Raw genomic sequence first — 131,009 nt, forward strand, 5'->3', positions numbered from 1 at the left:
TGGTATTTACCGATTGCGGAAAGGCTGAAGAGAATGTACCAATCTGAGAAGACTGCAACTTTTATGAGATGGCACGCTGAGCATAGCTCTGAGGAGGGATTAATGTTTCATCCTTCAGATGCGAAGTGGAAGAATGACACATTATTCCTCCTCTCGTAAATACTTTGTAAACAATCTTGTCCATGAATCCATACAATTTTCAGACAAATTGTAGTTGACCTTATTGTTCATGAACCGAGCTGCCAACGATAACTGTGACTGCCCTTCCCGACATCCATCATATAGTGGAGCGTTTGCAGCAGCTAACATATCACAAAACCGTTTTGCTTCTTGGGTGGGTTGTTCATGAACATGATCATTTCCACTTTCATGTTCATGATACTCATTATATGGTACATAACCATGAAATGCATCATTCACCATCCCATTATATATATTCTCCCCATCAAATCTTATTGGTTCACTAGCACTAGCATAATCTGTATTATTAGCATAATGACTACTAGTTCCTTCCCCAACAACATCATAATCTTCACCATGTTCATACCATACATAATAGTTAGGCATAAACCCCCTACTTAGCAAATGATTCGAAATTGAGGCAGCTTTCAAAGACTTCAAATTTTGACATACTACACAAGGGCAGTAAAACCTACCTCTGCTATTTTGTGCATGGCTAATGGCAAAATCGATGAACTCCTCCACACCCGCCAAATAATCCAATGAGATATGATTAGTGAATGGATTGATCCGATTGTACATCCATGCTCTTGATGGATTGTTCCACATTAATTTTTTTTCTTTCTCTTGTTTTTTTTTCTTTCTCACGTTTTTTAATCTTTGATGTCGATGTAAATGGAGGAAGAAATGGTGGAATATATATAAGAGAAATTTTTGCGACTCTTTTGCGACTATTATAGAAAGAGTCACAAAATTGTAGTACACCTAACACACTTTTGCACGTTTTTTGCCGACATGATGCGACTCTTTTGCGACCGTTTTCATAGGAGTCACAAAATTGAGTACATCTAGCTTCCACATTCTCAATGTTTTTTGCCGACATGCAGCGACGACTTTGCTACTATATGAGAATCAAAAAAGTCGTTGCAAAATAAGTCTCTATTTTGTGACTTATTTGCGACTGTTCTAATGGACCAAAAAGGTAGTTGCAAAGTAGTCACAAAATGCATCTTGTTTTGCGACGAATTAATATCAGTCACCAAAGAGTTGGTCGCAAAAGTGAGACGTCTTTGTGACTGTATTGTTTCATCGTAAATTTGTGACGCTTTTCCTTCTGTATTGTATATGGTCGTAAGTATCAAAACAGTCGCACATTATTGCGACTAAACAATCAGTCACAAACGGTAGTCGCAAATGGCCTGTTTTCTAGTAGTGTGTAGTGAAATGCTTTACAGTTTTTTACGTGTATCGATCAAAGTTCATATGGGGAGGAAATCATAGCTAGCTTTTCTCAAATATCCTCGAAACTAATGTTCAGCTACCGACTTTAAAATCTTCTCGTAATTATTTTCTTTGTATCTCTGGTTAGCTTTAAACACAACTCTCTGGAAGATTACTCAGGGTATGTATATATATATATGTATGTTCAGCTATTGTTGTTTTACTTCTTACATGAATACAAAAACACCTGCGTTGACATTCGCCTAATAAGTAATAACCAACTAGGTAAAACAGAGTAAAAAATTTGTTTGAAATATTACATTTGTAAATATATATATTTAGTATAACATTTATAATACAAACTTATAATGGTTACCAAAAAAAAAACTTATACTGGTTTGAATTCATCAAGTTTATGAAAGTTTAAAATAGTTATCGTTTCACAATAAATTTTAGATTGACATGATGGCGGATCTGGATAGAATGTGAACCAAATTAGTGATCGTTAGATTTGTATCAAAATCCGGAATTATCAAATCAGATAAAAATCACAAAAACCTGAAATTTCATGAACCGGATAATTTAAATAAAATTGTTTACCCGATCAAACCTGTCTGCTAAGCCATCCCGCAATGGGTTTAAATATTTTGAGCCGTAAAATGTTTTTGCATCCGTCCCGTTTGAATTCATGAGATCCGCGTGGGTTATACATGCATTTCAATAAATCATTTTTCTAATATATAAAATATATTTAAAGCTTAAACTTAATTAATATTAATAAAGTTAAGTGATAATGTTTTTAAGAATAACACATTTATTTTTATTATTGTCAAAAACACAATGGCATATAGTTGTAAATAATAAATCTAAATGAGGCTAAATAGTTAAATGTGTCTCGAGATCTCTACCGGTGACATATCAGCTTTTTCAAGAGAGTGCTTCTCTATTAATATATAAAGAATTAATAAAGTTATGTGATAAATTTTTTGAGAATAACACTTTTTTTTTGTCAAAAACACATAAGCATATAGTTGTAAATAATAAATCTTAATGAGACTAAATAGTTAAATGTATTTCGAGCTCTCTCGTGGCGACACATCAACTTTTTCAAGAAAAAGTGTTTCTTTATTAATATACTAGATTAGGACCCGCCCGATGTGCGGGTTTAGATTTTTAAAAATTAAATTAAATTTAAAAGAATATAAAGTAAATATTTTAGTAATCTATACATAAAAGTAAATAGATACACCGAAGTATCCAATGTGACATTTGGTGTAAAAGGTGCGACTCTGCGGTTGAGACTATTAATCATGTTTTCTTTGAATGTCCTCGCTCGTGTGAAGTTTGAGATTTATCTCCGACTCTGGTCTCGTCAGAGGGTTTTATATATGAGTCGGTGTAATCGAATTTGGATTTTTTTTTCTGGAAGGGTGCCTCTCAAAAGGGTGATCCTGGTCAACTTCTTCAATTACCATGAATTTTATGGGCAATCTGGAAAGCCATAAACTAAAAAGTTTTTCAAGGTTTAGAGATTGAGGCAAATGATATAATTGCTAAGGCTTTGGGCGATAAGTTAGTCTGGGAAGAGGCGCTCTCTTTTCGGTGGTCATGTCAGCTCCATCTCTATTTTCGCATGTCCATGTTTTTCAGCTCGTGTGTAAGATGGAGCCTCTCCCCCTGCATATGGAATTAGAAGAGTTGTTGTGGGCCATGGAGCGGATATGTGCTGTAGGAATCACTTGTCAACATTTTGAGACTGATTGTGTTGAAATACTCACTATGGTGCAGTCCAAGATTGCCCGTCTTTCTCCAACCTGCTCGATGAGTTTAACTTGTTGGAGTCCTTCATACTATTCTTCATCTCCTGGATCCCGCGTGCAGCAAATACGAAGATGGAGTATCTTGCATTTGTTTCGCGTTCTCTTATCTATGAAGTTTTTTTAATAAACCCCTTCCCGGCTTGGGCAACTAAATGAGGAATTTCCTTTTAATTTATTGTTTGGTTGAAAACAAAGTAAATAGATACATTTTTAGTTAAAAAAATAGATGTAGATGAGTTCAAGGTTATTAAAATAAAATGAAATTTAACAAAGAATATATATTTAATTCTTTTTGTAAGTAAAAACAATGTATAAAAGTAAAGAGATAAACTTTTAGTTATAGAAAATAGTTGTTTTTTTTTGCTGTAATACACACAACAATATTTTACTTGTAAAATATACTCTTTAGTCTTTACTACAACCAACGAATTTTATTTATGAACACATTAAATAAACTATTATATATCTCTTTACTTTAATATTTTTATAGTTACAAAAACACATACGTTAATCTTACATACTCATATCTTATATATATTACAATAACAATATTTTTGAATAAATTATTTGATTGGTGAAAAAAGTATGAGACGATTATAATTTTGAATTTTGAATTTTTATTTATTAGGTTTTCTTTTCTCTATTTTACTTTTATATAAAATCTTTTTATAGTAGGTTTTGAATTTTTACATTTTTATTTTTAAAATTTTTAATAAAATTATTGTTCCTAATTGTACTACAATATGAAATGAACTGTTTTAGCTACGAATTTTTCCTAAATAAAACAACTTCATTGTTTGCGCCACCTATTAGTTTGTTTCTAGAAGCAAAATCTATGATAGGTCAAAATGGTGCTAAACTATAGCTGAGCCCATGATCTAAACTGATCACATGACCAACAAACCTTTTTCCATAGGTCATGTGATCGGTTTGGATCTTAAAACTTTTGAAATTTTGATTTTTCGGTTTCTACAGAATGTGATGGAATTGGACTAAAATATAAATTTGGTTCGGTTTGTGAAGACAATTTGGTCAAGCGTGGGTGGTTCATCAAGAATGATGGTCAGAATATGCTCAGAGGCATCAGACACCTTTAGGATTGTTTTGTTTCTTTGTATTTATTTTTTTGTGTGTAATTTTGTCTTTGAAGTTATTTCAATTTACTCAAAAACATGATTATGGCATCTTATGTGTTACTATAAAAGTCTGTTCTGATAACAGAGTGATGCAATCCTAGAGATATCAACTCATCAAGAATTGGTTTAAGGAAAATCAAGATCAAATTATAAAGAAGTTTCTAGAAGACAATCAATTCATGGCTACATCAAGAAAGTTTCTAGATACAAAGAACCAATCTCCATCAATGATGATTGATAAAATCTCTAAATTTAATCTTGATTTATTTATGTAATTAATTTGATTTATTTTGTATTTATGTTATTGATTTGTAAATTGAGCCTATATAAGCTCATGTTTCCCTTCATTGTAAATATAGAATATTTTTGGAAAAATAAAGAGAGAGTTTTCTCACTTTGAAAGCTTAGGCTTTTGGTTTACTTGTCTTTTCTATTGTGTGTGATTCCTTTAGAAAACAAGTTAAATCTTAATCTTTGTGTGCGATTCACTTAGATATTGATTTGTGTTCTTATCACAAAGTCATTCAGCAACTTTGTGTGGCGAACTTCGATCCATCATTCATCTCCATCCTATCCGAGTTAGTTAGAGAGGTCCTTTAGACCAGCTATCGTCTCACCCCTATTTTGACTCACATCATTTTGGTATCAGAGCTTAAAGCTCCTACCTTTTATCGTTTGATTTCAGTTTTATATAAAAAAAAATGATTTTTGTTTTGTTTGATTTGTGTTTTTATTTTTTAAAAAAAAATCATACTAAAAAATTGCTTTTATTTTGTGTAAGTCGTTTTATTTTATAAAGAAAAAGAAATAAAAAATGTTTTCTTTTATTTGACATTATAAAAATAATAATTAAAAACTGCTTTTGGCTTTGTTTAAATTTTTTTTAATAAAAAAGGTTTTCTTTTCTTTGAGTTAATAAAATTTTTTTTTTTTTCAAAAGTATTTTTGTTTCTGTTTTGTGATCAAATAAAATACCAAAAAAAAAAATGCAAACTTTGGTTTTAGTTTTGAGGACAGAAGCTTTTCAAGAAGGAGAGAGTGATGCAATCCTATAAATATCCATAACTCATCAAGAATTGGTTCAAGGAAAATCAGGATCAAATTATGAAGAAGTTTCTAAAAGACAATCATTTTATGGCTACATCAAAAAAGTGTCTAGATATAAAAAATCAATCTCCATCAATGATGATTGATAAAATCTCTCAAATTTATTCTTGATTTATTTATGTAATTAATTTGATTTATTTTGTATTTATGTTATTGATTTGTAAATTGAGCCTATATAAGCTCATGTTTCCCTTCATTGTAAATATATAGAATATTTATGGAAAAATAAAAGAGAGAGTTTTCTCACTTTGAAGCTTAGGCTTTTGTTTTACTTGTCTTTTCTATTGTGTGTGATTCTTTTAGAAAACAAGTTAAATCTTTATCTTTGTGTGCGATTCACTTAGATATTGATTTGTGTTCTTATCACAAAGTCATTCTGCAACTTTGTGTGGCGAACTTTGATCCATCATTCATCTCCATCCTATCCGAGTTAGTTAAAGAGATCCCCTTTAGACCAGCTATCGACTCACCCCTATTTTGGCTCACATCACAGAGGAGCTAAAACTACTGTATTAGTTACTTCCAGATCAAACAACGTACTCATGTTATTATAGAAACATAAGAAACAAATGTATTAGTTACTTGACTGTCGAAGCATTCGTTACATGTGATTTTTTTTTTTAATCTTAGTGTTTAGGATTTTTACAACATTGTAAGGATAACAAAAGGGCATTAATTAAACCGACACGTAGTCGTATTAGGTTTGTTCAAATCACTTTAATCACATTAAAATCAATCTTATTATATAAAGTTGGGTTTTGAAAGTTAGCCATTAAAGATTTTGACATGTGTCAAGTTATCAATTTTAGATTTTGACATGTGTAAAAGTTAGTATTTAATAGGAGGAATTTGATTACAATAAAAATAAAATATTTTGTTTTAAAAAATATTAATAATGTAAACAGATAATTATCAAAAACTACAGAATTTATAAAAAAATACAAAGTTTTTTAAAAATAATTATAAGGAGATTATATACATATTTCATAAAATTTACAATATTATTTACTTTTTTTTTAGTTATTAATTCTACATAAAAAATATAGAAAAGGAATTAAGGAAAATATACAGTTAATTAGTAATTCTAAATTTTTTAAATACTCACTTCTATATAAACATAGATCATCTCATATTTAAATAATTTATTCAAAAACACTGCTTTCAACTTTGTCTAATTGAAAAAAAATTAAATGGGAAAATAAACTTTTCTTATTTTTTAAACCAAAATTTTCTCCTACTTTCTCCTTTTTCAGTTAGAAATAGGTAAGATTAATATGTTGACAAAAAAAAAAGATTCATATATGCATCTTCTTTTCCTAATACTGTATTTTAAAGTTTATTGTAGTATTTTTATATTGTTTTATTTAATTTATATTTTCATCTTTGAATTATTTGGGATTCATATATTACTGTGATTATAATTTTCTATTGTTTATTTAATTATGTCAAATTAATTTTCTTCTAATTTCTCAACCTTGATTGGTTGGTCATAAACCCTTCTTTTTTTTTGCAAACATAATTGTTACCAATATTCATTCAATCCCAAAGTGAGATAACAAGCAGAAGCTCATCAACCTAATGGATGGATAAAATAGACTAATAAAACACAAGCTTACAACAAACATAGATAGATAGATTGGAAAACATAAATCGTTGTTGATAGATCCATAGAAGCTCAAAGACTGTGACACTCTGGTTTGCGGAAAGGTTTAAAAGAATTGATTTGGCCACATATGTCACCAAATGCACTTAGTTTTTTGTCAAAGGTCTTGAGAGAACTTCATGATGGATGACATTCCTGGAAGTGATTTGCGGAACTGTGCGAGTGAAAACAAAATACAGGAAAAGATCATTTGTTGATTTGTAGGGTCGGTAAACAAGTTTTTAAAGTCTCCTAGATGTAACAAACTTGCCAATATGGGTGGGTACACGGGCCGAGAATAGATGTAGGACCCACTTAGGAAGGTGGGCCCATCATGAGAGTGGACATGGGCTCACTAAGCAAGGTGGTGGTTGAGGCGTTACAGAGACATGGCTACATCATGGTGTGTCAAAGACACTTCAACGAATAGATTGAGAAATTTAACATTAGTTACTATCAAAAGATTTTGTGACGTTAGAAAAAGGTTTTTACTTTCATTTGTTGTTGTGGCAAGGCATTTTGAGATAGCAAAAAGACGTGAACATTTTCTCTCGACACAGGAGGAGGACAGAGCCGAGGTTCTCTCTATGGTGGAGAAGGTTGAACAAAAGGTTATCTCCCTAAGAGAGGAAGGTGGAAGAGGTTGGATGCAAGGTTATCTCTCCAAGGGAGGAAGGTGGAGCGAAGTTTCTCTCCATGGTGGAGGAGGTTGGACGCAAGGTTCTCTCCATAAAGAATGAGCGCAGAGCCGAGGTTTTCTCCATGATGGTCATACATTATTGTGATGATACATCATTGATTAGTATATTATGTAATAAATAAACACATTAAGCCAACTATTTTACTTTCACTTCTGCATAGTTACTATCACGAATACATTGATAAATTTAACATTAGTTACTATCAAAAGATTTTGTGACGTTAGAAAAAAAGTTTTTACTTTCATTGGTTGTCGGAGCAAGCCATTTTCAGAGAGCAAAAAAATGTGATCATGTTCTCTCCAAACAGGAGGAGGGCAGAGCGAGGTTCTCTCTATGGTGGAGAAGGTTGGACACAAGGTTATCTTTCCAAGAGAGGAAGGTGGAGGAGGTTGGACGCAAGATTATCTCCCCATAGGAGGAATGCAGAGCCAAGGTTCTTTCCATGATAGAGGAGGTTGGACGAAAGGTTCTCTCCATAAGGGATGAGAGTGAAGCCGAGATAATCTCCATAGTGGTCATACATTATTGTGATGATACATCATTGATTAGTATATTATGTAATATATTTTTTATTCAAAATATTATTGAGCCAACAATTTTAGTATTAAAAAACTATGCAGAAGTGAAAGTAAAATAGTTGGCTTAATGTGTTCATATAGATATTTTCTAGGTGGTGATAAAGAATATATTTGCAACATAGAGTATATGTGTAAAAAATACATTTTTAATAGAAACATACATAAAAGATTTGTAAATGGATATAAATCAGTGTATTATAACAAAAATAAAATTTATAAATAACATACAACAAATTTTAAAATATTTTTATTAAATTTAATATAATTTCTAAAATTTTAAACCCGCACATCGGGCGGATCTTCATCTAGTATCTTATAAGAATAAGAACTGTGTACACATGTGTATCTGTCAATGTTTTGTTTTGGAGACACTCATCATAATTGGTTCTTCACTTCTTTCTCTCTCAATCTCTCTCGGTGTAACAAAAAAAAACAAAGCATAGAAAATTTAACGAGTTTAGATTCAAACGTAGAACCCTACTTCACGCCGGGATGATGAAAAAAAATCCACTAATATAGCTTGTTCAAAACTCAATCGCCCATACAAATGATATCATCTGTTCCACACACTTATATGTTTTATACTATTTTCATAACCTTTAGAATCTACCAGAGACTTTTCTTTTGTTCAAGCCGTGATCTTCACATCGTTGTAGATTCTCTGATGAAGCCTTGACCGCAGCTATCTAACGAGCTTCACGAGAGTTGTTAAGACACGTCTTGGTCACAGACCTTTTACGCACTTGATCTCTGATCCTCTGTCTCCAAAGTTGAAGAAGGGCTGATGCAACATGGCAAATTTTGCGGTCTTTATGCTTTGTAAGTCCCTCAAGCTTTTCCATCATCCTCCTTGGCTCAGTAGGTTTTGGACTGATATTGATTTTCTTGAGTAACTCTAGTGCGTCAATGCACCGAGAGGCCTCTAGTTTACCCGAGAGAATGCCCTTAGCGTTGGCCACATCAGCAGCTTTCTTTGCTGCTTCGAACAGCTTCACCATCTCATCCACTTTCTTGTTCTTCAGCTCCTTTTCTGTTATAGTCTTCTTTGTCAATGAACTGGAACTTCGTACGTAGGCAATATCTTCACGTGGCTTCTTCGTCGTACCATCCTCCAAAGGGACACGTTTTCTCTTCAGGTTGAGCTGCTTTAGATCATTCTTTGTATCTTTCTTCGTATATTTCTCGTCCCACGTCTCAGATTTATGATCCTCTTTCTGTTTCAGCACCAAAACGTCGTTCCTTTCTTCTTTCTTAATCTTCTCTCTTTCACGAGTCAATGATCTCTGATCTTCTTTCTTATTCAACTCCAAGAGTTTGATCGTTTTCTTAATATCTACCGCTTCAAGAGTCTGAGCACTCTCGTCATCTTTATTCTTCAACCCCGAGAAGATCTCCGTTCTTCCGTCTTCATGAGACGTAGATCTCCGTTCTTCCGTCTTCTTCAACTCCGAACACCTTGTTAGTACAGGCTTCTTTCTCTCCAGACGAGCCTTGGTAAGAGTAGCTTGGAAAGAGTTGTCGCTTCCTTGGGTGTAGATTGTCTTCAACCACGAATGAAACAAAATTTGAGCTTCCTTACGGATCTTAGGGTTCCTATGACTTTTCAAAGCCTCCAGCTTAGCTATTGATTCAGAATGTTCCATATCCTTCACGGAAAGAGATAGAGACTTCAAGTGCTTCAACAAATCGATGCATCTTTCAACTCCGCCTGGTTTCCGTGTATTGTACGTAGCCTTCATTGCAGCAGCAGTCAAGTCACGTAAATCAGATCTCTCCTCGACAATACTTACTCTCATCCTTACTTCGTTCTTGATCATCATGAGTGGCTAGGGTTTCAGTGTAGGTTGAATCGAAATATGAAGAGATTATGAGGAATAATGGAAATATATATATATATCGATCAAACTAAGCATGACCAAATCAGGTTTTTCTTTTAAAACAAATCTAATAAAGCGGATAACATGATATCGTAACAAATCCAACCATAAAAAGGAAACATGTGAGCAATTAGCAAAATCCTAATTAATTAATTATAGCAGTTTTTTTTTAACTTTTTGTATATTTTTTTTCCTAATACGCTCGGTTTCGTTAAGAAAAAAAAAGTACAATGAAATTAATTATTTTCTTACAAGATGTATTAATTTCCTACAAAATATGTGGCATTGCAATACCCTATCGAGAGAGCCGCATTAAAATAAAAATAGAAACTTTTTTGGACATACTCAAAGAAAATTATTTTATGTGTCGTATTCCAGATACAATTTCTGGATGTATTAAACCAAAAACACAAACGAACAGTATCTGGATGCTGCGTCTGGATACTGCATCCAGATACTAAATTCAGATATTGCGTCCAGATACTAAATTAAAATATTGTTTACATAGAACACAAAAAAAAATGTTATCAGTTTAATTAATACACTTTGTATGAATATAAAAAATATACAAACTTGATATTCGATCTATTTTAATTTTTGTGTGCATGGTAAATATCTGCGTTTTGAGGCATAATCTAAATTATGAGGACATTAAAGGTAAAAAAATTAAATAGAGCTATTTATAGAGCTAGACATATAATAACTACCATGGTAAAATGCTCTACAGTTTTTTACGTGTATCGATCAAAGTTCATATGGGGAGGAAATCATAGCTAGCTTTTCTCAAATATCCTAAAAACTAATGTTCAGCCAGCGACTTCAAAATCTTCTCGTGATTATTTTCTTTGTATCTCTGGTTAGCTTTAAATACAACTCTCCGGAAGACCGGAAGATTAATTAGGGTATGTATATGAGTGTCTATATCTCTGGTTAGCTTTAAATACAACTCTCCGGAAGACCGGAAGATTAATTAGGGTATGTATATGAGTGTCTATGTATATATATGTATGTTCAGCAGTTGTTGTTCTACTTATTTACATGAATACAAAAACACTTGCATTGACATTCACCTAATTACACTACAAAAAATACGCTGGATAACGTCGGTATATTAAAGTCAGTTGATAAACCGACTTAAAATTTTCGATTAGGAAGGAATTTTGCGTCACTTAAGAAGCACATTCATAAGTTTTACAGAACAGTAAAAATGGTGTGGAGATATAGAGAGGTTAACAACAAGTTTCATCCAGCAGCATTTGACACTCTTCATCTATTGTAACAACCATGTAAGAATCACATCACATCATTTTCATTATAGTATACTCATTAATTTATCATATTTATATAAGTCTGGTATTTGTATATGATTCCAGGCCAGCACAAAAGCAAATCACCGAAGAGGAGAATAGTGAGATACATGGATAAGAAGATGGCATATGTGTGTGACTGTTAAAGTGACAATTATATTCTATGTAAAACAGATTTATTTAATATATGGAGCTTTTATATGAGTTTCTTTTGAAATTTGAGTTATTTTTTAATAACATTTAAATTTGAGTTATATACACAGAGAGACTGTTGATGAACATAAAAACAATCAGGAGAAAAAGAAAAAAATACACCGGCTTGAGCATTATACAGACCCCGGGGCAAAAGAGCAAAACAGAACATCTATTACATATAAAAAAAATTGTTTACAAAAGATAGCAAAAAATAAAAGAACGTTTACAAAAAGAAAGCAACAACAATGTCATTTTGCAATTTTTCCTTCAACAGATGTAAATAAAACAGTCACACAAAAAGATAAATTTCCAGTGTGCTCTCCTTTCCTTGCTTTTCTTGTAACTTTGTGCTCTCCTCTGCTTCTAGCTGGCCTTGTAAGCTTGTTTTATCCTTTCCATCTCCATATATATTAACTTTCACATCCTTTCACACCTGGAAAAAAAAGCAGAAGCCGATACTCATTCTTGAAAGATATAAACGATCACAAAATTCTATTTTTACGAGCTTTAGCCGAAGCAAAATCATGAATAATAGTTTCAGTATCAATGCTCTCCAATATGTTCTTTTCGATGCACAAAATAGCTAAACCATTCAACCTTTCTTGAGACATTGAAGATCTTAGATAATTTTTCAATAATTTTAGTTTTGAAAAACTTCTCTCCGCCGAAGCGACTGTCACCGGTATAGTTAACATGATTCGATATGCAATTGAAACATTTGGATAACAACCAATATCTTCAACAAACTCAAGAACTTCATTAGGTTCCATTGACACATCAGGTAAAGTCGTTTGAAGCACTCTCAATTCTGAAAAAAGATCATCTGAATCAACATCCGACGAGTTACCATGAGAAAAAGTTTTGCATAAGTTACAGCAATGCTCTTGTAAATCACTATCATGTAATGTCTTTAACTTTTTTGAATCAAATAAGAAACCAAAAACACTTTCAAAAGTTTTCATTTGATCAAATCTGGTCTTCACCGAAGACATTGCCATGTCCACCACAACCAAAAAGTAATCGAATCTAAATGCATCTTCACTAGATTGTATTTCCTCATCCAAACCAATTTCATCAAATTGTTTTTTTCTGAAAACACGACGCTTCTGTGGAAATATAGGATCTACATCCATATCACGAGCAATAGTTTGAGCTATGCTCAAACTAGAACTAAACCCTTCATGTCTATACTTTTCAAAAAACAAACACACACCTTGCAATTGTTTTAAAGCATTATCAATGCAAAATGATTTAGACTGTAAATTCTTACTCACTGAATTAATGGCAAACAAAATATCATACCAAATAACAATGCCAAGGATAAATTCAAAATTATCAAATGCCATGATCAAACTTTCAGCATCACTCTTTGTCATAGCATCATCACAAGACTCATATAATTCCAATAAAGCTGATCTTACTTGTGGAGCTTGGAACCTAATAGCTTTGACACTTTTAATTTGACTCTCCCAACGTGTGTTACACAAAGATTTTACAGTAAAGCAAGGAACATGATCAAGCAAAATTTTCCATCTCTTAGAAGAACTAGAAAATAATGCATATATGCGTTGCACAATTCCAAAGAAAGAAATAGCTTTTACACATGAATGAGCCATATCACTAACCACAAGATTAAGACTATGACAAGCACACGGCATATACAAAGCTTTTGGATTTACATCAAGTAATCTCTTTTGAACACCTTGATGTTTTCCTTTCATGTTAGAACCATTATCATAACCTTGACCTCTAATATTCTCAAAATCAAGAGTAAGAGACTTTAAAGCATCTAGTAACTTATCAAAGAGACCTAATCCAGTGGTGTCATCCACCTTTAGAAACTCTAAGAAGTACTCTTCTACACTTGCTTTTCTATTTGATATTTTCACACATCGAATTATCAAGGTCATTTGCTCTTGATGGCTCACATCAGGTGTGCAATCAAGAATGACAGAAAAATATCTAGACTCTTTAATGGTTTTAACGATGGAAAGCTGAACATTATGAGCCAAAAGAGAGATAAACTCATTTTGAATATTATGACCAAGATAATGACAATGAATTTCATGACTATGAATGCGTCTAATATGATCTTGGATTATCAAATCAAATTCTGCAATCATTTCAATAGCACCTAAGAAATTACCATTACTATCTTGGTAAAGTTTTTCATTTTTTCCACGAAAAGCTAGATTTCTTTTAGCAAGAAATTTTACAACAGCAATTATTCTAGCTAAGACAAACCTCCAACGTTCTTTCTCTTTTGCAATTTCTTTCTGTAGTGGTTTATCAATTGTGAGAATCTTCTCAAATCTAACTTTCAGCTCTTTCCAAGTTTTCATGTTATTCATATGCTCTACACTTTTTTCATGATCTTTTAAGTCTCTCACTAAGAATCTTCCAGTCATTATAACCATCATTAGCAAACATATTTGAACAATTTCTCGATTTAAACAATTTGCAACAAAAGCAATAAACCTTGTTCACATGTTTGGAGTAAACCAACCAATTTATGTCACTAGTTTCCCCATTACGCAACTTCCTAGAATAATAATTATATGAGAAACGCCTATTGTTTGCATCTAAAGGAAACACAAGATTCAATTCTCTTTGAGGTCCTTTTTCAACTAACACATCTCTCCTTTTATTATCAAGGTTTTCCCAATACCTAGGATCAAAAATATCAACACGAGAATTTGGGTTTTCACAAACATTTAAACTTTCAATTTCAACATTAGATGCATTAACCACATTATCATGTTCACTCAAGTGACTAGTGTCATCAGGATTATTTATACCACCACCAACAGATTCTGAATTTTCATTAGCACCACCAGATTCTGAATTTTCATTAGCACTTGCTCTTGTCACAAATTTATCTAAAGAACTTCTTAGTGATTGAACAAACAATTCATCTTGTTTTCTTTTTTTTCTTTTCTGACATCCCGGTTTCTGTCCTGGCATGATGCAATGCAATCTTAACTAGATGCAAAGAAAAAAGAAGAATAGCACCTGGATGGCTGGATTTTGGGACTGAGTTGTTGGGGAATGAATCTGATTATCTGAATGCCAGAAGAACAGTTTCATTACCTGAAAAAAACAGTTGTTAGTGATTAGCGAGTTCCAATTTTAGAAATTAGAATACAAAATACTAGTTTAGAAAAAAACAGAGCAAGAATCGAACAGAACATTACTCAAAAACTTGTTGTCTGCTGCTTAACGGCTAGTCGGCTATGGAGAGCACTTGCTGGAGATAAAAAGAGACTTGTGTGGACTGTGGTGTCTGGTGTGGTCATGCGAATGGGGTGGGATGGTGAAAAGCTCCGTACGTAAACATAAAAAGACAAAGATCACCGATTACTTTTGCTATAATAATTCCCTATAAATAACAAAACCAATTTGGCCCAATAATTTAATTTTGATTTTGGCTCATTAACTCATCAAAATTTGGATTCCCTGAAACTTAGTTTTTTTTTTTTGGTCAGCTTACAACAAATTTTTATTTTTTTTATACACATAAGGAAGAACTGGAAAAAAAATTTGTGCCCCTTAATTTGGTGGACACGGGGCAGTCGCACTGCTTGTCCACCCCATTGAGCCGGCAGTCAGTTTACAAGTAAGGATACGTCGAAAAAAAATCGTCGCTAAGATTACTAAAACTGACGCTAATTAATCCGACGCAAAAATAAACGCCATTTTATAAAGTGAAGTTAATATATTTAACGTCACGCAGTGTTACGACGGTTTTAAACCGATGTTATTACTTTCACATCAGTTTGAAAATGACGTTAAAGTCAATAATGACCGACGTCAAATACCGGTTTGTTGTAGTGTTATAATAACCAATTATCTTCAATAATTACTCACCTAAATCACACAATAAACACGCGGCGTTTATATATTTTAATATACAGAGATGCTAATCCTACCCAAAAAAAAATATAAATTCCTAGATGCTAAGAAATAAAAATTATATAGTTACGTTTTCTTTATTCAAAATGATGAAGCTAGTTACGTGGGAATATATTACTTATGTGTTGACCAGAAACAAAAGTCAATTGTTGACTGTGTAACACTTCAGATTAACGAACTACAGTCCAAAACTGGAACTCGGCTGATGCGCTCACACCAACCATGGCATTGAAAGAAATGTTAAGTCGTCTTTTTCAGACCTTATATGTATAGTATAATAGTTTCAACTTTCAAGAACTCAAGCCACGTGAACTTTTTCGTAACACACAAAAACAAAAAAGTCGTACGTATATAAAACAATTTATATGTCCACATGAACATGAATAGCTAAAGATTTCAATCTAGCTTATCCACACAACTCACAAATCCTCCTCTTGTTATTTTTCTTTAAAACGCTCCTGCTAGATTAATTCTTTCATTAATTATTACTTCCACTAATGTATTGACCAGGAAAAGACTGATCTATTTGCACAATTAAAATGCACACAATTCTGAACCAATGACCAATGAAAGATAGAAATTAAAAATTAATTAAATTCTACAATTCATATGCACCGCCGCGTCAAGGTATATAAGCCATTCTTTTAATTTCATTTTTTTCTCTTTCTGTTTTGTACTATATAAGCCATGTTGTTGTTATAATATCTGATAGGAGATATTTTATATGAAGATAATATGATGACTTTTGTAAGTTGTCAAGAACTCAAGCCACGCTAATGCAGTCAATGATTACAAATTGTGTGACTATTTAACAAGGCCACAAGGGATTCGATGATTCACAAGCCAAAGAAATTAAAAGATTCATTGCGCTTCCTAAAATTTTCACACTTATATCCATCTAAAATGTCTAACTCGTTTTGGCGTTTACTCTCTCTCGTTTCCATCCTCCACTGTGTCGCTGCTCTCCAGTGTCTTCCTGACCAAACCGAGACCCTTAAACGTTTCAAAAACGAGTTTCAGTTATCCAGCATCTGCAGCGACGACACCAACTTTCTCCGCGGTGTGGTCTGCGATAACACGACCAGCGCTGTCACGTTTCTTGAACTCCCCGGTGGATGTATACGTGGAACTCTCAGACCAAACAGTAGCCTCTTCGAGTTGAGTCATCTCCGTTACCTTAACCTCTCTTTCAACAACTTCGATTCTTCTCCCTTGTCCTCTGCTTTTGGTCAACTCAAAAATCTTGAGGTCTTGCTTCTCTCCTCTAATGGCTTCGCCGGCCAAGTTCCTTCTTCAATACGTAACCTACCCAAATTAACCAAGTTACAGCTTTCCCACAACAAGCTCACTGGTAACTTAGCTCCACTTGTACAGAATCTAACCAATCTTTCAGCTTTAGACCTTTCTTTTAATCAATTCTCTGGAACCATACCTTCTTCTCTCCTCACAATGCCTTTCTTGTCTTATCTTGATTTGAGTGAAAATCATCTCACTGGCTCATTTGAAATCAGTAATATATTTTCGTCCAAACTCGAGACTTTACAGCTTGGGAATAACCATTTTGAAGCAGAGATCATAGATCATATTTCAAAGTTGGTTAGTCTCCAGTATCTCAGCCTCTCTTCCTTAAACATAAGCCACCCAATTGACTTAAAAATCTTCTATTCTCTTAAATCTTTGTCACACCTTGATCTTTCCGGAAACAGTTTAACACCAACGAGTATGAATTCAGACATCGAGTTTCCAAAGGACATGGAGGTCTTGCTCTTGTCCGGATGCAACATCAGTGAATTCCCTAGATTCTTGAAGCCCTTAAAGAAGTTATGGTATTTAGATCTTTCCAACAACATAATCAAAGGGGACGTTCCTGATTGGTTATGGAGTCTTCCTCTTTTAGTATCTTTGGATCTTCACAACAATTCATTCACCGGTTTCACAGGTTCATTGGATCATGTTTTGGCCAATTCATCGGTGCAGGTATTAGATATTGCTTTAAACTCTTTCAAAGGTTCATTCCCTAATCCACCAGTCTTTATCATCCACTTGTCTGCTTGGAACAATAGTTTCACAGGAGAGATACCTCTCTCAGTCTGTAACCGAACCACTCTCGATATTCTTGACCTATCCTACAACAACTTCACCGGCTCAATCCTTCCATGTATGGGTAACTTCAGTATAGTGAACCTCCGGAAAAACAAGTTGGAAGGAAACATTCCAGACGAGTTCTATAGCGGTGCTTTGACACAAACATTTGATGTTGGATACAATAAGCTAACCGGAAAGCTTCCAAGATCTCTCCTGAACTGCTCTCTCCTAAGGTTTTTAAGTGTGGATCACAACAATATCAATGATTATTTTCCCTTCTGGCTCAAGGCATTGAAGAATTTGAAAGTCCTTACACTCCGTTCAAACAGATTTCATGGTCCTATATCTCCACCTGATGAGCAAGGTCCTCTTGCATTTCCTAAACTCCAGATACTTGAAATATCGCATAACAGATTTACTGGAACCTTACCAAGAAATTACTTTGCGAACTGGAGTGCAACGTCTATCAAGATGCATGATGAAGAGAGGCTATACATGGGAGAATATTCGAATGAGCGGTTTACATATGAAGATACTTTGGATTTGCAATACAAAGGTCTATACATGGAGCAAGGAAAAGTTCTTACTTTCTACTCTGCCATTGATTTCTCTGGTAACAAACTCGAAGGAGAGATTCCAGAATCTATTGGTCTTCTGAAAACATTGATTGCCCTAAACTTATCAGACAACTCATTCACAGGACATATCCCGATGTCTTTTTCCAATGTGACTGAGCTGGAGTCATTAGACCTATCAGGAAACAAACTCTCGGGGGAGATCCCGCAAGAACTCCGGAGACTATCGTATTTGGCGTACATAGATGTTTCTAATAATCAGCTCATAGGTAGAATACCACAAGGGACACAGATCATAGGACAGCCTAAATCCTCATTTGAAGGGAATCGAGGGTTATGTGGTCTTCCTCTTGAAGTAAGCTGTTTAAGGGAAGACGCACCATCCACACACGAGCTTGAAGAAGACGAAGAAGGAATATTGGAGTGGAGAGCAGCAATAATAGGGTATGGGCCAGGAGTGTTGTTTGGATTGGCAATAGGACATGTTGTTGCTTTGTACAAGCCTGGGTGGTTCATGAAGAATGATGGTTAGAACATGCTCAGAGGCATCAGACACCTTTAGGATTGACTAATTAAATATATTGTTTCATTTTGTCTTTGTTTTTTTTGTGTGTAATTTGCTCTGTAAATGTGTCTCAAGTTACTGAAAACAAACATGATTATGGCATCTTATGACTTATGTGTTACATAAAACTCTGTTCTGATAACAGAGGAGCTGAAACTACTAAACAACGTTACGTACTCACGTTATTATGAAAGAAACAAAACAAAGTGTGAGATTTTCATTATTTATGACCGTCGAAGTATTTTTTTTTTTTACATGTGATTTTTTTTTTAATAATGTAAACTTAACCCTTAGTGTTTAGGAAATTTTCCAAAATTGAATTTTTAAGGATATAATAAATAGGCACTAAACCGACTCTCGTATTAGGTCCACTCAAATCAATTTCCTATAAGAATAGGAACCTGAAGTTTTTTACTTATTTAATTCCCTCTCCTGTTTTCCAATTTACTTGCAAACAAAGCTATAACCTTCCAGTTCATTCTTTCGTTTAGAACTCAAGAGTTTCCTTCTAGGTTTTTTTATTTTTGGTTCTACATCTTCAAAAGATTTGATCACGATGATGAAATCTGATGATCGTAGTGTTTCTAAGCAGAGATTTTACGAATTTCTCGAGCAAACGGTTTCTGAAAACCCCCAAACGTTTGGTCTTTTTGATGCGGAACCGTCTTCTAGACCTTCGTCGTCGTATGTGAACAAAGAGTACGGTATTGATGACGAAGACAAAAGCTTTAAACTGTTGTGTGCGGTCGACATATCGTTAGGGTACAAGGCTAAGGAAGACAAATCGAAAAAGGAGGAACCTAGGGTTTACTCAGGGCAGATTGATATGGTGGAGATGATGCACGAAGTTATCGGAGAGAGGCTTCAGAGCCTCTTAGAACGTCGATACAGATCAATCTCTTACGCGGAACCAGAAGGACAAAACCCTAATCTTGATTCAGAATCTTCTCGGTCTTCTCGCGTTCGAGGTCGTTGGTCCAAGGAAAAACGTTCGATTGAGGTGGAAGAGAGAAGTCGCAAGATACGCAAAGTTGATCGTGATCGTGGTTTAGAGGTTGAACCAATTCAAATGACTCCACCGGAGTGGCTTCTGAGGGTGATGAGGAGAGAAGGGGACAGCTACAATCCGAAGCTGATCTCAACGAGGAAACTGTACAAGACTGATCTCGACAAAATCCAAGGACGTCTCTCTGTTCCTTTTAAGCAAGTGAAAAGTCCAGACTTTTTGACGGAGGAAGAGACAACACACATACATGAAAATGCGATGAAGCTTCGTGATGATGGTGTGAGTGTGGATTTGGTGGATCCTGAGATGAAAAAGCATGCCCTTGAACTGAGGAAGTGGAAGATGAGTGGAAACTGGAATTATGTCTTATGTAGAGGTTGGAACGATGTGCTTTCTGATAACAGTTTTGAGGTTGACGACTTCTTTCCTCTCTGGTCTTTCCGATCTGGAGAAGGAAAACTCTGCTTTGCTCTTGTCCCTTCTTCCAGCCACGGTGACGGCTCTACTTCAGGAGAATCTGGCCGTGGAAACTTTCTTACTGGCGGTGATGGCGCTTCTACTTCCGGTGAATCTGGTCAGGTACAGTTACCGGTTATTCCTCCTTCGCTTCCAGCAAGAGATACAGACCACTCAAGCCAAGGCTGTTCAGGAGAGAGCAGCTCTAGTTCTTCCTAATCATACTCTGTTTATCGCTTAAGCCACAAGTAAAAAGGTTTTTTGGTTTTCAGGCAATGCTGCCTTGGTTTTCTTTAATTTTTATTGTTTTGTTGACTGAAACAGTGGGGTTTTGTCCAAATTGTGAGACCCTTAAATAAATATTTTTGAATGAAATTTCTTTAGTTTATGTTTTGAGAGTTTTCTTTTTAATTCTTTATCTCCTAATTGTTTATGCTGCCTCTGTCTCTGTTTACTAAATGAAGCATTGCAAATAAAATGCAGAACAAAAAAGAACTTGCTTTCTTATATTATCACAAAAAGATCCCTCAGGTTACAACAACACACAGCTGTAAAGTTTCTTGGCTCTAAACTCAAAAGTCTTAGAGCGTTAAAGAAAAGATCCGCTTCCAACCATCTCTTGGATCAGTCATCACCATAGGCCTTGAAACAATACCGTTCACTGTAAGGAGCGTTGAAGAAAAGATCCGCTTCCAACCATTTAGGATACCGAACAAGATCTCCAGCTAAGAACTGCATATAGGACAGCAGCAGCAATAGGGTATGGGCCAGGAGTGTTGTTTGGATTGGCAATAGGACATGTTGTTGCTTTGTACAAGCCTGGGTGGTTCATCAAGAGTGATGGTCAGAACAATTTCAGAGGCATCAGACACCTTAAGGATTGATTTGTTTCTTTTTATTTACTTTTTGTTTTTGTGTGTAGTTTGATCTGTGAATGTGTCTCAGGTTACTAAAAACATCATTATGGCATGTTGTGTATTACTACTTACTATAAACTCTGTTTCTGTTAATAGAGGAGCTGAAACTACTAAATTACTTCCACATCAAACAATGTACTCGTATTATTATGGAAACATAATAAGAAACAAAATAAAATGTGGGATCTTATTTTATCAACAGGCGAAAACATGTGAATTTTTTTGAATAATGGAAACTTAATTAACCCTTAGTAATTGTCAAATGGGTGATAGAAGAGCTACAGATTCTGCATATTGAACAAGTGATTATTGAGATGGACTGTGTGATGACAGTTCAAGCGATCATTTCTCCACATAATTGGCCCCGGCAATGGTTCCTTATTCGAGAGATACACACTATTTTGGATAGCTTCAGGTCGTGGGAATGCAAACATGTGACAACTGCAGCGAATAAAGCAGCGAGAGCAATAGCAAGGAGTGTGACAAGGGATGGTCGGCTTCAATCATACCTGGCTCTAGGCGGTCCGTCGTGGCTTCAGGATGTCCTGAGAAGAGATGGTTGTTAAGTTGGTTGCAGTTCCTTTTTCTGGTTTAATACTTGGAGAGTTGTTATAACCTCACTATCAAGTATGTGTTTGGTTTTTTATCTATTTCAATTTCCATGCTTGTACGCTTTCCCTTTTTATTTCAATATTATCCAGATGACAAAAAAAAAATAACCCTTAGTGTTTAGGGTTTTCTACAAAATTGTAAGGATAACAAATATGCATTAAACCGACTCTCGTACTAGATTTGTTCAAATCAATTTAATCACATTATATAATCAAGAATAGGAACCTGATGTTTTTTTACCTTTTTAATACCTTCTCGTATGTTTTCCAATCTGAACGGTGAGTATATATCTGTCAATGTTTTGTTTTGGAGACACTCATCATGATTGGTTCTTGACTTCTTTCTCTCTCAATCACTCTCGTGTGTAACAAAAAAAACAAAGCATAGAAAATTAAAAGACACAGAAAATTTAACGAGTTTAGATTCAAACGTGGAACCCTATACATCACGCCGGGATGATGAAAAACATCCCGAAAATCCACTAATCTAACTTGTTCCATACAAATGGTTGTTTCAAACTCAATCGCCCATACAAATGATATCATCTGTTCCACACACTTATATGTTTTATACTATTTTCATAACCTTTAGAATCTACCAGAGACTTTTCTTTTGTTCAAGCAGCCGTGATCTTCACATCTTTGTAGATTCTCTAATGAAGCCTTGACCGCACCTATCGAACAAGCTTCACGGGAGTTGTTAGGACACGTCTTGATCACAGACTTTTTACGTTCTTGTTCTCTGATCCTCTGTCGCCAAAGTTGAAGAAGGGCTGATGCAACATGGCAAATTTTGCGGTCTTTATGCTTTGTAAGTCCCTCAAGCTTTTCCATCATCCTCCTTGGCTCAGTAGGTTTTGGACTGATGTTGATTTTCTTGAGTAACTCTAGTGCGTCAATGCAGCGAGAGGCCTCTAGTTTACCCGAGAGAATGCCCTTAGCGTTGGCCACATCAGCAGCTTTCTTTGCTGCTTCGAACAGCTTCACCATCTCATCCACTTTCTTGTTCTTCAGCTCCTTTTCTGTTGTAGTCTTCTTTGTCAATGAACTGGAACTTCGTACGTAGGCAATATCTTCACGTGGCTTCTTCGTCGTACCATCCTCCAAAGGGACACGTCTTCTCTTCAGGTTGAGCTGCTTTAGATCATTCTTTGTATCTTTCTTAGTATATTTCTCGTCCCAAGTCTCAGATTTATGATCCTCTTTCTGTTTCAGCATCAAAACGTCGTTCCTTGCTTCTTTCTTAATCTTCTCTGTTTCACGAGTCAGTGATCTCTGATCTTCTTTATTCAACTCCGAGAGTTTGATCGTTTTCTTAATCTCTACCGCTTCAAGAGTCTGAGAACTCTCGTCTTCTTTATTCTTCAACCCCGAAAAGGTGGTGGCTTCATGAGACGTAGATCTCCGTTCTTCCGTCTTCTTCAACTCCGAACACCTTGTGAGAACATGCTTCTTTCTCTCCAGACGAGCCTTGGTAAGGGTAGCTCTGAAAGAGTTGTCGCTTCCTTGGGTGTAGATTGTCTTCAACCACGAATGAAACAAAACTTGAGCTTCCTTACGGATCTTAGGGTTCCTATGACTTCTCAAAGCCTCCAGCTTAGCTATTGATTCAGAATGTTCCATATCCTTCACGGAAAAAGACAGAGACTTCAAGTGTTTCAACACATCGATGCATCTTTCGACTCCGCCTGGTTTCCGTGTATTGTACGTAGCCTTCATTGCAGCAGCAGTCAAGTCACGTAATTCAGATCTCTCCTCGACAATACTTACTCTCATCCTTGTTGGACCTCAATTTATTTAAGCTTAGTGGGCTTAATAAAATTGGATTGTGTGAATGAGAAATTAGGCCTTAATGGTTTGGTCTTGCTCAAGTTGGAGCTCCAAGAGAAGTGGGTCAGATTGGATAGAGTCAAAACTCTGTTTCACGATCCGTGAGACTCGGTCTCTTTGTTTTCGTGATCAAGTGGAGAGTTGTGGAGAGTTGGATTTCTTTGTGAGATCGTCGCTTCTTCACATCGTCCACCTCCTAGATTTGCGATGGACTTGGTAAAGTTGTGGAGAATCAATTTCAAACCCAAGTCATCCAAGTCCTCTATATATACTCGTTGAGTTCTTCTCTTGACAAAACAGTGAATTGACGATATCAAAGTCGCTTGTTCTCACACACAGCAAAAGCAAACAACATCCAGCAATCTCTCACAAAGTAAGTTTCGAGAGTATCGTAGAAGTGAAGTTCGTATAGAGCCGGTGTTTGAGTGATTAGCAAACCCGGTTGTGTATGGTTGTATCCTGGGACTCTTGTAACCATTAATCCCGTCGCACTGCGGGGGTTTCAAAGAGTTAAGGAAAGAGATTTCGGTCTCGCCTCCATTCTTCCCTTAACGTTTGTGTTGTTATCTCTTATTCAATACCTCTTACGTAGTGTGGCAAATTTCTAGCTCCTACATTCTTAACTCTTTGAATCTGTTGTTGTTCTATAAACATCTAACAGATTGATTTGAGATTTCATAAACGTTTAAGGAGAAGTTGTATATTCACAAGTTTTTACCACCGTTGCGATTGGGTAAAAAAACGTGACGAGAGCTTGAGAGCCTCGGACCTGTTCTGTTCTTTTGTGAAAGGAAAAACAGAGTATGATGCAATTGGTTTAGATTTCTTGTTTGAAAAACCTGCTGCTTGCATATTGTTTATTTGCTGTTAAGAATTGCGATTCTAAAAGCTATTTTGAAACCAATTGTTGTGTTATTCAAAACCTGCAGTTTGCATTGAGTTGCGATTCATAAACTGCATAATTTTTTGTTTGGATTTATTTGCAAATTAAAATCTCATAATCGACATAGTATCTTGGTTTTTAAGTTTCTGCAAATTGAAAGCTTAGAGATTTATTATTTCTTGCCTTGAGAGGTTAAAAAGAACTGCAACTTGGTTTTGTTTCAGTTATTTTTTGGAAAAATAGAGAACATTAATCAAGGGTGAAACCGAGTTGTGCAATAATAATAAACTATCTTAAGTGGTTTGACTACGTGTTTAGCACACAAGCTTGTTATTTATTTATTCTGCAACTTAAAATAGTTAAACGTGAACAAGTTGGTTTTGCGAAACCTATGTTCTTGTTTCTCTTGTGTTTAATTGCAATTTTTTAAGGAATCGAGTGTTGTTGATTTATTCACTTGATTATCAGAGTCAGTTCACGACTTGATATATTGTTCTGAACAAAGCTTTGTGTTTGTGTTTCAGACATGTCCAGTGAAGACTTGAACGTGTCCAACATTGCTGAGGTCACGGAGACCACCACCAATGGGACTGGGAATGACATCCAGTTTGGTACGCTCCCTCCGGTGAAAGTAGCAGTCCCTGAACCTGTACCAGCTGCAGTGTCAGATCAGTTTCAAGGGGTGCAGATTCCAGCTGTAAATTCGGCTGGTCTACTTCCGGACAAGTTTGATGGAACATCGTTCAAAATGTGGCAAAAGAAGATGTTCTTCTATCTTACCACACTGAAACTAAGTAAGTACACTAACGAGGAGAAGCCCATTCTCTCGGAGGATAACACGGATCCACATGCGTTAGCAAGCGTACAGGCTTGGATACAAGGTGACTTCCTGTGCAAGGGTTACATCCAGAGTCGTCTCAATGATCAGTTGTACAACGTCTACTGCAACGTTGAGACTTCAAAGGGACTGTGGGACTCTTTGGACAAAAAGTACCGCACCGAAGATGCAGGATCACAAAAGTACGCAGTTGCAAAGTTTCAAGACTTCAAAATGGTGGATTCTCGGCCGCTAATGGAGCAAGTTGAGGAGTTAACAAACCTCCTACATGAGATACATGCTGAAGGAATGAGACTGTGCGAGACATATCAAGTAGCATGCGTCATTGAGAAGCTCCCTCCTAGCTGGACCGATTTTAAAAACTATCTCAAGCTGAAGAGAAAGTGGATGAGTCTCGAAGACTTGATAGTGAGGCTCCGCATTGAGTCAACCAACCGAAGACAAATGGGATTTGGTGCTCAAACTCGTGATCCCAACGCGAATATGGCGGAACACCAAGTTGACGAACAAGGAAAGTGGCAAAATAAGGGGCACCAAGACAAGGGAAAAGGAAAAGTCCTGCCACAGAACAAGCAAAAGTTCAAGAAGAAAACCGGTGGAAACTCACAAAAGTTTACCGGAACATGTCACAACTGTGGCAAGATGGGCCACAAGTCCTTTGAGTGCCGTAGTAAGAAGGCTCCTAAGAACAACGACAATTATGAAGCTAATCTCACCGAAGCTGATTTTTGTGCGTTTGTCACCGAGACTAACGTCGCCGAGTGCAATCCGGAGACGTGGTGGTTCGACACCGGTGCAACTAGGCACATTTGCATGGATAAGTCGATGTTTTTGACATACAGCAAGAACACGAATGATGAGAAACTCTTCATGGGGAACTCTGCTACTTCAAAGATTGAAGGTTACGGCAAAGTAGTCTTGAAGCTTACTTCTGGACGTGAGATTACTTTGACAAACGTAGTTCACGTGCCGGATATGCGCAAGAACCTAATCTCGGGGTCTCTCATTTGCAAGCATGGATTTAAGGTGAAGATGGAAGCAGATAAGCTTGTAATCTCCAAGAAAGGGATGTACGTAGGTGATGGGTTTGTTTGTGATGGGTTATTTAAGGTGTCTACAACAATGATGTAACCGAGGCTTTCCACCTCGAAGAAGAATAAGTTGTAGTTGGTTTCTCTTTTCTTAATAATGGAAATTTCAGTTTAGTATTCATTTGGTGAAGTCATTTGACTTTTGCATGAATGTTTTTTAACTCAAATATGCAAAGTGAGTTAACGTGAGATTTGCATGAGACTTACGCCATCACCAACATGGGAAAAATGGAATATATACATATATGTATATTGTTTAAATTCACATAAATTGGTGTGATTTAATTTTGTAACTCTCTTTAATGATTGTACAAAATATTTTTTGTTTATGTGGAAAAAGATGAATTAAATGTTGAAGGGTTAGTCTATAAAATGTGGGGGAAGCGTTGCTTACCACAAATAATAATCTCAACATGATACCACAAAAAATTATTAGAAAGTTCATTATTTTGGATAAAGCTCAAGAGGCTATGTGAATTTTTGAACTTTGAGGATGAGATATCCTGAAGTAGGAAAATTCAGTGTCAATATTATGTGTACACTATTATAGCAATTAGCTATTTTTTGGACACTGAATAAATGATTAAATGATAAATCATTGGATTATCAAGAGGAATGGGTAGCCTAGAAATATAAATTCAGCTTGGTGGAAACCCAACCTATGTGATTGGAGATCCCAAGATCTAGGTTCAAAAGGGACAACTAAATCAAGTTGAGTTAGAGTTGAACACTGTAAGACTATGTCTATACCCAGTTCCTAAAGATAAAAATAAACAGTGTTACCTGTATGAGTTGAGGTTAAGTGTTAGCTTTTAATGATATACCATAGTTTTGAGATATTCATGGAGTATTTACAGGATGCTTCTAAAAACAAAACTGATGGAAGGTCACCTAGTGAGTGTGAAATGGGGCCGTTTCTAGGAGAATGAAAGAGAGGCTATACTCTCCAAGTTCACTCATGATCCCAGGAATGTCCAAGGCCAAAATGGACACAATAGAGAACTAAATCTCTACGAGAAGATGTTGTTGCGCGATACATGTTGTCTAGGTTTACATTAAAATCTTGGTGGTTCAAGACATAATGTTCACCTCCCGGCCAAGTAAATCCGACAGATATTAAAAATGATGGGTTCAAAGCTGAAAAATGCTACCTTTCAGATACAATAACATTTTTGTATACTCTCGAACATCTGTCTAGTCTAGTCTAAGTTGTGTCTAGTCTAGTCAAGTCTAGTTAGTAAAAGTTTTTTATGAGTCTTCCTATGTTTAATTAGTAATTTCTATTCATGTGGGGGATTGTTGGACCTCAATTTATTTAAGCTTAGTGGGCTTAATAAAATTGGATTGTGTGAATGAGAAATTAGGCCTTAATGGTTTGGTCTTGCTCAAGTTGGAGCTCCAAGAGAAGTGGGTCAGATTGGATAGAGTCAAAACTCTGTTTCACGATCCGTGAGACTCGGTCTCTTTGTTTTCGTGATCAAGTGGAGAGTTGTGGAGAGTTGGATTTCTTTGTGAGATCGTCGCTTCTTCACGTCCACCTCCTAGATTTGCGATGGACTTGGTAAAGTTGTGGAGAATCAATTTCAAACCCAAGTCATCCAAGTCCTCTATATATACTCGTTGAGTTCTTCTCTTGACAAAACAGTGAATTGACGATATCAAAGTCGCTTGTTCTCACACACAGCAAAAGCAAACAACATCCAGCAATCTCTCACAAAGTAAGTTTCGAGAGTATCGTAGAAGTGAAGTTCGTATAGAGCCGGTGTTTGAGTGATTAGCAAACCCGGTTGTGTATGGTTGTATTCTGGGACTCTTGTAACCATTAATCCCGTCGCACTGCGGGAGTTTCAAAGAGTTAAGGAAAGAGATTTCGGTCTCGCCTCCATTCTTCCCTTAACGTTTGTGTTGTTATCTCTTATTCAATACCTCTTACGTAGTGTGGCAAATTTCTAGCTCCTACAATCCTTTCTTCGTTCTTGATCGTCATGAGTGGCTAGGGTTTCAGTGTAGGTTGAATCGAAATATGAAGAGATTATGAGGAATAGTGGAAATATATATATATCGATCAAACTAAGCATCACTAAATCTTATAAAGCGGATAACATGATATCGTAACAAATCCAACCAAAAAAAGGAAACATGTAAGCAATTAGCAAAATCCTAATTAATTAACCATACCAGTTTTTTTTAAGTTTTTGTATATATTTTTTTCTAATACTCGAGTCGGTTTCGTTAAGAAAAAAAAGTACAAGGAAATTAATTATATTCTTACAAGATGTACTATTTTCCTACAAAATATTGCAATATCCTACACATATTAATCGAGCGCGGCATTTAAAGAAAAATAGAAACTTTTTTGGACATACTCAAAGAAAATTATTTTGTGTCGTACGTTTATATAGAACCAAAAAAAAATGTAATCAGTTTAGTTAATACACTTTGTACGAATAAAAAAATTACAAACTTGATATTCGATCTATTTTACTTTTTTGCATGGTAAATATCTGCGTTTTGAGGCATAATCTAAATTATGAAGACATTAAAGATAAAAAGGAAGCTGATCTTAAAAAGAGTTTTGAAGAAAATCAGCAAATTCAAAAAAGACTTGAAACTATGGAAAAATTTGTTGAGGCTTTTGCAAGTCAAAATACCTAGATCCAACTCCACCACCAAGAGATTCAAGACTGTCCTTTCCAGCTTATCTAGTTGTTATATATGGTTTCTATGTATCTTTGCTATTGTTTTGTTTGTGTTTTCTTTAAGTTGTGTTTGTATTCGAATTATTTGGGTACGGAAGATAATTACCCCCAAAATCGAGCGCGTGTGGTATACGCGCGTGCGATTTTTCTCCCAAAACCTCCGCCGCTTGAATCCTAGATCTGCTGTGCGTCTCGCCTCTCCGGTCATCGGCGCTCCTCGCCGTGACCGCGAGAGGGCCCCCGGTTTCTCCGATATGCGGTTAGGCTCTTTCCGGTAGGCGATTTGACGAGTCTGACACCGGAGCTTTGTGGTTTGGCTCATCGGAGGCTCCATCTGTAGAAGAAAAGGCGTCGGCTTACCTGAAATTTAACTTTTGACTTCGGCGACTTCACCTCCTCGGTTCTCTCGCGCATCCTCCGGTTTGTTTTGAAGACGACAAATCTGATGTTGTGAGGCTCCTCACGGTGCTATTTTGGCGATGGTCTTGCGCTTCGTGGCTGTCGCGTAGCTGCTCAAGCGGCGGTTGGTTTTCTTCTCTAGCGAGTGGTTTGGTGGGGGTGGGGTTTTCTATCAGCTCACCTCTCCTTCCTGTTGGCGTGCGGTGGCTCTTCTACAGTGGTGGTCCGACGGTGCTCTGTTTCTCCGTCAGGCGCAGGGATGCTTCGGCTTTCTTTCCCTCTGCGGCTACCACTTGTCTTCACCCTCTGTGTCTTTTCTCCCGCCCCGTGTTAGTAGTCGTTGGTTTCCCTGGCTCGCTTTGCCTCTGTCGAGTGTTTGATGCATTAGGCCAAGTTGTTAGTGCTTTGGAATCAACCTCCGGATGTTTCGATCTTCTGCTTCTGTCTTCACTGGGGGTTTTGGGCTAGCTATGTCTGTCATTTGTTGTGGCTTGTCTTATAGGGCCGGCTTCTCTAACTTCTTCAAGTCACATTCGACTTCATTCCTCAGCTCATCTCCCAAGCCAAAGGTGTTGATTGATGATGATGACTGGTACTTTCCGAGACTTGTTTTGCTTCTGCAGGTAACTTGTGAGTTTCGTTTTGGAGGGAGTTGTTGGCTCTGCTTGATCAAGGGTTTGAGGCTTCCCGGCGTCGCGGTAGCTAGCTGTATCTCCATGCATCTCCTTAACATGTCACACCTGTTTTTCGCCTTAGCGCTCAAGTTAATTGCTTCCTTCGCCGCAAATATCTTCGGCCTTTGTTCCAGCCTCTTCGGATTAGTGTGTCCCTAGTTTCAAGCTTCGAAAAATCTCAAAGTGTTTTTAGTGTTTGATCATGTGAGATGCTGGTGCTAGTATGGCTTTTTGCGGATGTGAAATTGCTAGGCTCTGTACTACTGACTCCAAAGGGGGCTTAGGATGGACTTAGTAGAGTGAGTAAGCATTGCCTGCCTCATTAAGCTCGGTGGTTTCGCAGTCACTTGCTTGTCTCGGGCTACCATTGAACGGACTGCTTCCTTGCTACTCGATCAAACGCTTTGCATCGTTGTCATATTTTTCATTGTTGTTTTGATTTCTAGGCTCTCTTTAGGGATTCGTTTTTATCTTGCATCAAACTGTCTTCTACCATTATCATTATGCTAATGGTTTGAATTTGATGATTTGGTGCAAGAATGTGGTATGCTTCCATGTTTTTTATTCTTTTTTTGGCATGGGACCATGTAATAAGTTATGCTTAATTGTGTAACTCAAACTTTCATTGTGAAATGAATATTTACATTCTTATCAAAAAAAAAAAGTTGTGTTTGTATGTTAGTTTGTATTTTTTTTTTTTTTTTGATCGTCTGAAATGCATTAAGAAGAGGATCAAACCCCATAACAGGACAAAACAGAGTAGTCACGCTAAGATGTGAAAACAAAACTAACAAATGAAGCAAAAACATTCCGAGGCAAATAAGCCATAACTAAGCACGATTGTGCCTCCTAATCAGCTACTGAAGCCAAGCAGGTCCGCCTAAGGAGAGATAAGAGTTAAAACGTCCATCACGTGTTACACTACCAGCAATCTCAAGAGCCACTCTGTTGGCCTTTGGATCATCTAGATGGAAAGAGACAGCTTGGATCCCTCGTATCGCTTGGAAGATTCTGTGGAGAATAGAGCGATATTTAGGCCACTCCAAAGGTCTCGCTAAAGCTTTTGTTACCGCTACACTGTCCGTCCATATCTCGCAAGACATAAAACGTGGAATCTGGAGATTTTCAAGGCACCAAAGGATACAATGTAGCTCTGCTGCAATACGGTTCACCATCGGGAGGAAAGCATGATGGGAATGAAATAACACGTTGCCTTCATGGTTCCCCAGTAACCAAGCACCACCTGAAAAGCAATGATCGTTTATCCAAGAGGCATTCAGATTACACTTGAGCGTACCCTCGGCCAGCTTAGTCCATCTCTTTGGTACCAATTGCAGATGATTTCCTTGTACCGTCCCCGTATGTTCCTGTTCCTGCAACCTATTCTGTTGTAACCACTCCTCTGCATCTGCCATCGCTCCAGCAAGAATAAACCAGTGATCAAAATCCCTCCCCGCCAATACTACTCCATTACGAGCTTTCCAGATCTCCCAAAGTATCCAAGGAATAGCCTCACGACTATTTAACAGGACCACATTCCTGGACATTAGATCAAAAATGTACTCAACATTATCAGAGATCGAAGCTGAAAATCCATGTGCTGGTAGAGGTAAGTTCGATGCAGACCAAACTTGTGCTGCTAAAGGACACCCAAACAAAACATGTGACACAGTCTCATCAGCGACATGACACACTTTGCAAGTTGGTTGAATATTCAAACCATGTGTCCTAAGACAGTCTGCAACAGCCAAAGCTCCTGATAGAGCTCTCCAAAGGAACATTCTGATTTTAGGAGCAGTGTCCGTTGTAACGCCCCCGAACCGTTCTATGACCACGAAGGCCATCGGACAGCCACGGGACGCCACTTACAGAATTGCACCGAGGTGATCCGGTCGAGGGACATAAGCTGTAGACTTCCCGACCGGTCTTCCCTAGCACAATTCCACCCGCAACCGAGGTTACTTAGGCTTTGCAACCCTTGTGGCCTGGTGCGTTGTGTTAGCTTGGACAAGGCCGAGTATCATTTGCAACTTGCCATGTTTTCCTGAAAACCGAATATATTACTTTAACAAATATTACATTGTAAATAAATCATTAAAGCAATATATAAAGATAGTCGGAAAGTTTTACAGTAATTGTTTAAGAAAAATATAGGGTTTTACAAGAACACAAGAAAAACCCTATCCGGTACCCTAACGTTTGCTCCAGCTCTAGACTCACTTAGGCTTCCCTGCAAGACCAAAATAATATCATGAGTACTCTAAGATTACTCAGTGAGCCTGGGTACCCCTTTCTCCTAAACAGGAATTCTACTTTCCCAAACCTGACTACCCCGGTGAGCAAAGAAAACAAGCAAGTAAAACAAACTTAGCAAGTTATCAAAGCTACGCAACAGAAACATTAGCGGAAGCAATTTAAACCACACACAAGCGAGAGAGGTTAGATCAATACGACTCGACTCGACGATCTAGACTCGCTATACACATCTCAAGATGACTAAAGAACAGTTTAGACTCTTGACTCCTACGCAACTCGCAAGGACAATCTAGAATAAAAAAGGGGACACTTGAATTACCCTAGACTCCTCTGCCTACCAAACAAACAAAGACATCTAGAATACTACAAGGATCGCTTGAAATATCCTAGACTCTTTTCACCTAAGGTCCTTCGATAATCTGTTCCGTTCCATACCATCCCCCATGGCAAGACCACAAATGTCACCAGCAATGAGCCCGCACTTATGCTACATCGTTATGTAGCGGTCACGCTAGTAGCTAGCTAGCCGTGACAGTGTCCCGCATGAGTGGTCGTCGGGAACTCACGCGTGACAACCGCTTTTGGAACAGAAAATCGACTCACTATTCTAGCTAAGACTTGAGAACAAATTTTAAGAGGCTAAGCTAAAATAAAACTCACAACACTAATTCGAGCATTGATAATTCATGCTTCATAGCAAGAAATCAATCAAGAATACCACATGCAATAATCAACAAGGAGAAAGAAATACAAATCAAGCAACTTAAGATTATTCTACATGCATGCAACCAAATTAAGCAACTTAAGCAAACATCAGTGCAACAAGTTCTAATATGCATGCAACCGAATTGATTTAACCGCTTAAATCCTTAAGTCCAAATTACACATGCAAGCCATTTGATTTAAATTCTTAAATCCTCTTAGTCCAATTAAGCATGCAAGTTCATTTGAGTTAACCATTTAAACCCTTTAAAATTCGTTTAAGCATTTAAGCTAACCTCACACGAATTTATACGATAATATTTCAAATGAACTTTACCAAATTTTATTTATGCATGCAACCGGTTTGGAGCAAATAATATTGCTAAACAACTTCAATTCTTATACCGCATGCAAAATCCCTTGTCCCGATTTTAAGTATATCCAATTTACTTGAATGCATCCAAATTCATACGCGATCTTGCATGGTGATTCCTAGCTCAAATTCGATGTAATTTTAACATGAATCCAGCATGAATCCTACCAAATTTACGCATGCAACAATTTAACTCGTTCTACCTTGAATCTAGTCTACATGCAACACACAATTACCGCAGAACTCACGTTTTCACGCGTCGATGTTTACCGGACTTCACCGCACCACTCGATCAGACAGTCTTCGCGTCGACAGCTTCCCGCTTCTTCGACCGTTCTCGTTCTCGACTTTACTCGATCAAAACCGCGTCTTGCCTCTTGGTTTTCTCCCGATCAAAAACCGCTTCTCCTCTCGGTCTTTCTTCTTCGACACAGACGTTGTCTTCCCTCGATGATCTCCCTCGACACTATCACCGTATTTTCTCGGTGATCTCTTCGACAGGGTCTCCGTCTTTTTCTCGAAAATATCTCTCTCGATGATCCCTTACTTCTCTTTCTTTCTCGATGCAAAACCTTCCTTCTCGATCTTCTCTTGACGCAAGCGTCGATAATCTCACTCTCTTTCTCGATCTCTCTCGATCTTTTTTGACAAACTCTCTCGGTCTCTCTCGACAAACTCTCTCGGTCTCTCTCGACTTTGAGAGAAACAAGACTTTAGTGTTTTAGTGTTTGAGAGCAAAATGAGAAAAGTGAGGAATGAAGTCTCACATCCTCTATTTATAGGCTCGAGCTCTCCCTCTTTTTCCTTAGTGCTTCTTGACAAGTGGCTAGCTCATGGCTTGCATGTTGAGCATGATTAACACCCCCCAATCGTTAATCGCCATTAAGCCCACTAACTCCATTCTATTAGTGCATGAAAAATCATTTTATTAGTGCATGAGCATGCATGTAATCTAATTGGTCAGATTTTGAGAAAATAAAAATTTTATTTCTCTCGGCAAAACTCGTCTCCCGTCCGACGTTTCTCGTCAAAACCCGTCTCTTGTCCGACGTTTCTCGACATTCCTCGATGTTCCTCGGCCTCACTCGACGCTCCTCTCGGCATTTCCCGGACAGTATCGATCCTCTCGATATTTCTCGGTCAACTTTTCTCGGTCTGTCGGTCTCTCGGTATTCCTCGAACAACTTTTCTCGACTCCTTGGACAATTTTCTCCACCATCCTCGAACTTCTTGATTTTCCTCGATCATCTTGATCTTTTCTCGGACAATACCGGACATCTCTTGGACGTCTCGGTTTTCTTTCTCGGTACTTACTCGACTCTTCTGCGGATGCTGTTTCCGCATAAACCGTCAATTTTTTATTGGTTTTAAGGCCTTAATCTCACCTTTGGTCACTCCAGTCTTGGCTCGGCCATTCCCCGACTCACGAATATTTTCTCAGACTTCTTCTGGTCGTTCTTCCTTGTTTTACATCTTCTTTCTTTTTAAGTCCTTCCCGAGTCTTTTCCTTAAATTTTTTTATTTTGGAATTTTTACCCTTGATGAGGGTCATTACATTCAAAGTCCAAATTCTGCCTTTAAGCTCATTCAAGGCACGTGCACCTCTGGAACCCGCACTCATCTCATCTGTTTCCTTGGACACCAACCAATGACCACTTTTCACTGGATATTTACCATCATTGGTATACTTTGTATTTTCTTTAAGTTGTGTTTATGGATTAACTTTATATTTGGATGTTAGTTTGTTATGTAAATAAGTTTTTAATTTTAGTGATTTATTCTATTGTTCTATATTTTTAAAAATATGGCAATTGTGGTAATTAAAAGAAAACCGTTTGTGACTAAACTTGTATGTGGTTTTATTGTCCTAGTTGCGTAACAACTTGTTACAAGTGCTGTAAGAAAAAAGGTCATAAAAATAATCAAAAATAATCGAGTCATTAATTATGATCGCTTTGTGACTATACTTTGGTCGCAACATGTAACGGATCAGCGACCATACTTTGGTCGCACATGTAATGGATCAGTGACTTATATATGGTATTAATATGTGACAATTTTTTTGTCACATTTTGTAGCATATTAGTTACAATATTATTTGTCACGAATTGTGTCGTTTTTATGACTATCTGAATATCGTCACAAGTGGTGACGAATTGTTACCGTTAACAATTGTCATAAAAAAATTGTGACTATTTTGTGACTTACATGAATTTGTGACTTTTCTATTGTGACATTGTGAAAATCGTATCATTCTAGTCATAATGAAAATTTTGTGACGAAATATTTATATATTATAACCGTTAAAATTGTAACAATATTCAATTTTTCTTGTAGTGAAAGGTAAAAGGATTAAGTATGTTTAAAAAATAGTTGTAATATCAAAGTAGTAATGTTATTCCACCTCCTGAATCCGCTGCTGTTTCTGATGAGTTTTCTGATGACTTTGATGTTGGTACTGAACCGCTTGGTCGTGGTCATCGAACAAAATTGCCGTCTACTCGACTTAAACCGTATGTCACATACTCCGCACGTCACACTGAAACCATCATCTCTCTCAAGCCTACGTCTTCTCCGGCATCTTCAGGTACTTGTTTCTATCCTATAGCACATTATGTCTCTTGTGACAACTTTAGCTCTGCTCATCAAAAGTTTCTTGCCGCCGTGACTATGGTTGATGAACCTGTTACTTATAAGCAAGCGGTTCAAATATTAGAATGGCGTGATGCTATGCGCAAAGAGATCGATGCTTTAGAACTTAACAAGACTTGGACGCTTGAACGTCTTCCTCCTGGCGTCAAAGCTCTTAGCTCTAAATGGGTGTATCGGCTTAAGTTCAATTCTGATGGTACACTTGAACGGTATAAGGCGCGGTTAGTGGCTCTTGGGAATCATCAAAAAGAGGGTGTTGATTTTTCAGAAACATTTGCTCCAGTTGCTAAACTACAAACAGTTCGTACCTTACTTGGTGTTGCTTCGGTTAAAAATTGGGAACTCCATCAGATGGATGTTCACAATGCTTTTTTACATGGTGACCTTGACGAGGATATCTACATGAAACCACCTCCGGGTTTTCTTCCAGCTGATCCGTCTCTTATCTGTAAACTTAAAAAGTCTATCTATGGTCTTCGGCAGGCTCCTCGTTGCTGGTTTTCTAAGTTATCTACAGCCCTCCTAGACTATGGCTTCGTTCGTTCTCACAAAGACAACTCTCTGTTTACGTATCTACGTGGTGGTGTTGTTCTGCATGTTCTTGTTTATGTTGATGACTTAATGGTTTGTGGTGCTGATTCTACAGTTCTACAATCATTTAAAGCTTATTTGTGTCGCTGTTTCAAGATGAAGGATCTCGGCGTCTTAAAGTACTTTCTTGGCATTGAGGTTTCTCGTGGACCTGATGGCATATTCTTATCTCAGCGGAAATAGTGTATTGATATCATTGATGAGTGTGGTTTTTCCGGCTCGTCTCCGTTCGATACTCCTATGGAGAAAAATCATACGCTGTTGGATTCCACGAGTGAACTGTACTCAGACCCAGCACAATACCGACGTCTTGTTGGCCGTCTTGTCTATCTGACTCATACGCGTCCTGAACTGTGTTACGCTGTGAACATTCTTGCTCAGTTCATGCAGGTTCCTCTTGTCGATCATTGGGATGCGGCACAACGTGTGGTCCGTTACTTAAAGTCTTCTCCTGGTCAAGGTGTCGTTCTTTCTTCCACTGCTTCGCTCCAAGTGAATGCCTATTGTGATTCCGATTACAACAAATGTCCTTCTACTAGGCGGTCTCTTACTGGTTACATTGTTATGCTTGGTGATTCACCACTTCAATGGAAGACAAAGAAGCAAAGTCGTGTGTCTCTTTCATCGGCTGAGGCAGAGTATCGTGCCATGGCTATGACTTGTATGGAGCTCTTGTGGCTAAAGGAGGTTTTGCAGTTTCTTGGCGTCGATCATACTCAGCCCATGCGTTTATTCAGTGATAGTCAAGCAGCTCTTCAAATCGCAGCAAATTCTGTCTTTCATGAACGAACCAAGCATATTAAAAGTGATTGCCATTTTCTTCGTGATGAGATTACTGCCGGTGTTATTTCTACTACTCACATTCCTACTAAAGAACAGCCGGCTGATATCTTCACTAAGGCTCTCGGTTGTGATCAGTTCAAGTATCTACGGTCCAAGTTGGGCGTTCTAAACTTACACGCTCCACCTTGAGGGAGAGTGTTACGGAAAAGGATATGTTCTATATCTTCTTGTGTATATCTTTAGTCAATATTCTCTACTTGTATATCAAGTCTCTTGTATCTATATATACTCTTTACCTATCAATAAGCCAACGTTTTCTCTGAGATTTACATAGACATATATTCTTTGTGTTTCACAAAAGTGTCATTTTGACATATTTCACACATATTAAAAAAGCATTAAAATATATTTTTATTTAATAAATGATTAATGAGTTAATTTAGTTATAGATTAAAAGTAAAATTAAGAAATCTAATGTAAAAAATGCATTGAAAATGTAAAATAACACTCTTTATCTTTATAACACTAAAATAAAATTTTAAAATAACACTCTCTATGAAATAAAGAGAATAATAATTAACTACCATGGTAAAATGATCTACAGTTTTTTACGTGTATCAAAGTTCATATGGGGAGGAAATCATAGCTAGCTTTTCTCAAATATCCTCAAAACTAATATCCAACGACTTCAAAATCTTCACCTTATTATATTCTTTGTATCTCTGGTTAGCAATGAATACAACTCTCCGGAAGATTACTCATGGGTATATTCAGCAGTTGTTGTTCTACTTCTTACATGAATACAAAAACACCTGCGTTGACATTCACCTAATCCACACAATAAACACGCGGCGTTGATATGTCTCATAATATACAGAGACCTAATCCTACCAAAAAACAAAATACAGAGATGCTGAAAAAGAAAAAGAAAATTATATAGTTACGTGGGAATGTATTACATTACATATGTGTTGACCAGAAACAAAAGTCAATCGTTGACTGTGTAACACTTCAGTTTAACGAACTAGAGTCCAAAACTGGAACTCGGCTGATACCCTCACACCAACCATTTCATTACAAGAAATGTTAAAGTCGTCTTTTTTAGACCTTATATGTATAGCATAATAGTATCATACGCAATTTATTTATATTTATCTTAAAACTTCTGAGAGTTTCAAGAACTCAAGTCACGTGAATTTTTTCGTAACACACAAAAACAAAAAAGTCGTATATAAAACAATTTATATGTCTCTGATTGGTTATGGAGTCTTCCTCTTTTAGTCTCTCTAGATCTTAATAACAATTCATTCACCGGTTTCAAAGGTTCATTGGATCATGTTTTAGTCAATTCATCGGTGCAGGTATTAGATATTGCTTTAAACTCTTTCAAAGGTTCATTCCCTAATCCACCAGTCTCTATCATCCACTTGTCTGCTTGGAACAATAGTTTCACAGGAGAGACACCTCTCTCAGTCTGTAACCGAACCTCTCTCGATGTTCTTGACCTATCTTACAACAACTTCACCGGCTCAATCCCTCCATGTATGGGTAACTTTAGTATAGTGAACCTCCGGAAAAACAAGTTGGGAGGAAACATTCCAGACGAGTTCTATAGCGGTGCTTTGACACAAACATTTGATGTTGGATACAATCGACTAACCGGAAAGCTTCCAAGATCTCTCCTGAACTGCTCCCTCCTAAGGTTTCTAAGTGTGGATCACAACAAAATCAATGATTCTTTTCCCTTATGGCTCAAGGCATTGAAGAATTTGAAAGTCCTTACACTCCGTTCAAACAGATTCGATGGTCCTATATCTCCACCTGATGATCAAGGTCCTCTTGCATTTCGTAAGCTCCATATACTTGAAATATCGCATAACAGATTTACCGGAACCTTACCAAGAAATTACTTTGCAAACTGGAGTGCAACGTTTATCAAGATGCATGATGAAGAGAGGCTATACATGGGAGATTATTCGAATGAGCAGTTTACATATGAAGATACTTTGGATTTGCAATACAAAGGTCTATACATGGAGCAAGGAAATGTTCTTACTTTCTACTCTGCCATTGATTTCTCTGGTAACAAACTCGAAGGAGAGATTCCAGAATCTATTGGTCTTCTGAATACATTGATTGCCCTAAACTTATCAGACAACTCATTCACAGGACATATCCCAATGTTTTTTTTCCAATGTGATTGAGCTAGAGTCATTAGACCTGTCAGGGAACAAACTCTCATGGGAGATTCCGCAAGAACTCGGGAGACTATCTTATTTGGCTTACATAGATGTGTCTAATAATCAGCTCACTGGTAGAATACCACAAGGGACACAAATCATAGGGCAGCCTAAATCCCCATTTGAAGGGAATCGAGGGTTATGTGGTCTTCCTCTTAAAGAAAGCTGTTTATGGGAAGACGAACCATCCACACACGAACTTGAAGAAGAAGACGAAGGAATATTGGAGTGGAGAGCAGCAATAATAGGGTATGGGCCAGGAGTGTTGTTTGGATTGGCAATAGGACATGTTGTTGCTTTGTACAAGCATGGGTGGTTCATCAAGAATGATGGTCGTCAGAACATGCTTAGAGGCATCAGAAACCTTTAGGATTGATTAACTATATTGTTTCATTTTGTCTTCGTTTGTGTGTGTTATTTGATCTGTGAATGTGTCTCAAGTTACTGAAAACATGATTATGGCATCTTATGTGTTATAAAAAAACTTTGTTCTGATAACAGAGGAAACTACTAAATTCATAACTTCCAATTCAAACAACGTACTCATGTTATTATGGAAACATAAGAAATAAAACAAACTGTGAGATATTTATTTATTGATAGTCGACCCATTAATTTTTTATATGTGATTTTTTTAGTATTATGGAAACATCTTATTATATAAAGCTTGATTCTCAAAGTTAGTAACTCACCAGATCGTGACACGTGTTAGTTTTAACGATCAGAAATCAAAATTAAAAACTCACCAGATCGTGATATATGTCAGTTTTAACGATTAAATATCCAAGTTAGTAATTCATCAGATCGTGACACGTGTCAATTTTAATGATCAGAAATCACATATCAAAGTTAGTAACTCATCAGATCGTGACATGTGTCAATTTTAACGATCAAAAATCACAGTTTTCAAGCTCCAAATCATGACACGTGTTAGTTTTAACGATCAGAGATCAAAGTTAAAAGCTCACCAGATCGCGACATGTGTCAGTTTTAACCATTAAATAGTAACTCATCAAATCTTGACACGTATCAATTTTAACATCAGAAATCACATATCAAAGTTAGTAACTCATCAGACCGTGATACGTGTCAATTTTAACAATCAAAAATCACAGTTTTCAAGCTTGGTAAAACGATGCATAAGATAATTGTAATCTTATTATATTAAAAAAAAAACTTTGTTAATCCTAAAAGGAAAAAGGTTGTAAATACACCCCTCTATATAAGCAAAGAGATGATGACATATTTTTTCACCAAACAAAATAGTTTCGACTAGCTAGCTTTGTTTTTCTTCTTTGTTTTTTATTAACCTTTTGTTTGACTCATCATTGTTCTTGAACAAGTCACTTTGAGATAGCTAAAAGACGTGAACATGTTTTCTCTACATTGGAGGAGGGCAGAGCCGAGATTCCCTCTATGTTGGAGGAGGTTGGACGCAAGGTTATCTCCCCAAGGGAGGAATGTGGGAGAGGTTGGACGTCCCCTAGGGAGGATGACGGAACGAAGGTTCTCTCCATGGTGGAGGAGGTTGGACGCAAGGTTCTCTCTATAAAGGAGGAGTGTAGAACCGAAATTCTCTCTATGGTTAGTCATACTCTATTGTGATGTAATTTATTTTTTACTCAAAATGTGTTTTGAGCCAACAATTTTAGTGATTAAAGAAACTATGCAAAAGTGAAAGTAAAGAGACATATAATAGTTGACTTAATTTGTTCATATAGACATTTTCTAGGTGATTGTAAATAAAATTTGTAACATACAATATATCTAGATGTAAAAAATACACTTTTAATGGTAACATACATAACAGATTTGTGTATGAATATAAATCTATGTATTAAAGTAAAAAAAAGTTATAAATAATATATAATATATTTTAATATATTTTTATTAAAATTTATTTTATTTACAAAACTTTAAACCCGCACATCGGGCGGGTTCTTATCTATTAAGAAATAAAACAAACTGTGAGATATTATTTATCTATTGATAGTCGAAGCATTTTAATTTTTTTACATGTGATTTTTTTTTCAATAATGGAAACTTAACCCTTAGTGTTTAGGAATTTTTCCAAAATTGAAATTTTTAAGGATATAATAAAATTATATATATAAAAGTAAGGTTTTGGTCTCTCCTTATTGGTTGATTTTCATTTAATGTTTTCTAATTTTGTTAATTTTTTATTTGTTTTTTAATTGTTTAATTGAAATAAAAAAATTTAATTCACACATTAAAATAAAATTATAACTGAAAATCAAATAAATTATGCATTAATCATATTCTACCCCTCAATTTTATTCAAACACAATAAATTATAATTGTAACTCCCATAATTCTAAATGTAACTTCCATCAATTCTCATCATATAAATAACTATTCTCTCATTCTCCCATATTGGCTTTTTTTTACTTTCTCATTTCACATTCTCCACTTCTCTCATTCTCTTCCACAATACCTCAAATCATTTTTTTTGTTTTGTTTTGTTTTCAATTTCATATTTTTGTTGCATGGATTACAAAAAAAACAGATGAAAATCATTGTAAATTTTTAATGCTAAATTTTAATATTATAGACTACATGATATATATTTTACATTGTTTTTATTTTTAAAGATTCATCTCCAATATCTAATTTGGATTATCATCTTATAAGTAATCATTCTCTCCTCCTCTCCCACCAATATCAAATGTCGTTATATCTTATATGTGTTGTAAGAGTTTAATTCTATATTTTAATTTAGAAAATATTATATATATTTAATATTGTTTTCAAATTTTATTTTATTTATATAAACATAAATATTCCTTTTATATTTCTTGTTTTCTAATCTATTCATGTTTATTTTTAAAATTTACATATGTTGGTTTTAACAACATATGTAAATTTAATTTCACATATGTTGGTTTTAACAACATAGATAAATTTAATTTCACATATGTTGGTTTTAACAAAAAAAAAATCAAGTTTATTTGAGAATTAGATATTCATATTCCTTTAAACGATCAATATGTAACATATTATACTTTTGAATCAAATTATGGACCCACCAACACTCACTTTTAAATTAAATTGGTTTTAATTTTATGAGTTAGAAAAGTATAAAAATTTGTTTGTAACTCCCATAATAATATCATAGTAGTGTTCTCAATGAATTTAATTTAATATAATAGAAAATGTTAAAAATGTGTTAATATGCACTTAATTGCAACTTTGGTACATAAATTTCTGTATTATTTATTAAAAGAAAGACACATGTCTCATTATAACTATCATATCCTCATATTTCAAATCTCACATAATTTTATAAATTCTACAACATCATTATTTTCCCCTTGATTTAACCAATGATATCTTAACTTAATAAAAGTTTCATTTTATTTGAATAGGATATACATGTAATATATAATATATAATTTACTTATTTTTTTCTATATGAAACACTATAATTTCATATAAATCAAAGTGCATACACAATTAAAGACTTTAAGATAATAACCTAATAAAGTAGTTGATGTTTTAGACTCACTTAGTTATATATGTATGAGACACTGCAAACCTACTGTTTATTGTTTTGATTTTTTCTTAATTGAAATATTTTAAATCTCTTTAAGCTATCACAATAAAAAAAAAAAAAAAAAAAAAAATATGCATAACTAACACCACAAAATCAATTTTATGAAAATATCACAATAATTTTGAAAAATGACTACAACTACAAAATATATGGCATATGGCATGTAAGATAAAATATGACTTAATTGCTCTAAATATATTATTATCAAAAGAAAATTTGATTTCTTTACTTTATTTAAATTCATACTATGTAGTCTTTAAATTTTGAGGTGCACTAAAAAAATAATAATAATAACATGTTAATTTATATTATTTTTTCAAAATAGAATAACGATTATGTAAGAATTCACGCGTAGCGTGAGCTAACACCTAGTAGGCATTAAACCGACTCTCGTATTAGGTCTAGTCAAATCAATTTCCTATAAGAATATGAACCTGAATCGTTAACAAATTCTATATATATATATATATATAACAAATAAATTTCCTAAATTCAATAATCAACTTTATTTATTCAAATCATTACAATATCAAATTATATAAAGTATTTCAATATAACTATACATACATATTTATCAAAAAAAAATTATTTTTTATCGTTCAGCCTGCATAATAGACCTCTTTATGAGATAATGTTAGAAAGACCATTTTGTTGATACCCCTTTTCAAAAATACCAATTTTTTGGTTATTTTCATTTTTGTCCTCTTTCACACAATTATAATGTGTTAAATTAACTTCTAGATTTTTTTGTTATTGATTTGGATTCTCTATTTTAGATGTAGGATATATTTTTGAGGGGGTAGAGTTTAGTGTTTGGAGTTTAGGGTTAAAATTTAGTTATGTTGTATATTAAAAAGAGTATTATTGAAAATGAACAACAAAAATTGTACTTTTGCAAAAAGGTATAGTAAAAAGGGTATTTATGCAAATGCCCCTAGTTTCGTTTGATATTTTTGACTATTCAAGGTAAAACAAATACTGTATATTGTACATAATAAAAATGAGTATATACTATGATATTCAAAAATTCAGTTTATGTTCTAATACATAAACTAAAGAGTTGAATAATTAAAATCCAAATAAGTTTAATTTTTTATATAAATTAAATACATTCCCTATAAAATCATATGAATTGCTACATACACTACAAGAAAACAGTCAATTAGCGACTACAAGTAGCGACTACATTTGTAGTCGCCAAAAATAACGACCAGATAGTGACCACTTTGCGACTATGTTGTGACTACAGTAATTTAGTCGCCAAACAGTCACTGCTTTACGAGCACATTAGATGGTCGTAATATAGTCGTCAATTTAGCGACTATTCTACGACTCATTCGGCGAGTCGTTAAACAGTCACCACGTAGTCGCCAAATAGTCATAAAAGACAGTTAAAAAACGTGTTTTTTCTGTGGGGGCCAACTGATATTAAGTAGTCGCCTATTAGTGGCATAGGTGTAGTCTTTAAAAACAAATTGCATCCATTTGTCATCTCATTCCAACACAATTGTCTTTCCTTCCCCAAAAAAAAATGTAGATCAAAAAAAAAATTTGACTTTATAAAAACTTTTATTTTCTCCAAAAAAATATATATATAGTTCTTAAAAAAAACACAATATATATATATATATATATATATATATATAATGGCGGGAAATTTTTCATTAGAATTCGAATTAGTGGGGTTGGACCAATTCTCGTTTGGAAGTAGCCAAGATACAGTTCAGAATAATGGCGGTAAGTTTTTCTGTCCATGTAGTGTTTGCAAGAACAATAGATGTCTCTCGGGTAGAAGAGTTATGATGCATCCGTTCCATGCATTTTTTAAGAAGCCTATCATTTTTTTACTTTTATTCACAAACAATATTTGCATAGGATTTGTACTTATGAATATGCTCTATTTAAAGCATCTATATTGGTTATATATAGAATCTTTTCCTTATTTCTTTTTTTGTTTCAATATTCATTAAGGATTAATAAATACTAAAATAATTTATGTGAAGATTTATTATTATAATTAAGATAGAAATTATATATAGAATAATATATTATAAACTCTATTCTTAAACTTATAAATTAATTCTTAATCTTAGAAATTATTGAATTTAGAAATTATTGAACTTAGAAATTATTGAATTTAGTTATATATAGAATTATTGAACTTAGAATTTTTTTTTGTTTAAGGTCATTGCATTAATTTAGGCCCAAATCTAGGTTAATTACCCAATTTAGGCCCAAATCCATTAACATTCCGTTAAAAAAAAAACCCTAATCTTCTTATCTCTTCTCATTCGAGACAAGGGTTCCTCGAGACAAACCCTAAAGCCGCAATCGACAGTCTCTCTTCACACTCTCTCTTCTCAATCGTCTTTCTCTTCTCAATCTCTCTTCTCAATCTCTCTTCTCAGTCTCTCGTCTCAATCATCACACGATGCCTGCTCGAGGAAGAAAGAGAAAACTCGATCGTAATCATTCTCAGATTCCCGGAGGGTCAAGACTACGACATACTAATCTATCCAGTCAGTACGACTTCACGCCGGCAGTCCAAGCTCCTCGTACGCAGCAGACACCTGATGAAGTCCCCATTTTGCCACGACATTCAACGGAATCCCAGATCCGGGACTATACTCCGCCTCAAAAACTATTTCAGGGCTCCGTTACTCGCCAACCTCCACCTCAAGTACGCCGGTCTCCTTCAGTAGAAGTTAACTACAATCCAGCGACTCATGCAACTCTTCAAGATGACTCTCCGCCTTCTCCAGCTCAACGCTCTCAGGCTCGTAGTCATCAGACTCGTAGTCATCCATCGCATCCATCGTCCCAGGGCAACAACTTCGAAGAAGAAACTTCTACGGTGTTGCCGGAGCTCCAGGAGGACGTGGTTCGGGCTCTAAATGCCCTGCTTGTGGTGCCAGGTCGGGATAAGTTCACCACGGTCCTCTCTCCCACACCCTTACCGAACAACCAATGGTATGATTTTTCTTTTTTTTGTTATTTTTGTAATGGTGTTTTGTGAATGTTAGAAGAGAAATCTGTAGGTCAATGTTTATTTCGTTTATTATGATTTCGTTTGGTTTATTGTGTCTTTAGGATTGTGTCTTTAGATTCATGTTTATTTCGTTTGGTTTATGTTTATTTCGTTTGGTTTATTGTGTCTTTAGGATTGTGATTATGATAACGAGAGTAAGTTTATTATGATTTCGTTTGGTTTATTGTGTCTTTAGGATTGTGTCTTTAGATTCATGTTTGTGTATTCATTGCTTGTGTATTATGATATATTGCTTGTGTATTGAGATTCATGTTTATGTTTACTGGTTGAAGTATTGTTTATGTTTACTGGTTGAAGTATTGTTTCTTTTGACTCATTAACTGATGCCTCTTGTATTGTTTCTTTTCGAGGTTTACTCGTGACAAAGGGTCAAAACTTGTTCGGAAGATTACTAAAATTCTTCTAAACAAATTCGAAGGTCCCTTCTACAGCTGGACATGTGTGCCGCGGGACAAACAAGAGAGATACTTCATTGAGTTCGCGGTAAGGATATATGTCACATGTCTTCTTTTCACTTACAATAAGCCTTATGTCACATAGCTTTACATGTCTTCTTTTCACTAACAATAGCTCCTTTTTTCTAGAAAACCCACACCTGGGATCCTTTGATAACCGGAACTGTTCAAGCTTATTTTGAGAAAATCTGTCAAAAGCGGATCAAAGACATGGTTAGCAATGTGAGGACTAGTCGAGTTCAACCAACCTGGATTGGAGACACTCTCTGGAGCACGATGGAGGATTACTGGGACACTGAAGAAGCACAACAAAAGAGTAAAACCTACTCTCAGGCCCGTATGTCTGACCGTAACGGCCTAGGTCCTCAGGGCCAAAGTCTTATCAACAGCTTCAAGACGAAATGGTTAAGTGTTATTTACTCTGTTATTTAACTGTTATTCTTACTTAACTGTTATTTTTTTAAGTTAATCTCTTATAACATTGCAGGTTGAGGAATTGGGAAGAGAAGTCCGACTTGGTGAGGTTTTCATCAAGGCACATACAAAGCCTGATGGTACATATGTTGATCGGAAGGCAGAAAAGATTGCAGGGACATATGAGAAGACTGTTCAAGAGAGGTTGTCTCAGCTCGAGGCAGAGTCTTTTGTTGTGTCAGATGGAGAATCACGGCCACGGGACCTCACAACAGAAGAATATACAAAAATTTTCCTGGAGGTAACTTTTTTAAAAAACCAATACACATTTATAGTCTTGGAGTTTAATTTGTCATCTTCTAACCTCCACTTTTCTCTTATTTTCAAGTCCACTGAGAAGGATTCAAGAGGAACACCTTATGGAGTTGGAAGCCTCAAGGACTGCCTTGTCGATGGAACGCATAAGCAAGCATGTGGCTCAACTACCTTTGTGGCTCTCGAAGAACAGTTGAAGAAAGCTCAACGCATGATAGAAGAACAGGCTGCTCAACTGGAGCGGCTTGCTGCGCATGATGAAGAATAGGCTGCTCAACTGCAGCGGCGTGATGCAGAACTTGCTGCGCAATCCAAAGTTATTGCTGCCCAGAACGGCAAGATTGACCAATTCTCCATCGTGGAAGATTTTCTGAGGGAATGTGATCCGCGGTTTCAGAAGTTTGTTGCAAGCCATTCAGCTAAAGAGACAACTCCAACTCCATCAACATCTGCTTAAGGTACTCTTCACTTCTAGCTCATCTTATACAATCATCTGGGATCATTTCTTTTTCTTTGTACCTTCATTTTTTCAACTTGACAGAACCTTAAGGTATTGTGTTATAACAGGGATCAATTCCAGATTTGAGAAGGATACAAGCAGACGAAGCTAACTTGGGAAACGATTGGAAGAAGCTTTTCTTGTTGTTTTCTTGATCAATGTTTTTTCTTTTTGTTATCTTTTGAACTTGGGGTTGTAATGAATATGATGTTTCTTTCTTTTTGTTAATCTTTTGAACTTGGGTTGTAATGAATATGATGATACTTAAGATGTGTTTTGTTAAGATGTGTTTTGTTTATGTAATATTAATTGTAGTTATTTTTATAATTGTTCAAATATAAGAATTAGATGTAAATCCAATTAAAGAGAATTTGTAAAACAAAATTCAAATATAAAATTAAAGATAAATCAAAATAAATATTTATAATATAAATATAAATATTTATATGTAATATTATTTAAATACATAATCGTAAAGTAGTCGTAAAGTAGTCACTACATTTAGTGACTAATTTACGACTATACAAATAGTCTTAATGTAGTCGTAAACTAGTCACTAACTTAGTGACTACATTACGACTGATTTACGACTCATTTACGACTACAAAAGATTGTCGTAATGTAGTCGCCATTTGGCGACTAAAATTACGACTATAAATTTTAGCGACTCTCAGTTAGCGACTACAGGTTTTAGTCGCAATTTGGTCGTAACACTCCTTTTAGCGACTAAATAATGACTAATAGTGTAGTCGCTATTGGCTTGTTTTCTTGTAGTGATAAACTAAAGAGTTAAATAATTAAAATCCAAATCAGTTTAAGTTGTTTATATAGATTAAGTACATTCCCTATATAGATGATTTCTTTAGCTTGATTATCTTACTGTGCAATGATCAAAATTAATAATTTTTTTGAATCTACATGATAAGTTTTTTTATATAGCCATCAAATTTTTATTGTACATATATATGTAATTTAAAATTAAAATAATAAGAAAACAAAGAAGGAAGGAAGCAATACATAAAACAAACAAAAAAATTGAAAACTCAATATAAGATATATCCAACTAAGTATATAACTAAACACTTACAATGAGTTTTCAACCCATGCAAAAACATAAACAAAAGAAAGAAAATATTTAGAATTTGACATATGGTGGAGGAGGATGTGGGAATCATTATTTATAGGATTTAAAGTAATAGAAGTTATATTTCTAAAATAATTTAATTAGAGGAGTTACAATTATAATTGATAGTGTATTTAATTAAAAATAAATGTAGGAAAACAATAGTCAATTCACAATTTATGTAATGTAATTTCAGTTACAATTTAGTAGTAAATAGTAAATTTAAAGTATGAATTTATGTATATGATTAAATGAGTTGAATTTTAAGTTTAATTAAAAAGAAATATTATATTTTAAAACATTAAAGAGCAAATTGACCAATGAAGAGCAAATTGAACAAATTATATATATATATATGTGTGTGTGTGTGTGTGAAAATGAATATTTACTATGATATAAACTAAAGAGTTAAATGCTGAAAAAAAAAAACCTAAAGAGTAAAATAGTTAAAATCCAAATTATTTTGTATGTAACAAATTAAATGTATTCCCTATGAAATCATATGAAGTGCACTCAAGAGCTTCATATAATTATATGTTGGTTCACAAGAACTAAATATAATGATGAGTATACTAAAAATATGTATTACAATTTTTTAGAGCTTAGAGAGAATTAAAGAAAATTAATTTAATTAATTATTGTATTACAATAGTTTATTTTCTTAGCCTCAAATTGGCTCAATTAAGCTGATTTCTTTTGTTGACAAAAAAAAAAATAGTTTATTTTCTTAAAACATTACATACTTTTACAAATAAGTTGGAAGGAAACATTCCAGGCGAGTTCTATAGTGGTGCTTTGACACAGACATTTGACGTTGGATACAATAGGCTAACCGGAAAGCTTCCAAGATCTCTCCTGAACTGCTCCCTCCTATGGTTTCTAAGTGTGGATCACAACAAAATCAATGATTCTTTTCCCTTCTGGCTCAAGGCATTGAAGAATTTGAAATTCCTTACACTCCGTTCAAACAGATTTGATGGTCCTATATCTCCACCTGATGATCAAGGTCCTCTTGCATTTCCTAAGCTCCAGATACTTGAAATATCGCATAACAGATTTACCGGAACCTTACCAAGAAATTACTTTGCGAACTGGAGTGCAACGTCTATCAAGATGCATGATGAAGAGAGGCTATACATGGGAGAATATTCGAATGAGCGGTTTACATATGAAGATACTTTGGATTTGCAATACAAAGGTCTATACATGGAGCAAGGAAAAGTTCTTACTTTCTACTCTGCCATTGATTTCTCTGGTAACAGACTTGAAGGAGAGATTCCAGAATCTATTGGTCTTCTGAAAACATTGATTGCCCTAAACTTATCAGACAACTCATTCACATGACATATCCCAATGTCTTTTTCCAATGTGACTAAGCTCGAGTCATTAGACCTATCAGGGAACAAACTCTCAAGGGAGATTCTGCAAGAATTCGGGAGACTATCGTATTTGGCGTACATAGATGTTTCTAATAATAAGCTCACTGGTAGAATACCACAAGGGACACAAATCATAGGGCAACCTAAATCCTCATTTGAAGGGATCGAGGGTTATGTGGTCTTCCTCTTGAAGAAAGCTGTTTAAGGGAAGACGCACCATCCACACACGAGCTTGAAGAAGACGACGGAGAAGGAATATTGGAGTGGAGAGCAGCAATAATAGGGTATGGGCCGGGAGTGTTGTTTGGATTAGCAATAGGACATGTTGTTGCTTGTGCAAGCCTGGGTGGTTCATCAAGAATGATGGTCAGAACATGCTCAGAGGCATCAGACACCTTTAGGATTGATTAAATATGTTGTTCATTTTTTCTTTGTTGTTTGTGTGTAATTTGATCTGTGAATGTGTCTCAAGTTACTGAAAACATGATTATGGCATCTTATGTGTTACAAAAAAAAATCTCTGTTCTGAAACTACTAAAATTAGGTACTTCCATATCAAACAACGTACTCATGTTATTATGGAAACATAAGAAATAAAACAAACTGTGAGATATTATTTAGGATTATTATTTAATAAATAATATTTATTGCTAGTCGAAGCATTAATTTTTTACATGTGATTTTTTTTTGAATAATGGAAACTTAACCCTTAGTGTTTAGGAATTTTTCCAAAATTGAATTTTAAGGATATAATAAATAGGCATTAAACCGTAGGAACCTGAATCGTTTTTTACTTATTTAATACCCTCTCCTGTTTTCCAATTTACTTGCAAACAAAGCTATAACCTTCCAGTTCCTTCTTTGGTTTAGAACTCAAGAGTTTCCTTCTAGGTTTTTTACTTTTTGGTTCTGTCTTCAAGAGATTTGATCACGATGATGAAATCTGATGATCGTAGTGTTTCTAAGCAGCGTATTTACGAATTTATCGAGCAAACGATTCCTGAAAACTCTCGAACTTTTGGTCTTTTTGAGGCGGAACCGTCTTCTAGGCCTTCGTCGTCGTATGCGAACAAAGAGTACGGTGGTATTGATGACGAAGACAAAAGCTTTAAACTGTTGTATGCGGTCGACATATCGTTAGGGTACAAGGCTAAGGAAGACAAATCGGAAAAGGAGGAACCTAGGGTTTACTCAGGGCAGATTAATATGGTGGAGATGATGCACGAAGTTATCGGAGAGAGGCTTCAGAGCCTCTTAGAACGTCGATACAGATCAATTACTTCCGCGGAACCAGAAGGACAAAACCCTAATCTTGATTCAGAATCTTCTCGGTCTTCTCGCGTTAGAGGTTGTCGGTCCAAGGAAAAACGTCCGATTGAGGTGGAAGAGAGAAGTCGCAAGATACGCAAAGTTGATCGTGATCGTGGTTTAGAGGTTGAACCAATTCAAATGACTCCACCGGAGTGGCTTCTGAGGGTGATGAGGAGAGAAGGGGACAGCTACAATCCGAAGCTGATCTCAACGAGGAAACTGTACAAGACTGATCTCGACAAAATCCAAGGACGTCTCTCTGTTCCTTTTAAGCAAGTGAAAAGTCCAGACTTTTTGACGGAGGAAGAGACAACACACATACATGAAAATGCGATGAAGCTTCGTGATGATGGTGTGAGTGTGGATTTGGTGGATCCTGAGATGAAAAAGCATGCCCTTGAACTGAGGAAGTGGAAGATGAGTGGAAACTGGAATTATGTCTTATGTAGAGGTTGGAACGATGTGCTTTCTGATAACAGTTTTGAGGTTGACGACTTCTTTCCTCTCTGGTCTTTCCGATCTGGAGAAGGAAAACTCTGCTTTGCTCTTGTCCCTTCTTCCAGCCACGGTGACGGCTCTACTTCAGGAGAATCTGGCCGTGGAAACTTTCTTACTGGCGGTGATGGCGCTTCTACTTCCGGTGAATCTGGTCAGGTACAGTTACCGGTTATTCCTCCTTCGCTTCCAGCAAGAGATACAGACCACTCAAGCCAAGGCTGTTCAGGAGAGAGCAGCTCTAGTTCTTCCTAATCATACTCTGTTTATCGCTTAAGCCACAAGTAAAAAGGTTTTTTGGTTTTCAGGCAATGCTGCCTTGGTTTTCTTTAATTTTTATTGTTTTGTTGACTGAAACAGTGGGGTTTTGTCCAAATTGTGAGACCCTTAAATAAATATTTTTGAATGTTATATGAATGAAATTTCTTTAGTTTATGTTTTGAAGGTTATCTTTATAATTCTTTATCTCTATCCTTCATCCATCTCTGAAAAAAATGCCTGAAGCTGCCTCTGTTTACTTATGAATCATTGCAAATAAAATGCAGAACAAAAACAGAACTTGCTTTTTTATATTATAACAAAAAAGATCCATCAAGGCTACAAACAACACACAGCTGTTAAGTTTCTTGGCTCTAAACTCAAAAGTCTTAAGTCGAAATCAATCATCACCATAAGCCTTGAAACAATACCGTTCACTGTAAGGAGCGTTAAAGAAAAGATCCGCTTCCAACCATTTAGGATACCGAACAAGATCTCCAGCTAAGAACTGCATATACCTCTTGCTTCCTTCGGGAACAACTCGAACCTCTCCTTCTTCAATGTAAACCAACTGATCCACCTGCCAATCCCATGGCAACTTGCATTTCCCTGTCTTCCAAACTGACCATCTCGAAACCCCGAGCTCCTCCAACCGTTTCTGTGATACTTTCCGCTCTACTTTAACATTGTATAGCTCCTCCAATGGTTTCTCTGTCTGCATAGATGTCACCCTAAAGGCCCTCTGAACAGACAGGTTGTTTGTTTTCTTACATGTAATGATAGAACCTGGGAATGGTGTAGTCATTATCAGACTTGCCATGGCTGCTTCTGAAAACAGAGAAAGAAAGTGAATTTCTAAAGTCTAGTGTAAAAATGTGAATTCTTGTAAAGCATAAGGCTTTTATCATCTAACCAATTTGAAATAGGCTTACTATGAATCAAAGGACACAACAAACGTAACATAAACTCACAGTTCAAGAAATTAGCTAAATTACCATTTGATAATTCGAATGGAAAAGTTGAAAAATATACATCCCAGACCCTTAATCCCACACAATTCGAAGATCTAACCAATCTACATATAAATTGAAGATAATCCCACAAAAAAAGGTTGTTAATTTCGATTTAAATGCATCGGAATCGAATAGCTTACCTTCGGAAGTGTGAGAGTGAGTGAGTAAAACTTGTCGCTTCAAAAACCCTAAAACCCTGAACCAGAGAGGCTTATCCGATCCCAATTTGATGAATCAATAAAAAAAGAGAACAAGATATAATAAAATTTACAAAAACAACCCTAATATTTAGATTTATTTTAAATTTCGACCAAATGTTTTTGTTTTGCTCAATTTTGTTTTGTTAACGTGTCACATTGTCTGTCACACTGCACAATCTTTCTCTCCGTTTATCAAAAAGTCCGTTGTGGGGTTTTATAGCATTTCCGAGTTTTTTTTGTTTGGAGGAACTCAGGAGTCATGGTGGTTCTGCAAATTCAGCAGTTCAATGGGTTCGTTAGTTCTGTATCAAGAGCTCGGACAAACAGAGGAAGAGGGAGAGCTTCGAAGACCACAGTGTGCGTTCAAACACAAGTGGCTCCCTCTAGAACACAGGTCAAAGCTCTCTTTTAATTTGGAAGTTTACATTTTTATAGATTTCTTGCAACAAAAGCTTGAATGTGTTCCAAAATTTGCTTGCTTGATGAACGATTCCTCTCAATTACGCATCCTCTGGAAAAAAAGTTGCGAACTTTATCAGAAATAGAGATAATTTTTTTTTTTTTTTATAACTCAGGAGTGATCCTAAAGGAAATAGAGATAATTTTGCAGTCTGCATTGTGATGTAACCTTAAATTTCGTAGTTTATTGATAAAAAAAAAACTTATAATTCTTGTAGTATGTGAATCTTGAGAGCCTTTAAGTGTTTGCGTAAGCATGTTTATAACTTCAGGATTATAATATGTCTTTAGCTGAGTATGAGTTCAATCATTTCGATATGCAGAAGATAATGGAGGGTATTTCAGTTGGTGGAGAAGCTGGAGGTGCTGGTGGTGCTTATTCTTACAATGCCTTGAAGAGACTTGACAATATTTGGTCCAACATATGTACTCAACCAACTGGTAATATAATTAACAAACAAATTGTTACCATTCAGATTATAAAGGAATGTATTCTCTTGGTGATGCAAAAACATCTTGCAGGACCGCAAGAAACTCAGAAAATTGTTTCTAGGGTATCTGGTTTCTCTCAAGATTATGCTATGGGGAGTAATCTCGTTGGAACCTTTGACATAGTGGTTTGTGGGGGTACTTTGGGGATATTCCTAGCCACAGCTCTATGTGCCAAGGGTTTAAAAGTTGCTGTGGTGGAGAGAAATGCGATCAAGGGGGTAAGAATTCTAGCTAATGTTGTGGTTGAGATGTGTTTGGAGGAGCTTTCTATTTGCTAATGTTTTTTTTGGTTTGTGGTGCTTTAGAGAGATCAAGAATGGAATATCTCAAGAAAAGAGATGAAGGAGTTGACTGAAGTAGGAGTTTTAACAGAAGATGAGATCGAAGAAGTAATTGCTGCTAAATTCAATCCGGTAAAGCTTCGTTCCAGTAAGCAATGCCTTGATTCTCTACTAAAAATCCATGATGCTTAAGGTTAATATTTTGAACAAATGCAGAACAGATGTGGATTCGAGAATCTTGGTGATATATGGGTTCAAGATATTCTTAACCTTGGAGTTTCGTGAGTTCTGTCTCCTCTTGTTCTTCGCTAATACATAGGAAAAGAAAAATCCCCTTGTGTTCTGCTTACCTTCTGAAAGTGATGATTAAGTTTTTCGTTTTGTATATTTAATCAGCCCAGCTAAACTTGTGGAAACTGTGAAGCAACGTTTCATTTCTCTTGGTGGAGTCATTTTAGAAGACTGCAGTCTCTCAAGCATTGTCGTCTACGATGATTTAGCTGCGAGTTGCTTGTTCCTTTCTCCAAAAAATATTGTAACTAAGAAGAGGATTCAACTTATTGATATGAATTGTTTGACATTTTTGATTGATAGGTTATGCAACTTTCTAAAGGTGACATATTATCTTCCCGTCTGGTCATCGATGCAATGGGAAATTTCTCTCCTATCCTGAAGCAGGTCATATATTGGCCTAATAGCATATCTAGTTTTACATTTTCATTTGCATTAGCTATAGTCATAAAAAAGTGTGTTGTCCAGTGACATTTTTCTCATCCGCATCTGCACTGATTTTTCTTCCTCAAAATCACTGATTATAATACTTTCTCTTGTTATGTATTCTGCTACAAAAGATTAAACGTGGTAGAAAGCCAGATGGAATGTGTCTTGTTGTTGGATCTTGTGCTCATGGCTTTAAGGAGAACTCATCAAGTGACGTTATATATAGTAGTTCATCGGTGACCAAAGTTGCAGATTCTAATGTACAACTCTTTTGGGAGGTAAAAACTATCTGTTGTTTTCCCCATCCTAACACAATTCACATAACGACAAAGAATTGGCTTTAATATAAGTCTGCTTATTGTTGCTTGAAGGCCTTCCCAGCTGGCTCTGGTCCATTAGACCGCACCACTTACATGTTCACTTATACTGAACCGCAATCAACATCTCCGAGTTTAGAGGATTTACTCGAAGAATACTGGAAGTTGATGCCAAAATACCAAGTGAGTTTCCATCTTATGTCACATCGTTCATAAAGTTTCTTTCTTTCTTTTCCTGATGTCTGTTGGCGCAGGGAGTCTCTCTTGATGAATTGGAAATACTGAGAGTTGTATACGGAATCTTTCCTACATACAGAAATAGGTATAACCTTGACATGAAACTCTCTTGATGCCATGCATCTCTATCTATCAAAACTGGAAGTTCGAAATTCTATCATTGATATTATAATTCTGTTTACCAGTTTTGTACAATAATACTGCTGCATTCTGACATATCTAACCCTGTTGGATTGGAACTATCACCAGTCCGTTGCCAGCGGCATTTGATCGTGTTTTACAGGTGGGTTTTGTTCATTCATATATAAGCTTCCAAGAAATGTTTGCGGCTTGATAATTCGATAGCTAAATAATCAAACTTTCTTACAAAATATTTACTCAGTTCGGTGACGCTAGCGGCATTCAGTCACCTGTTTCATTTGGAGGTTTTGGAAGTTTGACCAGACACCTTGGAAGATTGTCCAATGGTATATATAAACTCACTATCCGTGAACATTATACAATATCATGAAATCTTTCAGACTATAGTCCTAAAATCTTCAGATTTTCTGACAATCTTAATCTTCAACTTTTGAAAAGGAATCTATGAAGCAGTAGATGGAGATCTTCTGGACTCTGACAGCTTATCAAAGTTGAATCCTTATATGGTAATAAAGCTTTGTGGTTCTCAGCTATATAATCTTTCTCCCTGCTATTAACTTCACTGAAGCCATTTGTCTTTTGTAACGACAGCCAAACTTGAGCGCATCATGGCTGTTTCAAAGAGCAATGTCTGCAAAGCAACAACTCGATGTTTCCCCTACCTTCACCAATGAGCTTCTCCATGTTAATTTCAGTTGCATGCAGGTATAGTAAACCTTTCTCTTTTGTAGAAACCGAATATGAGAGTTTCAAACTTTCGCTTCTAATGGTCTCATATTTCTCTTGTAGAGATTGGGCGATCCAGTTCTCAGACCATTTCTTCAAGATATAATACAGTTTGGTCCTCTAGCAAAGACATTAGGCCTTGTCATGCTGACCAAACCTCAGATCATTCCATCAATATTCAGACAGGTACAACATTCCTCCGAGAACTGTTGTAACATCTTTAAACCAGAAACCCCAGAAAACGAAAATAAAAGATTGAGATTGCTCTCGGTTTACTCATAATCTCGCGTCTTTGGTGATCTCCTCAGGTCGGGATACCTGTTCTGCTCGATTGGTCTGTTCATTTTTTCATGCTGGGCTTGTATACACTCCTCTCGGCATACATTGATCCATTAATAAGGTGAAGTATTCCTGAGTCTCTTTAAGAAATTATGCATGAATTATTGCTTCTGTTGCCATGACTCTGCCACATTATGGATGTTGTGTTTCCTGAACCTTCTTCATCTTTTTGTGTATTCTCAGTCCGTCTTTGGAAGGACTTCCCTCAAAAACGAAGTTCGAATGGAAGAGACGTCTCGATGCCTGGAAATATGGAGCTGGCCTCGATTATGAGTTGTGATTCTGATCGTATTTCTGAAGAATGATACCCTCATCGTCACTGGCTTTTGAGCTTTTTGAAAGTATAAAATTTCTCATTTTGGTGCCATCTCAGATTTATAAGTTCATCATATCATCCTTCTCGAAGACATCATCGTCCATAGTACTTCACAAGCTTCATAAATGTCTGGCTTCTCTAACTTTTCATGCATATATGGTTATATACACAGAATCAACATCTCAGTCCTTAAGAGTTGAGCTTTTCATGCATATATGGCTATATTCCAAAGGCTTTGTTGTATGAACAGACAATTTATTTCAATATAATATACCAAAAGCGTCGAGCTTTGTTTTCTTTACAGCGTAAGATTAATGGTCGCTTGGTTGATTCATGTGGATGCCAAATGAACATACCCAAAAGCAACGGTTGAAACATTTCCCATCCCAACTCAAGAAAATTTCAAAAAATGAATAGGTTCTGATTCAAGTTGTCGATTTCAACCATCGAACAGGTAGATCTCAGAATTAACCAGCCAATACAGAATCTTAGTTTGATAATCCTGTTCTAAGTCTCAGGTGAATGCATACTTCCAACAAGTGCAGTATAAACCTTATTATCTATAGTATACCCTTTCCTTTTCATCTCATCATACAATCCAAAGGCTTCGTCTGATTTTCCAGTTTTGGACAAACCCGAGATCATCACAGTGTATGTTACAGAATTCTGGTCCAAACCCTTCGACCCCATCTCGCTAAATAGCCTCATTGCTTCATCTATATCATCAGCAATACATTCCCCGTGTATGAGCGATGTGTAGGTATATGAATCCGGATGCATCCCTTTTGCTTCCATGTCAGCCCTTAGTTTACGGGCTTCCTTTATTTTCCCTTGCTTGCAGTACGCATAGATCATCACATTGTATGTGATAGCGTTGGGCTGTACTCCCTTGCTTCCCATCTCCAAAAATAGCCTCTTTGCCTCCTCAACGTTCCCTTCTTTGCAATAAACATCCATCAAATTAGTATAACTAACAGTGCTAAGCCTCACACCACCTTCCATCATTCTGAACAGCCATTGCTTTGCCTCATCGTACCTTTTTAATCTATTCAAACAGCTAGCAATCGTATTCAAAGTGAAAACATCAGCTTCAAAACCTTTCTTCTCCATCACATCATAAATCGTTAACGCTTCATCAATCATCCCTTTCCTGCAATACCCATTAATCAACGTATTAAACACCACTTGAGTGATATCAACTCCTTTACTTTGCATCTCATTCATCAAAATCTCAGCTGCACCCATTTCCCCTACTTTACACACCCCATCAATAAGCGCCCCATAAGTATAACTACTCGGTAAAAGCCCCTTCTCCGTCAATTCATCAAACAACAAAAACGCTCTTTTCACATTCCCTTTTCTGCAATACCAACTAATCATCGACGTATACACATGAACATCACATTCTATCCCTCTCTCACGCATTTCATCAAACACCTTCTCCGCATCAACCATTCTCCCATTCTTAACACTCAATTCCATCAAAAGCGTATAAGTAACCTTATTATACACAACACCCTCCTTCTTCATCACCTTCAAAACCTTTTCTACACCAGAGAAGTCTCTCTGTTTCACATAAGCATTGATAATAGTATTGTAAGTATAAGCTTCAGGTTTAATCCCTTTACAAGAAAACTCCTTAACCAGTTTCTTACTCTTCTCAACTTCACCTCTTCTACATAACACTTCAACCACAATCGTCAACGAGTAAACAGTTATCTTCACTCCAGAATCAACCATTCGCCGGAAAAAGTCCAAACAGAGATCACTTTCGCGGCGCTTCTTCGCCGCAACCAAAAAAACAATGCAGGATCTTTCGTCAATCTTCAAACCCTTTTTAACCATGTAATCAAAAACCCTTAAACCCTCTTCAAACATTGCGTTATCTACATAAACCCTAAACACCAAATCGAAAAAAGTTTCCCAAAATCCAAACTTTTCATCAGAAACGTCGCAGTCACCCATCGCTGATCCTAAACCCTCAACTGGGCGGTCGTAAAACCCGTCGGTGACAACCGATTTCAATAAACATCTCATCTCATTGAACCTCCGGTTAGAATATAACCGGCGAGATAAAGTCACAACCGCCGTGAGATCGGGTTTGAGATTGGATTCGAATCCGAGGAGATACTTGAAGAAATCGACGCATGATTGAGTTGGTAGAGTAGGTTCAGAGAGAACGAGACGGGTTACGTTTGGATTCAAATTGAAGAGAAGTGATGGATTCGATTGAAGTTTTCCGATGTTTGGTTTCTCCGCTAGGTACGCCGCGATTCTTCTGGCTGCTTCTTCGTCTGAGATCAAAACCGGAGATTTCTGATTCTGTGTTACAATGTTGAAGAGTCGTGAGAGTTTGTGAGAAGACATAGTTCTTACTTCTTTGTTCATGATTCAAAACTCTTTTTAACTCTTCTTCTCTTCACTTCCCTTAACAATGCCACATCCATTATATATAGCTGACTCTTTGATTTTTTTACTGTTACTGTGCTCTAATTTTATTTTTTCTCAATTTTTTTACTTAAAAAGTTTTTCGTTAGTTTTAACTTTTTGAGGTCATTACAAAATTATATATAAATTAAAAAAAATTCAAATTTCTGTTCTTTTTTTTTTTTTTGACGATTCAAATTTCTGTTCTCTGACATAGATCCTTGAACTTTTGAAGTGTGATCCATCACTTATATTATAGTATGAAACTCATAAAATGTACTTTTTGTTTGTAACTTGTAAGATGCGTATAAATATATCATGGATACATACGAATACGACTTTGAGTTGGCTTTATGGGATTAGAAATGTCTTATGACATAATTGATATCAAGAAAACAACAACTATACCTTTTTTCAATTTTCAACTGCATAATTATTTTGTTGATCAAAGTTGGTCTTCCTTATTGCAAAGAATAAACAAATGCGCGCATGCTCAAAACACTATAAAAAAAATTATTGAAGTATAGTGATGGAAATATATAGTTAGGAGCAAAAAAATGTTGGTCATTTTTTCCATATATGAGATATAACCAGATCTCTAGGTTTTTACTTAAATCTCATGTTAAACTAAAATACATATGTACGCTATTTAGATTTTCTTACAAAGAAAAATCTTGAATCTTCAGCATTGTGGGTTAGAATATTCTGTTCATATAGAACCATTTTTCACCATCAACCATAAACCAAATCATTAAACCATAATTTTCAACATCAACCCATATCAATGATTATCTTTTAAAACTTTTTTCCCATAATAATTAAGCTTGTTTAGCAATACATCCATCTTGCCCACCATCTAAATGTTAACTAATGATCAGATAATAATGGAAAAATCTTTTCTTTTTTTTTTTTATCGTGATTGCAGAGGAGAGATTAACTCATAACATGCTAGGGCATAGCCTGCGGATTCAGCTACTACTATTATATCAAACCTCATACATCCATTTAAACTTTGCTATCGTCAAGTAGAATAGTAGATGAAATAATTTTAATAGTCTTTAAATTAACCCTCAATTTTAGGTACTTAGAACAAACGAATAAATCATATTTCTAAACATATAAATAGTAACTGACTTCATGTTCTAATCCGATTAACTATATATCCCTTTAACTTCTCCCATCTGTGCTTGATATGCTCGAACCATAGAGTGTTAGGATTAAACAAAAAGACCATATATAGTATGTATATCATTTACATAACTTCATACTCATCATACTTGAAACCCCTTTGTCGAAAGAAAAAAATGAAACCCCATCAAACTCATAACTAATTCCAATTTATCTGAATTGTCAAAATTATGCATACCCCAACTTCAAAAATATTTTTTAAAAACTTCTAAATCAGCACTACGTACGTCACATGGGAATATATCATATTAGGGTACATATATACATTTCACATATCTTCTCCAGTTTATAAAACAAGGAGAGGGAGAGAAAAGAAAAAGAGATAAAAGGTAAATAATTATCTGTTGCTCCGGCGAACAAACTTAGTATAAACCTATCGCTTGTTGTGTAAAGGGTTTGAACCCGTCGGGATCTTTCTTTTTTCCGGTGTGATTTCTCCGGCGCCGATGACACGTGTGGCATAAGAGGGGAGAAAACCTCTGCCTCTTCTAGAAGGTCCGGATGCAAACTTTCGTCTTCCAACAGCATGGATTCTTGAAGCAAAAACGAGAACGAAGAGAAGAACAAAGAACAAAACAAGACTAAACCGACGCATTCTCTTCTTCTTTTGTTTTTCTCTTTGAGTAGTTGTTTTCATCTTGTTTTTCTTACAAAAAGGGTGAGGAAATTACAACAAACCTTACAAGAAAAAGGTGAAGGAAATAAACTTTATGAAGAGAGATGTTGTGACTATGAGAATTTAATGGATGCACAAACTTCCATATGGTGTTGTATTTGTTGCGTTATTCATGTGCGGACATGGATGGTCCACTTCATAAAAGTCTCCCCCATTATTTTCTACATCATTTTTTAAATTACCGTAGTAAAAATAGTACTGTATAATTTTATTGTAATAACTATTTTTCTTCGCTCAGCACACTATTTAAATCCCAACGAGTTCATAGTGTATAAATTATAATACCGTACGTTGTCAATTTGTTTAAAACTTCGGATTAGGCTGGTATCCCTATCTTATAATTCTGTTTTATACCTAGTTGGGCAATTTATAAAGTTGTGTACTCAAAACCATTGTGTTGTATTGTAACGTTTAGAATATTTAGTTATTTCAGACATATTGCTGAAAATAACTGATGACTGATGAGCATGTACATGTTCTATTGTTTTTAACATTGAGTTCAGATTTCCAACTTTAGACGAACAGAGTTTAGTGTTGTTGTCTGTCTATTCACCGGTTTAACGGATTCTGTTTGAGCCTATTTATCAGTGTGTGTGTGAATTTGGTATGGAGGGATGAAAACGTGGTTGTTCAAAAAACCACAACTGCATTATCTTTGTTTGCCAACGAACTGTTTTGTATTTTATGTGACAAGTCCTTTTGCCTGAAATATAAGTTAACAAGTACAATTGTATGAAAATTTGTGAAGCTTTTCAGTGTGGGGGAATGTAGCAAATATAGTGTGGTGACCATCCCGGCTAAAATTGAGGTGAGCATTGATTTTATCCTTTTTCGATATGCAGTAGTTCAAATTTTGAAATCAAGAAATATCAAACAGCAAAATTATCATGTTTTATAGTCTTAATTCGGATATAAAATTGGGAATATAGTAGGTATGGGTAATAAAAAAAATAAAACGAAGAAACAGTAAGTAAAGAAGTTATAAATTTAATGTAATATATAGTGAAAGACAGAAAATTATCAAAAGAAGAACATTTTTCATTATCATGGTTTTTCTTTCTTAATTTTCTTTCTTAGTGAGAAAGGCTCTAAAAGTACTTTGAAATAACTAACTGGTAAAAATACCTTTCGGATAATGTAATGTTGGGTAATTGATTGCTTTGAATGAAAATCATGCATATACAAAATGATTAAACAATTTGAATAGCTGCACTACGTTGTGTGAAAGATATTCCATGAAGAAAACGGAACAAGAAAGATAAAAGTTACTTGTAAGAAGAATAATAATAACAAATTAAAAATCTGAAGTCAAACCCAATTAGTGTATGTAAGAAAAAATATTCATTGATAGTAATATTTTAATATTAATCCCTCCTATTAACCCCACTTTTAATATTTAGAATTATAAATTCTGCACCCCACCATGATGATTCTGAACTAGACAATTTTTGTTTTTTTGGTTGAAAAATTTGTTTCCGAAAAAAAACAGTTAAAGATTTAGAACAGAACAAATGATATGTTAAATGCTGTGTGGATTTACACATGTATGTATGACTAATGAGAATGTTTTAAAGGATTGTATTCAAATTGATATGTACAATAACACCCACATCACTTTCCCATAGAGAAAACAACAAATAAAACAGCTAAAAAGGCAGCTTTACAAAGAGTGGACAATGGGATGCCATATTTTCCCTTTGTAAACAAACCTTTTAGAAATGGAAGGAACAACGTAACCACCAAAATACATCCACAAGCCTCTGCCAAACCCAAACCACCTCCTCCGTGACTACAACCCGACTGTTTTAGTCGCATCGAACACAAATAAAGAAATAGAGTGAGCCATCAAATTCAAATTTACCCGAGTTTGGACCATCATCTTCTCCTTGAGCTGGTCCACATCTAGTCTCTGGCAAAGTTTTTTTTGTTATAAAGAACACCGTTTTCGATATTCCTAGAAGCTTGAGTATGATATCAATGATGCTAAATAACCAGAAACTAGTGGCTATTATTCTCCATAGTGATTGGGAGACAAACCACGATCGTACGGAATAACCAAGGCTCATAAATTCCCATAGAGTGTAGACACAGTGCATCCCAACAAGTGTGATTGTTATGCCTAGATAAAGTCCCTGAATCAACACAGCAAAAAAAGTATAACAACATTTTAAAATCCCAAATTAATCATATGAACATATATAAAACCCCATTATGCATGTACCTTGGGGAACAAGGCAGAGTTGTGGAGTAGGCAATAAGCAGGCAAGAGACAGTAAAAAAGCTCAGGGATTGACCTTAGACAAACAATAACACAAAGATAAGCTAATCGCTGTCGGAATCTTATTTTACGCCGAAACATTCCTAGCAACGGACTTTGTTTGTTGAAAAGGACTTCAATCCATCCTGTCGCCCATCGGCGCTGCTGGAGCATTGCCTCGATCTGGTCCTCCCGGTGGCGTAGATCCAAGAAATGCAGGTGAATCCGGAGAAATGTATGAGCTAGTCCAGCCTCTCGAATGGATTCCAATACTCGTGTTTATATCTTCTGCCACTGAATCATATAACCAACCAATCTGCAAAGTTATATATAAGAAAAACACATTATTATAACTTTTGAGTAAAGGTCTAAAAAAATTCTGAAAATTTATAAAAATGTTTTATATTTTATTTTAAACTATGAAGATTAATTTGAGAAGGGGATTAATGTTTTCCCCCAGCTGGTTTGGTACTCGTAGTGACAATGGCCCACTTCTTGAGCTGTGTCTATTGAGTTTGTAAGTGTAATTTGGGGCTTTGATTTTCTTTGCAATGCATCGACCACCGATTTCATCATCTCTTTAGAATTTCCAAACCCTCTTGCTAAACTATCCTCAGCCAAAAGCTCCCCTCAATGAAATAACAGAAGAAGAGTAGAATAAAAAAATTAGTATGTTTTTCATTATTAGAGTTAAGTAAAAGAAACAGTATATATAAATAATCATGAGACGATACGATACAAAGTTGGTTTTTAGTTAATATAGAAATGAAATGTTTTCGATGTTGCTTTTGAAGTAATATATGAAAATGTCTTTATGAATTGTCTAACACATACTTGTAGCAAACGAAGAAAGACTTCCATCGTCATCTAAATCGTCAGGAGATAAACCGTACATAGCTCTTCTAGTGTGGAAGCATCCTGTGCCGATGTACATGGGTCCTTGGATGCCCGCAATACCTCGTACTAAATACTAATTTCAACATGAGAAAAAGAAAGAAAAGATCGATCAATTATAACATTGAATTTATTAACATCATATATATAAGAAGACTAAAAAGAGAAGTCGCACTGATTGTAAGACGGTGAGTTGGTCGGTGTTAGAATCATAGAAGTCTTGAGGGAATTGGACAAAAGCACAATGGTTTGGATTCAATGATTTTTGCAGAAATCTACACATTGCTTGTCGTACTACATCTGCTTCATTGGCAAACATGTCGCAGTCTACGTTCAATATGTATGGTGCGTTTGTCATCAACCCTGAAACCCTTGCCTGTTTATTAGTGTAATAACAACAAGAAAGTAAGATCTACAATCAATTGATAGTTTTCAATATGGCTTCTCATATATGATATTTCAATTCTCAAACTACTCATAATCATAATTCATAAGATATATATAATGCATGCATGTCTAGCTACCCTTTCAGTTCAACAATTACATCCATATCACATTAGTAATACAGTAATAAGAGAAACCATACTTTTAACGAATCTCTTACTCCTGCTAATGTCAGATTTGTTATTGTTTCTGTAACAACCCGTCCTGTGGACCCCACTAGCCTCACTGCTAGCCCACTAGCCTCACTGCTAGCCGCCCAAACGGACCCCAAGCTAGCCCTGCAGGGCATCGATCCTAACCCTCTCACTGGGTAAATGGAACTATTCATCCAAATCCACAATAGGTTATTGGTGCACCAGGCATTCCTCGAACCCTGGTCCCCACCCTTTAACAACCTTTCCACAGGACAAGTTGCCACCAATTGATCGATTTTTATGTGATAACCCGTCCCGCGGACCCCACTAGCCCACCGCTAGCTGCCCCAACAGACCGTCTGTGGACCCTGCTAGCCCACTGCTAGCCGTCCCAACGGACCCCAAGCTGGCCCTGCAGGGCATCGATCCTAACCCATCAATGTGGATATCCAAATCCACAAGTAGGTTATTGGTGCGCCAGATGTCCCTCGAACCCTGGTCCTCACCCTTTAACAACCTTCCCACAGGACAAGTTGCCACCAATAACCTACTGGTGGATTTGGATATCCACAGTGATGGGTTAGGATCGATGCCCTGCAGGGCCAGCTTAGGTTCCGTTGGGCCGGCTAGCGGTGGGCTAGTGGGGTCCACAAACAGTCCATTGGGGCGGCTAGCAGTGAAGCTAGTGGGGTCCATAGGACGGGTTGTCACAGTTTCATCGGAAAAATAATAATAATAAGATGGACGAATCTAAATCATTACGATCAAAATTATATTTAATGAAAACTAATCTTTAATATTAACCAATATTGTAATGATCTATTCTTATCGGACGGACACAACTTAATAGGAGACAAAGAGGGATAGTGAGAAAATTCATTAACCAGAAAGTTCATGGCTCCACATTTATGGTGATGAACATAATTTGGTCTTTTTCTCTTGAAAGGTATACAAAATGAGGGACTTCTTTCTCGTCTCCTACACCTCCCTCGTCTCCTACACCTCCCTCGTTCTCCCACACCACCTTCACATGAATTTACACAACTTAAAAATGATGATATATGTGCATACTCACACAAATAACACGTTTCCGTATAATTGGTACGTATAGTTGACTCTCTTTTTTTTTTTCGTCACATGTGCATAACTATAGTTAGAGATTATAATCTTTACTTAGATTACTGTAGACATACCTTAACTATAGTTGAATGATCATTTGGTTCTGTGTTCGAGAAAGCTTCAAAGTCATGTTCCGCATACAACCAATGGGAATCTCTGGTGGCATCTTCCACTATTCGGCATAACTTCTCATACTCCGGCTTTTATATTAATACAAACCACTATTTCAAAGATAATTCTCAATAATACGAAAAATTAACAAAGAGCAAATCTTGATATTTTCTTCTCAATTTTGTTAAACTCAAATTCATGATTGTGTTTATTATAGTTGAATTTTTGTTCAAGCAAACCCTATACTGTACCTTCGTCATTTTCCAGTCTTTACTGAATTCAGAACCATCTGTTGCGGCTAGAGGGTTCAAGAAATATCGAAATGGAGCTCTAACTTTAACGTTGTATTTCTTGCAGAAAGGTACCCAAATCTTGGCGAACTTCGAAGCTTCCTTGAGAGAGAAGTAAGTGAGAGGTGAGCCTCCATCGTCCGACACATAGCAAGCTAGTTTATTCGCCGGATAATTTACAGCTAACAGGGAAAGCACGGTGTTCACAACCATAATTGGCGGCTCCCGATCATGATCTGCCGTGGGCACAAAGATATCTACCGAAGGAAGGTCATGAACCCTTAAAATTACAATAATTCATAGACCAATTCAATGAAATATAAAGATAGCATACACAGTAAAGATAGCATATATACAAAGGTAGCTAGCTAGGATTTATATAAATTTAGTAATTTAATAATAATCATTTTATTTATGTATAAATGTGCGTAAATGAAAACGGTACGTACCTTTCATCAAGTCTATCTGGATAAGGTTTAGTTTCAGCAGGAGTCCATTTTAGGCAGGTCATAAGCAGACATACAAATGAGAAACAAGATTCACAAAGGAAAGCCACGAGCCAAACGTTGTCATTTTCTCCCATATGTTGGATTCGGTGCAAGAGAAGAGACAAGAAAAGGCCAAGAATCGTGACATACACAGCTCTTAGAAAATAGCTTTTGTATGAGATCCTTTCGCAAAGAGGAGGAAGAGAATAGCTTGAATCCGCCATGGAAGGAGCTTTCTTGTGGTTTTTGGATATATGTTTCGAAAGCTATAATAACTAGGTCTAGGTGTCTAGCTAGGTCCTTCTTCACGTCTATGAATGCTTGTATTAATGTTGTAAGAGTTAATGATGATTCCCTATAAGAAGGGAAGCTTCTCAGTTCTCACCTCCGGGAATGGCACGAGAACAAGAAACCTAAAAGTCAAAGTATCACGTTAAGGAGAAACGTAGTAACTGGACTACGTATGAGAGAGGCATATATACTCCTCCTATTGTAATATACATTAGCTGGATTTTTAAGGAGATGATATTTATTTGAGTGTAAACTATGTCTAACGGTCTGCATAAGGAAGAAGGAGAAATTACTATAGATTTTATTATAGTATCCATAAGAAGTCCAAGATTATGTCTCATGAGAATTCTAAAAGGTCATGCATGTAATGACCAATGTAAACTAAGGTTCTTAGAAAGATGAGGATTACAATGGTATATATCAATAATATATTCCCTCTGTTTGTTTGGCATTCTTATACTAATCTCCATCCTTGTAGGTGTGAGAAACCACAATTTTAATTTACTAGTTTACTAGGAAAGTCTGGGGACAGCCTTTCGGTGGAAATCGACAAGAACAATGAAGGAATGACGAACTGGATTTGTATTGATGTTTTTTGTTAAAAAAGTTAAAAGTACCTTACTCTTAACCCATAGTGAGACATTTATACTAACAAGACCTAACGTCAATCTCCGGATCTCCTCCGGCGATCTCGCCCCGTCTCTCCACGATTTTCTCAACGTATCCCAGGATCTTTTCATGCGCTTGACTCGGCATCCCTCCTAAATGAATTCTTCTTCCTGGATCTATTACAGGCCCACTATTACTCCTTCTGACCCAAAGCTTAACGGATTTTACTAACGGGCCTTAGGTCGACGAAACCCAACACCAACAATCCTCCATATAATCAAAACTGGAAATTAGCGATAATTTTTTTCTTTTTTGTTCTTAAAATGGTCAATGGAGTTTCGTTTTTAGGAAAAAAAAAAAGTCAAAAGCATCACAATTTTTTGTTTAATATAAAAGCAGAAATGGGCCGGAATATTGGGCTTAAAACTTGTCTCATCAGCCCACAACAGGGTCTCTGATGAACCGCCCACCCTTCGATCCATCTCCATTCTATGTAGTAGCGAACCAAATCTCCGGAATAGCCAATTCCCGAGGATTCTCTCAGTCTCAGCAATCGAGAGAGAGAGAGAGCTAGAGATAGCGAGGATTTTGGGAGCGAGCGTGAAAGTAAATTGAAGTAATAGAAAGCTATGGATAGAGAATGGGGTTCGAAGCCTGGAAGTGGAGGCGCCGCCTCTGGCCAAAACGAGGCTATAGATCGCCGTGAGCGTCTCCGTCGTCTTGCTCTTGAAACCATTGACCTCGCTAAAGATCCCTATTTCATGCGAAATCATCTTGGAAGGTACGACGTTTCTATGTATATGTTCCTTGTGTTTATGTATGCCCCGCGCATAGATGTATTTGCATGATTCATTTCGTCGATGGTTAACTAAGAAATTAAGAATTTGCTAATATGAATTTGGCAGTTCATCTACATTCTTGTTCTGATATATGTATTTGCTAGTGTCTATCCATTTGTAGTTCTGGTGTTTGATTTGATTGGTGTTTTTTAAATTAGGGTTTTATAGATGTCACTGATTTGTTCTCTTTGGGTTTGTCTTATGTTGTGAAGCTATGAGTGTAAACTATGTCTAACGCTACATAACAACGAAGGAAACTATTTGGCGCATACTCAAGGTAAGAGGCATCAGACCAACTTGGCAAAGAGAGCTGCTCGGGAAGCTAAGGAAGCTCCTACTCAGCCGCAGCCACTCAAGCGTAAAGTCTCAGTTCGCAAAACAGGTATTAAGTTATTTTATCTTTGATTTACTTTTTCTATAAACAGAGTAATATTCTCGTTGTGTATGCTAAAATCTGCCTAGGCCTGGAATTGGATATGATGGTAAAGTGATTGGTCTAGAAATCATTTATTATATTAAGGGGGTTATGTAATTGCAGGATTGTATGTCTTTGCTATTGAGTACATAGGTTTTGCGTAATTGATTGCTTTAAAGGTTCTGTTAGTAACTCCATTTTTATGTATGGTCATGCAGTTAAAATTGGTAGACCAGGGTACCGGGTTACGAAGCAGTACGATCCCGAGCTGCAACAAAGATCTCTTCTGTTCCAGGTAAGCATCTTAGTGTTATTGTTAAACTTCATTTATCATCATTAGAGACTTATCTAGAGTGAATCTCACTGTTTCTTTTCTCTCGTCAACTTTGTTTTACAGATTGAATATCCTGAGATAGAGGATAACTTAAAGCCAAGACATCGTTTCATGTCATCTTATGAGCAGGTGGGTGTTACAACTCCTTAGGCTATGTGTCATGTTACCTTTCCTTCACTGGCGTTCCATTCTGAATATGTTTTTTTTTTTGTGTGTGCAGAAAGTTCAACCTTATGACAAGAGATATCAATACCTCCTGTTTGCAGCTGAACCATATGAAATCATAGCTTTCAAGGTATGTTTCTTTTTTACTTGTGATATATTTTACATTCTACAAGTCATCTGGGCTAGCTCTAGTAGCTCAAGATATCATATCTTAGTCGACTTGTTTGCTGATGTTGATGGTTGTGTTTCACATTGGTTTCAGGTTCCTAGCACAGAGGTTGATAAATCAACCCCAAAGTTTTTCTCTCACTGGGATCCAGACTCCAAGATGTTTACTGTAAGTGCTTGTTTATCATAATTCTCACAAACCCATAGCTTCGTTTGTTCTTCCTCTGAGATTGAATAAGTTTTGTGTTTGGATTAATCAAAAGTGCTGACAAAGAAACTTTGTAATAATAAAACAGCTGCAGGTGTATTTCAAACCTACCAAGCCAGAACCAATCAAGCCTCAGTCGGCTGTTGGAGCCAACGGTCTTCCACCACCACCGCCGCCACCGCCTCAAGGCCAACCGCCACCACCTCCCCCATCTGGTGCGCTACCACCGCCACCACCTCCAATGGCTAATAATGGTTTCAGGCCTATGCCACCACCTGGAGGTTTCGGACATCCTAACATGTGAAAGTGAAACCAGCAAAAGCAGTCTAAAAACACACAGTACTCTGATCCATGGTTTTATTCATAAGAGAGAGTTGTGCTCTTTGACTGAAAAAAATATCAAATATGTTTTTGACATGGCTTCTCAAAGCTGATCTCTCTACAGATGTATTAACTCTCTAGATTACTTTTATGAGTTTCTTATCTTCTTTGATTGATTTGTTTTCCGTTAAATAATACAATTATCGGTTAAGATCATAACCAAATTTCAACCGTATTTGTCAATTCGAAGACCGGACGTAATTTAAATTTGAAATGTTTTCTGACGAGATGACCTTGGCTCCCTTGCGATATATGACGGGGATAAATTTGTATTTTCACATGCAACAGTTGTCACTGAAATTCAAAAAGTAAAGAAGAGGGAAAAAGAGTAAAATCGAAATCCCTAATTCCCCAAATTACTTTGAATTCTCTCGGATCCACACAAAGCTCTGTTGAAACCCAACGGGCGCATTTTCGTCGTCATTGAAGCGTTCGAGTATATAGAAGAAGCCCCAAGAAAGTTCTGTAATGGATGAGTCGTTAACTCCAAACCCTAAGCAAAGGCCTGCTGCATCGATGGCGACTCGAATCCAGGCGCCGACGAGTCCTTTCTTCTTGGGGTCTAACGACGATAGGTTGGAACGGGAACAAGCTCGCGCCGCTAGAGCTGCTGCTAGCCGCCGTAGGTCTGTTCTTTTCGCTCGTGACCCGCAGCCTGAGCAAGAGTCAGATCCGTGTTTTGACAAACAGCAAATTCTCGAGTTGTTTCAGAATTGTATCAAATTGGCCAGTGAAAACGTAAGCGAACTGCCTTCTTAACGATTAAAAGGATTTATTTTTATTTTTATTTTATTTTGGTTGTTGATGCTTGAAATGCATATGAGTGTGAGACTGGTGGAGATTTTTTTAATGATGTTATGTGGGTTTTTGTGTTAAATAGAAAATCAATCAAAAGAATACGTGGGAGTTGAATTTGATAGACCATCTTTGTGAGATTATCAAAGTTGAAGATGAGAACAATGCTGAGACAAATTTTCAGAAGGTAAGCTTTTGATTCCATTCTTCTTTGGCTTTTTTAAAAAAAAATTTTAAAAAACGTTTGTTGGACTTCTAAGAATGATAAAACCAAAAAGGAAGACTGAGAGATCAGAATCATGTTTAAGAGATATTTGTGTTCGTTTCGAGGCAGGCAAGTTGCACTCTTGAAGCTGGAGTTAAGATTTACTCAATGAGGGTAGACTCTGTTCATTCAGAGGCATACAAGGTCTTGGGTGGAATTACTCGTGCTGGCCAAGATGACAGCCGAGGTATTGATCTCTTACACACAATGAACTTTAACGGCTAACAAATATCTTTAGTACTTAGTTATATTTGCAAGTCAAAGGTTTTTAACAGATAAAGAATATATTTTTTCATATTTTTGGAGATGTTTATACACTGATATTGGTTACTTTGGTTTTGCCAAACTAGTCTTGGGATTTTGTGAGATATATATATGAATATGTATCTTAGTGTTTGACTTCTATATGAGAATTTAAGTTACTGTTGATTGATTAGAAAAGGAGACAGCTGAAGAACTACAACTATTGGCTATGCAGTGCATTAAATCTTTAAGTTTCTTCAGCTCTAATTTGTAAATAAGGTACTGAAAGTAAGGTTATATCTTATGTTGTTTTCTGTTGTTTCTTCACGAACCTAGATAACGAGGATGCTGCTGGTGCTGTAGGAAATGAGACTAACCAAAAGAAACAGGCAGAGAAAAAGGTAGTTCGAACAGAAATCCCGATTCTGGTTATTGTTTATGAAACTACTTACTGATGAGTTTCGAACTTGTAGTTATCGCCTTTATCTACACTGGAACCATCCTTTGATGCCCTTAATGTGAAGAAGTTCGATGGTGATTGCTTAACTTAACATTACTCCTTTGTTAGGTTGTGAAAAGTAAGTTTTGTATGATAATGTTATCTCCTTTTTTTTCTTTCAGTGGCATTTGCAGTGGATCCCCTTTATCATCAAACTTCAGCACAGTTTGATGAAGGTGGAGCAAAGGGTCTACTGCTAAACAACTTAGGAGTCTATGGAGGATGTCAAGTTCTATTTGATTCACAAGAACTCCCTGGAAAGCTTGTTTCGTCTGCAAAGCAGCATGATAAATCAGAAACAATTGATCTATCCTTTGCTAAAGGTCTGGCTTTATTGGCTGATATGCCCTGCTTACATGTTTTGTTGCATTATTCTGTCTCTAATGTCGTGTTTAAATTTGTAGAATGTGTGGAGCAAATGGTGCAAAACATGCGAAATAAGGATGAGATTGTACCTTCTCTTCGGGCTATAATCAACCAATTCGATGAAGAAAATCAAAGACAACCTGATACGTTTTCTTGTGGTCAGACGACCGAGTCTTTTGATATTTCTCATACTAATGAAGCTAGCTATGCCGACGATGATGAAGGAAATGATAACTTTGGAACCTCTTTTGATTATGAGGGGCAGTCTGGTGATGTTGATGAAAATTTTGGCCTCAATGATGCAGAACCAACATATTCAAATTTTCACGAGGTTATTACCATCACTCTTATAATTTTTCACGTGTTTTGCAATGAGGTTTCTTTGGTACTGAAAAGTGAAAACCTGATGCTGATGTTTTCACTTTGCAGGAAGTTGAACCAGCCTCACTGCAAGACCTGGATTCAGATGACAAATTTGAGAATGTTGATGACTATCTCTTCATGTCGTTGGGAATACCATCTAAGCAAAATTCTTGGGCAGGTCCTGATCACTGGAAGTATCGGAAAACAAAAGGTATGTGCTTATATCTCCACTTTGAAGCAATAGCACGGGCCCTCTTGGTTATCTAGTTTCTCTTAGGGTTTCCTTTATCTGGACTCTTTTGCAGGTCCAGATGATCATACTGCTTCAGAAAACAAATCTTCTCCGCCAGCGAAGAAAACCAGGAAGAAAAAGCAAGCAGAGCCTGTACTAGATTTTACAAAAGTTTTGGAGGAAGAAATGCCTGATATCTTTGCCCCTCCAAAAAACCCGAAGTCTTTACTTCTTCCAGCAAGTAGAGCTCCTTGTCAAACAAAGCTTCCAGAGGATTGTCATTATCAACCTGAGAATCTAATAAAGCTATTTCTACTACCGAATGTGATTGGCTTTACTAAACTCAGATCCAGTCACTATATTGCTATTGTTTTAATATATTTTCTTTCACCATTGTGTATCATCTTTTCTGAAGTTATCTTCTGAATGTTTACAGTGCCTTGGGAGGAGAAAAAGAAAATGCTCAGGTACAATTCCAGTCATTATGATAATTCCCACTGGTGGTTTATGAGGCATTTTCCAGCGTCTTTGTCATCTTTCCTGATATAGAATTTCATTTACAAAGAAATTGGTTTTTCAACAAATTACCTCTGTAAGCTGTTTTACACTTGTTTTGTTATGTGCATATTCCAGGTGAAAATTCAAAGCAGCAGTTTGATGATTATGAACACGCGGATTCCTGGGGAGATGATAATGTATATGATGATGGCCCATTTGACAATGGAAATGATCAAAGTGATGTAGAAGATACTACTAACTCATTGATCTCTCAGCCACGGCAGGTATAAATATTGATCTATATGGTTATGCCCTTACAAATCATTTCAAAGTAGCTATATGTGGTTAGCAATGAAACATTATTGTGATTGTCCTACAAAATTCATGTTTTAGGTCAACAAAATTGAAGTCCAATACGATAAAGCTTCAAAACAAGTTGATGTGCAAGTGCTTAAGGAAACTCTTTGGGAGTGTCTTCAGGAATCTCCTGAACCACCAATTCAGGTTCAACTAACATAAAAATACTTCCTGCTTTCTTTATGCATGATCCCATGTCCACTCTAATAAACTCTCTTATTAGCTCTGTGACACATAATTGTAATTCACATTGGTCATCTTTTGTCAGGATATACATGTTTAGTGCACAATTTAGTATACTTACACACCCTAAATATAGCATCTTCTTCTGTTGTAGCATTATTTATGAACTTGACAGAGATCTGATTGTGGCAGGGTGAAGAACACCAACAAGGACCACTTGAAAGTAGATCTTTCAAAGAGCTACTGGCTAGCTTTCCCGATGATTGCCAAGCGGCTGGTTCCACCCAAGACATCTCACCACATCTATGTTTCATATGTTTGCTGCATTTGGCGAATGAGCACAATCTCAGTCTCGTTGGCTCTCAAGCCTTGGATGATCTAACAATACACCTTGCCTGAGTGAAGAGAGACCAAGAAGAACAGCCGAGTGTTTCAAGAGTTCCTTGAGCGTAATGCTAAACCTAATAAGTTATGTGTTTGTAGTTCAATGTAGTGACTTAATTGTGTGTAGTAACTTTGTTCAAAATCCATTAATCCTTTGTTGTTTCGGTACAATGTTTCAATTCCATCTGAATGATTTATCTCCATCAGAGAACTAAAATACAATAGTATAAATCAAATTCACAGTTGCAATGAACCTCATACTCTCTTTCGTGTGATAAGAAAACAAAAGCTTGGGTTCATCCTTAAGAAACCTGAACGCTGCTTTTGGATTTAACAGTCGACTTGGCTCCATCTTTGTATCCTTTCTGACGAGCTCTTAGTTCCCACGTTGAAGTCAGCTTCTTCTGCTCCACAAGTGCTTTTTCGGACTTCTCTCTTGCTTCTTCACAAGTCTCCATACCTGAGTTACACTTATCTGCCTCCTTTTGGTAAGATGATGTAACCTTCTTGGCCTCTAGCAGACCTGTGTCTACTCGTTTGTGTTTCTCCATCGATGCTGCTTCACGTTGCTTCAGTTCCTCTGTTAAAAGTTCGGCATAGTTCTTCTCTGTGTCTTCGTTCACCTCTGGATCACGCTTTGCACAATCTACACATCAAAAAGAACAAGATGTTCTTAAATTGACTCGTATACTAAAAATAGAGTCAACAATATTCTTTCAAAAATGACAGGAACCATCTAATGCTAAGTATGACAACAGCAAGTGACTCTTAAAAACTGATGAATCCAAGGTCATAGAAACTCACCGGCGAATGAACCATTGCTGAGTCCTGCAATAAATCCAAAACAGGTAAACAGTATTTAGGCGTTTTGTTTTTGTTACCTCCGAAAAATACACACGACAATAGTATCAACTACCATACATTCATTGGAGTGAATCATAATATCATAAAGCCTACACTGTAATTAGACATCACCACGACAGCCACAACAAGTAAACCACATGCTCAACCACACTAAAAGTCATACCTCAAAGACTCAAACTTGGTAACTAATTTGCTAAAACAAGAACAGTAACCTACAAATCTCTATGATCCAAACTATAGCCTCAGAGATCACTGTGTGGTTTCTTCAATTATTTTGGTTTGGTGAGTAATCCAGTGATCAGTTTATGATCTCAAGAGCCACAATTCTTGTAGATCTACACAGCTAAAACATAACTAGCACAATAGTCTATCTGCATTGAGATTTCAAACTCAATCTCTTCCTAAACAAGCTGAAGCATGCGATCTAGCAACTCAAGAACCAGAGAAGAAACCAAAATTCTAACAATACCAAATTTTACTGAATTTGCTCATATTCTCAGCATAAATCTGTAAACTTTAGAGCCGATCAAGCAAGATCCAACCAAGGGCAATAATGAAATTACCAGTGGGGATGGTGAGAAGAGGAAGCGAAGAGCAATCACAGACGCAAGCAGAGCAAGAAGTGGCTGAAACAGCCAAAGCTTCAGTGAGGTGCCAGTAGAGCGGCGGACCAAGTATGTAACCAATCATGCATAGCGCCAGTAAAGCCAGTCCCACTTTCAACGCCGCCGTGTGCTTCGCCATAGCAGAGAGATCTGATCTATCTGGGTTTTTCCAAATTTGAGCTGGGATTTAGGCTGTTGCAGAGTAATGAGATTTGGGATTTGAAGACTCTGATGGACTCTTGCACTCAAATTATGGTGTCGGTGGTTTTTTTAAAACAAGTTTCTATATATTTATTTAGGTAAAGGACCATAAAAAAAAAATGTTTACTTTGACTATTTTTACTCAGTGATGTTTTTGACCTTGTGTCTTTTGATTGTTGAGGATGAGTCTTCAGGAGGATACTATTTTGCTATTTTGCTAAGATATGAAATTGTTGCTATTTTGTATCAATGAAAAGATGACCAGAAGCTAGAAACAAGACTCAGTCTGTTGACCAAAAAAAAAGTTCACTCCTAGTCTTGAAAGGTGATTTGTTTGGCAATGGTACCGATGAGGCGCCTAAAAGAAAGACTCAAGACATGAATGGATGGAGATTATGGAACTTTGCCATTGACATTGATTGGATCGGAGAATAATTATGGCAAACCAGTGAGAAAACTAAAACCTCTACAAGATAGACACCTATGATAATCCCTCTGCCATGGGTAGACAAGTGTTACCTAGAGGTCCTAGACCTTCACTTCGATGGTCTCTCGACTTCAGGTCGCTTTTTTCTTTTTTTCTTTTTTTTTTGTCGTGCATTCAGGTCGCTTTTTTCTACAAGTCCTATTGGGTAAACCAACAAAGAAGAAGGCAAAACAAGACCTTCCCAACAGTTACATCAGAAAGGCTTATTCTCTCCTCCAAACTTCATCTAAAAACATGCAATTTGTTGATATAAGTAACCTATTCCTACTGATATTTGTCTCTGCTGCTACCTCATTGCTTTTGTTTTCCAGATAAGCTGCTTCTTCCCTTAGTTATTGGCCGGTCGAAAACAACAGAAGATTTCAATCTTACTACATGTAAACGGGTAACAGCAAGACTGGAGTTTATCACCTTAATCAGTCATGATCCCTAATCCATACCAGAAATATCAAATTGTAGAAAGGAGCAACAAGATTAAATCCAAATTGCTCTTTTATAATTCAAATCAATTGTATAAAGTTATCCCTATACACCACCATATATCTCAAATCGAACTAACTCTTATCGAAGTGACAGCAATAGTTTCATGTATTTTGACTATTTCGCCAACATATAATTGACGATCAATCATAGTATCATACATTGGATAAAAGAGAACACACTTCCGTGTAATGGTGTGTCTTTCCCCACAATTGTTTAAGCAAAGCTTCATCATACTACTCCAAGATGGAGCAAGGCCAGTGATGCTTCCACATTGCAATCTCTTCTTTACAATTTAGCTTTCGGATTCCTCCATAGAACCCGTCTTCTTCGTTACCTTCCTCTTTATGATCTCTCATGATCATCGTTCTTCTCCACCTCGAGCCAACTGTGTACTGGTTGAATTCCAACACTGCCATCTCTGTTTTTTACCATTCATCAACACTTGACCATTTAGTACAACATATGAATACATAAACCCTTTTGACACAATATCAATAGAAATTGGCTATATGGATATGATCAGTTGGAGGTTAAGGTGAAACCAAGATGCAAGTGGGCAGAGAGAAATACCAAGACATTATCCTTTTCTCATTGAAATCTACTTTTATGTGGTTATGTAATGTGCCAGCAAAAGGAGAAAATGAAGAGATTTTTTTGGAGTGATAAAGAGACTAAAAATCATTGTAGTGCCCCACCACCATTAGTACTGTAGATTCCAACGATAAGGACATAAGTAGAGGTTTCAACATCAACTGAAGACATACATTATCAAAATGTCAAGGAAAATTAAGACATATCCCATCATCATCATCATTTGTCTTTTTGGGACCAATGTTTAACAAGAAAAAGGCATTGCTTGAATTGGCTCTCTTCAATGTTCACCCTTTTCAACCAAGTTTTGGGAATTTAATAGACTTTATGAGCAGAGACATTGAGTAAAGTATAGAATATGATAGCCAATTTTAAAACAACCAACCAAGACTCCATTTTTGAAACCACAGAAGATGAAGATGATGCTGAGAAGTCAAAAAAACTCACCATTAAAATGGCAATGGCAATGGTTGAGATCTCCATCACAGGATTCCAAGTGGCCAACAACACCATACCACCATCCTACACAACAGCATCACACAAGCTTGTTTCAGAATCATTTTCTGTTCAAACCACAAGCATCACAGGCTGTTATAATATTTACCATATGGAAACTCTTTGTTCCTCCTCCACTGGATCTCGATGTGATCTCCAGGTTTCAACTCTTTTAAAGAATCTGACACATGGAGATGATGAGGCGATGCATCAATGGGAGCTGCTCTCAATCTATCCCATGTTACACCCTTTTCAACCGCAGCTGCTCGTCTACCATGTGGTGGATACCTAAAATCCCATAAATGAAAGCTTTCGATGAGAAATAAGAAAATTTGTTTGTGTCAAAATGTGGACATCAGATATTATTATATACCTGGCTTGGAAAGTATCAGTGTGAGTATCATAGCTGAGCTCAGCATCATAGCAAGACAACATGAACCCTACATGCCCGTTCTGCTCTTACACCAAATAAAGGCTCTCAGTACTTTGATCAAACCCATAAAGCATTAGATGGAACAACTAAGTTTATTAAAATTGGTTACCTCACGGTTGTAAACTTGAGCTGGGAACCAAAAACGACCTGTTTCAAGGGAGAGGTAACAGCTCATGCTGGAATCAAGGGGCAGAGAAGATGCATATCCCCTCCTTTGTTTATCATCTCGGAAGACGGATGAAAGAGATCGAAACAAAGAGATGATTTTGGCAAAACCAAGACTCCCAGTTTGGTGATGAGGAGAAACAAGATGATCTGTGGAAGAGAGATAACATTGCCACTGTCTGTGAGCAGCAGGGCCAAGGATTTTTCCCCATTTGGCCTTCAAGTGTTTCTCCCAGAGATGATCACTCACACATCTCTCTCTCAAGGAGCTACAGACCCTCGCCATGCTGCAGAGTTCTGAAGGTGGAAGAAGGTCGAGAATGCAGTCAAGAGCCAGCTCATGGAGGTCAAGGACAGACATTTGATCAAGCACCGGAGAGGGTAGATCTTGTTTGGTCTGATGCAGGGTGGTCATAAAGGGATTCTTGATGAAGTAGAAGGAGAGCAAGGTTTTGGTTTCAGATGCCCATGGAGGAAGGGATAGAGACTTGGCAAAGAAAAAGAAAGAAAGACAAGTGATGAGAAAGTAGAGAAGCATTTAGACAGTATTATTATTTTGTTGCCTTTTTGGATTGGTTGTTTCTGAAGAGAGTATAAATGGAAGAAGAGGATAGATTGATAGCCAATTGGAATTGGAGGATCACCTAACCAACTCATGGCACCAAATAAATAATTCTTTTTCTCTCTCTCTCTCTCTTGTTTTGGAACTTGAGATTGAACGAAGCTACCAAGTTGTTGAAATCAAGAGAGAGAGAATTGGACCCACAAATACCAGATCACAGGAAAGAAAATGCCTTAGAATCAAAGCCTAAATTGAAGGGGGTTACATATTAAATAATACTAAAAAAGATGAATTATATAGAGAAAAAGGTCTACTTGGTGGTGGTGGTGGTGGCATTGGGATTTCCAAGGACAGTGGGAGGAGATAGAATTGGATCTGGGCAGACAGAACAAAAGGTTCATTGAACCTATAATATTAAAAAGTAGTATAAGAAAACAACTATTCTCATTTATAAAAACATAAACAACCAATGAGGAAGAGGAAAGAGGAGGAGGAGGAGGAGATCTCTAGTAGTTGTACAATAAACAATATTGTAAAGAAGCAATGATCACAAAAGCAATTGTGGACAACATTATCAACAACCCCTTCATGAATTCACTAGAGTGAAATCATATAAACCGAATTAGGCATGTAAAAAAAACGCAACATATACAACAAAGTAAACCAGATGCTCAACTCACAACACAAGTCAGACCTCAAAAACTTAAAATTTTTGTATAAACAAGGATCTGTAGCCTACAAAGCACAAACTTAAAATCTCTAAGACATCATAAACTAACCATTGATTACTCATCAAACCAAATAATTAGAGAAACAACAACACTGTCAAAATCTGTGAAGAATCTCAGGACACACAAATACTTGTATCTGCAGAGCGATTCAAACTCAATACCATCTCTACCAACTCAAAGCACCAGAACTAAAACCAACAACTACTACTAATACTCGTTCCTCCTACTCGCAATAGTTAACAGTACCAAATATTGAAAAAAGTAGTAACTTTGCTAATTTTTTTTCTCAAAGGGAAAAAGCTGTAAACTTTGCAGCCGATGAAGCAAGATTCAATCAAGGGCGATTGTGATTTAACCTTTGGGGATTGTCAGAAGAGACTGCGAAGAGGCGGAAACGTCTACGGCCTCCGTGAGGTGTCAGTTCGGCCTTTAGCGCCGTCGTGTGCTTCGCCATACGAGATTCGAAGTTTTGAGCTTGGATTTGCTGCAAATTTTAGCTCTTTGCAGTGGGAAAAAAAGAAATCGGAGTACCAAAATGGATTCCGAGACTCTGATTTGACTATACTTCTTGCACTCGAATTTTGTGGTGGTTCAATTTGTGTTATTAGCAACACATTAATTTTAATTTAGCAATTAAAAAAAAAAAAAAAAGGGTAAGTCCATAAAATGAGAGTTACGAAATTGTCAGTTATTTTTTTAGTTTAGTGAGTGGAGGAGTCACTGTTTAGTGAGCCATGGTCCCATGGAATGTCACAAAACATTTTGATTTAACTTCATGGCCTCTCTAGGCTTTCTAATTCAGGACCAGGTCTCTCTGTTCTAATTGTCCTAGGCTAGTAGTAGTCTCCAAACCAACTCACAAGGAGTCGAAAACCACATCTTCCGACTTCCGGAGGGGTTTTATTCTATATATACTTTTAAAACTTCATGTTCATCATGTACACTAAACAAACAAACATGAAGCTTCGGATCTAAATAACATTTATATTTTTTGTTCCTGCAAGTGAAAATCATGATAATATATAATCATGAAAAAAATATCAGTCATCAAATTGCAAATTTAAAAGGGAAATAGAAATAAAGAAGAAAAGAAAGAAATCGCCTTGAAACGTATTTCCAAAAGAGACAAACAAACAAAGTCGAAAGAGAGAGTATTAAGAGAGAGAGAGAGAGAGAGAGAGTCATCATCTCAAGAAAGTAAACTGAACAACAACATACGATTGGTTCCTCATAGTTTTTTATTTTTTTTTTAATTTTAAAAAGAGTTATTATGACTTGGCGTTACGCGTAGCGTAGTAAACCTGTAACGTTCTCTGTGGAGGGTAGGGGTGTGGTCTCATTTGTGTTTTCATTACTTCATTGACAACAGTCTCTTCGGTGCTTCATTGTTGTTGTTTTCCATATTCTCAACCAGCTGCTTCCAATAGTTTCCAGTGACTTCATCCTCCTGCCCAAAAAAAATAAAAACACACACGGAATCTTTATAAGTACTATTCTCATACATACATGAACCAAAACCATGTATACAAAAACCCAAAAACTCAAAAGATTTTCAATCTTACAGCAATCATACGAGTGAAGGTGCCGTCAAACAGCAAGTTAGGAGGGTATCGCCTTAATCCTTCACGAACCCTAATCCAATATACCAGAAACAAAACAAAAAAAAAATCAAATTTTTAGTTTTCTTTACAAAACCTAATTACCATTTTGATTTAAGTTTTTTTTTTTTTAAAGATGGAAAAGATCAGAAGGTGTAGCTGTGAAACCTGGATTTCTTAGAGAGCTTGGAGTAGCAACCAACAATAAGCCTGAACAAGGCTGGAGCAGGTCTAGCCATGAAAGAAAGTTGGTGGAGCAGCTTCTTAAGGAGTTCATCAATGACAAAAAACCGATCAGCCAAGACGCAGCAGTACTGAAGCCCCTCATCAGTGGACATTATCTTGTGAAGTATGAATACAGCAACCTGAAGAGAATAGTATATATTAGTTCCAATTTATATGCAAAACGATCGAGTAGAAGCTGTCTAAAAGGAAACTCACAGTTTTTGAATCTGTAGAGCCAAACTCAATGGGTTTCACACAGTGACTAACAGCACTTGTGTCCATAAGGAAACGAGTAGCAGCTCCATCTTCAGACTGTAGAGATGTGAGATTTTTAGAAGCAATTTTTTCACAATAACTGAGATGTTGTAAGAGGAATATGTATGTACCGCCTTGAGCATATGAGCAATGACACCCAATGCTCCAAGCCTCATGCGTTCATAAGGCCTATCGGCGACACCAATGTCCATCAAAGGATAGAAGTAGTTTGGCATCTTAGCTGCAAACAAACCAACATATAAGCAAAGGAAATTTCAAAGACAATGTAACATTGATATAATATTGATCATATAGCAAATGTGAAGAGAAATTGCACTAAAGGAGATCAAAGGCTTACCCTTAAGAAAGTGGCCTTTTGTGTCTTGGTGATAAGCCATGGTCTGTAACAGGAACAACGATGATAACATCATAGAGACACTTAAATTAAGGAGTTATCAAAGAAAATGGTTTTTTGTTTTGTGTTTTTTTAAGTATAAGAAACAAGAAAAAAGTGTGAGGATCCAAAACAACACCTGGAACAAAAGCAAAACATCGTACACTCGAAGTGGATTCAGATTTGGGGAAAATGGAAGTGAGATGTGTCCTACGATGTGTCTGTAGACTTCAATAATTTTCTGTATAGACGGGATGAAATTTAAAGTGAGTGTAACAAATAGAGACAAGTTTTACAACAAAAAAAAGATGGCAAGATTTTGAAAAGTTCTGTTTTAAAAAGTCATATCATATCAGCATTTAGTCATCGGTGAAACCAAAGTAGTGTCGGTACTTTACCTGCAACATGATGTATGCAGTACCATGGGATTCCCACAACAGACGCGGTAAGAAATCAAAATTGTTCCTATGCTGCCATTGGAGAAAAAGATAGGGATAATATGAGTTGTTAACATTCCAAAATGTTTAAAATGGTCCTCGACTACCAATTGTATATAAAAGTTTGTAACATTATACAATTCAAATTTTGAGTGAATTTATCCTCAACCTATGAACAAACAAAGGTATAGTCGTCACATGTTGCATATCTAATGAAATACTAATAAAGATAAAATCTCGAAAACAAATAAGATTAAAATTTCGAAAACCAAATTTAAATTTTTTTGGTTTTCGAAATTTATGAAATTTTAGTTTTCCATATATGCGAGGCGTACCAAGATATATTTCTATACTTGCATTGGGCTACAACTATGACTAGCTATCAATTCAAGCTTCCGCATGTATAGAAAATAATCTGCAAAGCATTGATTTGTAGAGAAATTTAAAATGCATAGTTGGCAATGCCACAAAGTAAATCAAAATTACTAGACAATGTAAATCTTGACCGCACACATTATTATCTATTGCGATAAGCTGTAATTCTTGACCACACACACCGTTATCTATCGGACACGCTGTAATTTGTAATTCTAGACCACACCACATTCTTATCTATCGAGATACGAGATAGAAATCAAAGAATAATAAACACAAGAACAAGATCTAAGCCTAAAAATTTATAACCTAAAGGAGATAACATCATGAAATGATGATATGAAAGACTGTCAGATCTTTTGAACCTGGAAAAATGGCGAAAGACGACAAGCGATATAATGCTGACAATCGTCAAACCGATACAAACAAAGAGGAATAACTATTGAATATTTCATATGATCAGAAAAATTCCAAGATCTTGTAAACCTCAAAATTGCGAAAACCGACACCGTTATCTATCGGACACGTTGTAATTCTAGACCACACACATTCTTATCTATCAGAATACGAGATGGAAATCAAAGAATAATGAACACAAGAACAAGATCTAAGCTTAAAATTTTATAACCTAAAGGAGATAACATCATGAAATGATGATATGAAAGACTGTCAGATCTTTTGAACCTGGAAAATGGCGAAAGACGACAAGCGATATAATGCTGACAATCGTCAAACCGATACAAACAAAGAGGAATAACAATTGAATATTTCATATGATCAGAAAAAATCCCAAGATCTTGTAAACCTCAAAATTGTGAAAACCGACAGAACGAGATAATGGCGATAATCGACAAACAAATATAAACAAAAAGAGAGAATGACAAATGATTATTCCTCATAGGCTCCAAGATTATGATTATCCATAAAAGAAGTGCAAAATTGACTCACAAAACAAGAACATCCATCTCAATCAACCAGATCTATGATAGATACAAACAAAATCTAACATTTGACGGAAAAAATGAGAATATTAAAGATTATGTCATACTTTTCCAATCATTTATTTTTGACGATCTACTAGGAACAAAAAAATAAGAAAAGCTGTAGGAATAAAATCGTTAACCTAGCAACAAGAAACAAACAAACGGAGATTTTAAGATGATCCCTAATCTGAAAGAAACACTTCTTTGTTGGATACTAATCAGTTCATCGGACTCAAATAACCTAAAGCATGCTGAATCAAACAAAGATAGATGATAGATCAAACTAAAAATCATGTAAATATATGTATATATATATTGGAGAATCGAAGAAGAAGAAGAGTGTTTTTGCACTTACGTAGGCGAGATTGTGCAAGGCAAAATCAGACTCGAATGAGTTCGGTTTGTGAAGATCATAGACCCACTGGAAAATCATCTGTACAGTCGGATTAGGAACGATGGTGAGACCCAGTAAAGGAGGAGGAGCTGAGGACGAAGAAGCATAGGAGGAAGAAGCGTATGGGTTGGGAGAAGTCAACTTGAGTTTACTGTAGTCCTCATACAAATGGTCTGGTAGATTCACCATTTTTCACGGCGAGGATTGGCCGGAGAAATCTCCGTAGATTCTTCTTTATTTTTGGTTTTTTCTTTCTCTCTGAGAATGTATTCAGCTTCTTTAGAGAGAGATGAGTGTGTTATGGCAGCTTGTAAGTGGAGGAGAAAGGAGTTATAGACTAAGGTAATGCACGCATGGCTTTAAAATAATAAAAAGACTAAAGTACCCTTTTAGACTTATTTTTGTTAAAGTTAAATTATATAAAAGCTAGTATTAATTGTTAGTGAGAAAAAATAATAATACTTCCAAAGAAAGTCTACATAGAAAGAAACCTTTTTATTTAATTTGTTTTGTTTGATTTGGATTAAATATTATTATTACTTTTTTGTAAGAAAATCTGAAAATCTGTATTTGACCAGAGAAAAGAGCTTAGTCCTGTGTTTAAGTTTATCTTATCCACGTGACAAGTGTAAGATGGCTAATCGTGAAGTATATTACAGTGAGCTTAATTTTATCTCTTTTATAATTATGGTCTTGGTTTAGACTTTGGACACTTTTCGACCCAGTAACATTGTTGTTTTCTATGTAATTATGTTTTATTTATTTTATGAGTGAACATTATTCACTATTATTAGTATATTCATGTGTTTGGTCGGAAAATGTATATTGTTATATTATAAGTCAAAATTTTAATATATATATATATATATTAAACCAAATCTGAAAAATATATTCATAAAGTAAAGTAATAAGTTGTTAAAAAAAAAAAAACTAAAGTACTAACTAGTCAAATACATAAATTTGTTGAGAAAAATGGTCTACTATTTACAGAATGATTGATATACTTTTTATTGTCCATAAGATACCACTGAACGATTTTTAGTAAGAAATTTGAACATTTTGATTATTTTGTTTTGTTTTTTTTGACCTAGCATTAATTAGCATATAATACGAAAGTTAGGACCAACAAATATATGTTTTGGTTTTTAACATCATCTATCCAGTCGATAATTTGTTTACAACAAAACAATGACATGTATAGAGTGTCAAAAAAACTTCAAAATACACACGAAAAAGTTTTGCTGTTCTGGAGACTGTACACACAAAATGTAAGGAACATGGAACCATAGTAACAATATGCTTAAAAAATATATGCAGTTGCAGATCCGCCAAATATAGATATCTAAATAGTGTTTTTTTATAACATCAATACAACTAGATAGTGTTTTCTAAGGATCTGCTATTTACAAATATTTGCTAGAGAAAAATTATAGAACGGATGGAATGGCTAAAGTGCATGCCTAGCACTGGAAGTCTGGAATTGCTGGCAGGCATATAAGAAAGATGTACGTATGACTTATAGTTTCCTCCTTTTCCTCAGATTTTGCAACCCCATATGTTTCAATTACAGAAAGTGATTGCCTTTTCGACAATGATATTTGTCAGAGTAACTTTTTTTCTTGTAACTCAACGTTAGTTTGGGGGACGTTATATATATAATGAAGAAGAAAACTAATTGCATAAATAGCATATCAATTGAGACAATGTCATGATAAACTTAACGTTGTGTGCATAACAAACCCATATCAGTATACTAGTTTTCCCAAAGAGAAAACAACAAACAAAACTGCTAAAAAGGCAGCTTTAGAAAGAGTAGACAATGGGATACCATATTTTCCCTTCTCAAACATGCCCTTTAGAAATGGAAGGAACAAAATTACCACCAAAACACATCCACAAGCCTCTGCCAAACCAGAACTACCTCCTCTGTTGTGGCTACAACTCAATCGTTGTAGGAGACCCACCGAACAACCGACTAGAGCAGTTAGATTCACTAACACAATAAATGTGCCCGGTAGAAAATAGAGCGAACCATCAAATTCGAATTTACCCGAATCTTGGTTTGGACAATCATCTTCTTGTTGAGAATTTGGGGATTCAGATTCTGATGACCTTGACTCGGGCATAGTCTTTGTAGTGACAACGAAGCCGGTTTTCGAAATTCCAAGAAACTTGAGTATGATATCAGGGATGCTAAATAACCAACTACAAGTGGTTTTTATTCTCCCACATGATTGGGAGACAAACCACGATTTTATGGAAAAACCAAGGCTCATAAATTCCCATAGAGTGTAAAGGCAATGTATCCCCACAAGTGTGACGATTATACCTAAATAAACTCCCTAGAGCAAGAAAAAAAAAACGTTAAACTTCTCACCCTAGATTAGTACGTTATATGATATGAGTAGGATAAATATACAGATAAAGAAGCTATTATTTAAATTATGAGATAGATCGAGTCAAATGATCTAATGGTGTACGCTAGTTTTGTTATCCCTTTTTTCATTACCCAAATTCAAGTTTTGCTAATGAGAGAGAAAGAGAGTCACCTTGGGAAATAAGGCAGAGTTGTGGAGTAGAGAATAAGCAGGCAATAGACAATAGAAGAGCTCAGGGATTGACCTTAGACCCCAAGTGAAAGCGTAAAGATAAGCCAAGCTTTGTCGGAATCTTCGTTTTCCAAAAAACATTCCGATCAATGGACTCTGTTTGCTGAATAGAATTTCGAGCATTCCTGCCGCCCATCGCCGCTGCTGGAGCATTGCCTCTGGTCCTCCCGATGGCATAGCCCCAAGAAAAGCAGGTGGATCCGGAGAAATAAATGAGCTAGTCCACCCTCTCGAATGGATTCCTAAACTTGTATGCACATCTTCCGTTGTTGAACCGTATAACCAACCGATCTGCACAATTCATATAGAGCAAACATTTTACATTATTAATGGGTTGGAGTGAAATACTATAGTGTATAAAAAGAGCTTAGAATTTACGGGTTTGCCCCAGCTGGTTTGGTTCTCGTAGTGACAATGCCCAACTTCTTGAGCCGCTTCAATAGAGTCGGTAAGGGATGAGTGTTGGGGATTTGTTTTTCTTTGTAATGCATTGACCACCGATGTCACCATCTCTTTAGAATTCCCAAATTCTCTCGCTAAACTTTTTTCAGCCAAATAGTTCCCTTAATAAAATAACGACACACAACACATTATTGGTTAAACAACTTAATGTGTAGAGTAGAACGATGGACTGGTAAAAATATTATATTGTTCAAAACATTACAATTTTTCACGCTAAGAGATTGGTTATAATTTTGTTCTATTAAATAATGTTCTGAAGGATTATATGAAAACGTGATATGCAAACAAATTCTTAGAACATCATTATTTATATGGATGTCTTAAATATATTTTCATATTTAATTTAAATACACTTTTATTTTTAGAGATCTAAAGTTAGGCATGTCAATTAGGGCCAAAGCCCGCGGGCTGGCCCGACCCAGCCCTGAAAAATAGCGGGTTCGAGCTTAAATATATATGTCCAGAATAAATCGGGCCTTTCGGGCTCAGCCCGTTTGGACTATAGGGTTTTTCGGGCTTAGCCCGACCGGGCTCGGGCCAGCCCGAAAAGCCCTTTAACAAATATATTTGTACTTTTTTGTTAACATTTTTGTTTGATTGCAATATTTGATTAATAATTTATTGTAATTAAAGTTTTAAACTCTAATCCTAGTTTTTATATTTACTTAATAACCATACTTAATACTTCTAAAAAGATTTATCCATGATATTTTATATGAATTATATATTAGTTTATTTGGTTAAAGTATCGAAATTTTGTTTAGTCTTAAACTTTTTATTTTAAATTAAATTGGTTGTAATGAATATAGATGAGTTATTAATTTTTTGATTGATTTTTTTATAGTGCACCTTCAAACACTGTTGTTTAAGGCTTATAAGTTTGAATTTTTTATCGGTAAGATAAGCCCGAAAAAGCCCGAAAAGCCCTGTTAGGACCGGACTTGGGCTTTGAAATATAGACTCAGAAATATTTCGGACCAGGCCGGACCGGGCTCAAACATATGCGGGCTTTACGGGTTTCAGGCCGGGCCGGGCCGGGCCAGCCCGATTGACACCCCTATCTAAAGTGTCTCTGTAGACACAAATCTCTATGGATAAACATAAAATCCATACAAATTTTATTTTATTTTATTTTATTTAAAGACATCCCTAGTGGATGAGGATGATTTTATGATTTTGCACGGTACTACTTTTTATTTATTTATGAAATATAAGTATCATTAATCTAAACGTACGAAAAGTTTAGGTTATACAATCTAGCATAGTCTAGACCATATATTGTAACATTGCCCGGTAGTACTTACTTGTAGCAACCGAAGAAAGACTTCCATCATCTTCTAAATCGTCTAGAGAAATGCCGTACATAACTCTTCTAGAGAGGAAGCATCCTGAGCCGGCACATAGTGATCCTTGGATTCCGGCAATTCCTCGTCCCAAATACTGATTAAATTTCAACAAATAAAAAAAAAACAAAGACGATTAATTAAGTATGCATTGATGTAATAACGAAAGAAATCTGAGCTAAGAATTTTTTTTGTATATCAACAAAATGAATAGTATGAGAACTCTTACTGATTGTAAGACGGCGATATCATCAGCGTTGGAATCATAGAAATCTTGAGGGTATTGAACAAAAGCACAATTGTTTGAATTCGATATCGAATTCTGTAGAAATATACACATTGCTTGTCGCACCACATCTGCTTCATTCACATACATGTCGCAGTCTACGTTCAACATGTATGGTGCATTTGTCATCAACCCTGACACTCGTACCTGTTCAAATATTCATCTTACGCTCCATCATCACATCATTTATAGCTATACATAATGCATGGTTACACCCGATATCGCTAGCTCGTCAGCTATCCGTTCCAGAAAGGGAGAGTTTGACTAAGCCAATGCGAAGAGGACTTCGCATGCTCTACTCCCCTATACTAAAAAAGATTATAGACCTAGGCTCATAACTTTTTGGTTAACTTTTCATTTCAAAAAATTATGTGGATTGTCAGTATAGCTGTCAAATGGGCGGGCCGTCCATGGACATGCCCATGTCCATATACATATGGGCGGACCATGGGCGGACCAAAAAATAAATGGTCTATTTGGGCATTAGACCATTTTTGTCCATGGACCATATGGTCTTAACCAGATGGACAATGGGCTTGTCCACCTACCAAAATTAACATGTTTTTATTATAAAAATATTTTTATGAGAAAATCCATTTACATCTAAACAATTTTCAATTATTATATTTTACATTTATAAATTTTTATTTTCATAAAACAGATAAATTATTGTATTGGCGAAAAAATGATTTTACGCTTTTGACGGAAAAACACAATTTTATGGTTTTGGCGGGAAAACGTAATTTTACGGTTTTGGCGGAAAAACGTAATTTTACGGATTTGGCGGAAAAACGTAATTTAACTGATTTGGCGGGAAAACACAATTTTACGGTTTTGGCGGGAAAACGTAAGTTTACGGATTTAGCAGAAAAACGTAATTTTACGGATTTAGCAGAAAAACACAATTTTACGGTTTTGACGGGAAAACGTAAGTTTACGGTTTTGACGGGAAAACATAATTTTATGATTTTGGCGGGAAAACGCAGTTTTACGGTTTAGGCAAAAAATGTGGATTCTCTAATTTTGGTTTTGAGGAGAAGATGTAATTACGTAATTTTTCCACCAAACTCATAATTTTATAACAGAAATAACAAAAAGAAATCAGATTTTATAAAAAAACAACAAATAAAATTTAGATTTAAGAAAAGAAAATAACAAAAATAAAACTCAGAATTTATAAGTGAATAACAACAAAATAAATTCAGATTTTATAAAAGAAAATAACAAAAATAAAACTCAGATTTTATAAGTGAATATTGAATAACAAAAAAATATATAATTTAGATTTTATAGAAGAAACTAACAAAAATAAAATTTAGATTTTATAAGTGAATAACAATAGAAAGAAAAATGGGCTGTCCATAGTCATGACCATTTAGAAATGGTACTAATGGGCATGGACACTTTTTGGATCATTGTCCATTTGGGACTGTCCAACTTTGGCCCATGCAGAATAATGTCCAAATGGACTCGCCCAAATGGTCCATGACGGACCATTTGACAGCTCTAATTGTCAGTTTGTCACATGTAAGTATGCAACAAAATGTAAAGAGTGATTCCACTCATATATCACATGGAACATATAGTACATATAGTACATATTGTACTATTATATGGTTGGATCCGGGAAGTATATGTCACTTTCTCATATAAGAGAGAGAGAGATGTTGAAAATATTCACTAACCAGAAAGTTCATGGCTCCAGCTTTGTAATTATGAAAGTAATTTGGTCTTTTCTCTCTTGAAATGTACACAAAATGAGGGACCTCTTTCTCGTCTCCCACACCTCCCTTGTTCTCCCGTACCACCTTCACATAAACACATAAAACAAGATTATATGTAATAGTTAAAATTAACCCTTTTGTTATGCAAATGGCTGAAATTAAAGTTAACCATTATTTGCTATAGTTAGAGACGTCATTTTAACTTTGATAATTGTAGAAATAATACCTTAACTATAGTTGAATGATCATTTGGTTTTGTGTTTGAGAAAGCTTCAAAGTCATCATCTGCATCCAACCAATGAGAATCTCCGGTGGCATCTTCCACTTTCCGGCATAACTTCTCGTATTCCCTCTTTATATTATTACAATAAAAAAAAATATTAGACTAATGAGAGACTTAAGTGGGCCTCTCGCCAATGAAAGTAAAAAATCACTAAAAAGTTAAGAACTAAAGTGAACAGAAAATAATATTATTATATAATATTATTATATTTGTGAGAGACTGAATGAGTAAAAGATCTTTTTTAGTGTTCAATAATTCATATATGATTATGTGCACTGGTAAATTATTGTTTTAAAATTCAATAATTTATATTTTGATTAAAAAAAAATAGTGTGAAGTTAATGCAATAATTCAATATGTAAACACAGATGCCAGATCAAACTAATTATTAATATGCGTCGTATGACAAACCCTTTTTTACCTTCATCATATCCCAGTCTTTACTGAATTCGGAACTTTCTGTTGCGGCCGGACGGTTCAAGAAATATCTAAAAGGAGCTCTAACTCTAACATTGTATTTCTTGCAGAACGGAACCCAAATCTTGGCGAACTTTGAAGCTTCCTTGAGAGAGAAGTAAGTGAGAGGTGAGCATCCATCGTCCGAAACATAACACGCTAGTTTGTTTGCCGGATATTCCACGGCTAACAGAGAAAGCACGGTGTTCACAACGAGAATCGGCGGCTCCTTTACCGGATCCGCCGTGGTCAAGAACATATCTACGGATGGTAGGTCATGAACCCTGATATTAAAAATTGCTACGCAGTTAGAAAAAAAAAAACTCTTATTTGCTATCTACTACTCAACTAAGAGTAGAAAGATATTTGTAATGAATGATACAGTTAATACAAATTTAATAAGAATATTGGTTTAATTAGTGTATATAATCGTGTGTAAAAAATGTATATAAAATGGTACCTTTCATCAAGTCTATCAGGATACGGTTTATATTCAGCAGGACTCCATTTTATGCAGGTAATAAGCAGCCATACGAAAGTGAAAAAAGATTCACAGAGGAAAGCCACAACCCATACGTTGTCTCTTTGTTTCATAAGTAAGACTCGATGCAAGAGAAGAGAACAGAGAAGGCCTAGAATCGTGAGATCTACAGCTCTTAGAAAATAGTTTTTGTATGAGATCTTTTCGCAAAGAGGAGGGAGGGAAGAACTTGACTCCGCCATTAGTGGAGATCTCTTGTGGCCTTTCTTGCGGGGGTGTTTTTGATATGTTTCTAATGGGTTAGATTAAATAATGCCTCGCGTCTACGAGTGCTTGTGTATATAATGTGTACTGTATTCTGACAAAAAAAAAAAAAAAGCTAATATGAGTACACACAAGCACTCATATTATTCTGACAAAAAAAAAGATACACATATATACTTATAATAAAACGAGTGGTGAGAGCTGAGAAAGAGATAAAATTGCGTAGATCTCAAGATTTTGTTTTGCTAAAACTAGTATATTATCTAGAAAACGGACAAAGATAAATTAGTCGTAAACAAATTATATTGCACTAGTTTTTCAATACGATAAATGAACTTAAAAGGCAAAACATATACTATTATATTGATTATAAAATTTATGGTAAATATATATAGATTTATCACGGATGCAGATCTGCCAAATATAGATATCTAGATAATGGTATTTTTATAACATCAATATACCTAGGTAGTGTTTTCTAAGGATCTTGTATTTACAAAATATGTTTCGAGAGAAAGATTTCTAGAACGGATGGATGGCTAAAGTGCCTAGCACTGGAATTGCTGTTGGGCACATAAGATTAATTATAAAGGATGTATGACTTGTAGTCTCCTTGTTTTCCACACATTTTGCAACCCCATATGTTTAAACTTTTAGAATTATGATTGCCACTGATCGATAATGATATTAATTTGTCAGAATAACTCTTTTTTTTTGTAACTCAACCTTAGTTTGGGGCACGTTATATATATATAATGAAGAAAAAAAACTAATTGCATACATATCATTATCAATTGAGACAATGTCATGATAAACTTTAAGTTGTGTGCATAACAAACCCATATCAGTATACTAGTTTTCCCAAAGAGAAAACAACAAATAAAACTGCTAAAAAGGCAGCTATAGAAAGAGTAGACAATGGGATACCATATTTTCCCTTCTCAAACATGCCCATTAGAAATGGATGGAACAACATTACCACCAAAACACATCCACAAGCCTCTGCCATACCGGAACTACTTCCTCCGTGACTATAACTCAATTGTTGGAGTAAATCCACCGAAAACCCAACTAGAGCGGCTAAATTCACAAAAATAATAAATGTGCCCGGCAGAAAGTAGAACGAACCATCAAATTCAAATTTACCCGAATTTTGGTTTGGACAATCATCTTCTTGTTGAGATTTTCCGGATTCAGATTCTGACCTTATCTCTGGCATAGTCTTTTTAGTGACAACAAAGACGGTTTCCGAAATTCCAAGAAACTTGAGTATGATATCAGGGATGCCAAACAACCAACTACAAGTGCTTTTTATTCTCCAAAATGATTGGGAGACAAACCATGATTGTATGGAGAAACCAAGGCTCATAAATTCCCATAGAGTGTAAAGACAATGCATCCCCACAAGCGTGACGATTATACCTAAATAAACTCCCTAGAGCCACAAACAACAGCAAAATAATAATTAAAAAAAAAACATTAAACTTCTCACCCTAGATTAATCTAGTGTTTATGCTAGTTTTATCCAAATTCAAATTTTGCTAATGAGAGAGAAAGAGAGCCACCTTGGGAAATAAGGCAGAGGTGTGGAGTAGACAATAAGCAGGCAATAGACAATAGAAGAGCTCGGGGATTGACCTTAGACCCCAAGTGAGAATGTAAAGATAAGCCAAGCTTTGTCGGAATCTCAGTTTTCCAAAAAACACTCCGATCAATGGACTCCGTTTGTTGAAAAGTACTTCGAGCAATCCTGCCGCCCATCGCCGCTGCTGGACCATTGCCTCTGGTCCTCCCGATGGCATAACCCCAAGAAAAGCAGGTGGATCCGGAGAAATATATGAGCTAGTCCACCCTCTCGAATGGATTCCTAAACTTGTGTGCACATCTTCTGTTGTCGAACCATATAACCAACCGATCTGCCACAATTCATATATGTAGCAAACACATTATTATGGGTAATTATTTTACAACAAGGCGTTATTATTAATGGGTCAGAGTGAAATTGTACTATAGTGATTATATATATATATATTAAACAGAGCAGATAATTACGGTTTTGCCCCAGCTGGTTTGGTTCTCGTAGTCACAATGCCCAACTTCTTGAGCCGCTTCTAGAAAGTCTGTAAGGGATGAGTGTTGGGGATTTGATTTTCTTTGTAATGCATTGACTACCGATGTCACCATCTCTTTAGAATTTCCAAATTCTCTCGCTAAATTTTCTTCAGCCAAATAGTTCCCTTAATAAAATAAACGACACAAGAGCCGTTTGTGACAAAGAGTTAAATAACTTAATGTGTAGATTAGAACGATGGAACGGTAAAAATATTAGAGAATATGCAGTGAATACCATTGAAACCAAAAGTATTTAAGGAAATACCACTGATGTGACAATGCCTTCTCTCTTTTCATCTATAACTACTTTTATACCCATTACATATATTACATGTTATTTATTTAAATATCATGTTATTTTTTCAATTCACATAAATAATATCCTCTCTCACTCTTCTTTTATTTTTTCTCTCATGCCAATCATGTAGAAATTTCTATAATTTTTTTTGTCTCTCTCTCCTTCTTTCTTTCTCACTCTCTCTTTTCTTTCATGTTAGAACTTCCATTATTTTTTTTTGGAACATGTTATTTTTTTGAATTACAAGTCATATTTAGAAAATTTCTTTTTTTAATATGTTAATTTTTTGTGTAACACACTATTTTTATATGTTAAATGTTATTTAATTCAATATAACATGTAAAATATAAATATTACATGCTATTTTTCACTTTTTCTATCTAACTCTAAAACAAAAAAGATAATTATGTCTTTTTACTCTACCAAAACTGTGGGACCATTGGCATTTTCCTATAAAAATAATTTCTTGTGGTATTTTGTTTATTTCTCTCCATATTTGTGGCATTCACTAATATTACTCAAAATATTATATTGTTCAAACATTACAAATTTTCACGCTAAGAGAGATTTGTTATAATATATAACTTTGTACTATTAAATAATGTTTTAAAGAACTATATGAAAACGTGATAGCCAAAAAACTCTTATGAATTTGCACAGTAGTACTTTTTATTTATTTATGATATAAGTATCATATTTTACGTTATACAATCTAGCGTAGTCTAGACCATATTTGTAACCTTGCTCAGTAGTACTTACTTGTAGCAACTGAAGAAAGACTTCTTCCATCATCTTCTAAATCGTCAAGAGAAATACCGTACATAACTCTTCTTGTGTGCAAGCATCCTGAGCCAGCATATATTGATCCTTGGATTCCCGCAACTCCGCGTCCTATATACTAATTAAATTTCAACCAAAAAAAAAAAAACAAAGACGATAAATTAAGTATGGAACTATGGATTGATGTAACAAAAGAAGTATATAAGCTAAAAGAAGATTTTATATAACAACATTAGAAATAAACAAATGAATAGTAAGGAAGAGAACTCTAACTGATTGTAATACGGCGAGTTCATCGGCGTTAGAATCATAGAAATCTTGAGGGTACTGAACAAAAGCACAATTGTTTGAATTCGATATCGAATTTTGCAGAAATATACACATTGCTTGTCGCACCACATCTGGTTCATTCACATACATGTCGCAGTCTACGTTCAACATGTATGGTGCATTTGTCATCAACCCTGACACTCGTACCTGTTCAAATTCATCTTACGCTCATCACATCAAATAGCTATGCATAATGCATGGTTACACCTGATATCACTAGCTTGTTGGCTATCCAAAAGGGGAGAGAAAGGGGAGAGTTCGAATCCGAATAAGCCAATGCGAAGAGGACTTAGCATGCTCTAGTCTACTCCCCCATACTCGAAAAGATTATAGACCTAGGTTCGGAACTTTTAGGTTACCCTTTCATTTTAAAAATTTATGTGGATTGTCACATGCAATTATGCAACAAAATGTAAAGAGTGATTGCACCCATATATATCACATGGAACATATGGTACATATAATACTATTATATATATGGTTGGGTTCGGCGAGTATATGTCACTTTCTTCTTGAAAAGACGCATAAATATGTATGTCCTTTGAAATTGCAAAATAAGAAAAAGGAGAGAGAGAGAGATGTTTGAGAAAATTCACTAACCAGAACGTTCATGGCTCCAGCTTTATAATTATGAAAGTACTTTGGTCTTTTCTCTCTTGAAATGTATACAAAATGTGGGACCTCTTTCTCGTCTCCCACACCTCCCTTGTTCTCCCATACCACCTTCAAATAAACACATAAAACAAGATAAAATTAACCCTTTTTGTTATGCAAAGACTGAAATTAAAATTAACTTTTTTACTATATAGTTAGAGATAACATTTTAACTTTGATAAATTGTAGAAATAATACCTTAACTATAGTTGAATGATCATTTGGTTTTGTGTTTGAGAAAGCTTCAAAGTCATCATCTGCATCCAACCAATGGGAATCTCCGGTGGCATCTTCCACTTTCCGGCATAACTTCTCGTATTCCCTCTTTAAATTATCACAAAAAAAAACTCATTTTCAATAAATGCATTAATTAAAATTTGTAAGTACAGATTCAAAATAAAACTAATTTTGAACTTTTTTTACCTTCATCATATCCCAGTCTTTACTGAATTCGGAACTTTCTGTTGCGGCCGGACGGTTCAAGAAATATCTAAAAGGAGCTCTAACTCTAACATTGTATTTCTTGCAGAACGGAACCCAAATCTTGGCGAACTTTGAAGCTTCCTTGAGAGAGAAGTAAGTGAGAGGTGAGCATCCATCGTCCGAAACATAACAAGCTAGTTTGTTTGCCGGATAGTTCACGGCTAACAGAGAAAGCACGGTATTCACAACGAGAATCGGCGGCTCCTTTACCGGATCTGCCGTTGTCAAGAACATATCTACGGATGGTAGGTCATGAACCCTGAAATTAAAAATTGCTACGCAGTTAGAAAGAAAAAAAAAATCTTATTTGCTATTTACTACTCAACTAAGAGTAGAAAGATATATGTAATGAATGATACAATTAATACAAATTTAATAAGAATATTGGTTTAGTGTATATAATCGTGTGTAAAATATATATGAAATGGTACCTTTCATCAAGTCTATCAGGATACGGTTTATATTCAGCAGGACTCCATTTTATGAAGGTAATAATCAGCCATACGAAAGTGAAAAAGGATTCACAGAGAAAAGCCACAACACATACGTTGTCGCTTTGTTTCATAAGTAAGATTCGATGCAAGAGAAGAGAAAAGAGAAGGCCTAGAATCGTGAGATCTACAGCTCTTAGAAAATAGTTTTTGTATGAGATCTTCTCGCAAAGAGGAGGGAGGGAAGAACTTGACCCCGCCATTGCTGGAGGATCTTTTGTGTCCTTTCTTGCGGGGATGTTTTTGATATGTTTATAATGGGTTAGATTAAATTATGTCTCACGTCTACGAGTGCTTGTGTGTATATAATGTGTACTGTATTCTGACAAAATAAAAAGATACATACTAATATACTTGTAATAAAAGGAGTGGTGAGAACTAAGAAGAGATAAAAATTGAGTAGATCTCTAGATATTGTTTTGTTAGAACTATTATATATCTAGAAAACGGACAAAATTAAATTTGTCATAGTCAGCTGATGTTGTACTAGCTTGTCATTTGGATACATGAATTTAAAAGCAAAAAATATATTATTATAAAACATATATATGTATAGATTGTAAAATTTGTGGTAAAATATATAAGCCAGAATATATAGACATTGACAAAGTTAGAAAAAATAGATTTCACGTAAATTTGAAATTTCTTTTTTTGAATAAAATAAAATTTGAAAAAAATATAACGTTTTTATATGAAGTGCATTAGTTATTTGAATCTTTTAACAAAACGTTGAGTGCAGAAAAAATATGAATGATGTCCCTAATGTGTTCTGAACCAAACCGCCATACACTCCTCATAGCAACCATCACCTTGCTCTCTTATGGAAATCAATCTGTTGCGGACGCCTTTTGAGTAGCTGAGCCGGTGGAATGTGAACTTCCCCCATGCTGTATACCGTTCTGCTCCTTCCATAGTGAATAAACTAGAAGCTGGAAAGTATATCGGAGTAGAAACAATCGAACCCTGGCGACTGACCTATTCGTGAGGAGATTGAGAACAACAGCCCAGTCTGTAGAGAAGTTACCAGCGGAGACAAGACCCGACAATACTTCAGTCGATTATGGACATTCGTAAATTTGGAATTTGACTTCTAGATTGTACGACTAGACTGAACGTATCGTCTTACATTCCAAACTTGCCAAAAAAAATTATCAACGAATCAATTATTCATATTGACATTATTAATGTAACAACCAAATCACCAAGAATACGTTACTACTTACTAACACATATATAAATGTGTGCATGTTACGTGTTTCGGTATATGTACATATAATATATCTCTGTCTATTTGTGATGGGGCTTTCTATTTTTTTGTGGTCTGATTCAAATTAGGATAACGAGAAAGTTTTGTTTTTTTTTACACCGTTTGCTCTTGTGATGAATAACGAGTAATCATCTCTCGTCACACAAAATGAAGTCTCGTTACGCTTCATTGTAATTATACTACAAAAAAAAAATGTAAATAACAAATATGAAAATCAATAAATTGCAATGATTTCTTTGGATCGCCTTTTCGGGAATGGAAAAGATACGTAATGAACTTCTCATTTGTCCACAACACAACTTGTGGCTATCCGTTACGTGCACTATTCACTCGGAACGAGAATTAATTATATGGGATTGGGTTGGTACCACTACCATATTGTGTTTAAATTAAAAAATTTCATATAAAGAACTATAAGGATATGTATAAACTTAATATACTCCATATGAATTATAACATCTCTTGGTCGATATTTTGTGATTGATTTTTCTTTTGTTTCTACATCATATTTTTCACTATGATCTAGATATCGACTTTGCAAGCCTTATTTATCTCTTAATTAAAAAAATATATATAATTGGGAGAAACAGGACAAAATCGTTGAGTCGTTATCATCAAATCGAGAAACTACGAATTTCACAAAAACAAAAATCAAGTTCGTCATGTGTCATTGTTACAAAAAAAACACACAAAGATATAAGTAACGTACGTCTTATATGTAATTAAATAAATGTATATAAGCTTAATTATTGGGAGAAGGAGACAAACCATATTATGTAGCAATGCAGTGCAGCCGTTTTGTTTTTTTTTTTGGAACTACGACTTACACCACGCACTCACCCTATATCGTCCAGAATCAGAAATGTGCGGCTACTATTTACGTGGTATTTATCGTCTTATTTTTTTTCTGGACAAAACATCTATATACTAGAATATGATCCGTGCTAGAACACGGATTAAATTTTTTTCTGTTTTATTTATTTAGTAATTTTTATTTAAAATATGTATATGTAATTATTTTATTTGGTTTAATAGTTTATTTTGGATGAAACACTATGCCATGAAATCCAGGGCCGGCTCAACTTTTTTTGGGATCTGGTGCCCAATTTTTATTTTTTTCCCCAAAACTAAGGTTATAGTTGCAAAATTTCAAACTTTACAATCCTAAATTACAAAATGTCTAAAATATAGGGCCTAAAACCTTGAAGAAAAAAATTAAAAATTCAGGAGACATGGTGCAAAAGCACCTCCTGCACTGGGTCAGCGTCGGCCCTGATGAAATCATACACTGAATATGACTTATAAAGATAACATCTATTTTATAAAACATATTTTAGTAGTATATCTAAATTTTGACCGCAGATTAAGTTATGTGATAAAAGAATTAATTTTTATTTGTTAATTTTATTTGATTTGTTTAGTGTTTAAAATTATATATTGTATTTTGATTGTTAATTCTATGACTTAACCTATAGTATAACACATATTTACTGAATGAAAACTTATATACACATTGTGATCATATGATTGGTCAGACGTTTGATGCCTATGTGGTTGGTAAAGATGAAGCACCTGGGATTGTGGTGATTCAAGAATGGTGCGGTGTTGACTTTGAGATCAAGAACCACGCTATTAAAATCTCGAAACTTGAGCCTGGTTTCAAAGCTCTTATACCTGAGTGAGTTGCCTCTTCCAACTTGAGGTTCCGTTTTGTTAAAAAAGTATGGCTCTTTTTGTTGAGTGTCTTCTTCTTAGAGACGTTTCTTATTGTTTGTAGCTTGTATCGAGGAAAGGTTGGTCTGGATACTGCTAAGGCGCAGCATCAAATTTAAATGACATAAATTTGAAAGTTCATAGTTTAAATGACATACATTTTAAAAGTTCATAGTTTAAATGACGTATATTTAAAATTTCATGGTTTAAATGACATTTTTTGAATTAAAACTTCCATTAAAACGACGTCGTTTTGTCAGTAATATAATGATTAACGGCATAGTAATGTCTGTTAGTAGGTCAATTATCAGATTTAACTTCATGTCTTTTTTGGCTTAGTCAACGAAACTTCATGTTTAAAAAGCTAGTCAACAAAAGTTGATGTTTTAAATGGCCTACAACAAAGTTCATGGTTTAAATGGCCAAAATTTGAAAGTTCATGGGTTAAATGACATTTTTCCCAATGTTAAGCCCTAAATCTCAAATACTAAACTCTACCCCTTAAAAACTATACCCTAAATGTAAAATAAAGAACCCAAACTTAAAAACAAAATTCTAAAAATTAATTTAACATATTTTAATTATGTAAAAGAGGCCAAAAATAAAAATGTTCAAAAAAAAGTATTTTTGAAAAGAGGTATCTCAAAAAGGATATTTTTAACAAATTCTCAATTTAAAACGTAAAACATATTTTGTTATAATTTATAAAATATCTTATTATAGAAAACTTGATATCAAAACTACTCATTAACAAGATTGTAACACGTATCAAATATACTGATTAGATGTTGACACGTGTAAATATTTTACTTTTTTTTATAAACGTAGTAGGACAACTAATTAAACAGAATTTTACATGTTATATTTTAAAAAATTTATTTTTCTAAATCAAAAAGGAAAACTTACAAAATCAATATATTTTCCATTGCAGGCTAATTATATTATACATATGTTCTCAACAAAATTTCACATGTGTAAGCAAGAACTTATTTTATTAAGCATGTATATTAATCAATAAATAATGAATAACAAAGATAAAAAGAATAACATAAGTTATTTAACATAATTTTAGTCATATATAAATTGTATTTATCATCGTAATATAAATTTTGTTTGTAAGTAAGTACACAAAACCTTGAAAGAATAATGAACTTTAAAAAAAAAATTTTAATGCACGGTTATTTTCAATATTTTAATAAATGTAGTAATATGTAGAAACCTGGAAAAATATAGAAAAAATGAGTTTGTAGGAATGAATTTTTGATTAATTTATGAAAATTGACAAAAGTATTACAATTTGAAATGACCCGACCAGTTTTTTTTTTAATAAATAATAAATATAATATAATAAATAAACTACAACTAGTGGTCCCATACCCACTAGCTACCTAACCACAATCACAATCAACATCGGAATAACAATACCAATATCCAATAAATATAAATAACCAATATCCAAATAATCAATCATCAGAAAACATGGAACCAGCAACCTAGCAATGTTTCTAATGACTCAACTCTAGCAATCTATCAATGCCAGACAACATCCAATCGAGTCCCTAGAACATCCTCCTCTTCATTGCCTGGATTCCACGATCACACTTTGCCTTTATCTGCACCACAAACACACATTGCAACGCATGAGTATTTAATAATCACTCAGTAAGGCAATCCTCCCATCTACTGGGCTATACACACAAGCATTAGAGTCGTCTCTAACCATCAAACAACAATCAACAAACAACAAATAACAAACCAGGACTCTGCATCGACCGACACCAACATGCATCGACCGACACCGAATGGGGATGCATCGACCAACACAGGGTTGCATCGACCGATGCTCGATGAACTTGCATCGACCGACACTCGTACTGCATCGACCGACGCATGCTCGACATAACACGAAAACCCTAGGGTTTTACGCGCCGTCCTTGCACTTGCATCGACCGACACAAGATTTGCATCGACGGATGCAATGCTGAGCATCGTGTTTTCCCCGAAGCTTCTCGCCGGATCTTCGTTCCTACAACCACAAAACTCGATCCCAAGCCACAAGAAAGCTTCCTAACGTCCAAAATAATGATCTAACAAGTCTAACAACACACAACAAGCAAATTAGAGAGTTCTCTAGCTTAGATAAGCCATGGTCCTGCACTTACCTTTGCCAAGATGAATCTGAACCACAAACAACCAACAAAACAATCCTAGCAAGCTCCTACAACATTCTAAGCCTCAGATCTCACCAGGAAACGCCACAAATCCACAGAAAAATCCAAGAACACCAAGAACACTCTTTCTCTCTTTTGTTTCTCTAAAAAGCGGCCAAAATCGACTAATGAGACAAAAGAAAGGATTAAGGGTTTTTCCTTCTCCCTTCGCCCAAAACACAGCGTTTAACTTAAGTCAAAACGCAGAAAATTGAACCTGCATCGATCGATGCACCATCTGCATCGACCGATGCAATCCCCAAACCAGGATTTCGGTTCACGGATGTTAGAATTCTCCCCCACCAATCTAGATCCGTCCTCGAATCTCGAACAACCATCAGCCAAGGACTCCCATGCAACCGTCTCCACGGCCCACACACCTCTGATCGATCTACAGAAGGTCACATCTAGGCAATAGACTCACGCTCCAGACGTCATTTGCTCTCGACTTTTGGACTTCCCTTTACTCATAGGCCTAAACCTTGATTTTTTATTGGTTCCTCATCTGACCTAAGTATGCATGCCAAAATGTTGGCTCCTCATCGGGCCTAAACCTGTATGCCATAATATATAAGGAAAATCCAATACTCGTCTCTCGGGTTGCCACCCTACAGCGCGCCCTTGGATCGTCATCCGAAGTCGATATACCATCCATACTCCCAAACCACAAAGTCTCAGAATATGGCAGTACTAGGAGAACCTAAGTCCTCCAAGATTCGCGAGCAAACAATTCTGAACACGTCTGAGTCCTATCTCTATCCAGGTTTCCTTCCCGTGGCTCGCGTAAAAATATCTCAATGTCCTACCAACCACATATCCTCTCACTGGAATACCTCATGACCACACAAGGATCATATACATGCCACAAGGGCCAACCAAATGTCCTAAACAGGACTGCCACCAAAGCCAAACAATCTGTCCTAAACAGGACCGTCAGAAAGACCAAACAATATGTCCTAAACAGGACCGCCTAAACAGGCACTCTGGCTAAACAGCCCGCCACGAAGGACCATCTGTCCCGAAGGACCATCTGTCCCGAAGGACCATCTGTCCCGAAGGACCATCTGTCCCGAAGGACCATCTGTCCCGAAGGACCATCTGTCCCGAAGGACCATCTGTCCCGAAGGACCATCTGTCCCGAAGGACCATCTGTCCCGAAGGACCATCTGTCCCGAAGGACCATCTGTCCCGAAGGACCATCTGTCCCGAAGGACCATCTGTCCCGAAGGACCATCTGTCCCGAAGGACCATCTGTCCCGAAGGACCATCTGTCCCGAAGGACCATCTGTCCCGAAGGACCATCTGTCCCGAAGGACCATCTGTCCCGAAGGACCATCTGTCCCGAAGGACCATCTGTCCCGAAGGACCATCTGTCCCGAAGGACCATCTGTCCCGAAGGACCATCTGTCCCGAAGGACCATCTGTCCCGAAGGACCATCTGTCCCGAAGGACCATCTGTCCCGAAGGACCATCTGTCCCGAAGGACCATCTGTCCCGAAGGACCATCTGTCCCGAAGGACCATCTGTCCCGAAGGACCATCTGTCCCGAAGGACCATCTGTCCCGAAGGACCATCTGTCCCGAAGGACCATCTGTCCCGAAGGACCATCTGTCCCGAAGGACCATCTGTCCCGAAGGACCATCTGTCCCGAAGGACCATCTGTCCCGAAGGACCATCTGTCCCGAAGGACCATCTGTCCCGAAGGACCATCTGTCCCGAAGGACCATCTGTCCCGAAGGACCATCTGTCCCGAAGGACCATCTGTCCCGAAGGACCATCTGTCCCGAAGGACCATCTGTCCCGAAGGACCATCTGTCCCGAAGGACCATCTGTCCCGAAGGACCATCTGTCCCGAAGGACCATCTGTCCCGAAGGACCATCTGTCCCGAAGGACCATCTGTCCCGAAGGACCATCTGTCCCGAAGGACCATCTGTCCCGAAGGACCATCTGTCCCGAAGGACCATCTGTCCCGAAGGACCATCTGTCCCGAAGGACCATCTGTCCCGAAGGACCATCTGTCCCGAAGGACCATCTGTCCCGAAGGACCATCTGTCCCGAAGGACCATCTGTCCCGAAGGACCATCTGTCCCGAAGGACCATCTGTCCCGAAGGACCATCTGTCCCGAAGGACCATCTGTCCCGAAGGACCATCTGTCCCGAAGGACCATCTGTCCCGAAGGACCATCTGTCCCGAAGGACCATCTGTCCCGAAGGACCATCTGTCCCGAAGGACCATCTGTCCCGAAGGACCATCTGTCCCGAAGGACCATCTGTCCCGAAGGACCATCTGTCCCGAAGGACCATCTGTCCCGAAGGACCATCTGTCCCGAAGGACCATCTGTCCCGAAGGACCATCTGTCCCGAAGGACCATCTGTCCCGAAGGACCATCTGTCCCGAAGGACCATCTGTCCCGAAGGACCATCTGTCCCGAAGGACCATCTGTCCCGAAGGACCATCTGTCCCGAAGGACCATCTGTCCCGAAGGACCATCTGTCCCGAAGGACCATCTGTCCCGAAGGACCATCTGTCCCGAAGGACCATCTGTCCCGAAGGACCATCTGTCCCGAAGGACCATCTGTCCCGAAGGACCATCTGTCCCGAAGGACCATCTGTCCCGAAGGACCATCTGTCCCGAAGGACCATCTGTCCCGAAGGACCATCTGTCCCGAAGGACCATCTGTCCCGAAGGACCATCTAAACAGGCACTCTGGCTAAACAGCCCATCAAAAAGGCCACAAAACTGGCTAAAAAGCCTGCCACAAAGGCCACACAATATCAAAAAGACTGCCACACACGGCACAAATGATTAAAAAGTCCGCCACTAAGGCCACACAAGCCCCTCCAAGGCTCTCCACCACCAAAAATGGACAAATTCTAACTCACATAAACTTTCTATTTTTAGCACTTTCCACTTTTGAAAACTTCTATTTCAGGAAACTTTCCCCATAATCCCGCCTCACAGAAACTTTGTACCCCGAGCACCACCTCATCTTGTTACTGAGTCGCACAACTAACCACCCCAAGCGACTGAGTAAACCGGAGAGATGGGCTGGAATACTCCATTCCCGTTCCAGCCATGGATTACAGATTGTACCAGGCTAGACAAGTTCAAGTTGCGGCTTGCTTCTCATACCACTTCTTAAACCTTGCCTTCATCCTCGCCTCTGGCTCCCAAGTCTGCTACTCAACACCATCACAGTCCCAAGGGACTCTCATCAAATGAATCTTCTTCTTCCGAAGTTCTTTTATCCTCCTCCCGAGAGCCCTCACTAGTCTCGCCTCCAAAGTCATGTTAGGCTGAAGATCCTCAGGAATCTTAGCCAACAACCGCTCACACTCACGGAGATACTTCCGCAACATAGACACATGGAAACCATTGTGCAATGCACGCATAACCTCAGGTAACTCCAGTATATTTGACATTGGTCCAACTCGCTCAATCACTCTGAACGGACCCATATACCTTGGACTCAACTTAGTATCAGTCAATGACCTGTTCGGACCCTGCAACATGGCCATCTTGAGGTACACTTTGTCTCCTACCTGAAACTCAAGGTCTATCCTCCTCCTATCAGCATAACTCCTCTGCCTATCATGCTCCTCTCCCCCACCTGAGTCCAGCATAACGGTGTACGACATGGCCTCCCATACAAAGCCTCATAAGGAGCCATCCCAATACTCGCCTGATAATTGTTGTTGTAAGCAAACTCTACCAGGTTCAGGTGATCTGCCCAATGGCCACCCCAATCTAAAACACACATCCTTAGCAAATCCTCCAGCGTCTGGATCATCCTCTCTGACTGACCATCTGTCTGGGGATGATAAGCTGTACTCATATGCACCTTAGTGCCCAGCTCTGCCTGAAATGCTTTCCAGAACACCGAAGTGAATTTAGAATCCCTATCAGACACAATACTCGCTGGTACCCCATGCAACCTGACTATCTCCCTCACATACTTATTAGCCAAGACCGCTGCTCTATCAGTCTTCTTAATGGCCAGAAAATATGCTGACTTAGTCAACCGGTCCGCAATGACCCAAATAGCATCAAACGTCCTGGACACTGGCAAACCCACCACAAAGTCTATAGTAATCATATCCCACTTCCACTCAGGAATGGGTAGACTCTTCAGCAACCCGCCAGGAACCTGATGCTCATCCTTCACTAGCTTACACACATCGCACCTCACGACCCAACTAGCTACATCCTTCTTCATCCCGACCCAGTGATAGTACCTCTTGAGATCACGGTACATCTTAGTCGCTCTTGGATGAATAGAAAACCTGCTCGCATGAGCCTCTCTCAGGATCTCCTGTCTCAACTCCTCATCCTTGGGCACACGAACCCGACCATGCACCAACATAGTACCATTATCTGAGACCTGATACTCTGAATCCACATACTTTGAGGGGTTCACCAGCCCCAAATCCTGCTCCTGAGCCAACCGCATCCTACTCAGAAGATCTGCTCCATCAACTGCCTCCAAACCCAACGGTTCCTGTGAAACAGCACACAAGCTCAAAGCACTGATCTCCCCTACCAGATACTCCATCTCCTGCTCCTGAGCCAAAGCTACCCTCTTCCGACTCAGAGCATCTGCAACCGTGTTAGCCTTACCAGGGTGATAAGCTATCTCCAAATGATAATCTGCCACAAGCTCCATCCACCGCATCTGTTTCAAATTCAGCTCAGGCTGGGTGAAAATGTACTTCAAGCTCTTATGATCTGTAAACACCTGTACCTTTGCACCATAAAGATAAGATCTCCAAATCTTCAGGGCAAAAACTACAACAGCCATCTCCAAATCATAATAGGATAGTTGCCCTCATGCTTACGCAACTGCCGCGAAGCATAAGCAATCACCTTCCCATGCTGCATCAGCACACACCCCAAACCAACTCTAGATGCATTAGTATAAACCACATAGGGTTCTCCCTGCTTAGGCAAAGCCAACACTGGTGTAGTAGTCAACATCTCCTTAAGGCTTTCAAAGCCCTCCTCACACTCCTGTGACCACACAAAAGGGACATCCTTCCCTGTCAACTTAGTCATAGGGCGTGCTCTACTTGCAAAACCCTGCACAAACCTCCTGTAGTAACCTGACAAACCAAGGAAACTCCTGATCTCTGTGGCATTCTGCGGTCTAGGCCAATCTCTGATAGCCTGAATCTTCTCCGGATCTACATAAACCCCCTCTGCAGAAACAATGTGACCTAGAAAACCCATCTCACGCTGCCAAAAGCTACACTTGCTCAACTTAGCAAACAACTTCTGCTCCCGCAGCTTCTCCAGAACTGTTCTCAAATGCACTGCATGCTCCTCAGGACTCTTAGAATAAACCAGGATATCGTCGATGAAAATGATGACAGACACGTCCAAAAACTCCTGAAACACGTTATTCATCAATTTCATAAACGCTGCTGGCACGTTAGTCAACCCGAAAGGCATCACCACAAACTCATAATGCCCATACCTCATCCTGAAAGCCGTCTTCCTCACATCTGCCTCATCTATCGGTATCTGATGATAACCCAACGCCAGATCTACCTTAGAGAACCAAGTAGCACCTCTCAACTGATCCAACAACTCATCGATCCTAGGAAGAGGGTACTTGTTCTTCACAGTGACCCGGTTCAAACCCCGATAATCAATGCACAACCGGAAACTCCCATCCTTCTTCTTCACAAACAACACCGGCGCTCCCCACGGTGATACACTAGGGCGGATGAATCCCTTACTCAACAAATCCTCTAGCTGCTTCTTCAGCTCTGCCATCTCTGCTGGAGCCATTCTGTAAGGAGCTTTGGATAACGGCGTCGTCCCTGATTCCAGTTCAATAGTAAAAGGATCCGACCGAGATGGTGGTAATTCCTGCAATGACTGAAACACATCCTCAAACTCCTCCACTACCGGAATACCGCTAACCGTAGACTTCTCCACTGACTCTGGCATATATATAGTAACCAAATAAGCCTCACGGCCCTTCTCAATCATCTTCCCAGCCTGAATGGCTGAGATCACGAGACTCTCCGAAGTCGGTCTAATCCCCTGAAAAACCAACTTCCCTCCTGGACGCTCAAACTCCACTCTACCTTGATGGCAATCCAAATGCACCATATACCGATGCGACCAATCCATCCCGAGAATAACATCATACAAGGACTGATAAGCAAATCCGCTGGCCACGACTCTCCTGCGATCTGGATATACACTCCTCTAACTAGTCCAACAACTCTCAAGAAATTGCCTCCCGCAACTTTGACAACTCATGCACGCTCCCCCGGATCCCCTCTGATTCCCGCACTCTCTGCACACTCCAGAGTAATGAAGCTATGAGAAGCTCCAGAATCAAACATAACATGGGACTTAAACCCGCCCACCAACAAGGTCCCTACACAAACCTCATGTGTTGAGAACCTAACACTTTATCACAGGAAAAACGTAAAATCTGAACCTACTAAAATTCACAAAGCTCAAGTACCAGAAATTATACCTGTGATCGCCCCAGCACTGGTTCCACCAGTCTCTGCAGTCGTGTAAACTCGTGGCACCTGCTCAATCCGTGCCACCTGCTGACCTCCAGGCTGCACCTGCTGCAACTCTGCTATTGCTGCCAGCTGCAACTTGGGACACAAGGGCCTGATGTGCCCTGGCTCCCTGCAATGATAGCATACTCGAGGTCCTGCCGTCGGAGCACTCCTCTTGGGACAGCTAGCAAACTTGTGATCCTTGCTCCCACACTTGAAGCAACCCGCACCACTCTGCATCTACGTAGCCTCCCACCTCCTCTTGGTTCCCTGCATTGGCTTGCCGCCCCTGCTAGAACCCCCATGATGTTGCGCCTTACTAGGCTGAACCGCTGGACTAACCGCCACTGACTGTGCCCGGATATCCTGCTCAATCTCTGCTGCAGTCTCAACCAGCTCTGCACGCATAACATAACTACGTCTTCTACAAAGGACCCTTAAGTCATCACGAAGAGACCTCATAAACCTCCTGATTTGGGCCTCCTCAGGCTCTATAGCCCGACCCCCATAACAAAGAAGTCGATTGAACTCCAAGTCCAGCTCCCGCACTGACCATGTCCCCTGAGACAACTGAAGGAATTGTACCTCCAACGGTCCAAAGCCTCTCTAGGAAAATACTTGCTGTTGAACTCCAAAATGAAGTCAACCCAAGTCATCTCCCTCTGCACGCTCCTAGCAGCCACTGATCTCCACCACACCTGAGCATCACCACTCCAATGGTGGACTCCTATGTCCACCCAAAACTCCTCAGGACACCTCAGAGTATGGAAGTTACGTTCCACACTCGTCCTCCACGCATCTGCAACAGTAGGGTCTGTACCACCCGAAACCGCTCAGTCTCGAGATGCGTCATCTCCTTGAGCATGCACAAATACCGTCCATGTGCTCCTGCATCCGCAGCCACTGGCTGCCGCTCCTCCGCCACCACTGGTGGCACTACCTGAGCCTGAGCCGGTACAACTAGTGGTAACCGCTCCAACAACTGTGCTAGCATAGCCGCAAAGTCTGCACCAGGGACTCCACCCGCTGGGACTCCCACACCCGGGACCCTAGCACCACCGGCCACTGGAGCATCAACACCGCCCCTTCAGGCCACACTCACAGAATCCCCCGGAACATCCTGCGACTCGCCAACACCCTCAACTATCACACTCTGGTCCTCGGTCTCACTAACCTCTCGGACTCTGCCCCTACCACTTCCACGTCTGCGTCCACGACCACGACCAGCAACAGTACCATCTCTAGCCATCTACACTACCATGAACAGAAGACTAAGCAAACAATTACTATTATAACACAAAAACATAAACTCACCGTGGAATCACACAGTCGGCTCGAAGAGGATGTTCTAGGACCCCATGCCACACACAATTGACGAACTCACATAATCAATCAAGACATGCAATCCCAAACATCACCACAGAAACCTAGTGAACCCAAACCTAGAACCGTAAGGGCTATGATACCAAACTGAAACGACCTGACCAGTTTTTTTTTTTAATAAATAATAAATATAATATAATAAATAAACTATAACTAGTGGTCCCATATCCACTAGCAACCTAACCACAAGCACAATCAACAGCGGAATAACAATACCAATATCCAAAAAATATAAATAACCAATATTCATAACATAACCAATATCCAAATAACCAATCATGAGAAAACATGGAACCAGCAACCTAGCAGTGTTTCTAATGACTTAACTCTAGCAGCCTAGCAATGCCAGACAACATCCAATTGAGTCCCTAGAACATCCTCCTCTTCATTGCATCGATTCCACGATCACACTTTGCCTTTACCTGCACCACAAACACACATTGCAATGCATGAGAATTTAATAAACACTCAGTAAGGCTATCCTCCCATCTACTGGGCTATATATACAAGCATTAGAGTCGTCTCTAACCATCAAACAACAATCAATAAATAACAAATAACAAACCAGGACTCTGCATCGACCGACACCGAATGGGGATGCATCGACCGACATAGGGTTGCATCGACCGATGCTCGATGCACTTGCATCGACCAACACTCGCACTGCATCAACCAACGCATGCTCGACATAACACGAAAACCCTAGGGTTTTACGCGCCGTCCTCGCACTTGCATTGACCGATGCAATGCCAAGCATTGTGTTTTCCCCAAAGCTTCTCACCGGATCTTCATTCCTACAACCACAAAACTCGATCCCAAGCCACAAGAAAGCTTCCTAACGTCCAAAATAACACACAACAAGCAAATTAGAGAGTTCTCTAGCTTAGATAAGCCATGGTCCTGCACTTACCTTTGCCAAGATGAATCTGAACCACAAGCAACCAATAGAACACTCCTAGCAAGCTCCTACAACGTTCTAAGCCTCAGATCTCACTAGGAAACGCCACAAATCCACAGAAAAATCCAAGAACACCAAGAACACTCTTTCTCTCTTTTGTTTCTCTAAAAAGCGGCCAAAGTCGACTAATGAGACAAAAGAAACGATTAAGGGTTTTTCCTTCTCCCTTCGCCCAAAACGCAGCACTTAACTTAAGTCAAAACGCAGAAAATTGAACATGCATCGACCGATGCACCATCTGCATCGACCGATGCAATCCCCAAACTGGGATTTCGGTTCACGGATGTTACACTTATAAAATTATGACATATAGAAAAATAATATTTACGTTATTTTTAGATTTCTAAAAAATATTCGGATGTTAACTGATTTTTTACTGATTATTTTTATTATTAAATTTAACATACAAACCAATTTACATATTATCTCATATGATGCTCATATTATTTTTGTTATGAAAATTTTAAATGTGATTACTAAACTGAATGTCTAACAATAAAATTTATTTTAGATTAAAATTTAAAAAAAAATATTAATATGTATTATTTAAAAAAAACATTTAATAATATTAGTAATTTTTAAAAATGTTTGATTTTATAATTTCAACACATTGTATTTTTGTAATGCATATGTCAAGACATAAGATAATTCGAAATAAATTATAATTACAGGAATGAATATTCAATTATTTGATGAGAATGTCTCTATATCTTTTTATATGTTTTTCTTTTATAAATTTCACTCGTTTAAAATTGATTAAGACATGAAGAAAAATTAATACTTATGAGATACAAACATAAAAAACTTATCTTAAATAATGTTGATGCAATATTTTTTGCGAATTATATTTTGTTAATTTTTATTAGTATTTTCAATTCTTACTAAGATATAGATTTGATATGATATATTAGTTGTGTTTGATATAAAATATTTAGTTCTATACATTAAGATGAAATGTGTAATTAAACTTAAAATATGGTTTATTATGATGGTATAGATATTTAAAAGGTACTCTTTGTCCTACAAGAGTTTTTGGGTAAAAGTACAAAGATTAATAAACAACAAATATTATGTCATTTATAAAACTTCAACCAACAAAAAAATATACTGCATAGTTCAAATAGTCATAATTTGTTATATTAATAAAAATATACATATAAATTTTGAGAAAATATTATAAAATCAAACAAAAGAAGCCTAAAAACTCTTATATAATAGAACTGAGAGAGTATCAAAATGAAATATGAGAGGTTCATATTCAATATTAAAATATTACAAGATAAAATCTAAAAACATGTCTATTACTATTTAACTATTTTTAATAATTTTTTTTTATTTTTACTCGCGTAATAACGCGGGCCTTATCTAGTATATGTATAAAATTGTATAATTTGTGCATCGTAAATATATAGCACGGATTGAATTTTCTTTTATTTATTTTGTAATTTTTATTAAAACATCAGATATATGATTATTTTATTTGTTTTAAAAGTTTTTCTAGATGAAACACTATGCCATGAAATCATATGCTAAATATGACTTATGAAAATAACATCTATTTTTTAAGATCCATTCTAATAAATCTAGGAGGTGTATTGAAACCATAATTTTGAAGGATTTTCTGGAATTTAGAAAATTTAAATTTTGATAGATTTTAGGGAAGTTGATATGATTTATTGTAAAAAAATTTTAAATCTCACATAAAACCATGAGATTTGAATTTTTGTATTTTTAACTAAACAAATCCTCTAGAATCCCAAAAAGTTAGTAAAATCCAAATCCACAAACTGTTTTGAATAACAGTGGATTTTAAAGTAGATTCTTAAATCATCAGTTCAATAACTGCGGATTTTAATAGACTTTTTAAAATCCATGATTGAATAACATAAGATTCGTAAATTTTACACAAATCAATTAAAATGTCAAGTTGAATACACCCCCTAGATTTTTACCCGCGGAATACCGCGAGTTAAGTTATGTGATAATCTGAGAAATCATATTTCTTGAAATTTCAATTCGTGCTCTAGCAAGATGGAATTCTTTCATATTATAGTGACATATTATTGACCGTGTCATAACAAATCAAATTAGAGTGTTTATAATTTGTAACTTTTTGATCTATCATATATTTATGATACTCTTAAAACTATCAAATTAAACTAGTTTAAAATATTTCAAATTAAATTATTTAAAAAGTTTGTTATATTATATAAAATTATACAATTCAACAAAAGAAATATATGAAACTGAACTTAAATATTCAAATTTTGACCCGTTATTCAGTCACAATTTCAGTTGAATAGATATTTTTTTAAAAAAATAATATTACTAAAACTTGAATATTTTAGAGATTGAACAATTTTTTTTTGGTATGAATATGATGTATTTCGATGAATGGAGGGTGTTACGGAAGATCTTATTTTGTTTGCTTAATCAAAAATCACGCTTAAGCATAATTAATTTCTGAGATTTTATTATATTCCTTTACTTAATTACCTAACAGTATATATGGCTGGTTGTTAAAGATTTTATTTCTTTAAGTTGTATTATTCTTAGGGATATTCTCTTTAAGTGTATCTCGGTATAACTAAGGAAGCCAACTCATATAACCTATTTTGTAACCAACTAATGAATCAAATAATAAATTAAATTTTATAACCTACCAAAAAAAAGTTGTGTTCTTCCGAAATATTAAATAGATGATTTATCACTGAAGTAGATATATATGATATGTCACAAATTTGAGCCAAAAAAAATATTTTGTATTCTAAAATAATTTCAATATCTAATAATAACCATAAACACAATTTATTGCATATTAATTCTTTAAAATGTAACTCACATGATGTTTGAAAATAAAACTCTCAATATATTAATACACTTTAATGTATTAATTGCCACACAATTTATATTTAATATTGGAAATGTAACAAACTGTTGGTATCAGAAACAACAATTAGAAATAAAAAACTAAGAAATAAGATTTGGGCAGACTTTCGGTGTAAATCGACAAGAACTATGAAGAGCAACAAACTGAATTTTTGTATTGATTTTTTGTATCGAATCGTTAAAAGTTACATGGCGAACACTTTACAAAAGCTGAATATTTAAACTCCATCCTCAACGAGACTCCTCCTGAATCTCCCCCTGTAATCTCGCCTGCGATCTTGACTACAAAATCCCGACCTCATCTCTGGGTTGACTTCGCCCTCAGCCTCGAGCTCTCTTCTTGGGCCTTCGTCAGGCCCACTTGCCGGGTTGACGTTTGCTTCTTCCGTCGCTTTGGTCGCGATCCTCCTCGGGGAAGACACAACGAATCTCGGCTTCCGAGATCTCCGTGATGATTACCTCCTCTCTCCTCAAATCCAACGCTGGAGACGAAAGGTTTGAACGGCCCAGATTGAGGGAGAGAGATTTGTGGGATTACGAAAACCGATGCCATTATGACTTATAAGTCATAAGTCACACGTCTCGTCATAACCGCGCACTCATCCACTCCATCGAGTTAAATTTCCTTTTCTTCTCTCCTTCGCTTAATAATTTCTGAGACTTAATCTCTACTTTACTAGTTCTATTATCTCGTCCTCTTGCTAAGTTCATCTTTCTCCGCCTAGGCTAGTTAATTTCGCAATTGTTTTGCCTTTTGTTTATGTTATTATGGCTGCTCTTGAACTCTGGGGAAATCACATCCCACCAATTACGTCGGTCAAACACCTAACCGACCTTCGTCAAAAGCACGGAGTACCTCCAAACGTGGAGATGGTACTTCGTTCCGACGATCCGTTCATCCCGGAGACTGTCCCTCCGGGATTTTGCTGCGCATACACCACGTACTTTGAAAGATGTGGGCTCGTGTTCCCCATCCAGAGGATTATTTTACAGATCCTCCAACGCCTCCGGATGGCGTTTCCCCAGATGTGTCCAAATTTTGTGCGACACGTCATGGGAATATACGTCAGAGGTCGTGAACTCGGACTCGAACTCGGGGTGGATGACATCCTTCGATTGTACCACATCAAACATAATTCTGGATTTCCCGGGACGTTCTATACATGTCGTCGCCGTGGCCCGTAGATAATCCAGGCGCTTCCCGGAAAGGATGAGCAATGGAGGGAGAAATACTTCTACTTCCATGTTACTCCGGCATCGGTGGGAGACTTCAATTTTGCTCGTCTTCCGACCCAATGGGCCGTTTGTGTTGGTCAGAATGACCTCTTAGTCACCTGTAGTCCTCCGTCGTTGTCGTAACTGTGATATTCATGCTACCGTACTTATATTTCTTTATATATATATATATTTTTTGCATGACAGATTCCGAAGAACCCCCGAACACGTCGGCGACCCAAGCACTAACCGAGATGTTGCAAGCAGGAGAAGTTAGGTGGAGTTTGTTTACGCGAGCCCGCAATGTAGCAGCTCTCAACGCCCCAATAGCTCAAACCGTTCCTGCCCCGGTCCCAACTGTCCCCGTTGTACATCTAAACCCGCTGTACATATTGTAATCCGTGTTCAATATTATTCTAATAAAGTAATAATTAAGTTTAGGAATATCTGTTTTTTGTGTCCAAACTCGAAAGATATGGACTATGGAGGATAATAATTCTTTTATTTAAAAATGCACAATAATAATTACAAATATGTAATATTTCAGTTATCTTACATAAAATTTCAGTTATCTTATAGAGACTAATAATCTAAAATATCATAGACAAAACTAGTAGAGTCGTCTAGGTTCTCAGGATCAGTCTCCCAGCTGCTTTGGCTGCTACAACAAAAGCTGTCAGATTTAGAGTCGAGGTCAAAGTCCATAGGACTTGAACCATCAAAGTCAATAGAACTTGAACCATCAAAGTCAATAGGACTTGAACCATCTAATAATGTAGTACACTGAATAATTGAGTCTACAGAACTAAATACTTGTGCCTCATCATGAGGCTGAACCAATAGAACATGGAAACCTCTCGAGTCCAAAGAGGCAAGAACCCTGAGAAGCTCGTCGTCTTTTGGGGGGTTTTTTGTGATCAACATTAAACATTTTTCTTTCTCATCCGCCAAGGAAGATGCATGTCTAGTAATGTCATATAACATTTTATGGATTATAGCGTCTTTATCTGGAAAAATGTATCAAGAGAGAAAACTAGATTAGAAACATAATATAATTTAAGAAAGTAAAAAAGTGATGAAAAAGTTTACTATGAGAAATAAGAATTCACCTAGGGATTCGTAGAAGAAAATCCCGGGATCAGAATCTATGGAGCTTTGCTCCTTAATACCAAAAGCAAATATTGACAACGGACCAATATAACCCATTCTCTGAAGAGCTGCTCTGATATAAGCAGAAATCAAATGATCACTAGGGGCTGGGGTTTCCTCGACGAGCCAGAAGACGCATGTGTTGATCGAGTACCAAGGCCCTGAAACGATTACATTCTAATTAGATCAACAGATTGATTCACAGTCATCTGCTAGTTAGATGTTACAGATAGATATCGATCATATGAAATCTAATCAAGTGATTTCGGAGAAAGGAAGAGATTCTTACCTGTAGTTTTTCCTCCTTTTGAGGTGCCGACGTTGTTCCTGGTTATGCTGAAATCAAATGCGTTCTCTAATACCCCTCTAGGCCAATCTGGGGCAGTGAGCTTTTCTTGTGCGATATCCACAGGCTGTACTAAGAAAGCATAGTAACCTCTCCCACTCATAAATTTAAGACGATTGTGGAAGTCACAGTCTCCTTGGGAGCTGATGTCATTTGAGATTACAATCACATTTGATTGTTTACGACAGTCTAGAGGAGAGTCCAGTTCCCATAATTGAGTGTCATGTAGCATCCTAACAGCTCTCGCAGTTTTATCCACGGGAACTATATATATCAAACGAAGATAAATGATTACATATAATAAGAAAAGAGTAGTGTACCCGAGAGAGAGAGAGAGAGAGCTTAAGGAAAAAAAAAAGAGTATATATATATATACCTTGGGGAACGAAATAGATTCTGGATTTGTGAAACTTCTCTACTATCTCATCTGGGAAGGGTATTATCTTGTCAGCATAAAGCCATATTGACATCACACCATCGGAAACACGTCGATCCTTAAGAGCCAATTTGATTCTCTCAAATATGGTTTCAGGATCAAGAAAAAAAGGGAATGGGCACTCGTTGATGTCCCAGAAGACGCCTGTCTTAGTCCCTGGGACAGTTTTGATAGGCTCTGCACAAAAACAATTACGACATGAGAAATGACAAAAAGAATTGAATTGAATGCCAGTTAGATTACTAATTATATACGTAAGATAGGTCAGAAGATGAAAATCTAAACAAGTAAATTTCGATACAGGAAAGAGAAATCATCAATACCGGAGAAGTCTTGATAGTTGGAGCGACAAGTAATGAGAAATAGTGAAGAAGATAAGGTTCCTCCTCCACTTTGGTCCATATAATACATATGGATCGTACCATAGCAGGGAATGCTCAAGAAATATCTGCTCAAGAGATATTGTTTGGCTGCAGATGCTTTCATGCTGAGGATGAGGCTGTACTAAAAGAACATTGAACCCTCTTGCTTTCACAGCCCAAAGAACTCTTTTCGTCTCCTGGTCTTCAAGGAGACTTTTTGAGATTACCATCAAATTTGTTGGTTTTTTTTTATAGCCCAATCCAACAACCAATTCCTGTAACATTTTAATATCTGGAACTGCACATACATACATATATATATTATATATATATATATCAAAGAGGAGATCGTAGAGTATTAAAGAAGAAGAAGAGGTTAAAGAAGGAATTCATTCACTTACAGTTGTGTGAGATGTAAAATATGCCGGCATCGAAATATTCATGTAACCTGAGGTCGTCCTTTGTCTTGACTCCAAAAGCCATGATTTGCAAATTCTCACAATGATAACCCTTTCTCTTTAGAGCCGATCCAATCATCGGGGAAATCCAGTTAGGGATACCGATTGGATAATCATCAATATTCAAGAACACGCATGTGTCGCATGTGGAAGCACCTGCGAGAACGCATAAATCGATTACGACACAGCAGGAATTCACATACACATATGACATCTGCTAGTTAACTATTACAGATCTATATCCATCAGATGAAATCTAATCAAAAGGAAGAGAGATCGTACCCGGGGTTATCATGGCTAGTTGAGAGATGAGACAGATTATTGAACTTTGGGAAAAGAAACAAAGATTAAAGACGAAGAAGACAAGCAAAATTAGGGTTGAAAGCTTGACTTCCCATTTATATGCGACTTGACTATTCTGAGCCTCGTTTACTTCCACCAAAAAAAGCATGAAAATATTATGGAATAAGGACCGACCGGCCCATTACCAATAATTGGGCTCCAACTTGGAACTTCTGGTGGTCGAGCATTTGGAACACCTTTGGTGTTTTTAACCTTTTTAAAATTCAAAATAAAGAAATAGTGGACTAAGAACATATTAGAATTGATTTTGATCTAGTTTTAGTGTGACGTGGCAACCCATGATTGGATACAAATCCATGACGTGACATAGGATTGAGTTTCCCATAGGCTACTATTGGATACAATGTTATCAAATTCCATAGGCTAAGACTAAAATTTTTGCTCTCTCTATTGCATGTAGTGAATTTGGAACAAACGGTGTTACTTTTTTTTTTTTTTTTTTTTTGTGTTACTTGTGTCATGGCGAAGACAACAAGCATGATGAGAGCGCCGAACAAGAATGGTCCGAGGAAATTAAAGTCATATCCTTTCCTAGCTGCCCAAAAGGTGTATATTGTGAGAGAAAGTACCACAACCGTTGTCAAAATCGCTGAATCAAGAATCACTTTCCCTGTGTCCAACACAGAGTTAAGTCATAAACATATACACACAATGGAAACCACAAACATTAAGAGATATTAAATGCAGAATCAATCAAGAATCAAAATCTCAAATTCCTCAAAACCTACTACCAAAGTGGTTTGATGAAGTCTTACCATTGGTATGTCAATCCACCAACAAAAGCCAGAGCCAAAGTGAAAACCCCCAAAAGCAAGTAATTCACCGAATGCTTCTGGTGGTAATAGTACAACGGACACAACAATGTAAAACTAGAGAGAAACACAAATTAGTTTACAATCAAAATTCGAAAAAATTTGAAACTTTGATTCCTAAAACAGTTGTGTGATGAAGTTTTTGTACCTACGAAGGGAGTGATGATGAGGACAATGTAGAGAGCTAATCCAAGGCCAGTGGTTGCGAAGAACAGAGCGATTGGGTGGACGTTGACCACAGTGGCTGCGACGGCGACGGTGGCGAGAAGCTGAAAGGCGATGATAGAGTAAACCTTGCGTATAAAACCCCACCGGAGATCAGGGTTCTCAAGCATCGTTGGGTATAAAGCCCTTGAGCTGCCGCCTGCTTGCACGTCATCTTTCCGGTAAGGTATGTTCCACTGATACATCACGATTCCGAGACAATAGGTAAATTCGAACCCTTTTGATAACTGTATCACGATCGCAGGAGAAGGAAGTTGAATCGGTGCACTTTGCTTGTGAGTCTCTGTTATGATATGAGCGGAACGATAACAAAAAAGCGAGAAAGTTTGGATTTTTTCCCCTGGGAAAAAGCGGTTGTGGGTAGAAGAGGAAGAAGAAAGTTCATGAAGGATCTTGGGGCTAAGGTGGAGGTGACACGTGACCACCAGAGATTACTATGACAAGGTTTCTTCGATCCGTTTGATATCAATTTGTGACAGAAAATCGATTTTCTGTCACAAATTCTTGTTTGTATATATGTATGTATATAGTTTCAGATTACCAAACAAATAAAAAAAGAGGCACACAAAATTAGTTTTGGATGTGGCCCATAAAATAGTTTCAGTTTTACCAAAATTGGCCAACTTAAAAAACAAACCAATTATTCTATTCGGCGTACCCATATGATAATAGTTAGGAGCTACAAATACAGTTAAACCCATGTTAGAACAATCACATTTTATAGTTTTAGAATGGTATTTGAAATATGTAGTAAACCTTCTTGACAAAAAGTTATAAATATCATAGAAAAATTTACTTATACAGATGAAATACATTCACAAATTAAAATTTATGTAAATATTAATTATTGTATTTTAGTAGTCTATCAAAATGATGCATATTTAAAAATTGAAAACTTTTAAAAAGTTTCAGTTATTTTTATGTCATGTTAGAAAGTATTTTATATTATTATAGTTTGTAAATACAAAACAAGAAATTTTTAATAGATATGAGTTTTAGGAGAACCATACATTATTATATCATCATATATATTATATATATAAAAATTAACATAATTATTAATTTATGATATTATTGGACCATATAATACATAAAATTCCAAGAAAACTATTATCTTATTATCATCATTTGCAATAAATATTAATTTATTGGATTTAATAATTTATAGAATATTGATTTATAGTGGTTTAATTGTATTGTTATAGCATCTTTACATATTTAGATATAAAATATTGGCAAATGAGGGGGAAAAAAACACAATGTTTTATCATACGATTAGATAGAAAAGGAAAACAATGAATTCCCATACATAATTAAAAACTTTCATGAAAACATAAACTAAAGCATTACTCCATTATACCCCGTGCCCAACATGCTACTTTGTATGTCCCATAAACAATACCTTCATAAGTTCGCAAATCTTCACCACATGTAGGTCTTTGACTATATCTAGAAGGATTCTCAAATAAAACATTTTTCCCATCTGTCGAGGAACACCCTCTAACTTTCCTATTTGGGAACCTCTTTTCCTTGCCTGAAACCGTTTCTTTTTTTTATTCCAAGTAAAAAAACTTGGGATCTCGGAATACGTGAGTGTCCTACTCAATGATTTCGACCTATTCAAATTCATCCATGCCAAAAATATTGACTCTTTAGCACCCTCTTCATCGTTGGACAAACATTGCTTCTTCTTTGGTATATGGACAGCTAGCTTAAGCTCAGAGACATTAGCTATATTTCCACACAAAACTTTCAAGTCTTAATTATATAAAATGGGAGGTCTTGAAGAGATATATAGATCTCAGAGATACTCTCTACCGTGAAGATACTAATAATGACAATATCTTTATTTCCGCTACTTCGTTTAAATATACTCCACCCTAATATACTCGTTTAAATAGGAATGATATCAGTCAATGATATGACTGGATCCTCAATAGCAAAAAAACAACATCCTCATCATATCATTCTTCAGACAACGATACTTGAAATATAATAAAAACTCAGAAACAACAGCCACTATTGACCACATTTAAAAAGAAACATTAAATTATAAATGACGTGGTAGTCCATTTATGCGTACTTTAAACAAAATAATACTCCCTCTGTATCAAAAAGGATGATTTTTTAAGATTTTCACATAGTTTAAGAAAATAAATAATGTTTAGTCATAAATATATTTGTATATATTATAACATATTTCTCATAACTATTAATCAATAGTATTTCATTAAGATTTTAAATTCTTAATTAATGAATCTTGAAATCTACATTTTCAAAGCATTAATAATTAAAAAATACAGAAAATCAATCTTTGTGATACAAAATAAATTTCTAAAACATCATCTATTCTAATATAAAGGGAGTACAAAAGAGAGAACGAAAAGACGAGAAAAAAATAAAAAAATGCCAACTATACCACAACCCACACGTTGCGTGGGCCAGCATCTAGTTTTTTACAAAACTAAGGTTTGTTTTATAAACGACTTTTTTTTAATAGTAGGGATGAGTCGCACATATAATTCTAAAGCAAAGCAAATATCTAAATTTAAACAATTACTTTCAAGTAATCCAATATTTATTTGATACATATAACAAAGTATCAGTATAGTAACAATTAGTAATTTTTAAAACAATATAAGAAAATTCATTCATGATAAAATATAGTCCTATAAAAACTGTATTACAATAAAATGAATGAACACAGAATCATAATCCACTTACCAAATTAATAAAATTTTGAAGGAGATTAACAAAATCCACAAACCCAAAACTTAAGAAACTGATCATCGCTAGTTGCTACAATACACATCTGCTAGGTTTGCGAATTGCAGACATGGGGGTTTATGTTTCCGTTTGGCTCCGTTAAATTGCTTTCCATAATTACTATTTAGTGTAGTGATAAAAGCAAATGGTTGTGTTTAATCCGTACTATATGTTGAAATGAATGATGTCGAGGGAGAAAGGGAGATGATGTCGAGGGGATGAAGAGGAAACAATAAAAAAACATGTCTTTTTCCTGACATCCGATTTCATGCGTTGGGGGAAAAAAAACTTTAAAATCATTTTGTGACACAACCCAATTAAGCCTAAATCTAATTTATGAAGATAATTAAATGACTTCAAATAATGAGAACTATTAAACATATAGATAAATTTGCTATCTTTAAATTTTCTCTATTTTTCTATAAGTTAAAATAATTAATTATTTAGAAAATTTATATATTAATTTTGATAAGTAAAGTTGAAAAGCACATTGTTCATGTATACGAATTGTAGCGAGTTAAAGCCAGATGATAATTTATCTTAGTCTCGAATGTTATGAATTTAAGATATAATCGAACTTACACAACCAAATATAAGCAAACGTTATTTCACTAACAATCATTTACCCTCACAACATTTAATTCACTCCTTTTCCTTTGTTTTAATTTTATATTATCTTTTTTTTTACGACAAAAAGATTAGCTCATATGAGCCAATGCGAAGGAAAACCGTTTACAAACAAAACATGATGCTGTGAGGTACACGTTTGGTGTGCCAAAGAATCCGCACTTATATTTGCACTTCTCGGAATTAAAGATAAAGAAAAAGAAGAAAACTCCTCTCTGTCCATCTTTATACCGTTGAGATAGGTCTTGAAAGCCGGCCAGCCTTGAGGGGAAAACACCATCTTCACCAAGTCTGAACAATCAGTATAAAAAGCCAATTCTCGATAGTCATGACCAATCATGCAACGCAAAGCCCAAACAAAAGCTTCTACTTCTGCATGCAATGGGGAGAGACTCTGACAGAAATTGGTTGCGCCCTTTATCATCGAACCATCCATAGCCGCTGAACACACCCAACCTGCACCCGCAAAGATTTCACCCACTTTCCACGATCCGTCGACAAAACACCTGTAACCAGAAAAAATAGTAGGCAGCGACCCTACTCGCCCTGTCCCTCTAGCAATTCCTCACACTCATCCTCTGCCTGAGCTTGTAACCATGTAGAAGCCTCCCCTACCGCGATCCTAGCGACATCCTCGGGGTTGTCTATAATATTTTCAAATGCACGAGCATTTCACGCTTTCCAAATATACCACATAATCCAAGGAAAGGCCACAACCTTAGCACCTGAGTTAGCAGATCCCAAAAAATGATCCACATTTGCATACAGAGATTCTGTAGGGAAAGAAACCTGTCTGACCGGCACCTGAGCTAAAGCCCAAACCTGTCTAGCTGGCGGACACCAAAAGATAGCATGATTTACCGTTTCCTCGTCCGCCCCACACCGGGCACAAACTGAATCACAGGCAATGCCTCGCCTCTTTAAATTCACCGAAACCGAGATACACCCGGATAAGACTTACCACATAAAGTGCTTTATTTTTGGTGGACACGCCACCCGCCAAACTCCTGCGAGAAGCGGAGTAATGTCCGGCCCAAAGTGAGGTACAAGAGACCTCTGTTTTGCCAAACGTTTCGTATCATACACTGATTTAACCGAATACTTTCCAGATTTTGTGAAGTGCCAACCCAATGAGTCAACCATCTGAGAAATCCCTAAAGGTAAAGCCCTGATTAAGATGTGAAATTTTCAACAAAAGGTCCTGGAAAGGTCCCTTACACACAGCTGGTCTTGGGGATTGAGCTGGTATCCATGGGTCAGTCCATATATAGATGGAATCACCAGAGCCAACTCATATAATAAGTCCTTTGTTTACCAAAGATCTAGCTGAAACAATACTCCGCCACCCATAGGATGGAGAATAAGAACGTATAGGATCCATAGGGTTTGAATTCCTATAATACCTGCCCTTAAAAACCCTTGCAAAAAGGGACTCAGGTGCCTCAATCAGTCGCCACAACTGCTTAGCCAGTAAAGCAATGTTAAAATCATCCACGTTCCTAAAACCCAAACCACCCAACTGCTTAATCCCACATAACTTCTCTCAGACTAACCAATGCATCCCCCCAGACTGCCCCGAACTCCACCAAAAATTCGCCACCGCACTAGTTAGTTTGGAGGTGACTATTTTTGGTAGCCGAAAACAAGACATAACAAAGGTCGGTACCGCAGTGGCCACTGACTTTATCATGACCTCTTTCCCTCCTCTAGAAAGTTGCTTTGCTGTCCAACCATTTGTACGACTTTGTAATCGATCCCGAACAAAAGAGAAAACTTTTGTCTTAGATCCTCCCAAACTCTCCGGTATCCCTAAATACAAACCCATCCCGCCCAATTTCGATATACCCAGCACCTCCTGTACCTCACGCTTTACGACCTCATCTACCTTGTGTACAAATTGAATCGAAGACTTATCAAAATTAATTTGTTGTCCTGAGACCGCCTCATATTGCTTTAAGATATCCAAAATAACCCCACATTAATCCTTATTAACCTTGCAGAAAAAGAGACTATCATCCGCAAACAATAAATGCGTAATAGCCGGACATTAGTAGCCACCTTGATCCCTGTTATCCTTTTTTCCCTCTCCGCCTTCCAAATATTGGCAATGAGGACTTCTGTATAGAGAATAAACAGATAGGGAGATAAAGGATCACCCTAACGCAATCCACGCTCTAGAACAATCAAACCCTTAGGTTGACCACTCAGCAGAACCTTGTACTCAACCGAACATACACAAAACAAAATCCAGGAAACCCATTTGTCCGAAAAACCCATTTTACGTAGCAGAGCCTCGACGAAGCCCCATTCGACCCTATCATATGCTTTGCTCATGTCTGTTTTAATGGCCATAAACTTGCCTTTACAAGACGGGTTTGTCCTTAAGCCATGAAACATCTCTTGAGCAATCAAAATGTTTTCTGAAATCAGTCGACCTGGCACAAAAGCAGACTGAGTCTCCGAGACCAGATTTGGTAACACCAATTTCAGCCGTTGGCACAAGATCTTGGAAATGATCTTGTGCCCCACATTACATAGACTAATCGGGCGTAACTCCGCCATCCAGGTTGGCTTTGCCACCTTAGAAATAAGATAGATGTGAGTTCGATTTAAGCTCCTATCAAAAACCCCCTCCTCAAAAAACCGATTAACCATGGATACAAGGTCGGCTTTGACGACCCCCCAAGTCTTCCGAATAAACAAAGCGGTCATTCCATTCGGTCCCGGGGCCTTATCCGGGTGCATCATAAACAAAACCTTACGAATCTCCGCCTCCATCACCGGAGCTGTTAAAAGCTCATTGAGCTCTTCCGTTATTACCCCATAGACCTCACTTAACGCCTCCTCAAAGGAATCTGGGGAGATCAAAGTAAACAGTTCCTCAAAATAAGATACAACAGTCATGCAAATATCGTCATCCTTCATGGACCAAACATTATTCCTATCATACAGACCAACTATTCGATTTCGAGCCCTCCGCTGCTTGTTTGCGCATGAAAATACTTTGTATTTTTATCCCCCACCCGCATCCATCTATTCTGACTTTTTAGGTACCAATAAATCTCTTCATCCCTGTACGCCTCACGTAATCTGGCGGTTAAGTCCGAAAGCACCTCCGGACGAACCGAATCATCCGCCTGAGCCACCTCCAGCTTTCGTTAAAGATCCTCTATCGTCTCCCTCCCAAAAGGAACCTGTGCCTTCCGCCACTGAGAGATTGCTCGTCTACAATTCCCTATTTTGGCGACCAAATCAGGGGAATCCTGACCGCAATCGGCCCCCCCAGCCCGCGGAAATAGCCCCCATCAAACCCGGCTTACCAACCCAACGCCTATCAAACATTAAACACCGACGCCCATGCGGTCGTTTGGCCCCAATACTAACCACCTGAGGTTTATGATCCGAGGCGATCATAGGCAAATATTCTGTCATCGTATCCGGGAACTGATCATGCCACTCTTCAATACCTAGAGCCCGGTCCAAACGACACCGAATCGGTTTCTTATCCCGCCAGCCCCGCCATGATAGGTAATCACCAAGATAGGAAAACTCCAAAAAACTACAATCCTGTATCATCCCATTAAAAGAACGAAAGATGCTGCATGCCTAAGTTTACCCCCTCGCTTTTCATGATTCCCTGTTAACTCATTAAAATCTCCAACAACCAGCCAAGGTGTTGATCTTAAAGTACCAATCCTCAATAACCTTTCCACGACCAGATCACGATTTTTAGGTACTGGGTCTCCATAGAAAAAAGTTATATTAAAGACTTTACCATTGTGAACCGCTTCTATATCAATTATTCTGTTAGTTGCCAATAAAATTGAAATATTAAAATCATCTTTATTATAAAATAAAGCTAAACCTCCACTACAACCAACAGGTTCCACTGTTGTTAAAATTTTATTGCCAAAATGGCCTACAAACAGGTTCCATTAGTAAATGAGAAAAAGACTGTTTTGTTTCCATAAGAAATAAAAAATATGGCCTATGATTCTTCCATAAATCTCTGAGATGTCCAATGGTGGCCTTATTACATAGACCTTGATAATTCCAACTTAGAATATTCCTTTACTAATGTTTGGTTTTGGTGGCTTGGCCCCACCATGACCGCCTTTCACCCCCTCCTGGGTCCTTGTAGTAACACCACTTATGCCAGTCTCCTGCCCATTTGGCGGAGGACGTCGCCGTGGAGATAGAAGCAAATTGGCGTTCCTCTTTTTGGTTGAAACCCCTCTAAGCACCATAACCCCCTTCACCTTCTTCCCCTTGTCTCCTAACTCCACCTTGTTTGACAATTCCGTCTCATCCTGCTGATCACCCGCCACTTTGACACCTATAGTCTTTGCACCATCGCTCTCCTCAATAAGCTGATCACCCTCTGCCTCCTCCAAACCAGAACCATCCCCTGACTAACCAACATTCTCCCCATCAGCATCTTCAACAACCTTGTCCACCTTACCATCCCCACTAACAACAAACGAATCCTGCACAAACGCATTAGAAGTGTCTGATGCCACCAAGGTTCCCGCCAAACCTACCTGTGGCAAGCTTACTGGAGACTTGGAAACATTTTCCTCCACCAACATTCCCTCCCGCATTCCATCTCACGAGCCAAGGACAGAGTGATTATCCTAATCCGTATCCGCCTCAAAAGAGGCCAAAGGAGATCCCCCCCATTGCCCCAACAACTTTGCCCGTCCCAACAGTGGGTCCAGCAGACCCCTCAAACCCTTATGTGTCATCGAGAATCTGACCCTCTTCCACTATAACCCGACCCTCTTTAAGAGGACCAGAAACCTAAGCATCCTGATCAATGGGTACTGCCGCACCTTCAGACTCCTGGAAGAAGGATTTCCTGACCTGTCGATGCTTTCTTTGCTCAAAAGCTGTCCCCCTGACCTCCTCCGAAATAAATGGCAACATAGAGCCCTGCCATTGACGAGGCTGTCCCCGAACCAATCCATTCCTCCCTCTCTGATCCTGCGTACCCGAACTGGAGGCTCCCTTGGAGAAACCCTTCTACCGCGATGAGTCACCCATGCCGTGCTTAGACCGAGACCGTGAATCACCAAACTGGTGTCCATTATTTCCTTTGGATGACCCAGCCTGACCCGTATTTCTCCTCCCCCAACCATGACCGCACCCTTATAACTCATAAATTGGGCTTTCTCATTCTTATCCACCCTAACCATCGAAACACCTTGAGCTACACCTTTAGCTACTGGGCAGACAGTTTCATCATGGCACAGACTGAAACATTTCTTACACCAACCATTGAGTTTCTCATAGTCAAGCTTGACAATTGTAACTTCTCTATCAAAAAACTCAATATCAAGTTCAAAACAGATAGGCTTTCGATCATAACCTGCACCCTCCCACAGCCAATATCAACCGTTTCAACCACCCCCAAGTCTGATCCAATATCGCGGAAAGTGGGCTCTGCCCAAAACTGGATGGGAACATCAGACACCCGGATCCCGAATTTCAACGACGATGGATAAGCAGGATCCACCATTGGAGTCCACTGCACCAGAGACACCATCCAGGAATCAAAGTGAAACGCCTCCATTGACAAAACCTCGATGATGTCAGCTTCCTCATCAAAGTCAAACTGGAATTTACCAGAGCCGAGATCAACACCAGCACTTTCCCTTCTACCTGCCAAATGCGCGGGAACATGATCAACAAAACTTTCATGTCTTGAATATGTGGGTTGAAACACCTCCCACTGACCATCTTCGAATAACCAGCAATAAGCGCAGAGTTGTCAAAATAAGAAATCTTGACCCTACGCCTTGGTCTTGCCTCACCCTCTTTCTCACCCAATACATCCTTCCCCAGCAGATTCGCTTGTGACATCGTTACCCGAGTGACAGCACGACAACGAAAAGGAGACAGAGAAAGCAAAATCAAGTTGGTATGCCAACAAAGAGAGATAAGCGAAGGATGCCTCACTACAACAAACCCCATAACCGTTTTATAGAAGAAGCCAGACCAATATAGCAAGCAAACCAGATCAACCAAAATATGAAAAAGCATCTGCTCAAACTCCCGAATCTGCAAGAATCCCCCAAAGAAGGAAATAATCGCCATCCCAAACCATGAAGTGAAGATTCTCGAATCCTTAGACTAAACAATTAACCAATATAACCAGCGAGGGCTGATGATCCCAAATCCCATCAAAACCCTCTCGAATCGCTTCCCCAGATGCCAAAATCTGAGAGAACCCGCAAAGATTCCCCCCAGACAGGTAAACAAAAAAAGAGATTGAAAACCAAATCCTTGGACGATTCTCTCAAAACACCAGCAATGACCCCACATCCGC

The 131,009-nt window shown here is 36.9% G+C and overlaps 16 protein-coding genes, 1 long non-coding RNA gene, 1 other non-coding gene and 5 pseudogenes across 24 annotated transcripts; 9 read left to right on the forward strand and 14 right to left on the reverse strand.

Moving 5' to 3' along the window:
• Positions 1 to 9,071: 9,071 nt before the first annotated feature.
• Positions 9,072 to 10,202, reverse strand: LOC104789072 (uncharacterized). Its single transcript, XM_010514821.2, has one exon. It carries the CDS (start codon positions 10,200 to 10,202, stop codon positions 9,072 to 9,074), a length of 1,131 nt encoding a protein of 376 aa, XP_010513123.2.
• Positions 10,203 to 12,246: 2,044 nt separating this feature from the next.
• On the reverse strand, positions 12,247 to 14,181 carry LOC104789073 (uncharacterized). The gene has a single exon (XM_010514822.2). It carries the CDS (start codon positions 14,179 to 14,181, stop codon positions 12,247 to 12,249), a length of 1,935 nt encoding a protein of 644 aa, XP_010513124.2.
• Positions 14,182 to 16,469: 2,288 nt separating this feature from the next.
• LOC104786316 (receptor like protein 22 pseudogene) lies at positions 16,470 to 19,003 on the forward strand (annotated as a pseudogene). Its single transcript, XR_015556530.1, has one exon. The product of XR_015556530.1 is annotated as a receptor like protein 22 pseudogene (transcript).
• A 447-nt stretch (positions 19,004 to 19,450) lies between these two features.
• On the forward strand, positions 19,451 to 20,589 carry LOC147943436 (putative B3 domain-containing protein At2g27410 pseudogene; annotated as a pseudogene).
• Positions 20,590 to 22,479: 1,890 nt separating this feature from the next.
• LOC147943437 (uncharacterized) lies at positions 22,480 to 23,667 on the reverse strand. The gene has a single exon (XM_087512239.1). It carries the CDS (start codon positions 23,665 to 23,667, stop codon positions 22,480 to 22,482), a length of 1,188 nt encoding a protein of 395 aa, XP_087368365.1.
• Positions 23,668 to 31,162: 7,495 nt separating this feature from the next.
• LOC147943438 (uncharacterized) lies at positions 31,163 to 32,086 on the reverse strand. Its single transcript, XM_087512240.1, has one exon. The coding sequence runs from the start codon at positions 32,084 to 32,086 to the stop codon at positions 31,163 to 31,165; it is 924 nt and encodes a 307-aa protein (XP_087368366.1).
• A 6,820-nt stretch (positions 32,087 to 38,906) lies between these two features.
• On the forward strand, positions 38,907 to 40,272 carry LOC147943439 (receptor like protein 22 pseudogene; annotated as a pseudogene).
• Positions 40,273 to 46,129: 5,857 nt separating this feature from the next.
• LOC109131389 (uncharacterized) lies at positions 46,130 to 47,619 on the forward strand. Its single transcript, XR_015598066.1, has 3 exons — positions 46,130 to 47,008; positions 47,110 to 47,384; positions 47,468 to 47,619. It is a non-coding gene; the product is annotated as an uncharacterized LOC109131389 (long non-coding RNA).
• Positions 47,620 to 49,823: 2,204 nt separating this feature from the next.
• Positions 49,824 to 51,111, forward strand: LOC147943440 (receptor like protein 22 pseudogene; annotated as a pseudogene).
• Positions 51,112 to 51,565: 454 nt separating this feature from the next.
• Positions 51,566 to 52,868, forward strand: LOC104789075 (putative B3 domain-containing protein At2g27410). Its single transcript, XM_010514825.3, has one exon. It carries the CDS (start codon positions 51,644 to 51,646, stop codon positions 52,769 to 52,771), a length of 1,128 nt encoding a protein of 375 aa, XP_010513127.3. The 5' UTR covers positions 51,566 to 51,643; the 3' UTR covers positions 52,772 to 52,868.
• A 199-nt stretch (positions 52,869 to 53,067) lies between these two features.
• On the reverse strand, positions 53,068 to 54,020 carry LOC104786317 (uncharacterized). The gene is made up of 2 exons (XM_010511689.3): positions 53,928 to 54,020; positions 53,068 to 53,602 (listed from the first exon to the last, which is right to left on the reverse strand). The coding sequence occupies exon 2, from the start codon at positions 53,592 to 53,594 to the stop codon at positions 53,175 to 53,177; it is 420 nt and encodes a 139-aa protein (XP_010509991.1). The 5' UTR covers positions 53,595 to 53,602; positions 53,928 to 54,020; the 3' UTR covers positions 53,068 to 53,174.
• A 122-nt stretch (positions 54,021 to 54,142) lies between these two features.
• On the forward strand, positions 54,143 to 58,316 carry LOC104786320 (uncharacterized). Of its 2 annotated transcripts, none has more exons than XM_010511691.3 (17): positions 54,143 to 54,381; positions 54,770 to 54,887; positions 54,969 to 55,156; positions 55,244 to 55,351; positions 55,436 to 55,500; positions 55,616 to 55,721; positions 55,814 to 55,897; positions 56,071 to 56,217; positions 56,311 to 56,439; positions 56,511 to 56,578; positions 56,743 to 56,776; positions 56,876 to 56,960; positions 57,073 to 57,140; positions 57,226 to 57,339; positions 57,424 to 57,546; positions 57,669 to 57,760; positions 57,883 to 58,316. In XM_010511691.3, the coding sequence occupies exons 1-17, from the start codon at positions 54,247 to 54,249 to the stop codon at positions 57,977 to 57,979; spliced, it is 1,761 nt and encodes a 586-aa protein (XP_010509993.2). In that variant the 5' UTR covers positions 54,143 to 54,246; the 3' UTR covers positions 57,980 to 58,316. The 2 variants fall into 2 exon arrangements, 1 of the variants encoding a protein (XP_010509993.2); XR_767474.3 differs by having other exon boundaries at positions 54,158 to 54,381; positions 56,679 to 56,776.
• LOC104786318 (uncharacterized) lies at positions 58,250 to 60,437 on the reverse strand. Its single transcript, XM_010511690.2, has one exon. It carries the CDS (start codon positions 60,401 to 60,403, stop codon positions 58,523 to 58,525), a length of 1,881 nt encoding a protein of 626 aa, XP_010509992.2. The 5' UTR covers positions 60,404 to 60,437; the 3' UTR covers positions 58,250 to 58,522.
• A 3,433-nt stretch (positions 60,438 to 63,870) lies between these two features.
• On the reverse strand, positions 63,871 to 68,867 carry LOC104786321 (cellulose synthase-like protein B2; annotated as a pseudogene). Its single transcript, XR_015558464.1, has 9 exons — positions 68,005 to 68,867; positions 67,517 to 67,835; positions 67,229 to 67,354; positions 66,920 to 67,059; positions 65,633 to 65,833; positions 65,398 to 65,533; positions 65,012 to 65,192; positions 64,528 to 64,880; positions 63,871 to 64,438 (listed from the first exon to the last, which is right to left on the reverse strand). The product of XR_015558464.1 is annotated as a cellulose synthase-like protein B2 (transcript).
• A 528-nt stretch (positions 68,868 to 69,395) lies between these two features.
• On the forward strand, positions 69,396 to 71,565 carry LOC104786322 (uncharacterized). Its single transcript, XM_010511692.3, has 7 exons — positions 69,396 to 69,724; positions 69,995 to 70,164; positions 70,416 to 70,492; positions 70,595 to 70,660; positions 70,752 to 70,826; positions 70,959 to 71,033; positions 71,161 to 71,565. Exons 1-7 carry the CDS (start codon positions 69,573 to 69,575, stop codon positions 71,374 to 71,376), a joined length of 831 nt encoding a protein of 276 aa, XP_010509994.1. The 5' UTR covers positions 69,396 to 69,572; the 3' UTR covers positions 71,377 to 71,565.
• Positions 71,566 to 71,689: 124 nt separating this feature from the next.
• LOC104786324 (condensin complex subunit 2) lies at positions 71,690 to 75,855 on the forward strand. Its single transcript, XM_010511694.3, has 13 exons — positions 71,690 to 72,191; positions 72,334 to 72,435; positions 72,583 to 72,700; positions 73,093 to 73,157; positions 73,230 to 73,290; positions 73,378 to 73,578; positions 73,660 to 73,952; positions 74,051 to 74,195; positions 74,290 to 74,540; positions 74,653 to 74,683; positions 74,850 to 74,998; positions 75,108 to 75,218; positions 75,447 to 75,855. The coding sequence occupies exons 1-13, from the start codon at positions 71,922 to 71,924 to the stop codon at positions 75,651 to 75,653; spliced, it is 2,004 nt and encodes a 667-aa protein (XP_010509996.2). The 5' UTR covers positions 71,690 to 71,921; the 3' UTR covers positions 75,654 to 75,855.
• On the reverse strand, positions 75,756 to 78,019 carry LOC104786323 (uncharacterized). 2 transcript variants are annotated; one of them, XM_010511693.3, is made up of 3 exons: positions 77,066 to 78,019; positions 76,443 to 76,466; positions 75,756 to 76,284 (listed from the first exon to the last, which is right to left on the reverse strand). In XM_010511693.3, exons 1-3 carry the CDS (start codon positions 77,244 to 77,246, stop codon positions 75,941 to 75,943), a joined length of 549 nt encoding a protein of 182 aa, XP_010509995.2. In that variant the 5' UTR covers positions 77,247 to 78,019; the 3' UTR covers positions 75,756 to 75,940. The 2 variants fall into 2 exon arrangements, with proteins under 2 accessions (XP_010509995.2, XP_019101349.2); XM_019245804.2 differs by lacking the exon at positions 76,443 to 76,466 and having other exon boundaries at positions 77,066 to 77,389.
• A 250-nt stretch (positions 78,020 to 78,269) lies between these two features.
• LOC104786325 (F-box protein At2g32560) lies at positions 78,270 to 81,945 on the reverse strand. Of its 3 annotated transcripts, none has more exons than XM_087449667.1 (7): positions 81,612 to 81,945; positions 80,839 to 80,930; positions 79,907 to 80,449; positions 79,738 to 79,817; positions 79,474 to 79,652; positions 79,317 to 79,391; positions 78,270 to 78,696 (listed from the first exon to the last, which is right to left on the reverse strand). In XM_087449667.1, the coding sequence occupies exons 2-7, from the start codon at positions 80,923 to 80,925 to the stop codon at positions 78,512 to 78,514; spliced, it is 1,149 nt and encodes a 382-aa protein (XP_087305793.1). In that variant the 5' UTR covers positions 80,926 to 80,930; positions 81,612 to 81,945; the 3' UTR covers positions 78,270 to 78,511. The 3 variants fall into 3 exon arrangements, with proteins under 3 accessions (XP_087305793.1, XP_087305792.1, XP_087305794.1); XM_087449666.1 differs by having other exon boundaries at positions 80,839 to 80,899; positions 81,612 to 81,858; XM_087449668.1 differs by lacking the exons at positions 80,839 to 80,930; positions 81,612 to 81,945 and having other exon boundaries at positions 79,907 to 80,672.
• A 369-nt stretch (positions 81,946 to 82,314) lies between these two features.
• LOC104786326 (uncharacterized) lies at positions 82,315 to 86,343 on the reverse strand. The gene is made up of 9 exons (XM_010511698.3): positions 85,878 to 86,343; positions 84,126 to 84,197; positions 83,867 to 83,968; positions 83,692 to 83,734; positions 83,465 to 83,574; positions 83,295 to 83,390; positions 83,022 to 83,218; positions 82,818 to 82,887; positions 82,315 to 82,702 (listed from the first exon to the last, which is right to left on the reverse strand). The coding sequence occupies exons 1-9, from the start codon at positions 86,103 to 86,105 to the stop codon at positions 82,607 to 82,609; spliced, it is 1,014 nt and encodes a 337-aa protein (XP_010510000.1). The 5' UTR covers positions 86,106 to 86,343; the 3' UTR covers positions 82,315 to 82,606.
• Positions 86,344 to 87,575: 1,232 nt separating this feature from the next.
• LOC104786327 (cellulose synthase-like protein B3) lies at positions 87,576 to 94,380 on the reverse strand. Its single transcript, XM_019245805.2, has 9 exons — positions 93,540 to 94,380; positions 93,045 to 93,363; positions 92,567 to 92,692; positions 92,302 to 92,424; positions 90,560 to 90,763; positions 90,292 to 90,427; positions 88,904 to 89,088; positions 88,466 to 88,816; positions 87,576 to 88,258 (listed from the first exon to the last, which is right to left on the reverse strand). Exons 1-9 carry the CDS (start codon positions 93,800 to 93,802, stop codon positions 87,662 to 87,664), a joined length of 2,304 nt encoding a protein of 767 aa, XP_019101350.2. The 5' UTR covers positions 93,803 to 94,380; the 3' UTR covers positions 87,576 to 87,661.
• Positions 94,381 to 94,580: 200 nt separating this feature from the next.
• Positions 94,581 to 100,175, reverse strand: LOC104786328 (cellulose synthase-like protein B3). Its single transcript, XM_010511699.3, has 9 exons — positions 98,913 to 100,175; positions 98,422 to 98,740; positions 98,197 to 98,322; positions 97,945 to 98,067; positions 97,288 to 97,491; positions 96,994 to 97,132; positions 95,877 to 96,061; positions 95,390 to 95,740; positions 94,581 to 95,259 (listed from the first exon to the last, which is right to left on the reverse strand). Exons 1-9 carry the CDS (start codon positions 99,173 to 99,175, stop codon positions 94,669 to 94,671), a joined length of 2,301 nt encoding a protein of 766 aa, XP_010510001.2. The 5' UTR covers positions 99,176 to 100,175; the 3' UTR covers positions 94,581 to 94,668.
• Positions 100,176 to 117,620: 17,445 nt separating this feature from the next.
• LOC104786330 (uncharacterized) lies at positions 117,621 to 121,854 on the reverse strand. The gene is made up of 9 exons (XR_015556531.1): positions 121,212 to 121,854; positions 121,007 to 121,120; positions 120,171 to 120,861; positions 119,832 to 120,044; positions 119,392 to 119,728; positions 119,009 to 119,245; positions 118,576 to 118,896; positions 118,247 to 118,447; positions 117,621 to 118,144 (listed from the first exon to the last, which is right to left on the reverse strand). It is a non-coding gene; the product is annotated as an uncharacterized LOC104786330 (transcript).
• LOC147943441 (uncharacterized) lies at positions 120,853 to 127,606 on the reverse strand. Its single transcript, XM_087512241.1, has 10 exons — positions 126,964 to 127,606; positions 126,675 to 126,798; positions 126,085 to 126,180; positions 125,643 to 125,849; positions 125,407 to 125,597; positions 125,227 to 125,325; positions 124,913 to 125,137; positions 121,216 to 121,571; positions 121,007 to 121,120; positions 120,853 to 120,861 (listed from the first exon to the last, which is right to left on the reverse strand). The coding sequence occupies exons 1-10, from the start codon at positions 127,604 to 127,606 to the stop codon at positions 120,853 to 120,855; spliced, it is 2,064 nt and encodes a 687-aa protein (XP_087368367.1).
• Positions 127,607 to 131,009: the final 3,403 nt, after the last annotated feature.

This window comes from Camelina sativa, chromosome 5 (genome assembly GCF_030686135.1).
Source record: "Camelina sativa cultivar CO46 ecotype springtype chromosome 5, ASM3068613v1".
In the NCBI taxonomy this organism is placed as follows: Eukaryota; Viridiplantae; Streptophyta; class Magnoliopsida; order Brassicales; family Brassicaceae; genus Camelina; species Camelina sativa.

What these genes read in the sequence shown, in the direction of transcription:
- LOC104789072 (XM_010514821.2), bottom strand. Translation starts at nt 10,202, where the DNA reads ATGATCAAGAACGAAGTAAGGATGAGAGTAAGTATTGTCGAGGAGAGA.
- LOC104789073 (XM_010514822.2), bottom strand. Translation starts at nt 14,181, where the DNA reads ATGGTTATAATGACTGGAAGATTCTTAGTGAGAGACTTAAAAGATCAT.
- LOC147943437 (XM_087512239.1), bottom strand. Translation starts at nt 23,667, where the DNA reads ATGAGAGTAAGTATTGTCGAGGAGAGATCTGAATTACGTGACTTGACT.
- LOC147943438 (XM_087512240.1), bottom strand. Translation starts at nt 32,086, where the DNA reads ATGTTCCTTTGGAGAGCTCTATCAGGAGCTTTGGCTGTTGCAGACTGT.
- LOC104789075 (XM_010514825.3), top strand. Translation starts at nt 51,644, where the DNA reads ATGATGAAATCTGATGATCGTAGTGTTTCTAAGCAGCGTATTTACGAA.
- LOC104786317 (XM_010511689.3), bottom strand. Translation starts at nt 53,594, where the DNA reads ATGGCAAGTCTGATAATGACTACACCATTCCCAGGTTCTATCATTACA.
- LOC104786320 (XM_010511691.3), top strand. Translation starts at nt 54,247, where the DNA reads ATGGTGGTTCTGCAAATTCAGCAGTTCAATGGGTTCGTTAGTTCTGTA. An exon ending in AGAGAAATGCGATCAAGGGG is followed by an intron (nt 55,157 to 55,243) that starts GTAAGAATTCTA and finishes GTGGTGCTTTAG; the next exon opens with AGAGATCAAGAATGGAATAT. An exon ending in CCTTGGAAGATTGTCCAATG is followed by an intron (nt 56,961 to 57,072) that starts GTATATATAAAC and finishes ACTTTTGAAAAG; the next exon opens with GAATCTATGAAGCAGTAGAT.
- LOC104786318 (XM_010511690.2), bottom strand. Translation starts at nt 60,403, where the DNA reads ATGAACAAAGAAGTAAGAACTATGTCTTCTCACAAACTCTCACGACTC.
- LOC104786322 (XM_010511692.3), top strand. Translation starts at nt 69,573, where the DNA reads ATGGATAGAGAATGGGGTTCGAAGCCTGGAAGTGGAGGCGCCGCCTCT. An exon ending in AAAGATCTCTTCTGTTCCAG is followed by an intron (nt 70,493 to 70,594) that starts GTAAGCATCTTA and finishes TTTGTTTTACAG; the next exon opens with ATTGAATATCCTGAGATAGA. An exon ending in TCATGTCATCTTATGAGCAG is followed by an intron (nt 70,661 to 70,751) that starts GTGGGTGTTACA and finishes TTGTGTGTGCAG; the next exon opens with AAAGTTCAACCTTATGACAA.
- LOC104786324 (XM_010511694.3), top strand. Translation starts at nt 71,922, where the DNA reads ATGGATGAGTCGTTAACTCCAAACCCTAAGCAAAGGCCTGCTGCATCG. An exon ending in TCAAATTGGCCAGTGAAAAC is followed by an intron (nt 72,192 to 72,333) that starts GTAAGCGAACTG and finishes TGTGTTAAATAG; the next exon opens with AAAATCAATCAAAAGAATAC. An exon ending in TGGCCAAGATGACAGCCGAG is followed by an intron (nt 72,701 to 73,092) that starts GTATTGATCTCT and finishes TCACGAACCTAG; the next exon opens with ATAACGAGGATGCTGCTGGT.
- LOC104786323 (XM_010511693.3), bottom strand. Translation starts at nt 77,246, where the DNA reads ATGGCGAAGCACACGGCGGCGTTGAAAGTGGGACTGGCTTTACTGGCG. An exon ending in TCTTCTCACCATCCCCACTG is followed by an intron (nt 76,467 to 77,065) that starts GTAATTTCATTA and finishes GATTTATTGCAG; the next exon opens with GACTCAGCAATGGTTCATTC. An exon ending in CAGCAATGGTTCATTCGCCG is followed by an intron (nt 76,285 to 76,442) that starts GTGAGTTTCTAT and finishes TTTGATGTGTAG; the next exon opens with ATTGTGCAAAGCGTGATCCA.
- LOC104786325 (XM_087449666.1), bottom strand. Translation starts at nt 81,709, where the DNA reads ATGGCGAAGCACACGACGGCGCTAAAGGCCGAACTGACACCTCACGGA. An exon ending in ACTGATACTTTCCAAGCCAG is followed by an intron (nt 79,653 to 79,737) that starts GTATATAATAAT and finishes ATGGGATTTTAG; the next exon opens with GTATCCACCACATGGTAGAC. An exon ending in GAACAAAGAGTTTCCATATG is followed by an intron (nt 79,392 to 79,473) that starts GTAAATATTATA and finishes GCTGTTGTGTAG; the next exon opens with GATGGTGGTATGGTGTTGTT.
- LOC104786326 (XM_010511698.3), bottom strand. Translation starts at nt 86,105, where the DNA reads ATGGTGAATCTACCAGACCATTTGTATGAGGACTACAGTAAACTCAAG. An exon ending in ATGTTTTGCTTTTGTTCCAG is followed by an intron (nt 83,735 to 83,866) that starts GTGTTGTTTTGG and finishes TTCCTGTTACAG; the next exon opens with ACCATGGCTTATCACCAAGA. An exon ending in AAAAGGCCACTTTCTTAAGG is followed by an intron (nt 83,575 to 83,691) that starts GTAAGCCTTTGA and finishes GTTTGTTTGCAG; the next exon opens with CTAAGATGCCAAACTACTTC.
- LOC104786327 (XM_019245805.2), bottom strand. Translation starts at nt 93,802, where the DNA reads ATGGCGGAGTCAAGTTCTTCCCTCCCTCCTCTTTGCGAAAAGATCTCA. An exon ending in ATATCGCCGTCTTACAATCA is followed by an intron (nt 90,428 to 90,559) that starts GTAAGAGTTCTC and finishes AAATTTAATCAG; the next exon opens with TATTTGGGACGAGGAATTGC. An exon ending in AAACCAGCTGGGGCAAACCC is followed by an intron (nt 88,817 to 88,903) that starts GTAAATTCTAAG and finishes TGAATTGTGCAG; the next exon opens with ATCGGTTGGTTATACGGTTC.
- LOC104786328 (XM_010511699.3), bottom strand. Translation starts at nt 99,175, where the DNA reads ATGGCGGGGTCAAGTTCTTCCCTCCCTCCTCTTTGCGAGAAGATCTCA. An exon ending in AACTCGCCGTATTACAATCA is followed by an intron (nt 97,133 to 97,287) that starts GTTAGAGTTCTC and finishes AAATTTAATTAG; the next exon opens with TATATAGGACGCGGAGTTGC. An exon ending in AAACCAGCTGGGGCAAAACC is followed by an intron (nt 95,741 to 95,876) that starts GTAATTATCTGC and finishes GAATTGTGGCAG; the next exon opens with ATCGGTTGGTTATATGGTTC.
- LOC147943441 (XM_087512241.1), bottom strand. Translation starts at nt 127,606, where the DNA reads ATGAAGGATGACGATATTTGCATGACTGTTGTATCTTATTTTGAGGAA. An exon ending in CTTCGTCGAGGCTCTGCTAC is followed by an intron (nt 126,799 to 126,963) that starts GTAAAATGGGTT and finishes TTCTCTATACAG; the next exon opens with AAGTCCTCATTGCCAATATT. An exon ending in ATAGTCTCTTTTTCTGCAAG is followed by an intron (nt 126,181 to 126,674) that starts GTTAATAAGGAT and finishes TTTGGGTTTTAG; the next exon opens with GAACGTGGATGATTTTAACA.